We start from the raw sequence: 122,732 nt of genomic DNA, 5'->3' as shown, positions 1-122,732 counted from the left end.
CTAATTTACTGTGAATATCTACCATGAGAGTGGGAAATGCATGAGGGAGGCCAGACATTCCGTAATGAGCACGCTGCTCTGGGGGTTCAAGATGCCTGGTGATTCTCCTCGGCACCAAGTTGAAAGCCAACAGATTCTGGGTGAGACCAACACAAGTGAAGATCTGACTTCCTAGAAAGGTACGTATTCATGGGATGCTAATGGCAGTCCCTTATGAACTTCACTGTGACCACCCACTCGAGTACGAGCTGAGAAACAGGGAAAGGAAGAATGGGTGCCTAGAATGAATCGTGTCACCTCCTTTTGAATGGGGCCATGAGTCACAGGGCTTAGCAACAGTGAATGTCGGGCTTCAAGGCAGAAATGATGGTGACAATTGGTCAGAAAGAGGCTCCTCAGCCCAGAAAGAGTGAGATGCTCAGAACTAATCGAGGCAATAATATGAAATAATGTGCAGCGGGGCAGGAGTTCTGTATCGCATAGGAATGCTTGACTGTTAAGTATGGAAAACTCAACGAGAGATGCTCAAGCAAACCGGAGCTTATTTTTTCTCACTTAACAGTAAGTCCCAAAATAGATACTTTCTAGCAGTGGTTGAGCAGCTCCGAGGAAACCAGGTTCTTCCCAGGGTTTCTTCCCTGACACCTTTAATGTGGAGTTTGTCACCTTGCACGTGTTCTCTGATGGGCTTGAGATGGCTGCCCCTGGTCCAGGGCACACACTGTGTTCCGGCGAGAAGGAGTAGAGGCAGGCTGGGGCTGTGACGGTCTCTCTTCTTCTATCAGAAAGCAAAAGCTTTGGGACTCCTGGGTGGCTCAGTCGGCTAAGTGTCTGCCTTCGGCTCAGGTCATGATCTCAGGGTCCTGGAACTGAGTCCTGCATTGGGCTCCCTGCTCAGTGGAGAGCCTGCTTCTCCCTCTGCCTGCCCCTCCCCCCTGCTTGTGCTCTCTCTCTCTCTCGTGTTCTCTCTCACAAATAAATAAATATGATCTTCAAAGAAAGCAAAAGCTTTCCCAGACATATAGCTAGCAGACTTCTGCTGAGGTCTCTTTGTCAAGGACTGGGACACACAGCCAGCCCCCATTCCCTAACTCTAAGGAAAGGAAAGTAGGGAACAAGATTGTCCTGCTGGCTGCCTAAGCATAAGCCATTGTCTGGGGGTGGGGGGGGGCTGGTTAACACACCGTCACCTGGAACAAAATCAAGGTTTTATGAGCAAGGGAGAAGGGAGGATAGATATTCGATTAACAGCTAATGCTGTCTGCCACAGATCCCCAAAGGAAATTTGAGGCTTCTGGATATCCTGATTCGGCTATAGCAGTTTTCTCCACGGAGATTCTCTGAGGGCTTTCATGGGAGACATTACAAGGCAAAAATCTCAGATAGAACCTATCAAGCAGCTCCATCCCAATCTTAGACCCTCAGAGGTAAACAGCTGAAGGCTCCAGCTGAAATCTTGCTAGTAGTTGCTCTTCTTTCCTTCTATACGTGTCTTCCACTTTGCAACTGTGAACATCGAGGATGGAAAAGCAAACCGCATTGACAACAGCGCCATCTTCTATCCAGAGAAACATCAGCTTCTAACCAGATCTGCGCATCCGTTCCAGAGGGTGCGTGCATACAGGATGCAGGCATTTAATAAAAGACTTTTCCAGTGCATTTTGAGCCCTGTGTACCTATCTCTGAGTGGGTGTTCATCATTCACTATTTTCTGTGGCTCTCTATTATCCACAGGTTTGTGGTGTTCTTGCTCACTCATTCCCAGCAGCATCCGGAAAGATCCAGTTAAGTACCTGCAGGGAGCCTTAGCAACAGCAAACAGGGAGTCTATTTGTACAAACGCTCCTCTAAGTAAGAGACATTTCAGAAAACATTGACCTGTTTGACTTTCCCTAACTTACACTTCCTCTTCCCCATTCACCTCTCTTCTTTGCCCTTCCAAAGAGGAAGCAGTATTCATTGTAAATTGGAAATATGAGAAGAGTCAGGATTAAAATTCAGAGGCACTGCCAAACCATCGCATTTATAAGTGATTCAGCTTAGAAGGGAATCCAGGATATCCATCTTTAGAGATCTCACGGGAAGATTTAAAATATATGGCGTAGGCAACTAACGCCCATAAATTTGAATTATTTGTATGTTGCAAGCTGTGTCGTGAGAGCCTAAGCAAGGGGGTCGTTCAGCTGAGAGAGCCAGAGGTGGAACAGGGGGCGCATCCCAGGGGCCATTGCCAGACAAAGCACAGGCAGACAGACACGTTCCTGGCTAGAGGAAACAGCCTGTGACAGGCTTTGGGTGTAAAGGATGCAAGAGAGAATGCTGAATACATGAATCCTTGAGCCAAAGTAGCTAAGAAAGCAGGAGAGACTCTGACACTTGCCTGTACTGACACCTGCTTTTGCTGTTAAAATAACCGCTAGTTGGGCGCCTGGGTGGCTCAGTCGGTTAAGCGACTGCCTTCGGCTCAGGTCATGATCCTGGAGTCGCGGGATTGAGTACTGCATCGGGCTCCCTGCTCAGCGGGGAGTCTGCTTCTCCCTCTGACCCTCCCCCCTCTCATGTGCTCTCTCTCATTCTCTCTCTCTCGTATAAATAAATAAAATTAAAAAAAAAAAAATTCACTGATACAGGGCGCCTGGGTGGCTCAGTCAGTTAAGCGACTGCCTTCGGCTCAGGTCATGATCCTGGAGTCCCGGGATCGAGTCCCGCATCGGGCTCCCGGCTCGGCGGGGAGCCTGCTTCTTCCTCTGACCCTCCCCCCTCTCATGTACTCTGTCTCCCATTCTCTCTCTCAGATAAATAAATAAAAAATCTTAATAAAAATAATAATAATAAAAAAATAACCGCTAGTCATAAGCTCTATTCATTTATGGATGAAGCAGGGAAATTGCAAGGATTAGGGACAGCAAACGATTCTAAACCCCATTCTACCACTTGCAACGAACCATTCACCTTTGCAAGGATGAGGAGGGGAAGCCGGAGACTCTGGGTCTCCTCTATCAAAGCAGCGTATTATTACATGTTGATCCAGATGACAAGGATGTCAGCTTTCGAGTGTTCTTGTTTCAAGAGTAGTTGTGTCACTGCAAATTTTCTGACTAATGAATTTATCATACTGTCGCCACAAAATACTGGATTCTTATTTATCCAGGTTCAAGAACTTACTGCATGGCCACCATGTTTCTGGTACTTTGGTGTGTAGGATACAAAATGAATTAAAGCAAAATCCTAATTCTTAAGGGACTCATAAGCTGTGGCAGAAACATACACATTCGTCCATTCATACAACAATAATTTAGTGAGTAGTTACTCTGTGCTAGACACAGGAAGTGCAGAGATTATGAGGCCGTAAACCTGACATGTTAATTGTGTACCTTTCTCTCTTGATGTTTTAGAGGTAACACATAGCAGGGTTCATGGCTTTGAGTCAGGTCTGCTGCTTTTTTGTCGTGTGACTTTGGGGCAAGTTACTTAACCTCCCCCATTCTTGGTTTCCTCTTCCGTAAAACGAGAAAAATAATAGCACTTCCTTTATGAGTTGTTTTGAGGGTTAAACGTATTAATACATATAGCAACATATTACCTCGTCTTCTTTACAGCAAGTATGATGGGTAACTGTTAGCCACTCATTACTACAACTGAAGGTTTGGAGAATGCAGAAGTAGAAGCTACTATGATTCGGGGCATTGGGAGTGGCTTCCTGGAAATGCCTTGTAATTTGGGTCTTCATGGAGGAATTAGAGATGGTTAGTCTGTCAGTAAGCATTTCTCTCTTTTCTGAAAGATCTATTTATTTCAGAGAGAGAGAGAGAGAGCAAGAGCACGTGTGTGCGGGGTGGGGGAGGGTAGAGGGAGAGAGAATCTTAAGCAGACTCCCTGCTCAGCATGGAGCCCAACTCCGGGCTCGCTCTCACAACCCATGATATCATGACTTGAGCTGAAATCAAGAGTTGGACACTTAACTGACTGAGCCACCCAGGCGCCTCTCATATGCATTTCTTGAGCGTGCAAGTGCTGGGATCAGTGTGATTAAAGACAATAACTGCATACCTCCTCCCCACCACCCCCAGCCCTCAAATCGCTCATGGTGGGGAGGCAGGCAGAAAGGTGAACCTGCAATTACATCATAGGATGACAAATGCAGTGTTGGTGATATGCTAGGATGTTTTGGGAATTTGGAAGAGGGTCACCCGCCTTAGGTGGGGGTGGGTGTTGTTGGTGGGAGTGAGGTATTAAGAAATGACTTTCCAGAGAGGTGACATTTGAACTGCCTCAAAGGGAACTGTATCTAGTCAGGTGGAGTAGAGGTAAGGGCTTTCTGGATGATGGAAGGGCTTTTGATAGGCAAAGTGAGAACAGGTGGCATATCTTAGGGACTTCGAAATCCAGGTGTATATGGGGCAGGTGGGAGATGGGGCTGGAGAAGTCGGCAGGGGCCACCTCACAAGGTATTTGGATGTCACATTAAAAAATCAAAACATTATTCTGAGGGCTATGGGCGCCGGTGGTTTGATTTTAGGAAGATCATCCTGGTAGCAACATGGAGTGTGTCTTGGAGTGGAGAGTGATTCAGGCGGGAGGTTGTTCTGTTATCTTAGTAAGAAAAGAGAACAGTCGAAAACTAAGGTATTGGTTGGGAACAAAGGAGGGGGGGACACTAGAATTTTAGAAATACTTGGGAAGAAGTTAGGATGCTGGAGGAATGAGGACAATGGGCTTAAGTTTGTAAAAGTGTAAAGTGCGACTGAGGCCCTAAGTGGTATGCCAATGGAGACATCTGGTAGGCAGTTGGGTAGACATGTTGGGGGCTTGGGAGAGAGATCTGGGCGGGAGATACTGATTTTTTCCCCCATCTGCATGTAAATGGTAGCCCAATCTATAGTTCATTTTTTTTTTTAAGATTTTATTTATTTATTTGACAGAGAGACACAGCCAGAGAGGGAACACAAGCAGGGGGAGTGGGAGAGGGAGAAGCAGGCTTCCCACTGAGCAGGGAGCCCGAGGCGGGGCTCGATCCAGTGACCTGAGCCGAAGGCAGACGCTTAACAACTGAGCCACCCAGGCGCCCCTGCAATCTATAGTTTTAATGAAGTTACTCCGGTAAAATTTATACAGTGAGAAGAACAGGGGTCTGAAGATGTGACTCTGGAAACAGGTCAGGAAGAGGAAGAGGAGTCTTCCTCCAAAGAGGTGGAGAAGAAACAGCTGGAAAAAGAAAACAGGAAGAAGCTGCGTCATGAGAAAATGAGACCTGGAGGAAGACAGCGCTTCAGAAAAAGGAAATCCTCAACCATCAAGGACGGAAAAGGCAGCTTTGTGGTTAGGAGACCACGTGCCCACTTTGTTCCGTGTGGCTCGAACACAGGGTAGAGTAGGGGGAATTCGTTAGGAGGCTGGTTGGCTTTCACCAGATGCTGCGAAGCCTTCAGCACATGCTCCAGAGGTGGGCTTTATTCTGTAGGTAACGGGGAATGCAATGAGTATGTTTTTAATAAGTCATTTTTTAAAACTGAGGTAAAGCTTACATGCACTGAAATGCCTAGATTTCAAGGATTCATTTCAAGGACTTTTGACAAGTGTGAAACCTGTGTGACTAACTCCCTAATCAAGAAGGATATTTCCATTACCTCAGAAAGTTCCCTTGTGTCCTGTTCTGTTTTAATCTCCACTTCTATAGGCAAGTACCATTCTCATTTCTACCCAAAAGATTACTTGTGTCTATTCTTGAAATTCACATACATGGAATCATGCAGTATGTAAACTTTGTTCTCTGGCTTCTTTTGTTCAACATAATGTTTTTGAGATTTATTTATATTGTTGCACGGATTAGTAATTCACTATTGCTGAATAGCAAGCATTATTATATGACGAGATCACAATTTATCTATTCCTCCATTGATGGACATTTAGGTTGTAATAAACTTTTGGTTATAACGACTAATGTTGGCAAAAACATTCCTGTACAAGCATTTTTGTCGTAATATGTTTTCATTTGTTTTGGGCAAATATCTAGGAGTGGAACTGCCGAGTCATAAAGTAGGTGCACTTTAACTTCATTAGAAACAGCTTTCCAAAGTGAGTGTACCATTTACACACCCACCAGTAATGTATGAGAGTTCCAATGTTCCACATCCTTGGCTCTTTTCAATCCTTAAAATTTTAGCCTTTCTAACAAGTGTGAAGTGGTATCTCTTTGATGGTTAATTTGCATTTCTCTAACAACGAATATTGAACACCTTTTCAGAGGTCTGCTTTTGCGTGTCTTCATTTGATAAGTGTCTGCTCCGAGAGTTTTGTCCATTTTTGTTTGATAGGTACATGAAAATGTATGCTGAGGGAAACTGATATTTACTGGCATATTATATGTTGAAGGCAATTGATATTTATTCTGAGTGGGTTTACAACAGAACCATTTATGCATTCGTCAATGAAAAACTGAATGAAAGATGGGGAAAAAAATCTTGGCATCTGTGATGTCCGGTAACTTTAAATTTAAATACCTTTATATAAAATCCAAAATATAAAAATGACTTTAAATTATATAAAAGTAACCTTAACTAAAGTTAAACTTTAAATTATACCTTATCAAATATGTTTATTACATGTCAGACTCTTTGAAGGTAGGATAGTGTCTTCTCCATTGACTACGGGAGACATCTTTATGGTTAGAAGGCAAAGAAAACCCATGTCACAGATTCAGTTTGCCTGGGATTAAGCCAGGAACCAAACCATGCTAGCGTGAGGCTTCGATTTTGTATGTAGCAGTAGATGATGTCACAAACAGAAAATACAGGGATGGACAATTTTTGAGATTGCACAGGGGAACACAAGCACTGTGTAAAGAAACATCTGCATGTTACAGTCCGCTTTGGGCACTGACTGCAAAGGCTGAGGTGGGCCTCTTTTCAGCCCTGCCCCTAACACATAGCTAAAGTATTTTTCAGCGCCTCTGAACCATTCTCACGTTTTCGGTTTTGTTTTTTTTTTTTGCAAGTGTCCGGAATCCATTTCAGACCCACTGTGTCAAGCTCTTTGTTGGGGGTGCCGGCCTGTGCCTTTTTGAAAATAAGCCTCTAGGTGGCTGTGAAGTGCACCTAGGTGTACCTCGGCTCTCCCCCTCCCCCGCTCACAGGCTCCCCTATTTGATTTAGGGCCTTGGGGCAGGCCAATCTCCAATTAGGAATTGATGGAGTTGATGCACTTGCTACAGTAACGTTTAACAAGGGGCACCTTTCTTGTAAAAAATAGTAAGGGAGGGGCAAAGAGGGATCAGGTTGCAGGCCGTGAAATGGGCAGAAACCCAGGGCGCGCTGAGCCGTACCAGGGCCCGGCTGCAGGACCCCTCCCTGCAGGCGTGCGCCCCGGCCAGCCGCGCACGCGCACGCACTCGCGCACGCCGGCACCTCATTTGGGCGCCGGGTGTCGGCGGCGCGCGCACGGCAAATGGAGTGGGTCCTCGCGGAAACGCTGCTATCGCAGAGCCGGGACCCCCGGGTCCTGCTTGGGGCGTTGTGCCGCGGGGAGGCGTCCGCGGAGCGCGTGGAGACGCTGCGCTTTCTGCTGCAGCGACTTGAAGACGAGGAGGCGCGCGGTGGCGGCGGGGGCGCGGGCGCGCTCTCGGAGGCGGCGCGCGAGGTTGCAGTCGGGTACCTGGTGCCGCTGCTGCGGGGCCTGCGCGGGCGCCCGGCGGTCGGTTCGGACCCCGGCCCGCCGGCCCGCCACCACCCGCGCGTGCTGAGGGCGGCGAGCGCCGCTTTGCGCTCGTGCGCCCGCCTCGCCGGGGGCCCGCAGCTGGCGGCCGCCCTGGCGGAGGAGGCGCTGCGCGACCTGCTCGCCGGGGGGCCCGCGTCCGGAGCCGAGGCGGCCGTGGAGGTGCTGGCGGCCGTCGGGCCCTGCCTGCGGCCCCGCGAGGACGGGCCGCTGCTGGAGCGGGTGGCGAAGGCCGCCCTCGCCCTGGCGCTGGGCGCCGACAGGGACCGGGATGAGGCGGGGCCCGCGGAGGACGCGGCGGCGCTGGCGGCCGGGAGGCTGCTGCCGGCGCTGGGCCAGTGCGGTGGGGCGGTGCTGCGGGTCGTATGGAGCGGGCTGGTCGCGGCCGGGGCGCCCTCGGAACCGGACTGCGTCAGGCCGCAGCTGCTGGTGCTGAGCGCCCTGGCCGAGAGGCTGCTGCCCGAGCCCCGCGCCGACCGTGGTCCCGGAGCGGGCGAAGAGGACCCCGACGCGCGGCGCTGCTGGCGCTTCTGGAGGACGGTGCAGGCGGGGCTGGCGCAGGCCCAGGACGCCCTGACGCGCAAGCGAGCGCGCTACCTGCTGCAGAGGGCGGTGGAGGTGTCGGCGGAGCTGGGGGCCCACTGCACCTGCGGCCCCCAGGCAGGAAACGGTACTTGCGTCTTGGCTTCCGGCCCAGCCCCACTTGGCTTTGGGTGGTGGTGGTGGGGGTGGTGACGGGGGGCGGGGGCTCCTGCTTCCAAAAACCAGCTCTCCGCCATCCATATCTAGTGGGTATCCGTTAACCTTAAAGCCTGGAAACCCTGGGAACCTCGCCTCGAGGGTGTTCTCCAAGTGACCCAAATCACTGCAGCTGAGAACAGTCAGCGTTTCTTTCTGACCCAAAGCAGGGCGGAACCCTGCACCTGTGGAATAATTAGGAACGTGACTGAGCCCAAGCAGGATTTTACAGCCCAAATTTGAGCGATCTCGTGGTAGGTTCATCCTAATAGGAAGGAATGGTTAGCTTCCATCAAATTGCAAGAAAAATTATTTACTTGTATTGACCAGTGGATTGAGTTTTGAACGTTAGAATTCTGTCCTAGAAATCATCACATTCTTTGGAAATTTCCCTTGGCAATTCTCTCATTCGGGACTAAAATTTGTTAAATGTAGGGTCCTTAAGTCGACCTTTTGAGGGTATTTTTGCTATTGATTTAATAGGTTGAGTCCGATTTTTAGTAATTTTTTTTAAACCTTTTGAGACTATGCTTCCTCCTCCTCTATTAAAAACAAGAGTGGCCGAACTAGCAAGGACTCCCTTCAACTTGGTACTTACTGTTGATTGGTTTGTTCACTGCAATGTGTGAAAGGGCGCTTCAGTCATCTTTCTGAGCTGTCCAAGACCAAAATAGAATGATTCAAAATTGTCCCGATACAGAGAAAATTTCTACCTTTTCAACTGTAGCCGCCTCTTACTGGTAAGGGATTTTTGTTTGTTTGAAGTTGTGAGTAGATTTTCATGTTTGTCTAAAACGTTAGATAGTAAATATTTTGTCAGTCCTCAAATTGGTGATTATCCAGCGAGAGTTTTCACTGGACCCTGGGATCATGACTTGAGCTGAAGGCAGACGCTTAACGACTGAGCCACCCAGGCGCCCCTGGAGCACACATTTTAAATGACCGAAATTAAAGTCATTTATTTCAAAGAGTCGTTCTGCAGAGTTTTAAAGATGAACAATAGTCTTTGCTCCTTGCCCACCCCTGGTTTGCCCCCGCAGAGAGCGACCACTTGTACCTCTTTTAGCTGATTATTTTGGTACTTGTCTTCCAATAATCTGGGTAAATCAACATCATTTGCCATAGTTATACTTCGGTTAAATGTGAGTTCAGCCTTTACAAAGTTATGACTGAAGATGTTCTTCACAGGTGACCTGTGTAGTACATTATGGTGATTTTTTTTCTTCTTGCAGGTTTTTCCTGGAATTATGTCATTTGCAGATTTGTTTGGTTCTCTCTATCAGTAATTCAGCCTTAAAGTGTTAGCTAGTAGTCTAAATTTTTTTTTTTTTTAAAGATTTTATTTATTTATTCATGAGAGACAGAGAGAGAGAGAGAAGCAGAAGTAGAAGCAGGCTCCCAAGGAGCAGGGAGCCCGATGCGGGACTCGATCCCAGGACTCTGGGATCATGACCTGAGCCGAAGGCAGACGCTTAACCGTCTGAGCCACCCAGGCGCCCTAAATCTTTTTTTTTTAAGATTTTATTTATTTATTTGAGAGAGAAGGAGAGACAATGAGAGAGTACAAGTGGGGAGAAGGAGAAGTGGGCTCCCCACAGAGCAAGTAGCCCGATGTGCAGGACTCGATCCCAGGACCCTGGGATCATGACCTGAGCCGAAGGCAGATGCTTAACGACTGAGCCACCCAGGCGCCCCTGATATGTTTCTATTTCTTTTATTTCCATCTGACCCTTAATTTCCATTCCCTTCCATTCCCATCTGTTTATACAGGTTGTCTACCTTTTCCCGTAGATCCTTTAACATGTGAATCGTAGTCCTGTATTAGTCCTCTGCATGGGCCATCTTGGAGTTTGTTTTTTTTTATTTCTGGGCAAGGGGGTCACTCTTTAGTAGCATGAAGTAGATCTTTATGTCTAGAGATGAGCGCTCCTCTTCTGTGAGGCCGTTGGTATTGGGGCTTGGGTCACACTAGTTTATGGTGAAGCTGGATTTGGATCTTGTTGCTGCTGTGGTTGTGGGGTGTTGCTACCTCGTGTTCAGTGGGAACCCAGGAGTCCCTAAAGGTTTTTCCTCAGTGTTGTTGTTTTCTGAAGCCGTTGATGCTCACACCACAGAGTTCCCTCACCCTCTTCTGTGGTGGCTGCATTCTGCTCCTATCTGTGGTAGGTCTTGACTGCTGGTTTCCTGCCCTCCCCCCACTGCTTTGTATCAGTGCAGGACTCTGGGCATGAGGGGGTTTCCTCCTGTCGGTGCAGGGTTAGGCGAGCAGGTTTTCTCTCCATCCCCTCGGGTGGCCAACGTTTGCCTGGTGTCAGGGCCAGGACAGGTTTGGGGATGTGGCAGGGTTTTCTCCAGGGGCAGACAGCTTTTGTCTCCTGTTTGAGGAGGGTCCTGGGTGCAGACAGGCTTCAGCAGTTGACCACCACCTTGTACTCCTGTAGGGCTGGGCTGGGCTGCCCCAGTTAGTCCCGCTGTCCTCTCAGACCTATGTGGGCCCTGCGTGCATGTGCTCCAAAGTTTGCGTTTCCCACAGTCTTTCTCAGATCACCTGGGGGTGCCTAAGGAAACGAGCTGGTGAGTGGTTGCAGACTCCCTTGGGGTTCCCAGGGTTCTAGGCTGTCAAAACTAGCCCACAGCTCACCTTGAAAAACTCAACAAACGTTCATTGTTTTTTTCTTTTCTTTCCTTTTTTTTTAAAAAAAATTATATTTTAGAGTAAGAGAGAGAGAGTGAGCAGGGGGAGGGGGAGAGAATCAGACTCCGCACTGAGCACGGAGCCCAACATGGGGCTAGATCCCAGGACGCTGAGATCATGACCTGAGCTGAAACCAAGAGACGGACACTTAACCAACTGCTCCACCCAGGTGCCGCTCCTTGATTTTTTTAAACTACTTTTTGGTGCCCACGTCTTCTTCCTGCACTTGGCCAGAGGTAGATTCAGTTCGTGTGTCCTGTGTGTTCTCGGAGAGAGGCTTTCTGCCCTTTGGAGTTCCCATCCCCTGGAGGCATTGTAGTCTCAGCTGTCAGGGGGTTAGGACTGTGTGTATTGTCCAGGCTTTTCTCTTTGTCAGTTTGGCAGGAGTGTTCTTTTGTAGCTTTCTCTGTCCTAAGTGGAAACTGAGACCAAGCGTGTCTAAATGCCTTTGTTTTCCCATTCCATTTGATTTATGGTCTGGTGGGGGATAGAATTCTAGCGTGGAAAACGTTTCCGTTCAGAACTTTGAAGGCTCCGATCTATTGTCTTAGAAGCTCGAGCTTCCAGTCTTGCTGTTGAGCCGTGTGAGAAACCGTTGCGAATCGTGTTTGTTTATATGTGCTCTGTTTCTTCTGCATGGAAGTCAGTGGGGACTGTGCCCCATCATTCTCAAGTTTCACAGTTTTGGTACCGGTCAGTTTTCATCCTTGCGTTGGGCACTCGCTGGACCTGGTCCATCTGGAAATCATGTTCTTCGGTTCTGGGAACTTTTCCTGAGTTACTTTCTTTGCTCCCTTCCTCTCTGCTTTTCTGTTCTCTTGTTGGATAGCGAAGCTCCTGGACTGGTTTATCAAAGCGTCTTTTCTGTCCTGTTTCCTATGATTTTTGTCTCTTGGTTCTATTTCCTGGGTGACTCCCTCAACCTTATTTCCAGTCCTTTGAGTTTCTGGTTTTTGCTATCCAATTTTTATTCTCGTGAGATCTTTTTTGTTCTTGTAATGTCCCCTTATTAATCGTATCCTGTTGTTATGACAGCATGAGGTTTTCTACCTCTGGCTTAGTTTTGTTCTCCAAATTTCCTGTTTGTTTTGGTCTTGATCTTCAATGTGGATGTTTCCCCAGATGGCTGGTGATCCTTAGATAACTGTTTATATTTAAGAATAAGGAATCAATGGGGCACCTGGGTGGCTCAGTCGGTTGAGCTTTGACTCATTTTCTTCTCAGGTCATGATCTCAGGGTCGTGGGTTCGAGCCCTGCTTCAGGCTCTGCGCTTGGCAGGGAATTTGCTTGAGGATTTCTCTTCCTCTCCCTCTGCCCCTCCCCTTGCTCGCTCATGAGCTCTCTCTCTTTCTCTCAAATAAATAAATAAATCTTTAATTAAAAAAAAAATAATGAACCCCAAATCAAGTTTAAAGCTCTGAACACATAAGTGGTGCTTGCTGACTGAACTTTACTGCGAGGTGATCTGGCCAAGCCCCACAGTATTGGGTAATCTCTGATGGCAGTATTTTCTTGGGCTGGCCAGATTCCACGGAGACCTTCCAGTCTGCTGCCGCATAGTGAAGAACTGGCCAGCATTCTGGGACCTGAGGGGCTCCTGTGGTGGAAGGGGTTCACTTACTCCCGACCCTGGTAGGGTCCAGTGCATCTCAATCCAGAGACCCACAATTTTACCTTCTCCAGAGAATAAATTCCAGTATTTTTCCTGCTCAGAGCATAGGAAAGGGCACTGAAGATCTGTTTCTTAAACACACCAAACAAAATTCTTTTTAGTTTAGCCTTGCTGTTCACCTCCACTTACAGAGTAACTTTTGCTGCCAGTTCCTTAGGTCTGGTTCCAGTGTAAATCCGGTTTTTTCTTGGCTTTCCATGTGCCACTTTATATTCACTTTTCTTGAGTCTGCTTGGCTTTTCTCTGATTTTCAAACTAAGTTTCACTGCTGTTGTCAGCTCCCCTGTTTTTGCCATTCTTTTGGGTTTTTGCCTTTGAAACGTCCTCGACTGTTATAATGAGGTTCTTAGGGAGAGAAAGTGGGGTTTACGTGTTCAAATCCATGATTCTTACCAAGAACTCTAAAACAGTAATCTTAATTAAAAGGAAAAAAAAAAACCTTTTGAGATTCTTGTTAGCCCAAGCCTCCTATCTAGGCTTTGATACAGGGACACTCTCCATTATTAGAGAATACAGTATTTGGTAATACTGGCATTATTTTAAAAATGATTGTCATTAAGAAACTTATGAAATCTACAAAAGAGGAACTAATTTTCCTTTTTAAACCATATCAGGCCCAAGTCTGTTTTGGTGGTCTGAGAAGAAGAAAGATGAGCTTCTAAAGTTTTGGGAAAACTATATTTTAATTATGGAAACTCTAGAAGGAAATCAGGTAAGTGTTTTCATATTTTAACAAATCCTGTGTAGATGCAGTTTTAATTTTTTTTAATCAGTCTATAAAAGCAATGCAGAAAGACCAATTTGGATAAAGCATAATAGGATACAAATGTACTTTGTTTTCTGGCATAAATGCAATTTAAAACTGAATGTTAACTCAGGAAATTAAAGCATACTTCTAATTGACTTAAATTATCCCTCAAAAAGTTTTAGTCTTACTTGTTCTTCCCTTGACATTTACTTCTGAAGTGTTAGTTTTTAGTTTCTCAGCATTATGAATAATCTTCAAAGAAATACAGACTTAGGAAAATGTTACTTAAGGCAATTTGAGGTAAGTTGTTAAGTAAATAATTGCCCTGTCTGCCTCCCTCCCTTCCTATTTTCGTTCTTAGGGCTGTGTGTACTGGTCCTGCAAGTGGAAACGTGAAAAATCATTTTCATTTAACTTTGAATTTGTTTTTGTAGAATTTTTAAGTTGAGCGGAATCTCTTAAGATGACCTAATCTAGTACAGTGGTTCTCAAACTTTAACATTCCTTAGAATTACCTAGATGGCTTGTTAAAGTACAGATTGCTGGGTCTGGTCCCCAGAGTTCCTGATTCAGTAGGTCTGGGGGCGGGGCCTGAGAATTCGGGTGTTTCTCAAGTTCCCGGATGATGCCTCTGCTGCTCTGGGATCACTCGTGGAGAACCCGTGGTGGTGCAGGGCCTCCCAGTCTGTCTGCTGCAGACCTCTGAGGGGCTGGCTGTCTGGGTACTCATTGTTAGCTATCACCCCAAGTGTGCACCAGGCATTGTTGGACTGAAATAAAGAATTACGATGTGCTAAATGTGCATGAGGAACAAAGAAAGCATTTCCAAATTCAAATACGCTTTTATGGTTTTTCTTAATCAGATACCTAAGACCCCTATAATTTATTTAGAAACTCTAATTTACCTATTTTACCTACAGTAGTCTGGCCCTACTCTACACGTGTGGCCTTAAACATCACTTGAGTGCCTCAAGGGATTATTATTTTTTTTTTTTTGCCCTCTTTGTAATCTGTTGGTATTATCAGCCCTACCTATTTCCCAGGACAGTTGAGGATTACATGACATGATTTTTGATACTCACTGTACACATGTGACATTCTTGTCACTGTGTCCTAGGTCGTATTCATTAGCTTTGTCACACTCAGTCTCATAGACCGGAATTTGTAGGATATAAAAACTGGGAAAATTCAGGTACCTTCTGTGTAGTAGGGCTGCTATTGTACAATAGATGAAAATAAGTTTCATCTGAATTTTTAAAGTTTTAAAGTTCATCTTAATTTTTAAAGGTTTTTATTTCATGTGGTTTTCTGTTTTTGTTTTCAGATCCACGTTATAAAGCCAGTTTTACCAAAGCTAAACAGTCTATTTGAATATGCAGTGTCAGAAGAAAACGGTAATGGTTACTTGTATTTTGATTTTTATACATTTACAGCTTTTTTCCTCCCCCCTTGATTTTATAACTAACTTTTAGGCATTATAGAGAATTTGGAAAAACCATCAAAGTGTAACAGAAAATATGCATCTGCTGCCACCAAGAGAACAGCTGTTAACATTCCAGATACATGCCTTCTGGACTGATCGTTCGTAAGGTTCTGTCTTACTGAGCAGTGTGTCCAAATGCGCTTACCTGTATCCTTGATCTTTGAGAACATACCTTTAAATGGTTGCGGAGTGTTCTGTAATTTAGCGGTATGGTTAACGTTGTAAACTTCTGCTCACGGAACATTTCAAACATTTACAGAAGGAGAGGAATATGTAAAGTGAGCCTCACCACTCAGCGTCAGCAGTGACCGGCACGTGGCCAGTCTGTGCCCCTCAACCCTCTGTAGCTTCCCCCACTGCCTCCTCCCCGCCATTGACCGTGAAGCATTCCCCTCCCCCCCGCCGCCCCCACTGCCCACCACAGTAGATCCTGTTGTCTGAAATCATTTGAGTATATGAGTATACACTCTTTAAGAGATAAGGCCTCTTTAGGAATGTTTTAATGATGGTGTGCTCTACATTGTTAATAATGGCTCTTTGGTATTATATATTTTACTGCTTTCCATTCTTATTCTCTTTCTGTTTCATTGTTACTTTTTTGGGATTTCAGTTATTATTCTGTATCTTGGACTTTTTAGGAAGATTTCCAAGGTATAGTTTTAAGTATGGTTTTTAAGCCTTTAATCAGCACTGTGTTTTGAGAGTTTTTTAGGAGAGAGAGAAAGAAACTGGAGCTTCCTAAAATTATTTTGTGAGACTCTGTTTCTATCAACAAAACAGCCAAATGCAGGCTGACAGTGTTTTGTATGCATATGAATGATAAACTGCTGTATTATCGTGTTTATCCGTGAGAATTAACCTGGGTAAATGGGTTTTAGTGCCTACTCCAGATAATTACAACTTTAATAGTTAGACCCCTAGGAGTTGAGCTTTATCCAGTCGAGTGCTGTTGTTGTTTTCTGATACACTGGGATTTTTCACAGACTGTAAGAATCTATAGTTACCTGGGGCTAGAATTTAATTGAATCCTGTTGTGACTTCACTTATGCATTTACTATTAAGATGATTCTCTTATTACCACGTTTTGCCCACAGCTCTTGGCAAACCAAATCAAATAGCAGTGACAGGTTTGGAAAAATTACCATTGCCAAAGCATTGAACAAGCAAGCATCTTGGTGTAAATTACAAATAATGGACCAATTCATTTCTAGAATGCCATGAGTTAAAAATGCTGAATAATTTTTTTCTAGAAGAATTAAAAGATATTTCAAAAGAGTTAAAAAATATCTCTGAGGTACATATTTATTTTGTTTTGGGTTTTTTTTTCCCCACTCATTTATAAATTTAGTAGAAATTCATTTAGTGTCCAGTAGATGCTAAGTGCTAGGGATAAAGTGGGGAGACATGTGTACTACTTTTCACTTAATTTTTGTCTCTTCCATGAAAAAAAACCAACAAGGGACTGAACCAAACAAGGGACTGAAATAGAATATACTGTGAGTGAGGCCATCCCTTAGGGTGGTCAGGGAAGGCCCACCTCAGGAGTGACGTTGGAGCTCAGAGTTGAGACGGCAGCATGTAAGAAGCCTGAGGTGGGGCGGAGGACCCAAAGGACCAGCGTGGCACAGGGTGGTGGCTGTGGGAGGCTGGGGTGGCGTTGGCATTGTTCTCGGGGTCACTTCATGCCTTGTTCAGATTTTCTTCCGAGAGTATGAGGAGCCATTCAAGGGTTTTAAGCAGAGGAGTGACAGTCTCAGATTTCTGTGGGAAAAATGGATGGAAGTAGGGTGACAGAAGGGTTGTTTGAAATCACCCCAAATCTGAAGGTCCAACCCATGTGCATGGGGCAACAGTTAACTTGTGTGCGCTGTGGTAGTGGTAAAGTGGCTTGCTGTCTTTCTAAATGAGACTGCCTGAGTCTCCTTGAGCTGTAACCTCACTGTATGTTAGAACGAAGTCAGCGTGCTCTTGTGTGACTGAAGTTGATGTGGAGCAACAGAGCGTGAGAATCAGTGTCAGCGTCACGTGCTCTATCTCCACAGGGTGTTGGCTCTTTCACCCGTCCTGGCATATGTGTATTTATAAAAGAATGTTTGAAAGTGAAAATAAAATCCTGACCAAAGAAGGTGTCATCCATTTTTTGGAGCTGTATGAAACAAAGATTCTTCCATTTTCACCAGAATTTTCTGAGGTAATGAGGCCTTTTGCTTCCCCCTTACTCTCTTTGTCAAGAGATGAGAGGTAAAGACATTTGTTGCATCATAATGTGATCTTCAAAAAATACATACTAGGGCTCTCAGAGCAAGTGACATTTTATAGATTTGCATAATGATGCTATTTTCACAGGTCTGAATCTCTGAATTACTGCTGTTTGTTGAGTGATGCTCCTCCCCCAGTTCTGAGCCAATGAATTATTGTTAGCTACTGTATTAAGCAGAGATTGCCTTTTGAGCTACATTTATTAGCATCCATTTGTCAGAAATCACACAAAGCAGAGACTGAGAATTACAGCTGGGATTTTAAGTCTTGTAGTGCCAGTGAGTCACATGATCGCTTAGGGTAATTTACCCGCATTTACAGGGACCCTACGAAACCTTCCTAACTGATGACATGCTGTCGTGTTTTGATATGTATCATTTTCCACATTCTCCTGTCCTTCCTGCACTTCCTAGACACATGCTTTTTTGACCCAGTGTCTTGTAATATTTTTGAAGATACAATTTTTTCCCGTTTTATTTTCCAGGCACAGGGGCTCACATTTTCTCTTGCGTATCTATCTCTTTTGGTTTGTCCTTGTAACTACGCTTATTTTTCACCATGTATTTCTTCTTTGGGCTCCTTTCCTTCCTTGCTGGCCCTATATGATCTCTCTTCCTCAGTTTTTATCAGGTGGGAAGATTCTGTACACATTTTGTTGTAGCGGTGGAGTTAAGGTACCCTCCATTATTAGCCCTGAGTTAGCCCACAGTGGAAGAGGTCAGCTTTGCTCAGCACAGCTCTCCTGCAGCCCTGCTGGGATATGCAGCTAAGGCAAGCTGACTTTTCAAAGTTGCGACTGTAACTTAACATCAGTTACATTTTTGTTTTGTTTTGTTTTAGTTTATTATTGGACCATTAATGGACGCACTTTCAGAGAGCTCTCTGTACATCAGGTAAACAAACATTGTGTTATCTAACAGCCGTGTAGTAATATGTCCTCGATATAGAAATGTAATGTGTTTGTGAAATAGGACCAGGCTGTTTAATGCATTTCGTACATCACACGTGTTGCCGAATAAACATTCAACTTTTTCTTACTATGAAGTCCCTTTTGTGTGTTATTCTTCTTGCTCTTCTTCTATTGGTTCTATCAAGTGTTCCCTTTTTTTGTGTTCTTTCTTACCTTGAACCCTTCCACTCTTGGGGTTTATGGAAAGTAGATCTCGCCGAGCTTACTTGCTTCCCCTTGCTCTGACTTCAGCTCTCCTGGAAGTTGTAGTGCCGTTGGCTGACCGTAACCAACACTCTAAACTGGTTTCCTTTTTTTTTTTTTTTTTTAACTTTTTATTTTGACTTAAAAGTTGTGAGGATAATACAAAGAATTCCCCTGTACCTTTCATCCACATCCCCCCCGATGTCAGCGTGTCACCACGTTTGCTCAGTCGCCCTTTCTCTCCCTGTGGGTGCACGTCGGTTCCCCAGCTCTGTCTGCTGAGCAGACTTGCTGATCTGTGTCTGTTTCAGGGTCCGTCTGTCCATCCATGTGAAAAACCCCGAGGTCACAGCAGTACCTCCGATTCCAGCCCAGTGCCACAGGGCTCACTAACCGTGCCCTTATCTAGATCTGACAGAGGCTGCTGCTATCGCGAATAGGTCACTTCTTGCCCCTCCTCCTCTGCAGTCAGACAGCGAGGAGGGTGAGTCAGTGCTGTGCCGTAGCCTCGTGTTTTGAGCGTTCTCCGTACTCTTGAATTACACCTTCACAGTGGTCCCCTGCCTTTGAGCTTAGGTGGTCTTTTGAATACTGATGAGCTAAACGTATACTTGCAAGTCTTCTGTTCAGTATACCTCTAAAGAGACAACCCCCCCATTGCCAGTTTCTTTAAAACGTTTAAATTAGTTTGTGCTAAGTTATACTAATATTTAATCCTATTTAATAAATACTGAAAGAGCAGGGCAACACTTGATTTGCCAATTAGTTTTCAAATAACTCATTACTACTGAATAGTTCTGTGAAGCAGTTAGACGGCTGGAGAGCAGTAAAACCTACTTGGTGCCTCTAAAAGAGTCGACAGACACATTTGTTATGAAATGCCTTCAGTTTTCTCGCACTCTCATGTGTTCAATTAACAGATAATGTTCCTGGTGGAAGCGTATAGCAGGAAAAAAACATGACTTTAGTAGATGTTAACAATTAAGTGTTCTTGCAAAAGTCATTAATTACTCATATATGTTTTTCTATGAATGTTATTTCTTTTATTTATACTTAAAGATTTAAAATCATTAGATTATATGTTGGAAACAATAAAATATGATTGAAAATGATCACTTTTTTAGACTTTTTTAAGATGATGCCATTTTAGCAAGATTCATAGTGTGTGTCAAGGAAAGTATCATAAAAAGGAAATCCATGTCTACTTAGTATGTTACGATACTAACTCATGTCCATTTTCCTAGAAGATCCTGATGTTTTTGTATTCAGAAGGATTTTCAGAATTTCACTGAAGAATAAAATGCGGGTTCAGGAAAAGATGTTCTGATTGTTATTGAAAGACTTTTGAGCCATAGTTCATTTAGTTTCAGTATACTTATTTGTAAATTTTAAATATTTGTTTTTTTCCCCTCATTTGTCTATAGGTCCCCAGGCCAGCTGATAGGAAGTGGTTCTCCATTGGGATTGAAATTACAGAAGTTTTTAGTCACTTATGTTTCTCTTCTTCCAGAAGAAATGAAGAGTATGTGTCAGTAAAGAGTTTTTTAATTTATTAGCTTTAAAATTTTTAGTATATTGGTGATAAGCGCTATCCTATGACTATTATAATCAGTATTGTCAAAATAGTTTTCTTTTTCGGGAATATACGTATTTTGTCAGAATTATACAGGCGTTAGTTGTAATTGGGTACACACTTTTGCCTTTATACAGGAGACTTATTACCGGTATTGGCGTGAGGAGCATGGAAGTCATTTCAGGATGTGTGCTGCCGTTGGCCATCTTTTCTAGTTTTCTCTATTTGCTTTCCAAAAATTAGTGTAATTGGTTGAAGAAAGAGACACCTGGGTTTAGGAAAAAGTTGTAAACAGAATATCCATTGTGGCAAAACTGCCCCTCTGTAGATAGGAACTTGACAGGTAAACGAAAAATATACTTGCTTTATGTAGACCTTGTATCTTAGAAACACCTACTTCTTCAGATTGGGGATTTATTTTCCTTTCTGATGAGTTAAGTTGGTAATCAAAGAGCAACACCCAGTGTTACTTTGTTTGTTGAGCAGCAGAAGGACTTAACTCTACTTCCTGGGTCCTTTTTTCCCTCGTGGCTTTGTGGCTTATAAAGCGATCCTGGGTGTGAAACAGACACACATTTCCTTTTGTATTTCGTCTGCAAACAGGGTGAAACAATGACCAGTGGAACTATCTACTCAGAAGTCAGGGATGAAAAAGTATCTCAACTTCAGGTTTCTAGAAAATTGGCTCTTTTGATTACTTTTTTAAAAAGTTAGTTCATTGAGAAGGTCCACTCAGATGTTCTGTAGTTTGCCAGAAGTCAGAAGTGTAAGCCGTCTGGGGGTTGCTTTGCTGACCATGTTGGCACATCCCGGGTCAGCAGTGTGGAGAGCGAGAGGATGGTGGTAACACCCCGGGGTTTGAACGCCTGCTGTGCGTGGCCAGGGCCAGCACGCAGTGGACGCTCGTAAGTGTGTTGAATGAATGTGAAGTGGAAGCTCAGCCCCCGCCATCTTCCCGGTGCCATGAGTGAGACGTTAGGCAGAAGTGGGAACTTAATTAGTCCATCAGAAGAGAGGGCAAGTAAAATGTGTACTCAGTTTTTGCTAGTAGATTTTTCAGTCAGCAGTTTCCAGTGAGTATCTTAAATGTTTTGTGCTAGGTACTTAGAAGATATAAAATACGTGGTGTTTTATAAATAATATAAAATACTGTTTTATAAATAAAACACAAGCTCCTTTTAGGAGCTTCCAAGGATTTCTTAAGTCATTCTACGGTGATGATCTGAGGAAACCGACATCGTCACTAGTTTCATGACTTGAGGGTCTTTAAGAAATGACATATTAGCAGAGAAGGCAGAACGGAGCACCGGATGTTGGAATCTCAAGATAGAAAATTAGTGACTAGATCCATGGTAGGTAAGAAATAGCGTATGAGAAGGAGCTAATGTTATTGTACGCAGATACCAGAGGCCAGTTACCATCAGTAATTCTGACTGTTTTTCTTTAACCTCTTCAACAGAGGACTGGTTCTAACAGTAAAAAAAATTGATCTTACACCTTAAACTTCTTTTTTATTACAGCCGCATGGTTATCAGAATCTCTACAATATAGGGGTGCCTGGGTGGCTCAGTCGGTTTAGCGGCTCCCTTTGGCTCAGGTCATGATCCCAGGGTCCTGGGGTCGAGTCGCACATCGGGCTCCCTGCTCGGTGGGGAGCCTGCTTCTCCTTCTCCCTCTGCCTGCTTCTCTGCCTGCTTCTCTGCCTACTTGTGCTCTCTATCTCTCTATCAAATAAATAAATAAAATCTTTAAAAAAAAAAAAAAAGAATCTACAATATAGTAGAGTACTTATCTTACAGGAATGAGATTGAAATAGAATTGATTTTTTTTCTTTTTTTTCCCAACAGGTTTGTTGAGCTATAATTCACAGACCATAAAACTCATCCTTTTAAAGTGTTCGTTCCATTGGTTTTTAGTACATTCACAAAGTTCTACGACCATCACCACTAATTCCAGAATATTTTCATCACTCGCAGAAAGAATATTTTCATCACCCATCATCGATCCCTTTCCATTCTCCTTTCCCACCAGCTTCTGTCAGCCACTAAATCTCCTTTCTCTGCAGATTTGCCTATTTTAGACATTTCATGTAAATGGAATCCTATAATATGTGGCCTTTTAATTTATGTCTGGTTTCTTTCACTTAGCATGTTCTTAAGATTCATCATCCATGAATGAGTCATCCAGTAATGATCCATGTCAGTATTTCATTCTTTTTGTGGCTGAAAAATACTCTACTATTCAGATATCACACGTTTTATTTATCCATTTAGCAGTTGGTAGACATCTGGATTGTTTCCACTTTTGGTCATTATGAAAAATGCTACTGTGAATATTCACATACAGGTTTGTGTATGCACATATGCTTTCAGTTCTCTCGAGTGTATACCTAGGAGTGGAATTGTTGGCTCCAAGGGTAGTTCTTGGTGTAACTCAGTTTAACTCGTTAACTGTTTTCTACACTGGTGCGCCATCTTGCCGTCCCACCAGCAGTGTATGAGAGTTCCAATTTCTGTCTATCCGTGTCAGCACTTGTTAGTGTCTATCCTTTTGATGACAGCCATCCTTGTGGGTGTGAAGTTCTATCTCATTGTGGGTTTTTTTTTAATTTCAGTTAGCCAACATATAGTACATCATTAGTTTTTGGTGTGGTGTTCAGTGATTCATTAGTTGCGTGTAACACCCAGTGCTCATCACATCATGTGCCCTCCTTAATGCCCATCACCTGGCCACCCCATCCCCCTACCCCCCTCCCCTGCAGCCACCCTCAGTTTGTTTCCCCAGAGTTCAGTCTCTCTCATGGTTTGTCTCCCTCTCTGATCTCTGCCCATTCGGTTTTCCGTCCCTTCCCCTGTGGTCCTCTGCGCTTTTCTTATATTCCGCATATGGTTTTTGATTTGCATTTTCATACCTTTTAACGATGTTGGGCAGCTTTCTGTGTGATTCTTGGCAACAGTGATATTTTAAAACCTTTCTTTCAGGTAGTTTCCTATTAAAGTTTATTCAGAAGATGACAAGTAGACATTGGTGTGCCATTCCCATTTTGTTTCTGTCTAAGGCTTTGGCAAATGTCCCAAGATGTAAAGCCCTGGGTATAGAAGGGCTTCTTGCTCTCAGGTAATTTACTCTGTGTTCACATATGTTCATATGTTCACATAGGGTTATCTGCAGTAACTTTCCATCAGTAAATTTTGTTTCCCCCTCTGCTTTAATCTGTAGTGAGTGGTTTTAGTTAATATTGGCATTGGGATTTGAGCACTTACTTTTGAGCTCTTAGTTTTATATTAAGAAGTAAAACGTCTGTTTATATGGTTGGACTTATTTTGGTTTATGAATTACTAATTTATATATGTGCCATGATACATGCTATTGGATTTTGATCATTTTAAAACAAGGCCAATAAGGTTTTCTTAAATTACATTGATATGTAGAAAACTAGAGAGAAAATATCAAACAGTAATATTGATTGCAAAGTATTTCAAAAAATGTAAAATTCTTATTTTAATAGTGTCTTAATTACAATCTTTTGAAAGAGATATATTTCATATTAAAATTGAGCTCTACCAGAGACCTTAATGGGAAATAATAGCCTTGAAGGTGTACTAACAGTGACTTTCTACATTGGGAATTGTGGACACTGTAAATCAGCTTGTCAGTATTTACAAGTTATCGGGATTGTCTTTGGGAACATGGAAATGCATGTTTTTGTTTTTTGATGTCAGGGATGTTCTTCAGTGCACTATGATCACCCATCAGATTCTACTGAGAGGGGCAGCTCAGTGCTATCTTCTTCAAACAGCTATGAATTTGGTAGATGTGGTAAGTTTATCTTTTTTACTCAAGATACTTCAGTTTACAAGTCTTTCTCTGTGAATAAGTGTGCAAAAACGTGTCGACGTAGCAGGCCTGTGATGCTGTCATTATAAAGCCCTGTTCGTGAGGTCGGCTGGCCCTTGCTGGAGGGCAGGAACATGGATTCCGGGAGGGTTCGCCCTGTGGTAACTAGGAAGAGTGATGGACTATGCCCGGTGTTTACACAAAGAGTGTGGTTTTTACTAACACCTGCTTTCCTTCTCGGAGCCTGGAATCTTGGTAGGTGCTCAGCAGGGGTGCCTGTAGGACCAACTCCCAGTAAAAACCCTGAGCCGTGAGTCTATAACGAGCTTCTCTGGTAGACAACAGTTCACACACTATCACGGCTTGTTGCTGGGGGAATTAAACCCATCTTGGGTGACTCCACTGGGAGAGGACTCTTGGAAGCTTTTACCTGGTTTTCTCTATACTTTTTCTGCACATCTTCCTGTAAATTGATTTTCAAGGAGTCTGTAGTTTCTTTTTTACAGAGCCCCTTCACTACTATTGCTGAGAATAGGGGTCAGCAAACTTTTTCTGTGAAGGGCCAGAAAAAGTCCATTTTTTAAGGCTTTGCGCATCCCATGGTCTCTGTTACAACTACTTAAAAGCTGCCATAGGGGCGCCTGGGTGGCTCAGATGGTTAAGCGTCTGCCTTCGGCTCAGGTCGTGATCCCAGGGTCCTGGGATCGAGTCCCGCATCAGGCTCCCTGCTAGGCGGGAGCCTGCTTCTCCCTCTGCCTCTGCCTCTCTCTCTCTCTCTCTCTCTGACTCTCATGAATAAATAAATTAAAAAAAAAAAACTGCCATAGACAGTTTATAAATAAAGTGGCTATGTGCCACTAAAACTTTATTTACAAAAGAGCTGTGAGTGGTTTTGCCGACACCTGGCCTAGAACAAGGTACCTTAATTCAACATGTACAGGCTTAAGGGAATGAAAAGACTTCTGTGGTTTTCATAAGACGGGGTCATTTTCATGGCTTTGAAAGTAAGCTTCACTTTTCAACTTAAGTAATTTCTTATAGAATGTTTTTGTTTTTGCTTTTAGACTCTGACCATATTGTCTCTTGATCATAAGGAACATAGACTTAGAAAATAATCTTTCATTTTATATAATAACATATTGCTTGTAGTCAATATCTTTTCTAAAGTTGAATTTTTTTTTTAAAAAAAGCTTTCTTTTGATTTAACTAGTAATATTCTACTTTAAATGGTATGTTAGTTTGCTTTTACAGTGATTTCATTTTATTAAAAATTTTTAAGTAATTTTTTTAAACTGCCCTGACACCCTCCCCCTACTTACCCCCTTGTAGGAGAAGGTGTCACTTTCAGATGTTTCAACTTTTCTCATGTCTCTGAGACAAGAGGAGTCCTTAGGACGAGGAACCTCATTGTGGACAGAGGTGAGATGGAAAATAATTTAATGATAAATCTTTGAAAAGTTATAAAAAATTGTTTTCTAATTGAACTCACTAGTCACTTATGTAAAATATAGTGATGGCTTTGTTATCTACCAACAGAGGTTTTTAAATACTGTATATTTGCTTTGAGTGAACCTAAGTAATAATGCTACTAAGAATCTTATGGGGAGACTGGAGAATGTTTGGGATAGAGACAGACTTAGAAGAGAAGGTAGTGCTCGTGGGCAGATCTCGATTCTGGATGAGATGGATCAGGAGTAAGGATGACGTTAGACTCAAAAACAGTGACACAGACCTTCTCTTTCTGGTTTTTTCTGTTAATGGCACTTGCGTCTACCTAGTTGCCTGAGTCTGACATTTTGGTAATTCCTGATTCTTCCTGACTTTATGCATCAAACCCATCATGAAATCCTAAACGCCTTTCCCCCTCTGCAGCCGTTGCTCTCGTGGAGACCCTGCACTAGTGCTGTTCCCCCACGATGGTCCTGCAGGCCCACTGGCCTCACGGGGCTGCTCTTCTGCATGGGGTCATCGGGGGTCTGCTTCCTCCTCTCTGGAGCTCGGTTCCCGCTACTCCTGTTAGCTCTTACCCGTCGTATAGCTGGTTGAATTCTGATCTGTGTCCACTACAGCTTATGGTTTTTGAGGACGGGGCTTTTTTAAAAAAGAATTCTATTTCTCCAGTGCCTAAGAGATCACAAAGGGCAAGGATGTGAGTATTTCTTTTAGAAGGCAAGTCCATCTGTGTACGCACAGAGGGAAATGAGAAATCCGCTTGAACTGTGTTAAAGTAATTCAGGTGTGAAATCATAAGGGCATAGAGTAGGGTAATGGAGGGAATGAAGAAAAAGAAAATTGGGGTCTTTAAAAATTAGAATTTGATTTTATTTTCTTGATCATAATGCATCTAATTAGGTGGAATCTGAAAAATACAGAACCATATAAAGAAAATAAAAGTCACCTGTAATGTCTATGATCAAATTAAATCCAGATTTTTTTGGCTTAATTATTAATTTGTTCAGTACACATATTCTCTGTCTTGCTTTCTCACTATATAGGCTTATATTTAAAATGATATATTGACGTGTATGATTTTGTAAACAAAGTAACGAACAGTATACTGTTCCAAATTTTATTTTTCATCTTCACATACATTTGAGCATTTTAATATGTTGCTAAATCTCCACTATGTAATATTTAAAAATTCAGTCGATTAAATATTTTAGAATTTATTCAGTCAGTTCCTTTTGTTGGACTTTTGTCTCAGATCTTATCATTTCATTTGGAAATATGTGCTGCTAAAAGATAAAGACTTTCAAAGGGCCTAAATAGGCTCTTATCATACCTAAAAAATGTTAACGATCATTTCTTGATTTCAGATATTTGGTATTTAAATTGCTCCAGATGTCCAATAAATGTGTTTGTTCTTTGCATTTTGTTCATATATTCAGCTTTGTTCAAGTATTCAAATGAGGTCTATTCATTGCATTGATATGTCTAGTTTGTAAATTGTGGTTAATCATCTGGAATTTATTTCGGTATATGGTATGAGCTGTGAGGTTTCATTGAGAAAATGCATGTGAAGATGTTTCAGACTATGCTTGGTCCACACGGAGCCTAAGCACACTCTACCATTATGGTCTTTTCCCCTTTGACCAGCCAGATGTTGTTTTATTGTTTGTTAGCAAGCAGCCCCCCTAGATTTCCTAATTTGTTCTCCTGATTTTCTCCGTTCTCTAATTCAGTAACTTGTCTTGATAGTTTTCCTTCTTTTTAACTTTCTTTTGGTATGTTTGCTTATCTCTTTATGTCTTCATTCTTTGAAAACATTCTTTGGACACCTTGTACACAGCAGGCTCTGAGCTGAGTTTCGGGAATACGTGGTCAGCAAGGTAAACATGGCCGCTGTCTTCAGGAAGCTTACGTCTGGTGGTTCATAGCTGAACCCAAACTTTAATTCTTTTGGTTTAAAAATAGAAGCAGGCACACGCACACGCACGCACACACGCACACACACGCGCGTCCCTTAGTGTCTAACTTGCAGTGTAGTAGTGTTCTCATTATCGTGTAAATCTCTATTATGTTGAATCATATAAGATCATTGGTATTTAGTCACTTTTAACCTGAGGAAATGGCAATTTCATGTAGCTCAAGCTAAGTAAGTTTTTAAATTAATAGACTTTATTTTTCAGAGCAGTTTTAGGTTCACAGAAAAATTGAACAGAAAGTACAGAGAGTTCCCATACACCTCCTCATCCCCCCACCCCTCTATTATTAACATCTTGCACTAATGGGGCACACCAGTTAGCTTTCACTGCCCTAGAAATCCCCCCCTGCTCCACCGATTCATCCCTCTCTTCTCTCATGCCACCTCCCCCCACCCCCAAACCCTTGGCAACCACTGATGTTTTCTCTGTGTCCATGGTTTTGTGTTTTCCAGAATGTCATATAGTTGGAATCCTATACTATGAAGCATTTTTTGATTAACTTCTTTCACTAAGAAATAGGCATTTAGGGTTCTTCCAAGGCTTTTCATGGCTTGATAGCTCATGTCTTTTTATCCCTGAATAACATTCTGTTGTCGGATGTACCACTGTTTGTTCATTTACGTCCTGAAGGACATCTTCATTGTTTTTAAATTCTGGCAATTATGAATAAAGCTGCTATAAACATTCACATACGAGTTCTTGTACGGACATAACTTTTTAACTCATTTGAATAAATACCAAGGGGCACAGTTGCTGGATTATATGTTAAGAAAATGTTCAGTTTTTTAAGGAGCTACCAAATTGTCTTCCAAAGTGGTAGCACCATTTTGCATTCCCACCAGCAGTGAAGGAGAGTTCCTGTTGCCCCACGTCCTTGTCAGTATTTGGTGCTGTCAGTGGTTTGGCTTTTAGTCTCTGTGAGGTGTGTAGTGGTATCTTGTTTTAATTTGCAATTCTCTAGTGACATATGATATTGAGCATCTTTTCATATACTGTTTGCTCTTTGTATATCTTCTTTGGGAGGTGTTTGTTTAGATCTTTTGCCCATTTTTTAAAATCGGGTTGGTTGTTTTCTTAATGTTAAGTTTTAAGAGTTCTTTGTATGTTTTGAACCAATAATTTACCAGATATGTGTCTTTTGCAAATATTTTCTCCCACTCTGTGGCATCTTCTCCTTGTGTTGGCAGTATGCAAATAAACTTTTGAGATTTGTCTTTTAACGGGAAATCAAGGGAACCTGTCTCCCAGAGACTGCTAGGTAGATGCCATTTTAAGCCATAATTCTGACATGAAAACTCTTTGGAGAGAAAACGTTCAGAATCTTGTGACAGATTTGATAGAAGAAACAAATATGAATTTGAGTTTACTTGTCAGTTTTGTTATAATAGGATCGTGCTTGTGGAAATGCATGATTTGTAAAACCTCACACATCTTTTTTTTTTTTTTTTAAAGATTTTATTTATTTATTTGAGAGAGAGAATGAGAGACAGAGAGCACGAGAGGGAAGAGGGTCAGAGGGAGAAGCAGACCCCCGCTGAGCAGGGAGCCCGATGCGGGACTCGATCCCGGAACTCCGGGATCATGACCTGAGCCGAAGGCAGTCGCTTAACCAGCTGAGCCACCCAGGCACCCAAACCTCACACATCTTATAGCAATAGTTCAGAAACTTAGTCTGGCCAGTTTGAGAGAAATATAAAGAAAAAGTATATCCTGTCGAAAGATCAGTATCCTGGCTGACCTTACAGTTAGATTTTATGATGATCCAACTTGATAAAGACCTACACAGAGCAACTTCTTTAGTATTATTGAACTGCTCATTCATTGGCACTGATGGGATGTCAGTTAATCTTGACTGATTCATTTGTTCATCAAGTTTGTCTTTGGTCAAGTGATGTATTATTGTCTCCTTATATGTAATTTTGGTTAACCCTAATGCAAGGAATACTTTTTTAAAAATTCTTTTTAGAAAGACTTATTCATAATTATTTACTTCGTATTTAAATTCATATGTTGAATTTGTACAGTAAGAGATATGCTATGAAAAGAAAACTGAGAACGTAATTCAGTTTCAAAACAAAATTCACAATTACATGTGACCAAAGATGAATTTTGGAACTTTTAGTTTTGCAAATCTTCTAAAAGTTGCAACAGAGAATGACTAGTATTTCTCTTTTTAGTTAATATATTTTAAAATGCACATATGATAGAAAGTAGACTTGTGAGGAGGGTAGGAATTTTAATTATAATTAATACAAAAGCAGACATATCCTTGTTTTAGTATGGGAAGCAGAAATGAATTTTAATTTAATTTAGGGTTGTAATTTGGTTTACCTAATGTGTCAATTTTCACAGAGATGTTCTTTAGAAAACCTTATTAAAATGTGCACTATATATTAGGTACTTTAAAAATTCTTGCCTATAAATGAAGTTTATACATTCGTGTGTAGATACACACACACACGTATATATATGGATACACATTTTTTTCTATCTGCACTGTCTGTAGAACTCAGTCATGCCTAAATGTTCTATTACTTTGTTGTGTTCAGATTTTTTTTTAAAGATTTTATTTATTTGAGAAAGAGAGGACATGAGCGGGGGGGGCGGTGGGGGCGCAGAAGGACAAGCACACTCCATGCTGTGCTGGGAGCCCAACCCCAGGCTCGATTCCAGGACTCTGAGACCATGACCTGAGCCGAAATCAGACACTTAAGTGACTGAGCCACCCAGGCGCCCCTGTTGCGTTCAGATATTTAAATTCACTTTATCGTGGAAGAAAGAAAATTGACTTAGGGAAATTAGAAACCCTTTGCTCAGTTAGGTTTTTAAGATAAAGTAATAACTATTTTCTTTCCTAGCTCTGTGATTGGTTGCGTGTTAATGAAAGCTGTTTTAGGCGAGCCTCAGCTTCTATCTCCATTGGACTTCCTGAGACATCCTTTTTAAATGCTTACGTGAAGAACCTAGTTCAAGAGTATATTAAGTCACCTGCTTGGGAAAGTAAGTAAGTCTGAAATCATTTATATGGATTGATATCACCAAATTCTTTTCAAAGAACTTTTAAGTAGTTTCTCCAGTCCAGATATAAGCTTAACCAAACGTGTGCCAATTTACTGATATCAAACTCGTATTTTCAGCCAAATAATGTGAATAAAGGGAATGTAAAAATATGTTTCCTAACTTGTACTTTATCTGGTCTAGGACTTGAGATTTTAAACTATTTTTGTATGTTTTAAGAAACTAGTAAGTTGCCAGAGTAGGAATTGGACAGAAACAAATTTATTCTACAATCATTGAATCTTCGCAGGCTAGATACCGCAGATGTGTTTTTAAAGCCTCTGCAAGTGGAAATATTTGTAGATAAATCTGTGCATCTTTTGTGTGTTTGTTTTCAAAACATGTAGTATGAACTGATTGTGAAACATAGTTTTAGAGAAAAATTATGTTTGAAAGGATGGTTTTGTTAGTTTTTTCTTTTTACCAGATACTTAGTCAAGATCCATTTTCCAGCTTCTTTAGGGAAATGTGTAAGACTGCATTGAGGGAAGAACTATTAGCAGATTCATTAATTAGGATTCTTTTTACATTGCTAATGCTTCTTCTTCATTAAAGTCCTTAGTTGATAATTTGGGTAAATTGCATCTTTGAATTTAACGTGTCTGAAATTTCCTGGCTTTGTCTCAGACCAAGTCATTTTCATGTACTGATTAATCTGATCATGGAATAGGTTTTAATTGATCAGATAATTATCCTTCCGAAATACATGAGTTTATCTGTTTTTCCTTCTTAGAACATTTCTCTTTCGTGTTTCATTCTCCCTCTGTCTAGTAAATTCTCTGTGTTGTTACTTGGAGGATTCTTTTGTTAGGGCTATAAAAGTAAAAGTTTTGTCCCTACTAGAGTAAACATACATTAAAGTCCCTAAAATGTCTTCAGAACTTGTTTTATAATTCAGAGTAAAAAACAGCATCAGATCTGAGTAAATATTCAGAATCAGTTGAAACAATATTTTTAGCATCTTTCTTTAATATTTCTAGGACTTAAATATACCGTTTAATACAATAGGCTATTTTAAGTTTTTTAAAAACTTAAAACTTGATTTCAAGTGCAAAGGGGAGGCATTTGTGTGTATTTTAATATTTTTGTTTGACTTTTAATGCACTTGGCTGAGTGCCTTTATAAAGTTTAATTAGCAATTACTGGGGTAGTTTTCAGAGCAAGTTAAATTCCAAAGCAAACAAAATTTAGCTTGAGTTTCTGAGCATAAAATACATGTACTATTCAATTTTGTTTTTATATAAGAACTTATCGGCCAAAACACTATTTTCAATCAGGTTCTACATCTAAAGTAGCTTTTTCTTTGAGTTTTGGCATAGTTAGTACAGATAGATTTTGCACTGTTGATTCAGCAGGCATATATCGAGTGTTTTCTAAGAGCCGGGCATTGGAGTCACAGAGATAAAAGCTGTATCCCCTGCTCTCAGAGCATCATCTAGCAAGGAAGTTGATAGGTAAGCAGATAATCCCAGCACAGTGCCTTGAAAGACATAGTCAACACCAGGCTGGGGAACCTGTGAAAGCAGTACCTACTTGGAACGGGTAGACCAGTAGTGGGAGGTTACCAGATGGGTGACATCTGACCAGTGGGCAGAAATGAAGGTGAAAAGTAGAAAGGAATATCCCACAAGGCTTGGATGAACTTGCATCCAGGGAGCTGAAAGTAGGTAGGCGTCTGTCTGTGTATTTATGTATCTGTCTGTCTGTGGCATGGAGCCCAAGAAGGAATGGTAGGCGGTAAGGGTGGATATGGGGTAATACACATACACGTACGTATGCACACCGTGTTGGACACATGGTACACAAGACAACAAAACAAAGCAATAGCGGCAAAAGTCACTCAAAACCAGCATCACCTATAAACAAACAAATGCTGAAGAGCTTTCAGGGCAGGCGTTCTGAATCACAGAAAGTGAAACATAGTTTGGAAGTAGCACAGAAGGCTTGTCAGACCTTGGACGTGCTAAGATTAATCAGAGAGGAAGATATATTTGAAGAAATGTATACTTAAGCAGTCCCTCGGAAAGGATATTTGGTGTCAAGATTTTGTAGTTAAATGATGTACCTACTTAAAACGTAACCAAGAAATCTAGAGACATGGAATAGCCCCGAAGTAGTATATTGCAGTTGTACAACAAATTTTAAAAACAGCGTTGAGGTATGATTGACTTACATCACACTGTATATATTTAAGCTATATGTGTGGTGGGTTTGGACCTACGTCTATAGGAAACCCACCAGCATAGCAAGGTAACGCGTTTATCTGTCAGGCTCAAAAGTGTTTTCATACCTCTTTTTAATCCTTCCCCTCCACTTCACCTTTCTCTCTTCCGTGCCCTGGACAAGCCTAGTATGCTCTCCAACACTGCAGCCTAGCTTGCATTTTCTAGAATTACACTCACTGTTTAAAATTCATGGTAGCAAGATTTGACGCTAAAATGCATTAAGGTGATTAGTAATAGCCAATGATTCTTTTGTTTCTTTAAAACCATTGTTGCCTCCACTTTTCTGGCTTCAGTGAGTGAAAAGGGGAATTCTCCCTCAGTGGTTTGCAGAGTATGGTTTCCAGACCAGCAATACCAACATCACCTGGAAGCTCTAGAAAAACAAATTCTCCAGCTCTGTCCCAAGCCTATTGAATCAAACTCTGGGTGGGGGTTTACCCTCTGTATTGACAAAGCCTCCAGGTGATTCTACACCAGGCTGGAGTTTCAGAGCTGCCCCTCTGTAGCATGGATTTGCTTCGCTGGTGGCCAGGTACTTGGAGAGCACCCTGTAGTAGACAGACCTGCCAGTGGCTTGCACTGGAAGAGCAAGGCGCTCTGTCGTTACTGGTCTGGTACGGTGGCATTCCTCGACATCAGAAGTCATTAAAAACCCGCTACAGGGTGCCTGGGTGGCTCAGTCGTTGGGCGTCTGCCTTCCGCTCAGGTCATGATCCCAGGGTCCTGGGATCAAGCCCCACATCGGGCTCCCTCCTCGGCGGGAAGCCTGCTTCTCCCTCTCCCACTTCCCCTGCTTGTGTTCCCTCTCTCGCTGTGTCTGTCAGATAAATAAAATTTTCGAAAAAATAAAATCCACTACACTTCTGATTTATAACCTTCCCTTTTGGTATCCAAGGTGAACAGTTGCCTGGGATTTCAAGCAGGATCTGTGGTTCTAGAACCCTGCCGTATTTCGCCGAAGGAAGTGAGGAGCGCCGCGTGTGCTGGTCACTCCCCCACATGTCCTGTCGCAGGCCAGGGCTTTCCGCTCGCGCGCCTGAGCGCACAAGATGCGCAGGCGCCGCTGCTGCTGGAGTAGCGCCCCCACCCCAGTTCCCGTGAGGTCCGGGGGGTCTGCCTCCAGGACCGTCCTGAGTGACTTCATTTCAGTCTGTGCTTAGGAAGGACCTCAGTGTACGGGTGGGGTAGAAAGTAGTAATGTGAGGAAAATGTTTCCAAGAACAAGTTTCAGTAACTCGTCTTTACGACGTTTACAAATTTAGCCTACTCCATTTTCCGGGATAGCACCGACACTGGGATTTTAAAAAAAAAATAGCGGATTTTTTACTGATGGCAACTAAGTGGCCTCTATAGCATTTTTAAAAATAATATATAACAAAGTTTATCCTTTTATTGTATTTTTTAACTGAGTTGTCCTACATGCAAGTATGTTTTTACTGCTGTCTTCTGTTCTATTCCAGTAAATTTATGTTAAAATATATTAAATTACCCCCAAAATATATTAGAGCATTTAAGAAAATTGGTTTAAGTTAACTTAAACTACTGGGCTGGAAAACTAGATCTCTTACCTAAATTTTTCGTGGGAATTGAGATGAAAAGTGTGATCTTGCTATAATAATACACCATGAATGAAAAAGAAATCTGTTCATGGCTTATTTTTGTTGAATTGGCTTTTAGAGATGGGAAAATATTTTATCTGTTAACTATGTTCTGTCTTCCAAAACTAATTCTAGAAACTTTGAGTAAATTTAATTTTTATAAGAAACCCAAGGAGAGTCATAGGTTAGTTTGATTTCATAGATGACCTAAACTTTCTTTTTTTTTTTAGGTTTTTGTTCTGTTTTGTTTTATTTTTTTGAGTGTAGTTGACACGTACCGTTATGTTAGTTTCAGAGTAGACCTAATCTTTCTGCGAGGACAAGCAGTTGTCTCAGGGTCCCACAGCTAAGGCGCACAGGACTGGGGCTCAGACACGGGTCTGAGGCTCCAGAGCCTTTGGGTCCGTACCCATTCCATCCTCCTCCTGCTTATATTTTAGGCAATTTTCTCCTCTCAGCTGAAATAACTACAATTGCCTCTTAACCTGTCACCTTGAATCTCCTCTTGCTTCCCCTACAGTCTCCCTTCCACATTGTACCTGAAGAAGTCTTTTTAAACTACTAATTTGGATCTACAAATGTTTCCTCCCTTTCTTTCTACGCCTTCACTTTAACCTAAAGTGGCTTCCCCTAGGCTTTAGGGTCACGGAATTCTTTGCATGGCCCACTAAGTCCTCTGGTCTCTTCCCTGGCTGTCTGTGTCACCTCAGCTTTGGCACTCCCTCCCACTCACGTGCCCTGCTGCACGGGCATCCATCCATCCCCTGGAATGTGGCACGCTCTGTCCTCCAGAGGACCTTCGGCATGCTCTGCCTTCCTTGGGGAAGCCTTGCCTCCCTTCACCTACTGTACTCTTTCCCAGCCTTCATGCTCATTTCTCGGGGGATTTTCTCCTATTCCCCAGACAGATGAGGGCATGGTGCCATTTTATACCACTCACTACCGCAGTCATCGTAGCAGTGAGCTATGCCCAGGAGTGTTCTTCTGCATTTCATCTCCATTTCATCTCCGTGCTTATAATTTTATATTGATAAAGTGTAATCATTTGGCTGTTTTCTTCTTGAAACATCACCTTTGAAGGATTTTGTTAATGCTTTGCAAACCTCAACTCTTGTTATTTAAGCGGGAGAAGACTGCCTTATGCCTGACTGGTTTGAAGCCAAGCTTGTGGCAATGATGGTCTTGCTGGCCGTAGATGTGGAAGGAATGAAGACTCAGTACAGGTAAGTGTTTCCCAACTTGCAAAGAAATCTTAAAAAAAGGCTAATCAGATTTATGGTGCCTATTCACACTTTTCCGTGATTGAGTCAGGTGTAAAGGTATGGAATTGATCACAGTGTGTATGCTAGAGAAATGTTTAAAATTAACAATAAATTGATAGGAATAGGGGCTTGTTAGTCTTTTTAGGTAAGTTCAACTGTTAGAGAAGGTCGGAAAAACTATATATATTAATCACTGGTTTTATAAGAGAATAGGTTGTAAGATTCTAGCATAAGATTAGGTAAAGAAATTTACAGGGTTTGACCCCTTTGTAAAATGTGTAATTTTTTTTAAGTGTAATAAAGATAAAACTCATTTTTTTTGAGTATGTGCACAAATCGGTTCTCACCAGATTATAATTACTGCAAAAAGCAGTTCCGTTTGCTAGTGTATTTGCATGATACACAGTTAATTTAACATCGAATCTTTTTTGCAGACAAAGTTTTAGTATGAAAGTTGGTTATGATGGTTTTTTATAAACCCTTAATTCTTTGTATTTTTTGTTAATGTATTGTTTCTGTGACTAGTGTATGTTTTGTTTTGTTTTTTGAATTATTGTAGCAGGGTCTCAGCATTTTAATTTACAAATAAAGTGGGTATAGGATCTCCTTCCTACTTGTGCCTAGAGTCGAGTGCGGTATGTTTTTCCCTGTGCTTTTCTTTGCGAGCGCACGGAGAATTTACTGAGAAAGCATAGACTGAGAGATCAGCGAGGAGGCTGGAGGGGATCAGTCCCAGGAGGTGCATAGGTGTCCGGATCATCCATGAGACTAATTCTACCTCATCGAATCCAGTAGCTAACCAGTTCCACAAGTTATAGATGGAAAATAATTTCTTCATGCTTTTGAAATGCTTGATTTGGGCATGTCTTTTAATATCTAGTGAAAAGCGGAGAACACAGAATGTATTAAGGATATTCTTAGATCCTCTTCTGGAATCCCTTATGAAGTTTGGTACAAATGCCTACATGCCCTTGCTGGAAACTGACAGATGCCTCCAGGTCCTGTTGAAGTTATTGCACACTTGCATGTTGAAAGGTTCCAGTGCCCAAGATGGTGAGGATACATAGTTTCTGTTGGTGTCTTGCTTGGTATATGGTTGGTGGTTAGAATGAGAGGAAATTCCTGACCTTTTAAATAAAAGGATCACCTCATGCCTTCAGCAGATATGAACCGAGTATCCCCTGGTGGTGCTGGGGATGCCCTGGCGAAGGTGCAGACCCTCAGCCCTCATGGAGCTGACGTCATAGCATTTACATTTGCTGGTTACCGTTGTTTTGAAATGTGATTTTATTTGCTTTTATTTGTGTTTTTTTGCTCACTCATTAATTTCCAGACATGAAAATGATCCCTGTTTCATATATGTTTAAGCAAGATCCATTTCTAATGGCCACTCTGCTAGATGTTGCAGAGATTAAGCTAAAGCACAAGAATGGTAGTAATTTCATAATAACTTGTTTTCAGATACATTCGTCTCTGAGCACCTTTTAAGTAGAATATGCTTCATACAGAAAGTATAGTGGTAGTAGAAGCGTTGAGCTCTTTGTTGTCTCTTTAAACAAAGATGCATGCAAGACGGTAGCTGAAGACCACAGACACTAGAGACACTATTTATTGAAGAGCCTTGATTCCCAATCCTTTCCCACCAGTTTCACTTGGAATTTTAGAAATCTGCTACTTGAGAATCCTAGGGAATCATAGGATAACATTGATGGGATTAGATTTTAATATATGCTTATGAAATTTTAAAGCTAGTTTCTGGATTCTGATATTTTTAATAATGGTAGTGAAACCAAATGCTGTACACATTAACAGTAACTTTTTATAAGGTTTTTGTCTCCTTAAGGATATAAATTTGGGTTCATTTGACATGTTTTGACTTTTTAATAGGGTTAGTGGTTTCAAGAGCAGGACTGGGTCACTGGTGCCCTTCGGAAAATTGTGGTATCTGACACACACACAAACACACACACGAGTGTGTGATGGTTATATATGTTATGATGCCAAATAATCAAACACCCGTGAACTTACTACTCAACCTAAGAATGAATGTACCTGTTACTCCTCAAGCCCCCCTTTTGCTTCCTTATTTTGGCTTTTGTCTTTATCACTTCCATGCACTTTGAAAGTGGTTTTACGTCATCTGTAGATATCCCTCAACACCGTAGTGTCTTGATTTCCTGCTTCTGAGCTCTGTAGAAATGTTGCTTCACTGTGGGAAGTCTTCTGTAACTTTTTTCACGTCACGTGTTTGTAAGATTCATGCACGTCCTTTCTTAGACTTCATTATTTTCCCTGTTGTATAATCTTCCTTTGTATGAAGACAGCTCAGTTTATGCATTTTCCCAGTGCTAGACTTTGGATTGTGATTCATTACCGTGATGTAGCTGCCACGACCACTTGTCTTCATGTCTTCTGGGCCTGGGTGTGCGTCTCTCCAGTATGTGTATTGGTTCCCAGGGCCTGTGTGTATTCAGCTTTATAAGATAATGAAACTTGTTTTTCCAGTTTTCCATTCCAGAATGTGTACACATTTTATGTTCTTAGCAGCAGCAGAACTTAAGAGTTCCTATAGCACCTCATGCAGATCTTTTTTATGTCACCAAGTAAGAGCCAAGGAAATACCTGTTTAATTATATTAGCCATTGGCGTCCATATGACTGATAAACCATATCAAGCTTCATTACCTGTAAACAGATCTTAATCCTGAAAGATTTCTTTTATGAGAGAAGAGGAAAATAGAAAATACTTATTTCCATTTTATAAACGAGAAGGCCGTCTGGGAGTTAATTACCAGTACCAGGGGCAATGCAGAGGTAATGGTAAAGTCAGAAATACCCAGGAATGCTTCCTGTGAGCAGGTGGGATTGAGGTTTGGCAGTATCCTGCTGTTTGGAGCAACTTTGCCTTGTTGTGTTTAAAATTTTTTTATTTTAATTTTCAGTATTTTATTATGGAAATCCTTAAATATCTAGAAAAATGGAGATGTCATAAATCCCCGTGTACCCATAACAGCTTCAACATCTGTCATTCCTACGTCTGAGCGAGTACACCTGCTGTCGTTGCCATTTGTCCTCCTTTTTTCCCTTCCTGTTCTTTTTTTTTTTTTTAACCTGCTAGCGCTTGGAACGGCACGTGGGGAGAAAAGCTGGGGAGGAAGGGGCTCGGTGTGCAGTGTCTGGCGAGATGTCTTTTCCCCTTCTCTTCCCCTTAACCTGCAGTGGTTACTGTGCTGATCCTCAAGGTTTGAAGTTATTTAAATCTTAATGGGGGGCGACTGTGGAAAGCCTTTGAACTGGTGTTGGGGAACTCATTCAGCACATATGTATTGATGATCTGTATGCATTGTTGTGAGCGCTAGGGTGTCAGTGTGGAAAAAGAGCAAAAATCCCTGCCCTTGTCGAGATCGCTTGTATTGGGGGTCTGGTGTGTGGTGGGCAGAGGGGTAGCAAGCAGCGACCATATACAATATATGGTAGTTGGGTAGGTATTGGGGGAAAATAAGGTAGGGAATGGAGGACGGGGTGTGCTGGGGTAGAGGTGGAGGGTTACGGGTGTAGTTGATTGGTCGAGGAAGACCTAGCTGTGAGTGAAGGCAACAGTCGGTTAAGCAGAGACTTTAACTGTTGAGGGACGGAGCCCTGTGCACATGTAGGGGAGGCGAGTGAGGAGGGGCCCGTGGGAGAGCTCGCTGTTTGGGGAACAGTTAGGAAGCACCAAGGGAAGAATAATAGGACCCGAACTTTGAGAGGGAAAGAGGGAAGTGGGGACAGTTACATAGGACTCCCTCCCTGGGCTATTTTAAGGGTGTGGCTCTTATTAGAGGGTTTGAGCTGGGGAGTGCTCAGCTCTGGGTTGAGTTTTAGAAAGTTCACTGGGCCCTGGTGTTGAGAGAGCACGACGGGGGGCAAGGGCAGAGCCGCAGAGACCAGCTTCTAGGCTTGCACGGCGTACAGCCATGGATGCAGTGAGTTAGAACTTTGGATGTATTTTGATGGTGTGGCCAGCAGGATTTGCTGATGGGTCTGGATGTGGGCTGTGAGAACAAGAGAGAACTCAGAGGCCATTTAGCTTTTGGAGAAGGTGGACAGATGGGAGTTGCCTTTAACTGAGGTGAGAAAGACTGGAGTCGGAGAAGGTTTTGGAGTAAAGATGGGCAGTTCTGCTTCGGGTAGGTTAAGTGCGGGGCACCCGTTAGCTATCCTGGTGGAGTTGGTGAGCCAACATTTGCCTTTGAGTCTGGAGTTCAGGGAGAAGTGTGGGTTGGAAATACGAATATGGGGGTCATAGCATAGTGGTGGTATTTAAAGCCATGATGCTGGACGAGAACACCCAAGGAGCCAGTGTAGACAGAGAAGAGGTCCAGGTGCGTGGGGAGCACCAGTGCCTAGAGGTTGGGGAGGAACTGGCATAGGACATTCAGGAGGAATTCACTACAGCATGAGAAGAGAAACACCAGGAGAATGTGCTGTTCTGGGAGCCAGAAGGAAGGAGTGATAACTGCACCAGATGCTGGTGGTGAGCCGAAGGTGACCACTGGTTTTGGCAACATAGAAATCAGGGTCACCCTGACAGAACGTTTTGGGTGGCAGTGGGGGCAGCTCAGGGGGCGGCAAGGAGGTATGGAGTCTGGGCAGCTCTTTCAAGGGTTGTCGTGTGGGGGAACAGAGACATGGGACCGTTGCTCTGGGACAGAAGTTTTATTTCCTTCGGGGGAGAAAATAGCAGTGTTTTGTGCTGATAGAAACGATTCAGTAGAGGGGAGTTTTGAAGATTTGAGGAGGGGACGTTTGCTTCTTGGTGGCTGAGAGGAGGCGAAAGTGCTCGGGGTCCGGGGCACCAACAGAGGGGCCGGCCTTCGACGGGGTGCTGATGGGGGGCACGTGTGGATGGGTGGGCAGAGGCCGGAACGGCAGCGTCCCTTTCTAAGTTCGGTGTTATCTTAGTGAAAGAGGAAGCCGAGGGATGAGGGGAGCATATTCGCCTGGGAAGGACGATTAGTGGGTGGACTGGGGAAGTGGGGAAGCCCGGGGGTGGGGGGTGTGCGTGGAGCTAGCGCTCATGAATGCGAAGTGAGAGCAGTCGTGTGGCTGTTTGCCTCCAGTCTCATCTGTGAATCTAATCGGATTGGACTCGGGTTGTGATTCTCCTTTTGGTGCATCCATGGTACACATAAATGAGTTTTTTTTTTTTTTTAAAGATTTTATTTATTTATTCATGAGAGAGAGAGAGAGAGGCAGAGGGAGAAGCAGACTTCCCGCAGAGCAGGGAGCCCGATGCGGGACTCGATCCCAGGACTCCGGGATCATGACCTGAGCCGAAGGCAGACGCTTAACCATCTGAGCCACCCAGGCGCCCCACATAAATGAGTTTTTGTAAAATGATGTTCTAATCATTTTTTCAAAATTCAAAATAACCGTATCCCATTTATGTTTGTGGAAATGCACCTTTAGTTGCATTACAGCCCCCCTTTGGTTACATCGGATCATACGGGCCGGAGTACCTGGCCTTCAGCAGCGGATGCCTTCTGCCCTAAGTGCTTGCTGCACCTGCCACGGTGGGCCTGGGGTCCTCAGTGCGGGGTCTCACTTTTCTCCTGGGGGGCTTTTGTTTGCTGGCCTCGATTAATCTCTGTGTCTACTTGAACTTTTCTTCCCGAGGTAGCTTTTATTTTTTTAAATATACATAACATAAAATGTACACTTTAACCATTTTTAAGTGTACAGTTAGTGACATTCAGTACGTTCACGCCACCATCCATCCCCAGAACTTTTTTGCCATGCCAAACTGAACCTCTGTAGCTACTAGGCACTAATTCCTCATCTCCCCCACCCCCACCCCAGCCGCTGGCGACCACCTTCGTACTTTCTGTTGCTGTGAATTTGACTGTTCTAGGGACCTCAAATCAGTGTAATCATACAGTATTTGTCCTCTTATGTTGGGCTTATTTCACAAACTGTAATGTCTTCAAGGTTCATCCGTACTGTAGCATGTGTCAGAATTTCATTCCTCTTTAAGGCTAATACTCCATTGTACGTGTATGCCATAGTTTGTTTACCCATTTATCCGTTGATGGACATGGGTAATTTCCACTTTTTGGCCATGTGAATAATGCTGCTTGTTAACATCAAATGTACAAACATCTCTTCAAGTCCCTGCCTTCAGTTCTGTTTTTTTTGGTTGTATACCTAGAAGTGAAATTGCTGGATCACATGGTAATTCTGTTTAACGTTTTGAAAAACCGCCATACTGTCTTCCTTAGCGGCTGCACCGTTCCACAGTCCAGTCAGCAGTGCCCAGGGATCCAGGTTCTCCACATCCTCACCAGCACTCGTTTGTTCATTTGTTGATAATGCCATCCTAATGGGTGTGAGGTGGTATCTTGTGATTTTGACTGATGAGACAGCTTTTGACCAATTCTGGTACCACTTTTGGGATTCAGGTTACCACTGTTAATTATATGAGGCACAGAGTAGGAAACAAAACCGTATACCCCATTCTGGTTGAAGTTTTTTGCACAGTTTGTGTATTGTGATGAGCTGTTAAATTGGAGAGGTGGCGGTGACTGGGGGCCTGGGAGAGTCTTCTGTATTGGGTAACTAACAGGAAACACCATGAGAGTGAGGATGACGTTGGAAACACAGCCCCTACTTTCCTTCATGTCACTTTGTTCTCTGTCGTGCAAGCCCTCAGCTTTCCCTTGGAACCTCAGGTTAACTTTATTTTCATTTCTTTATACTATTATTGAGTACATATAGGAGAAAGAAAGGCAGACAATCTGGAAGGAGAGGAGTATTCTGTTCTTAGCATATTCGTTGGTTATAATGCTTACTTTTATAGTAAAAAACTTTACCTTTCGGGGCGCCTGGGTGGCTCAGTCGTTAAGCGTCTGCCTTCAGCTCAGGTCATGATCCCAGGGTCCTGGGATTGAGTCCCACATCAGGCTCCCTGCTTGGTGGGAAGCCTGCTTCTCCCTCTCCTGCTCCCCTTGCTTGTGCTCGCTCGCTCTCTCTGTCAAATAAATAAATCTTAAAAAAAAAAAAAGCTTCACCTTTCAACCATTTGCTCGTGGCTTCTTGACCTGACAAGTGATTTATGAGCTACTTCAGAGGCCAGATAGTATCGTCTCTCTAACAAGTAACATGAAAATTTTAAATTAATTCTGTAATTTTTAATGCTATGTGATCTTTAAAAAAAATGAACATTTCTAAGAGTGATATCACATTTTGCAAAGTGTTCAAATCTTTTATCTATTTTAAAATTGAGTTATTTGTTTTCATACACTTGTATGAAATGTATATAATGAGAATTCATGATATAGTCTGGATACAAGTCCTTTGTTGGATATGTGATTTACAAATACTTTCTTCCAATTTAGCTTGGCTTTTCAGTTTCTTAAGTGTCTCTCCCTTGTAGAGCAAAAGTTTTCATTTTGATGAAGTCCGGTTGGCTTTTTTCTTTTGTTTTATGGATTGTGCATTAGGTATCATGTTTAGGAAATTCTTCTAAATATTTTATTGTTTTTTATTTTTGGATTTATGATACATTTTGAGTCAATTTTTAAGGTGTAAGGTTTAGGTTGAGGTTTTGTTTTGCCTGTGGATATCCAGTTGCTCAGCATTATTTGTTGATAAGACTATCCTTTCTCTGTTGTTTTGTACTGTTGTTAAAAAAAAAAAAAAAAAAATTGGGCATGGCAGAAATAATCCAAAATAGATGGATTGATGAATGGATAAACGATGTGATATATCTATATTTGGCCGTGAAAAGGAATGAATTACTGATACACGCTACAACATGGATGGACTTTGAAAACATGTTAAGTGAAAGAAGCAGTCACAAAAGACCATATGTAATTCCACTTATATGACATGTCCAAAATAGGCAGATCTGAGACAGAAAGTAGGTTAGTGATTGTGTAGGGCGGGGTGGGGGGAGTGGATGGGCTTATGAAGGTGATGGTCAAGGGTATGGGGGTTCTCTTTGTGGTGATGAAAGTGTTCTAAAAAGTTGGCTGTGGTGGTGGTTGCACATATCTTGACTGTACTAGATACCATTGAATTATATGCTTTTAATGGGTGAATTATGTTACATGAATTATATCAGTAAAGTTGTTTAAAAATAATTAATTGGCCATATTTGTGTGGATCGACTTCTGGACTCTCTTCTCTTGATCTATATGTTTATCCCTTGGCCAATACCACACTGTTTTGGTTACTGTAGATTTACAATAACTCTTTAAATAGGTAGGATGCTTCTTTCAAATTCTTATTTCTAGCTATTCTAGTTCCTTTGCCTTTCCATATAAACTTTATAATCAGCTTGTATTTACAAAAAAAAATCCTGGAATTTTGACTGAATCGCATTAAATCTGTAGGTCAGTTTATGGAGAATTGCCTTTATTATTTTGAGACTTTTGGTCCATGAATATAGCGTCTCTCGGTTTACTTAGGCTGTCTTTGATTTTTTTCATCAGAGCTTTTTAGTTTTCAGCATATAGATCCTGTACAGGTTTTGTTAGATTTGTGCCCAAGTATGTCTTTTGGGGGAAGCTATTGTAAGTGATAAATTTTTTAAAATTTTGCTTTTCAGTTGTATATTGCTAGTTTACAGAAATGTGATTGATTTTTGTGTGTTGACCTTGTATCCCCTGAACTCACTGAAGCACTTATTAGTTATGAGGGGGGTTTTTGTTTTTTGGTTTTTTTTAAATAGATTCCTTGGGATTTTTCTTTATAGACAATCATGGCATTTGTGAGTGGGAACGTTTATATTTCTAGAATTGTCCACGGCCCATGGTAATCCCTTCTCCTTTTAATGTGTGCAGCATCTGGGGTCTGTGATAATTTGTATCCTCTCTCTCTGTCTCTGCCTCTCTTAAGACTGGCTAGTGGTTTATCAATTCCAGATAGTATCGTCTCTCTAACAAGTAACATGAAAATTTTAAATTAATTCTGTAATTTTTTTTGAAGATTTTTATTTATTTAACGGAGAGAGAGAGAGAGAGCACAAGCAGGCAGAGCGACAGACAGAGGGAGAGGGAGAAGCAGGCTCTCCGCCGAGCAGGGAGCCCGATGCGGGGCTCGATCCCAGACCTTGGGATCATGACCTGAGCCGAAGGCAGCCGCTTAACTGACTGAGCCACCCAGGCACCCCTAATTCTGTAATTTTTAATGCTATGTGATCTTTAAAAAAAAATGAACATTTCTAAGAGTGATAGCACATTTTGCAAAGTGTTCAAATCTTTTATCTATTTTAAAATTGAGTTATTTGGGGGGCCTGGGTGGCTCAGTTGGTTAAGTGACTGCCTTCGGCTCAGGTCATGATCCTGGAGTCCTGGGATCGAGTCCCACATCGGGCTCCCTGCTCAGCAGGGAGTCTGCTTCTCCCCCTGACCCTCCCCACTCTCATGCTCTCTCTATCTCATTCTCTCTCTCAAATAAATAAATAAAATCTTTAAAAAAAAATAAATAAAATAAAATTGAGTTATTTGTTTGGTTATTTGAAACCAAAATACCAGCTTTTGGTTTCATTGATTTTTTTTTTCTCTCGATTTTTTTTTTTTCAATTTCATTGATTTCTGTTTTTTTGTTTGCTTCTGTCTGCTTGCTTTTGGTTTATTTTGCCTTTTTAAAAAAGTTAAGGTGGAAGTTTAGGTTGTTGATTTTAGATCTTTTTGAAAATGACCTTTAGTGCTATAAATTTTTTAAGTTTTGCTTTAATTGCATCCCAAAACTTTTGATATGTTGTATTTCAGTTCAAAGTATTTTCTGACTTTTCTTGAGACACCCTCTTTTACTCATGAATTACTTAGAAGTGTGTTTGGGGATTTTCTTGTTATCTTTCTGTTATTTTTAATTCAACTCTATTCTAGTCAGAGAGCATACTTTATACAGTTTCAGTTTTTGAAACTTCATTAAGGTTTGTTTATGATCTAGGGTATGGTCTGTCTTGCATACTGTTCCATGTGCACTTGGAAAGAACGTGTATTCTGTTGTTGGGTGGAGTGTCCTATAAATATCAGATCCAAGATTTTCATGGTATTTTTCAGTTTTATGTCCTTGCTGTTTTTTGTTTACTCTGTTACTAAGAAGAGTGTTGAAGTTTCTAACTCTGAGTTTGGGTTTATCTCTTTCTCTTTCTAGTTCTATTATTTTGGCTTCATGTTTTGCAGTTCTGTTGTTAGGTGCCTATTTGTTTAGGATAGTGCATTTTCTTGTTGAGTTGACTCTTTCTTGTTAGGCAGTATCCCTTTTGATCCCTGGTTATTTCCTCTGCTCTGAAGTCTGGTTTGTCTAGTAGTAATATAACCACTCTTACTTTCTTTTGATTAGAATTTGCATAGTAGTATTTCCTGGCTTTTTACTTTTATTCTATTTAGATTGTTATATCTGAAGTAAATTTCTTATATACACTATATAATTGGGTCATGATTTTTTATCCATTCTGACACTGTCTTTTAATTGGTGTAGACTATTTGCATTTAATATAATTACATATGTATTTCAGTTCTTTATTTTTTGCATTCTGTTCCCTCTGTTTTTCATTTCTGTCTTTCCCTCTTTTGGCTTGTTTTGGGCAGTTTGAACATTATTTCGTATTCCATTTTAATTTACCTATTGTGTTTTTTACTAAATATTTAATATTCTCTGTGCACGCACGCGTGTGTGTCCGTCTGTGTGTGTGTTTGTGATTGCTTTAGGGACTACTGTATTCACACTTAACTTTTCAATCTATTTAGAGTTAATGTTTTACCATGTGAAATGAATGTAGAAACTTTACCACCCTATGGACTCCTTTGCCCTTTCCCCCCCTGTATTATAGTTGTCTTATATCTACATTTGTTGATAACTACCAGACAATGTTATCCTTTTTGCTTTCAACCATCAAAGAGATTTTAAAAATCACAAGAGAAGAACCTATTGTATTTACCTAGATGTTTGCAGTTTCTTTTGCTTTTCTTTCATCCCTGACGTCCCATGTTTTCCTGAGGCATCATATGCCTTGTGTTTGAAGAACAGCTTTTAGCATTTCTTTTGGAATAGGGTTGCTGGCAGTGAATTCTCTTAGTTTTCCTTCATCTGAGAATGTCTTTATTTCACCTTCTGAGGAATATTTTCACTGGATATAAAATTCTGGTTTGACGGGTCTTTTCTTTCAGCAATTTAAACGTATTCCATTTGCTTCTGGCTGCCATGGTTTCTCATTAGAGTTCTGTAGTAATTCAGTGTGTTCTTCACCTAGGTAATATGCTATTTTTCTCTGCTTTCAAGATTGTCTTTAGTTTTCAGAAGTTTGGTTATACTATGTCATACTGCATGTGATTTATTTTATTTTATTGATCTGTTTTCAAGTTCACTGACTCCTTTCTCATGCTTCTCCTTTCTGTTACTGTTCCCATCCAGTGAGTTCTTCAAATTTCAGTACGTATACTTTTCAATTATAAAATTCCTATTTGGTTTTTGTGTGTATCTTATATTTCTTTGCTGAGACTTTCTATTTTCCCATGTTTCAAGAGGGTGTGTTGATTAATTGTTGAAGCATTTTTATCATTAGCTGTTTGGAGTCCTTGTCGGGTTTTTCTGGAGTCAACATCATCTCATTGTTGGCATTGGCAGATTATCTTTTCCCTTGTGAGCTAGGAATTTTCTGATGCTTCACGTGCCCTGTTATTTTGGATTGAATCCTAGATATTATATTATGAGACTCTGGGTCTTGTTTAAATCCTATGGAGAATGTTGATAATCTTATGTAAGCAGACAGTCAGCTTAGGGTTAGCCCTTAATTCCTGACATTCCAGTTTCTGTGCCTGTTGGTTCCACTGTCGGCGTTGTGGTGCTGTCTTGACCTGCACCACATATGATCCACCCGGTGGCCAGTCTGGGACCTGGGTGGCTGTCTCTCTGTTAGTTCAGTTCAGAAAGTCTTTGGGATGCTGCTCACTCGCAGGTCCATGCATAGCCTCTCAGGGTGAGCCCAGCAGTTCACAAACCATGTTCTGGGGCCATTGTCCTAAGCATCCCCCCTCTGGAACCTCCTGAGGACTCATTGTCTGCTTTTCTGGGGTTCCCCTTTTCCACTCTCTGGTCAGAAGCCGGGGCCCATCATGCTGCCCACTTTCTTGACTGCTCCTGTGCATGGTTTCAGTCTGTTGGGTGTTACTGCTTTCTGAATCTGTCTGCTACTTTTTACCTTTTAGGGTCTCCACATAGATGCTCAGATATTCTGTCCACGTTTTATAGTGAGAGAGGCTGGTATGCCCCTGTTTCATCTTACCCAGAACTAAAACTCTTAAATGATCTTTAAGGTGAATTATAGATTGCCCCATGGTACTAATGACTGTTACATTATTGGAATTCGTTTTTGGTAAGTGATGCACCCATATGCTTAACATAGTTGCACTTTTACTAGAAAATCTGGCATATTTTGTACCAAGGAACTTATATTTCTGTCATTTCAGTTACACACTTTTTCCCCCCGTACAGATGAGGTGTTTACATTCCTTCAGAGCTTTGTCATGTCTGCCACCGAGAGCATTTCCGAATTTATCCTCCGACGGCTTACTATGAATGAACTAAGTAGTGTAAGTACTCACGGGAGCAACTTTCCATTCTTTTCATCAATATTTGAGTGATTACTTACTGGCAGGCACTGTATGAAATTGAGAAAATTAATGTGATACTTTCTGGAGAAGCCACTTAGGAAGCAGAAAAAACTCTAAGCTTCGGAGTCTCCTCGTTCCATTCCACCCGTGTCATAACCGAGGCCTTGGGAGAGTTATGTAGCTCTTCCGAGCCTCCGCTTTCTCATCCACAAAATGGAGATAATACATCCACTCCCCAGGGGCTGAGAGATCCGCGTGGTATGACCTCACTGGAGTGCTTCAAGTATTCAGGCGTATTTGGTCCTAGGGTCCAGAGAGTGGGATTTGGCAGGTTTGAGGTGGGACCAGGCATCAGTACGGGTCTGTTTCTAAAGCTCCATAAGCGATTCTGAAACACAGAATAGATAATAGTCGGTCTGAGGTGAGTGTCCTTTTCTGCTGTCTGCACTCTCCACATACTTTGTTCCCTCTAGGACAGATGAGAACACCTGAAACTAATATAACACTGCATGTTAACTGCACTGGAAGTTAAAAAAAAAAAAAAAAGAAAAATTTTTCCTTCCAGAGTATTTTGAAAATGCTGATTCTTATAGAAATGCTTATTATTCTTAATTTTTTTTTTTTAGTTGAAATCTCTAGGGACAAATGTTGAAGCTTTAGAATAAGTAGATTGTTAATAAAGTGAGAAAATATACTTATTTTAATTTTTATTAGAATACTCAATTAAGTACATTTGTTTGATAGGCTCGTGAGCAGGTGTGAAAATACAGAAAGGCAAGTTCTCTACTGAAGGACCTGAGCTGTTATGGTAGGAAGGCAAGGAAACTATGAAGAAAAAGCCCTCTGGAGTGGGGAGGGTTAACTGTCTTCTTACTAAGCAGTTGTTAATAGTGGCCTTGCTATACCTACATTTCCAAGAAGGCATTTAATAAAGAAATAACTCTTTTGGTTTGTTTTGCTTCAACATCACTTTATTATCATCAGTATTATCTTACCTTCTTTTTTAGGGAGATTTTCAGACACACACAGAAGTATGATGAACCTTCATGTATCCATTATAGAACATAACTGTTTTTGTTTGGAATTTGATGCTAAAAATAGCTTTTAAAAGAGGAAGGGTTCATGTGATTTTGTTTAATGACTGCTCTCGGGGAAGAAAGCCCTGGTTTGTAGTATTTATCTGTTTCCATGGCTGATTTCAAGCTACAAAGCATACATAGAATATAGGGAGCGAGGATGGGCCCTGGTACTTGCTACGGGCTGCTCCCGGGGGCGCCTGCCCTCGGGCCCCCAGGGAGTGCAGCCCCCAGACTCAACCTGTTTCCGGCCTCCCTGGGAATCTGGCCTGTGTCCTCTTCCATCTGCTCCAGGACCTGACTGTTGACGGTCCCCCACCCCTTCTTTCTCGTATTCTCAGCCTCTCCGTGTCTCCTGGATTCTTTCATGAGCCCCGAAACAGCTTTGGTAGTCCCTCATCTCAAGGAACCCTCTCTTTCTATTGCCTGGTCCCTCCAGCTCCAGATTTCCTTCTCTCCATAAGCTGAATCTATAAACACTCCACAGCTCCATTCTCACCTGGTTTCTGCCTCTGTTGAAGCCCTGAAGCGGCTCTCTCTGAAGCTGTCAGTGATTCCTTTGTCATAAATAAACCTGATGGATACTTTTCAAACATGATTTTCTTTTCTTTTTGTTTTTTTTTTTTTTTGAGAGAGAGAGAGAGTATGAGCAGGGGGAGTGTGAGAGGGAGAAGCGGGCTTCCCACTGAGCAGGGAACCCAAAGTGGGGCTCGATCCCAGGACCCTGGGATCATGACCTGAGCCGAAGGCAGACGCTTAACCGACTGAGCCACCCAGGCGCCCCTCAATCCATGGTTTTCGTGACTCCTCAGCCCCACTGGACATGTCAGCCACTTGGCCCTCAAAACACCAGCCGTCCCTGGGGTGGCCCCATCTCTCTGCCATCACCCCCACCTTCCCTTCAATTATGCGTTCTCCACTAGAGAGCCTCGAACATGGGAGCTTTAGAAAGCGTGGCCCGGGCCCTTCTTCTCTCCCATTCTTCCTGTGAGGCTGTCTGGGCTGCACCCCCAGCTTCAGCTGTGCCAGGGACCCTACGTCTCCGTCTCCACCGCCGGCGGCTCTCCCGAGCTCACCGCTCCGTCAGCCAGGTGCTCTTGGACAACTCGAGTTGCATTTCTCATACTTAAGCCGTTCAGAACTGCACCCCTCGCCATTCCCTTCTCAGGAATGTTCCACCATCCAGCCGGCTTCCTGAGCCCCACATTCAGGAATCCTCTCTGGCACTCGATCCCTCACTCGCACAGCTGGTGTTTGGTCTCCACCAGGCACTGTGATTGTTTCTCTCCGTCTGTGCCATGTCCTCGCACTTGGCTACGTGCCTGATACGTCGTGCTTGCTCCGTGAGCACCGATTAAATGCAGGAATCATGTGCTTCCTGGTGTCCCGAAAGTCTGCCAAGGATACAGTAATTGGTATACTGATGATAGGGCTAGTCCACTTACCATACTTTCTCAATTCTTTGAAAAGAATCCGCATCCATCCCCGTGGTGGGTAGATGTTACCCTCCCCATTTTGTGGATAAGGAATCTGAGGCCAACAGAGGTTGGGTCACAGAGCTGCCGGGTGGTAGTGCTGGACTGAACCCTGCAACTCAATGTCGCAAAGACCTGCGTTTAATTCCGTCTCTCCCACTTACCAGCTCTGAGATGCTGGCCGAACTGTTTGATCTCTCCAGAACTTAGTCATCATGTTAGCAAAATGGGACCGTAACCTTCCTAGTAAGAATGGAGGATCATAACCTGCCTAAAACAAAGGCAGTTGTCACCGCTCTAATTGTTATTTATGATCTGTTGGCCCTGGGATGCAAGAGTTGGTAGAACGTTCGTGAGCCAGATGAGTGAATCATGACGTGTGCTGCAGTTATACTGAATGCAGAGTTGCTGTGTAAGCTCAGAGAAGGGAGTCCTTAGCTCTGCATGGGGAGATCATGGAGGGCTTCTTGGAGGAAATGACTTTTTCTCTCAATTCTTGTCTTAGTACGTTTAAATAAGGTCATTTATTTCCTGTCTGAACTCTCATAGTTTGGTAAAAATCATGGACCCTGCATGTTAATTGTTACTGTTTGTCTTTAGGTTTCGGATCTGGATCGTTGCCATTTATACCTGATGGTATTAACTGAGCTTATAAATACCCATTTGAAGGTTGGGTGGAAAAGAGGCAACCCCATTTGGAGAGTTATTTCTCCTCTGAAAAATGCATCCATTCGGCATCTTCAAGAGATCGACAGTGGACAGGTAATCCTTCATTCAAGGTGTGTAGTTATGTTGAATAACCATATGTAGAATATAGATTTGATTATTAACATTCTGATATGAAAAGCATCTGCTGAAATTTAAAATAGTATCCTTTGTTCATAGTACTTGGTGAAGATTGGGACTCCTATAGGTATATAACAAAGGTGTGGTGACTTCAGTCTTAAAGCTGTTTAGATACAGAGAGTGGATTTGCACTGAACTGAGTGTTTGCCCAAGTACCAGTAAGAGACACTTCAACATGTCTAAGTATGTATATGGTGCGTGACATATATGTGATAGGTGACATATAACACATATGTGATACATAACACGTGGTGTGTATTAATACATCCAGCAGCCTGTATCCTTGGCCGTCTGCCTTGTTGTCTACCCTGGTCTTTTGCTGCCTCCTCTCTCCCCCCTCCCCTCGCCCCCCAGTGCCATTATGCTGCAGTCATGCATAGGGGCCTCCTCACTGAGCTTCATGGCTCACAAGCACATACCACCTTCTTCCTCATCTGGGCTTTCCTTCTGTCTGGTCCTTTCACCAACAACTCCCTCCCCTCCAGGATGCACTTGTCAAAAATCCGGTCCATCCTTTAGGGCCCAACTTGGATCAGTGTCTCATTGCTTCCTTCGTTTATCTTTTTTTCTTTATGCCTCCATTGTAGTGTTTACCTCTGTCTTGTTTTTGCAATAACTTATGTGTATGTGTCTTCTCCTCTGGATCCTTTTTAGTACCTGGAAGCTTTTCTTAAACATGGCATGAAAAGGTATAGTGGTTATGAGCACAGGCTTTGGAATTAGACTTCCTAGATGTGGATCCTGGCTTTAATCTTGCTAGCTTTGTGACCTTGAGGAAATTACTTAACATCCCTGTGCCTCATTTACCACACCTGCAAAATGAGGGGTATAGAGTTGACAATGGGAATTAAAGCAAGCTCATACATGTTAAAACTTTAGAACAGTGCCCATCACATAGAAAGTCCTCACTGAATGTTAGCTGTTTTCACTTAACACATTATAAGGGTTTAATAAAATTGAGCTAAATCATAGAGTAGTCCAGGCTGCTAATTAAAACAGAGAAGGTACTTGATTGCTTTAATAATCTAATTTTTTAGGAGGGGGGAGGGGCAGAGGGAGAAGGAGAGAGAATCTTAAGCAGGCTCCACGCTGAGCACGGAGCCCCATGTGGGGCTTGACCCCAAGACCCTGAGATCATGACCTGAGCCGAAACCAAGAGTCAGCTGCTCAACCGACTGAGCAACCCAGGCGCCCCAATAATCTGATTTTTAAAGTAGTTTTCAAGAACTGTTGACCAAAAAATGATAAGGAGGCCTACTTACTACTTCAGCATCCTGTCTAGTACGTATTAGTGTGTTAGTGCTGTAAAAGGACTTTGTGAGTTTTAAATGTAGACCAAAATCATGAAACATACCACAGTAATTCTTAAAGATGGCTTGCTTGTTTTAGTAATTCACTGAATTACGTTAAGCTTAACAGGGACCATATTGGCTAAAAGTAATAGTAAATTTTATTTCTTTTCTTTTTTTTAAAGATTTTTTAATTTATTTATTAGAGAGAGAGTCCAAGCAGGGGGAGCAGCAAAGGGAGAGGGAGAAGCAGGTTCCACGCTGAGCAGGGAGCCTGACGTGGGGCTCGGTCCCAGGACCCTGGGATCATGACCTGAGCTGAAGGCAGACGCTTAACGACTGAGCCACCCAGGCGCCCCTAAATCTTATTTCTTGTGTTGACAGTGTTACTATGTAAAATTTATAAATAGAGGTACTTGCTTTATTTTAGGGAGTTGGTGAGGAAAGGTGTGGAGTGAGGAGTAGGAAGTTCATTCCGGGCAGAGATGGGTCTGGCTGCTGTATGTGGCGGCACTGTCCGTGGTCCCTCCGTGCAGCTGTGTTCAAAGTGCGGGCTCCTGCCAGCTCTCCTGGCTTCTTGGCTCGACACAGTTGATTTTCTCTGCAAGTACGAAGCCAGGCTGTCTTGGTTTCCTTTCTTTTTGTTCCTGCGTGTAGAGTTTCAAGTGCTTTCCATGACATCACCCATTTGTGTGATTTTCACAGTAATCCTCTGAAGTAGATTCTCTTACTGTCCCCATTTCACGGGTGAGGAAACTAAGCTGCAGTGTGTCCACAGCCCAACTGTAGTAAGTGCAGAGCCGGGGTTCAGCCTTGTGCCTGAGGTTCGTGAGGAGCTCTGAGCTGCGGGCTGTGTCACCTCTCCAGAAACAGTGTACAGCTGGTGAAGGAGTTACTACATGGATGCCTGGAGCCTCGTTGTTTTGTTTTGTTTTGTTTTTAACATAATTCGGCCAAACAGGTGAAGTTAAGACTCATCCACAGAAGTGTATCCAAATGTGTACATGAGCAGGAAAAAGGCTGAGAAGTAGGACTTCACATACACTTGGAGGTTCAATATGTGGCTGCTCGGTCATGGGTCACGTCCGGGAATTCCCCTGCCAAACCGGAGAGATCAAATTGTTGTCTTAGTCGGAGCAGCTGAGTTTTTATTGCCACTTTAAATTTGGTCACCGCCAATCGCACAGAGGTTGGTGACACTGAAGGACTTGTAGTATTGGGTTTCCTTTTGTCACCTCTGATGTTCAGTAGCAGGCAGGGAGAGGGGAAGGCGGGCGGGAGGCATCCTTCGGCTGGGCCTCAGGTCCCGATGGTCAAGATTGGCTCTCATGAACTAAAAGATTGTTCCGTTTCCCCCTCAGGAGCCGACACTTGCCAGGCAGATTCAGAGGGTCATTAGTATGGCTGCCTTGGCCATGGTGTGTGAGGCTGTTGACCAGAAGCCGGAACTACAGCTCGACTCTCTGGATGCCGGACCCATGGAAAGGTTCCTCTCCTCTCTCCCGCTCAACCACACGCTGCAGAAGCCCCACACGGAGGAGCAGAGCAGGTGTGTCCACCCCGGAGGGCAGCACATGTGTGAAAGGCATCTGGTTGCTAATGTTTAAAATTTCATTTTTGTTTTCATTGTTGAGATGAGTGATTGCCCAGCTGTATTTATAGGGTATGGGAATTTGAAGCTATAGCATCTCTGTTACTGGAAGGCCACTGACTTTACTGCATGTAGTTCTCAGTGAATCCCTTACAGGGAAGGAAAGTACCTACATTCAGAGTAGTTAGAACTTTGAGGTCCGTGTGGTTTCCTTGCTTTTTGTGGGCCGGGGATTTCTTGTAAGGATCGTTACTCCATGCACAAGGAACTGAGCCAGACTTGAAGGAGCAAGGGATGGTGACTGTATGTTTTGTTTCAGTTTTTTTGAAGAATCATCAGCTTCCCAAGGATGGGGGAAAATAGTCGCACAATATATTCACGATCAGTGGGTCTGCCTCTCTTTCTTGTTGAGAAAATATCACACCCTTATCCCAGCGTCGGAGGGTGACGTTCTGGAGCCCATCCTGCCTGCTATTCAGATGCCCGTGAGGACTCTGCAGTCCGCGCTAGGAGCCCTCACAGTCCTGCCTTCGGACCAGGTTCAGCCTGTGTTCCACTGCATGAAAGTTCTGGTTCCCAAGGTAAGATACAGTGAGACGGGGATTGAAGAATAACTGTGGGACCAGAGATCAGTTTCTGAAATGGAGTCATTCTTAGGTATTTCTTTCTTTTTTCTCTCCTTCCAGCTTTTGACCTCCTCTGAATCACTCTGTGTAGAGTCTTTTGACATGGCTTGGAAAATTGTATCTGCGTTAAGCAATACTCAGCTGATATTCTGGTCTAATTTAAAAGCTTTTGTTCAGTTTGTTTTTGATACCAAAGTTCTTACCATTGCTGCGAAAATCAAGGGCCGGGCATATTTCAAAATAAAAGAGGTAACTTTTTTTTTTACAATGGGGTAAAATGTAAATTTGCCATCTTAATCATCTTTAAGTGTACAGTTCAGTAAAGTATGTTCACGTTGTTGTAACAGGTCTCCAAAACTTTCTTAACTTGAAATGAAACTCCGTACCCCTTAAACAGCTCTCTTCTCCTCCCTTCCCCAGCCCGTGGTAATCACTTTCTACTTTCTATTTCTATGAATTTGACTACTTTAGATTCAAAGGAGGTCACTTTTTGTTTTCTTTTTAATTTGTGTGACCTATAGCACACGAGGAAGAAGATAGTTGTATTTGTAATTACATACTAGATTTGTTGTTGTGTATTCACTCATTCAGTCCACAAATATTTTGAACCTTCTTCAGTGTGATGAGTAAGAACAAGCTCTGTGAGATGGAAGAGTAGCGTGTGAGCCACACGTGCCACACAGATTTACTTTATTTGATGCATATAATGCTTAAACATTTTTTTTTTTAAAGATTTTATTTATTTATTTCAGAGAGAGAGAATGAGAGAGAGCACATGAGAGGGGGGAGGGGCAGAGGGAGAAGCAGACTCCCTGCCAAGCAGAGAGCCCGATGCGGGACTCGATCCTGGGACTCCAGGATCATGACCTGAGCCGAAGGCAGTCGCTTAACCAACTGAGCCACCCAGGCGCCCTAATGCTTAAACATTTTTAAATGAGTTGCCAACCTTTAAGAATTGGGAAATTTGCAAGAAAATCTGTATTTCCCCTTCTCTTAGAATGTTGGAAAATGGGATGGCCTGGCTACACTGGCCGTTCCTAGGAGCTGCCCGTCCAGAGAGGGCATGCCCCTTCTACTTCTGCACTCCACAGCGAGCCCTTGACTCCTGGATACTGAAGGCAGACGGCAGGTGCCATTTGTCACCACATTTGTGCTGTTGCTTTTCTTGTACAGAGAAATATTTCTCTGAATATAACCTTAGCAAAAAGTCCTCCTGGTTCCTGGTGGCATTTGCATTTACAACCACTGATAGTAGGGAACATGACGTGGTGGATGCCATCATGCCTAGGAATTCATGTATACCTCGTTATCCAAAGGGGGAGTGGAAGATAAAGTCCTTTTATTACGCCGCTGTCCTGCACACAGAACACACTTGGAGACCAGGGTCTTTGCTGCCTTGGAGAACACGGGGGCAGAAGGGGGCACTGGCAAAGTGCAGAGAGGACGGAAAATGTCAAGGGGGGCATGTTTTTCCTTCCTTTCTTCTATTACTTTGGGCAGTCGTTTCTCTTGGAAAGTCCCGGGGCGATATCACTATCGGTAAAATTTTATTTAGTTTTATTATTGAGAAATGAAAAATTAGCATTCTGTGATTATTGATCATCTCACAAAATTTTAACAATAAAGAATTTTTAATTTTTTATACTCTGTGCTTATGTCGAAACTGTCATTTGAAGCCATTCAAGTAAGTTTTCAGCAACACTTTTTTTTTTTTTTCCCTTACCTGAACAGGCCAAAGAATAAAAAGACCATTGTGTTTCATTCCAGATTATGTACAAGATAATTGAAATGTCTGCTGTAAAAACTGGAGTCTTCAATATACTCATAAGTTATTGCTGCAAATCTTGGATAGTTTCTGCTTCAAATGTGTCCCAAGTATCTTTATCAAGTGCTAAAAATTATAGCGAACTTGTCCTTGAGGCTTGTATATTTGGAACTGTGTTTAGGCGTGATCAAAGGTAAAAGATGCCATTGTTTCAACCTGTCATGATTCATATTAAGTACCTAATTGTGTAGAATTAGGTCTTTATTTTAAGGCTTTCAATTAGAAGAATATAAAACATTAATTAACTTTAAATTTGGGGTTTTAATTTTTTCCCATCTAAAACCTGTTCTTTGCCAAATATTTTTTATGGGAAGACTTATTCAGGATGTGCAGACCTACATAGAAAATCTCGGACATGATTGTGCAGCAAACACAGTTATTGAAAAGTAAGTATGGTGGATTTTCCACACCTTGATATAAATGGAATATTCAAAATTTAACATCAGATGAGAGACATCCTGTATTTGTTAAATTTAATAAATGTTTACTAGTGATCTCTATAAGATATTGAAAGAGCCTTCAAGGCATGTTAGAAATCCTATTCCCTTGCTAATATTTCAGATCTAAAACTCTTTGCTAAAATTTGATAACCTTAAACAATTCTTTAAAGATGAAGAAAAAGAAGAAAGTCTAACATGACATCGGAAGATGTTTTTTTACAGTGTTACTACATTCTTGATGGGAATAAATGAAGATTTTCTGGGGGAAAAATTTTTGGTGTCAAGTCCAGTATAAATAAAAAAATGACAGGGGTGCCTGGGTGGCTCAGTCAGTTAAGCATCTGCCTTCTGCTCAGGTCATGATCCCGGGGTCTTGAGATCGAACCCCAGGTCGGGCTCCCTGCTCGGCTGAGAGCCTGCTTCTCCCTCTCCCTCTGCTGCCCCCTCTCATGCTTTCTCTCTCAAATAAATAAAATCTTTAAAAAAAAAAAGAAAATGACTATGGGGAACATAAAACCCCATTCCTCTCTTTCTTTTAGGTAGAGGCTGATCTTTAGCACACACATGTTATTCTTTTTTGGTGGGGGAGTCACAGTTCACCATTTAACAAGTCAATATACCACACACAAAAATAAAATTACTCCTAACATGCTTTTAAAGGCTCTTTCAATATCTTACGTTAAAGTTTTCATTTCTAGGATAACACTGTTCTTATCTAACCTCTAAATTTAATTTTTTTGGAGCTTGTCAGCTAGGTATTTTTCATTTTATTTTTCCACATAATTTAAAAAAATTTTTGTGTTTAGATGTTTATAAAAAAATATACAAATGATAATTGTGTATAGGTATCACAGAGTGTTAGTCTGAGAGTCATCGCTGTGTTTTAAATCATTTGGCACTCTTCATTAACTATATACATTTTTCATTAACTGCTTTAATTGATTTTTTGTTTTCTTGGCAGGTTTAGTTTAGCAATAAAAGTGAAATTTTTTAGTTGTTGGTTCCAAAATACTTTGATTTCTACTAGACGGATGTTTTGTTGTTAGACGTTTATTCACATCTTAGCAGCTATCGTGAACTTTGGAAATACGTGTTAACAAGTTGACTGAATTGATCTTCCCACATTTGGACACAGAACATACTGGGATACTCAGAGCCCATGGTGCTCCTGAGTTTGCCCTGCACCTGGAGAACATCTGTGTCCCGCGCACAGTAAAGACATCAGGTGTCAGGTGTCCATGGTCTTCTGTAAGGAATTGTTTCATGAGCTATGATCTGTTTCATCTACAGAGAAGAGCTTGTTGGCCACACACATGGGTAGTTTGTGCACTGTTCTGCCAGAAATCTGGAGGAATTTGCTCAGACTCTGTACAGGTTCTCCTTTTGAGATGCTCATTTGTTATCTTCTGTTATCCTGAATTGAAAAAGCATTGTCATTAAGTATGAAGCTGCTTAAGTTTAGAAATCCTTAGAAGGTTTTGATATTTTGAAACGAATGCTTGAAGTATTTTTCTGTTTTGAAAATGTATTAACATAGTTTGTCATTTTACATTTTTTTAGTACTAAAAGAGAAGACCACTATGTGAGAATTTGTGCTGTCAAATTCCTGTGTTTATTACATGGCTCAAATGTGTCTCATAAGTTGTTTATGGAAGATCTTGCAATCAAGCTATTAGATAAAGTAAATATGCCTTATTTTACTTTGTCTTTGTTTCTGTGCAACTAACAAGTCAAAATCCAACATTTGCTCTATATGTTGACACAGTATGTAGTCTAAACATATTTTCTTTTAAGATTTATTTATTTGTCAGAGAGAGAGCACAAGCAGGGGGAGAGGCAGAGACAGAGGGAGAAGCAGGCTCCCCACTGAGCAGGGAGCCTGATGAGGGACTCGATCCTGGGACCCTGGGATCATGACCTGAGCCGAAGGCAGACGTTTAACCGACTGAGCCGCCCAGGCACCCTAAACATTTTTTATCAGGAAGAAACGTGAGGTTTATGTTCCCTAGTTTTAGTTAACTTCTGGTTAGTGATTGTCCAACTTGTTTGGTTTTAGAGAAGAGTGTTTTGCCTGTACTGTCTAAACTTTGCTCGGTGTATTTCCTGGTGCCGGTCAAAAGCAGTTGTGTTTAGAGTGATATATCCATACGTTATTTTGTGTAAGAAATGGAATAGAAAGGTAAAAGATTTAGGAAGTGGCATAATGTAAAGAATTGATATTTTTTGATGCAAAATCATTTATAAATCTGGGGAGAAGATAGGAAGGGGTAAAGTCAAATACAGTGCTCTCTTCTGAATTTCAAGCTGGGCTAGATAGAGTCCTGGTCTGCTTTGTCACCTGTGGGCTGTGCCGGGATGTAATCGATGACCGAAGCCCCCACTTAAGCCACTCGTATTGAAATAACAGTGTTCATCATGCATTTATTTTCTGAAGGCAGCAGGTCAGCTTCAGTTATATACAATCTGGGAGGGTTTTTTTTTACGTAAAAATGCCCCCTTTGCACCATTGGAGTCAGGGAAGACATCTCAGAGGAAATAGTGTTTACTGATTCCCTAAAGGATGAGTGGAGTAGCAGGTGCTCCATCAGCTGGAACACAGAGATGTATTATAGTGAATATTGATGCATGATACAAAATGTAAGAGTGTGTGGAAGCAAAGTAAAGCAGGATGAGGAGGAATAGGGTCAGGGAGGGCCTCTCTGACCAGTGCCATTGGGTGGAACTCTGGGTGCACCATGAGTAAGGTTGGAGGATGCCCGGAAAGGCTGGTGTCCCCAGGTCATGAGGGAGGTGCTGACTGGAGGCGTGGAGGGACATGAGGCTGCCCACTGGCCATCAGATTTAGCAAGAAGGCTGTCGTTAGTCACCTCTACAAAGATCTTCTCCTGGGATGGTGAGAATGAGAACCTCAGTGGAATGGCTGAGAGACATATGGTGGGGGAGCCAGTAGAGACTGTGAATATAGGCCCTCTTGACTTTGCTCTGATGAGAAGGAGTGGCTGGGATGGGGTCTGGAGGGGGCTTGTTTGTATGTTGAAGGAAACGATCCGATAGAGGGGAGAAATGCTGGTTACGGAGAGCGTGGCAATGGTCAGACAGGCGAAATCCTCGAGGAGCCACTTCACATCCACTAGGATGGCTGTTAACAACAAACAGACTGAAAATAACCAGCGTTGGGGGACCTTGAAGTCATTATGCTAAGTGAGAAGAAGCCCTTCATAGAGGGCCACCTAGTGTGTGATTTACAGGAAGTGTCCAGGGTAGGCAGATCTATAGAGACAGAACAGATTAGTAGCTGCTGGGTCGGGGGGAGGAGAGATCAGGAAGCGATTGCACAGGATTTCTTCTCAGAGTGTGAGAATGTTCTGGAATAGAGTGGTGATGCTTGCACAGCTCTGTGAAAATACCCAAACCCACTGAATGGGACACTTTAAAATGGTGATTTTTATGGTACGTGAATTATATATTTTTTTAAAAATATTTGAGCAGTCTAGATTGGCTCTAATGTCCGATAGAAGGATCGGCTTTATTTAGGAAATGGAAAGACAGAAAAGTTATATATTAGACACTGGCTCAGGCCAAGCAGTTGTTTTTTGAAGATGAAGAAAATTGAGCAGAGCAACTAATAAAAGGGTAATTTGAAAATAAAGAAAAATGAAAGAATAATCCTAGAGAAAGTGGAAAAGGATCTCATCCAGAGCAGAGTGGGCCGGCTCACTGTAGTCAGGAGTGACCTCTTCCTCTGAGCTGGAGAGAAGAGCCGGGCAGGTGGCGGTGAGTCGGTGTGAGGGAGGGAACACCTGGGACACTTGTGTTATGAGCCAGGAAGCAGGGTCGTTTCTAGAGGGAAGAGACAGAAACATGGTTGGCCTTGAAAACCGAGGGGAAGGTTGAAGTTGTAGCAATGATCTCAGTTAGAATTAATATAAGGTAATACTTAAAGTCAGTCTTTCCCACCGGAGTGCAGAAGCCACAGGGTGTGGGGATTACACACGGCTGTGTCTGCTTCGACCCTGTGTGCCTGAGGTGTCACCTTCAAGGTTCAGTTTTGAGTCCATGGATGGAGAGCGTGAACCAGGAGGAGGTGGAGGTGGTGGCCGGCTGGGGCGATCTTCAAGGACCTCCAGGCACATGGCGGCCTGGCCACCCAGCGGGCGAGCAGTACTCAGCTCCTGGCCTTTGCAGTCTTCCCCACTCTCCTTTCTTTAGGTTTTACTGAGGCACGTGCGGGTAGTTTTTTGTTTGCTTTGTACTGGAAACTTGCAAATATTTTATAAAAGTAGCTTTAGAAGGGATCCATTCCTGGCCCGGCCTCAGCAGCAGCCAGTGATGGGCAGTCTTGAGGGGTGTACCTCTGACATTCACCCCAGCCCACATTATTTTGAAGCCAATCCCAACGTCAGTTTCTTCTATAAATGTTTCAGTATGTATCTCAAAAAGATAAGAATTATTTTTTTAACCATAACTACAATACTATTTTCATACCTGAATTCATAATTCCTTCATATTATCAAATATCCAGTCAGTGTTTAAATTTACCTGATTGTTTTACTTTTTTTTTTTTCTCAGTTTCTTTGTTTGAAATAATGACCCAGATAAGGTCCATACCCTGCCATTGGTTGGTTGAGGTGTCTCTTAATCTACAGACTCCCCTCATTTGTTTCAAACTTGAAATGTATTTTTTGGAGAAAGCAGATTGTTTTCATCTTAGGGACTTCCACGGTCTGGATTTTGCTGTTTGAGTTTCCGTGGTGCCTTTTAAGATGTTTCTCTGATCCCTGACTTTATACAAGACGGTGTTGAGATCTAGAACTGGATCAGATGTAGGCTTGATTGTCCTTTTTGGGGGTGGAGGTGGGGCAAGAGTGTCCATCTTTCAAGAAGTGTAGAATATTTGACTAGCTCTCCTTTTGGGGTGTTAGTCACTGATGAATTGCCTCATTCTGTTAATTCTTTTAAGAGCAGCAGAATGGTAATACTCTAATCCTTTTATTCCTTTTTCATTTATTAGCTGAAGTCCATCTGTATCCAAATACGAAGTATTTAGAGAACCCCGAGGTATGTTTCCTGTAGGAAAGGCAGGATCAGTGCTAGATTTTTTCCTGTTATTTATCAGTTTTCAAAATAATGAATTGGCTTCCTAGTGTCTTCTAGTTTCTTCTGAAGGTGATCAGTGAGTTTTTTTGCTTTTAGCTTAAACATATTGATGTGTTTCCGTCCATTGTAATAATTATTAGTGTTTGAATTACCCCAGTTTTGGTCAGGTGAAAGAGAAGATCTGAGAACATAACTTGGTGTTGGATGTACTACATTTGAGTTGCTGTTGGGCATCCATGTGAAATTGCCCAGTAACGGGCAATTAGGAATATGATATTTAGGAAAGAAATGGAAGCCACCGTGCCCAGTGATGAATGTGGACAAGACTCTAGAGGGAGGCCGGGAATGGGGATTTAGGAAACACCAACACTTGAAGTATATTGGTAGGAGAGGGAACCAGAGAAAGAGGTCTGAGAAGTGAGGATAGAACCAGAATTGGGTGGTGTTGGTCTGGTGTTGCTCATGACCTTAACTTAGCTCACTGAAGAATCTTGTCTGTACAGAATTTGGCAGAGGAACCGCTCTGAATTTGTCCATGATGATAAAGTCTGACCTCAGGGCCTGTTCTTTCCCACTGCAAGCGGTGTCTCGGTGGCCATTGGTGGTGTTGTGTGCTGTGGCCGAGAGCAGGTTGGGCACCGGGGGCAGAAGCTGGGGGCCATTTCTGAGTTTCCAGAAGCACACTGGGGTCCGGCCGGTGGGCAGTAGAGTGAAGGGGCAGCCAGAGAAAGAGACTGGACGGGGTTAAAGCCCGGAGGGGACTAGTGAAGATTTCAGATTCTCCTTGTGGAAATGGGAATGGGAGGAGACCCGAGAAGAGCAAATGACTGTCTGGCCCCGAGCTCGTTCGTTCCCAGTCTGAGTGTAGTTGACACACACACTCCGTCGGTCTGAGGTGTACAGCACAGTGATCGGACAGCTCTGCACGTGACGCTGTGCTCACCACAGCGCAGCTGCCGACCGCCCCCGTACCTCACTGTCCCAGCGTCACTGGCTGTGTTCCTTACGCTCTGCTTTTTATCCCTGTGACGCGCTCCTTCCCTAGCTGGCGGCCCGCACCTCCCTCCCCTTCACCTGTGTCACCCATCCTCCTGCCCCTCCCCTCTGTATTGATGGTTCTCATCCCACTTTGTTTGTCCGTTCATTTGTTTAGATTCCATTGATGAGTGGAATCTTACTCTTTTGTTCTCTGGACCTGAAGCTTCAACGTCACCAGGGAATGTGTTGGAAATGCAGATTCCTGGGTCCCCTCCCCATTCTCCGGAATCAGAAACTCGGGGTGGGGCCAGCAGTCTGTTTTAAGGAGCCCTCGGGGTGATTCTGAGCACTACAGAGTTGGAGACCCCTGGTGTAGCGGCGGGAGGGCCCAGCTGAAGCGAGAATACGTACTTTCAATGAAGTCAGTGGGGGGCAGGTGATTTTTCTTCAGCCGTCTTGACAACTTGAAAGGAGGATCAGAATCTTTAAGCCACTGGGTTGATTCCAAAGAAGGGAATTTGCAACTGGGTTTGAGGTTGTAGTGAAAAGAATGGAATGTGCTCTTGAAGATACCGTAGAGATTATTCTTGGGGCTCAGGTTGGGTCAGGAGGTGCATGGAACTAGAGAGGTTGATAGACTGGTAGAGAAAAGAAAGATCTTTCTGAATAAAAGAGTACATTGAGTAGAACAAGTAAAGGGACAGAGGATTTTGAGCTGAAGATGGGGTGAGGACAGTGACTCCAGTGAGGCCCCGAGAGCAGGGGTCCTGGGGTGCAGATGCTCCCCATGCTTGTGTGAGCTGCCCCAGTGAGGCTTCCATTCTTAGCTGCATTGAGGCTGAAAGACTTCTATCAAAAGAAAATGTCCCTAAACAAATAATAGAGAGCCTGGTTGTGAGACTTTAATCGTGAGGAGGAGTCATTAAAACCTACGTTAATTTAGCTATTGTTATAAAATCTTACACAGAGTGAAGTGCATAGAATGGGATCACAGAAGAACACAGAATTTACCAAGTAATGAGGACTGTCTACATTAGGGGCCATTAGGTGACAGTGGTTTTGGACGTGGCGGATGACCTACTTTTTCATCATTAGGACATTTGAATATGGTACACCCTTTAGTGCCGTCATAACTTCGCTAAGCACTAGTAGTTACAGAACACAAGTCAGCGTGGCAGGTGGCCGAGTTTAGACGGCACTGACCATCGCCGGCGAGAGAGCGAGCTCCGCTCTGGACAGGGCTCCATATTGCCATTGTCTGGTGTCTGGGGAAGGTGCTGGTCACACTGGTTCCCTAGTGGGCTTCACCTCCGACCGCAGACATCATCACCGCCAACGTGCACGGGACACGGGGGCAGCGAGTGAGGAGGGCCTATATTGGTTCATCGCAAACTGTGTCCTATTTCTCACCTCCTTGCACCCCGGTGACCCCATGTCTCCCACCTGAAGTGGCCACAAAGATAGAGACGGACATTTCTAAATCCTTTTTGTACCGAATACATTTTTATAGTTCATAGTCTAATTTTAAAAGCAGACAAAAGCAACTGAACTCATTGTTTTGAAAGGAAACTAAATGCTTTCAAGAACATGTCTTTCTTATCCTCCTTTCTGCCTTTGGGAGGGTAATAACCTCCTGGACTCTGCTTAAAGCTTTTGAATTTACAGTTGTCATTGGTTTTGTTTCCATGGATCACGGATTCGGTAGGTAATTCAGTGCCGCTTCTCTCCCTGCCCCAGGATGAGTTGATGTCCAGGTCCAGAACTCGGTACTATGTGAACTCCCAGCAGCACCGGCTGAAGAACCGGATATGGCAGACGCTGCTGGTGCTTTTCCCCAGCTTTGATCAGGTATGGTTCTGACTCTGCTGGTCCCTCGAAGCATCGTGTTTTCATACGGAAAAAACCAGTAGAAACTGGCATGTGCTGTCTTAAAATTGAGAAAGTAATCTGCTTAAAATTTATACCTTCACTCTTAAAATTGAAGTTATTCAGGAGTGTTTTTTTTTTTAGTCGAAAGAATCCTAAGGCAATTAGATGTTGTAGAAATAAATTGGAAACTGGTTTACACGGCACCACTTAATATTTTTTTCTTGTTAACGTAAGTAACGTTTTAACTGTTTAATGTCTGGTGTGCCATTCGAGTAGACAATACCCATATATGAGCTGCTAATTTTCCACAGCTGAGTTACTCTGGAGTGCTCTTGTTTTGGATGAGATTGTCATTTCCCATGGCTGATTCTGTCCCCTTAACTTCATGAATACTGTGGTCGTATAAACCAGCTAAGCCAAGACCGAGATCTCAATCTCTTACAACAGAGTCTTTGCCCCTAGTTCCCTTTTTTCTTCCCTGAGGAGTCAAGGAACAGGTGAATGGACTCTGTCTGATTTTACTGATCATGTTTGCTTAATATTCCTGGTAAGAAAATAGATTCATTATGTGAAAGTAGTGGTATATTTCACACAATTTTCAAAAGCATTTTTGAATACAAAAAGTTTCCCTCCGACTTCAGGTTCTTGTTGTCCTCCCTTCCTATTCTCCTTTAAATGTTTCAGAGAATTTTAAAAACATATCAAACTTTTTTAATACAATTTTATGAGGCCTCATATCTGTAAGAGAGAAACATTTCAGTAACTGGAAGTATAGAAGTATATCCACATCAGTTGTTTGGATAAAGGTAAGAAGAAATGGCTAAAAGCATTCTTTCTAGGGAGGAATATTAGTGGATGTGTGGGGGCTGCTGATTTTCATATAGACCTCTTCATGTTATTTGATTTTTAAAATACTGTACATATTACACTTAAACTCTAAAATGCATTTGGAAAGCAGTGCTTTAGAGATGTTTGGCTAGGTTACTGAGAGCACGTTTTGCCTTGGAATGGAGAGGCCCCCGGGGAGAGGGTCGTGTTGGAGGGTAGGGGGCCTGTCATAGTGGGCAGGCTTGTCGGGGAGCCGAGCACTAGCATGTCCGTGATGGAGCAGCCGCTGCTGAGAATTTTAGATCGTTGTATCTGGTGGATGCATTTCACCTTCATCGCCGTTTTTCAGGGCAGGCATGAGTATTCTCATCTAGTCCAGCGGGCACCACAGCTCAGGGAGGTGGGGGCCTGCCTGTAACATAACACAGCTGGTGGATAGTGGGGCTGGAATCGAAAACCAGGTCTCCCTGAGGCCGTGCTGCCCTTCACAGTGCTGTCTTGGGGCCTCCAAGTGAGCTGTTCTACTCCTCTCTGCCAGTTAGAAATTTCTTAAAGATAGATTGTTCTTTCAAATGAACGGTGTACATAGTACATATGTTTTTGTATCCTGTATAGGTAGATCTATGTGTGTATTTTTACCCACTACTTGGATATGTTCAGTTATCCAGATGGAAGTGCAGTTTTGACGAGAAGCCTGGGGTGAGGGGGGGATGACGTGGGACCTCCAAGGTCTCGGAGGCTGTATGGGTGGGCGATGAGCAGTCCACATAGAGAAGCAAGGGGCCCCCACCGCTTCCCCTGGGCCTCGTTTGCCTCCTGCGGACAGAGGCATCCGTTATTCTTGTTCCAAGTTTACTAAGCCCATGACATTTTGGCAGATGCTTATTTGAATCTGAATTCTGCCACCTGCTAGGTTTTGAGGAAAACACTTAACTTTTCTGAATCTTTTCCCTGTAAAAATACACAGTAATAACCTTCCTCATAGAATTGATGTGCAGGTAAAGTGTAAAGTACTTAGTACCTCATCATTATATTTCAGTGAACAGATTTTAGGGTTGTTGTTTGGAGAGTTGTAGATCCGATAATTACTTACAGTAAAACTTGAAGCTCTTTGGGGGCACCTGGCTGGCTCCGTCAGTAGAGCAGGCGACTTGATCTCAGGGCTGTGAGTTCAAGCCCCACGTTCGGCATAGAGATTACTTAAAAAAAAACAAAACAAAACAAAAGTTTCATTTGTTTCTTTTTCTTTTTTTTTAATTTTTTATTGTTAATCACCATACATTACATCATTAGTTTTAGATGTAGTGTTCCATGATTCATTGTTTGTGCATAACACCCAGTGCTCCATGCAGAATGTGCCCTTCATTTGTTTCTTTTTAATGGTGACTGTTTTTTAAGTTACAATGAACTATTTTCAGAGTTGCTACAAGACTAGATCTGCATTGTTCCCACCATAAAAAAGAAATCATTTTGTGATGTGCTAGAGGTGATGCTGTGGTGTGTGCATGTGAACATGTAAGATGGACAGATGGACACCTTAAACTTCCGCAGTGTTATATGTCGATTGTATCTCAATAAAATAAAACAATAACCCTAACCTAACAGTTTAATTTATGAACTTTATTTTTCTCAGAATTTCTTGAATAGAATTATTGACAAGATTTTCCAGGCTGGTTTCATCAATAATCAAGCATCCATAAAATATCTTATAGAATGGATTATTATATTGATTCTTCATAAATTTCCTCAATTTCTTCTGAAGTTCTGGGATTGTTTTTCTTATGTAAGTAAAAGAGATTTTTCATAATTTTTGGAATTAAAATTTTGGCTGTGCTGGGAGATTTGGTTCATTTTAATAGCTGCTTTTTTGACTGTCAGTTGTCCTCTTCCAATGTAATGACTTTCTAAGTTCTGTTTTGCAAGATCTGAGTTAATTTAAAAGACAGAAATCTCTGGCACTCCTCTTGCATTATCAATCTCTGTTCCAACAAAGTAAAGATGGATAGGCTTATGTTATTAAGAAGTAAGAGGAGTACCTGGGTGGCTGTCGGTTAAGTGTCCGACTCTTGATTTCAGCTCAGGTCATGATCGTGAGATCAAGCCCCACATCGGGCTCTGCACTCAGTGTGGAGTGTGCTTGGGATTCTCTCTCTCTCCCTCTGCCCCTCCCTGTGCGTGGGCACTCTCTCTCTCTCAAAAATAAAATAAGAAACGAGTGCCTTCTCTATCCTTATTTACCAAGCGGTGTCTTTGATTTTAGAAATAAGAACGATGATGAATTAAATGCAGTCTTTACATTTCAGAGAGGTTTTCAGTGGGGAAATTTCAAACAAGCACAGTAGAGAGACTCGAAGGAAGCCCCGATCACCAGCTAAGAACCATTCTTACTTTATTGTACCCTCATCCGCACCCCGAATTCCCCTGTCCCCGACGTGTCTTATATCTTGAAAATCATTTTTAAGGAACGGATAAGTGATAGGGTTTCAGTTGCAGCTTCCTGACAATGATGAACTGTTTCTAAACATGAGTTCTGCATACTTGTCTTGAATGTTTTCTGTTGGTTCCCAAATGCACCCTTCCCTTCCTTCACATAAATAACCTTGCCTTCTGCTCGATGTGAAAATGGAGATGCCTTCCTTCCTCAAAGTATCTTTTTCAATGTCTTCCTTCCTGTTTCAGGGGAAGAAATTGATGTCTTTGTCACATCTGTCCCTGTGTCCTTATTCGTATTTTCTTTTGGGGACTTTTACTCTCAATTCTTTACTCTTCTATTGACTTTTCCTCTGTCCAGCCATTGTCTTAGTGCCGTCTTTCCTTTACTACGGCCACAGCATTTGATGGTGGTTTGCTTACTGCATTCCGTAGACACTGCGTCCTTGACCAGTGGGAGGTTCGGGGCGGCCCTGCATCAGGCAAATCTGTTGGTGCCATTTTTCCAACAGCATTTGCTCAGTATGTGGCTCTGTGTCACATTTTGGTAGTTCTCACAATATTTCAAATGTTTTCATTATTATATTTGTTACGGTGATCTGTAATCAGTGATTACGATTTGTCGAAAGCTCAGATGATGGTTAGCATTTTTCAGCAATACGGTATTTTTTAATTACAGCAAGCACATTGCGTTTTTAGGCATAATGCTATTGCACACGTAATGGTCTCCTGTAGTCTAATAAACATCACTTTTACATGCATCAGAAAATCAAAAGAGTCGTTTGACTCACTCTGTGATACTTGCTGTTGGGATGGTCCAGAACCAAACCCACCGTATTTCTGAGGTGTGCCCGATTTAAACTTTGAGATGAATGATCTTCGCCTCCCTGTCTTGTTTTACTTAAACCACTGTGGTCAGCTACGGTGAGGGTTTCATCTCAGCTATGCACAGCCTTTTCCTTGGTGTTCCTCTTCCCAACGTTTTAGGCTGACAGCTGACGTGACGCACGCCGCGCTGCACTTCGTGGCCCCTCCCCATGCCTCTCACGTGCTCCCTCTTCTCCCAACCCTCACGCTGCCTGACATCCTAAGAATCATTCTACGCTTGTGGTGAGCAAAGCATAACGTATAAACTTGTTGCGGCAGCACAGACTATAATCCCTAAAACTGATGCAGCACTGTGCATCAGCTGTACTCGAGTAAGAAAAATTTTGATGGAAAAGAGAAGAGATATACGAGAATGCCTCTGTGTATGTTGTAATAGACTTAACATCTCTGTCAGTAGGAAAACAAGAAGCATCATCCGTTAGCCCCGGTGCTTCTCCTTCTGCACTCCCCTCTCTTCGGGGACCCCTGTCTGCGGCCGCCTGCGCCCCCGGCCACCCGCCAGGCTTGCTCACACGACTGCTTCCAGTCCCCGCGCAGCTGAACCGACGAGAGCATCTTTCCCTGACGCTGGTCTCCTTTCTATCCTTGCTCCCAGTCTCCTCGCTTGAAACCTGGCTGTCCTGTAAAGCAGTGGCCACCGGCAGCCTCCTAGGAATCCTGAACGCTAGGTCGGGCTGTTGTTTTTGTTTTTTTACAATTTACTTATGAAGACACTGAGGTTCAGAGAGAGGAAGTGATTCGTCACACCAGTAAGAAATGACACAGCTTTAATTCAGACGTGTGTCATTCCCAAAGCTGCATTCTTTTTTGCTATTCCAGGATTCCTCATCTGGCTCCCCCTTCCCCTCTTCATGTCCATGGAATTAAGAAAAATACTCCTGCCATTTTTCCTTGAATTGCTTCTCCTGTCTGTTGCTTCTTAACGTCATCTGCTTTGTCTGCTCTCCAGCGGGGGGGTACCACCTCAGAAGGTCTCAGGACAGCAGGTTGGCTCTGGTGTCCTTCTGAGACATCCTGACTCTCCCGTATCCCCAGTAATGCCACACTTCTCTGAAGCTTGTCTCCTTAGCTCAATCTCTCTCTCTTCCTAAAGAGCTTTCAGACCTTGTATGTTATCTGTGGACACCAGTCAGGGGTATTCCTTGTAAGCAAATAAAACAACTTTTGACTGAATCAGAAAGGGATTCTTAAAACAAGCAGTGCAGGAGCAGGCAATTAGGAGGTGTGCAGAATGCCCAGAATCAGGGCAGAATCAGGCTTGGAAAATAAGAATAAAGGAGGTTCAGCAGCTCCCTGCCGTGGAGCTGGTCCAGTTGAGATGCTGCTTTACCCCACTGGTGGGGGGGTGGAGCCGTCACCTTAGCTCGCGGTGCACCTGACACCTCTGGGGGCTTTGCCTCTCTGGGTTAAGAGTTTGCGATTCAGGGTAGATGCCTCTGGATCCAAGTGCCAGGTGCCTTCTCTTAGCTGCAAAGAGTCTGGGAAAAGGAATGTACCTGGCATCTTCAGCTTCCCACAGACCTAAGGTGGGAGAATTCCCTGAACTTGGAAGGGGGTTCAGGACAGATACCCCAAAAAACGGCAGACATTCACTACACCCTTTTCTTCCTTTATCGGAAGCAAATGACCTCAACTTTTATTTTTTAAAGGAAACGAAAGTTCTCACATAGGAACACCTTTACCTTCTCCATATCGGTCATACGCTTCTGCCTGTGTCCGTATCTGTCCGAGACTTCTTCCCTCCTTGTAGCATAAAGGACTTGGATCTTCTGTGGAAGAGCATTCTTCTGCCTGTTCCCTGGTTCCTCTTCCTCTGCCTTAGGAGCCTTGTGCTTTCAGTCTGTCTGTTGTACCCCGCCCATCTCCTTACCCTGTGTTCTTCCATTGTTTTCCACGTGCTCACATCTCTTCTGCTGTTGATGGATGTTTGCCCTGCACTTCCCACCCCTCCCCTGTGGTCACCCTATCTCACTCCCGTGTGGCAGTCAGGCCTCCTGCTGCAGGTTTCCCACGTCTTCCCACCCACCCTGCGGTCCAGTGCTGTCACTTTGCAGAAGACACGCTCTGGAGTTTGTTGTCAGCCTGCTCTCTCTTCTCTCGGCCCGGTCCACACTCTCGATGACCTTCTTGGTCTTGGTTCAGCGACACGCTCTCCGGGTTCCTCTTGTCTCTCTGTCCCCTCTTTTCTGTGTCCTTTCCAGCCTTTTCCTGCCCGAGCAGCTAGCAAATGTCAGTGCTGCTCAAGGCGAAGCCTCGTGCCCCCTTCATTTCTCCCTGTTGTATCAGCAGGATTCACTTCTCTGATGCAGTGGCTCACTGATCTCTCTGTTCCAGACCTCTTCCCCTACGTGCTAAATCAGGAGCTGGCCAACTACAGTGAAGTCGGGCCTCTGGTTTCGGTGCAGCAGAGCCTTGCCTGTTCGCTTACGTGTTGTCTGTGGCCCTGTTTGTGCCGAGTGACCGAGCTCGGTGGTGGCAACGGACCCTGTACAGCCTGCAGAGCGGCGCTTGTAGTTACTGTTTGGTCCTTGCCGGAAGAAGCTGGCTGAGCCTGCTCCAGACCTTCTCCTTGGATGTTTGTAGACCCTCCAGAACTTGGACGTCTAACACCAAGTGCTTCGTGTTGCCCCAGCCGTGGTCTTCTGCCCACGGTGAACAGCACCATCTTCCACACAGTCGCACCAACCAGACACCTTGATGCTTTTCGTGCCTCATGTGACGCGTGACCGGCCCCTGCGGACCCTTTCTCACTTCCTCACCTGCTGTCTCCTGCCTCTGCCATCTGTCTTGGTCTGAGCCTCTGCCTCACACTGCAGGGAGGGCTTCTCTCTCGGGCCACCTGCATCCACTCTTGCTTCCATCTCAGTCCATTCTCCACGCGGAAGCCAGAGCACGGTTTTCAAAATGAACATTTGGTCAGGTTGTCCACATGCTTCAAACATTGCTCTCAGAATAAAGACCAAGGCTCTTCAGAAAGGCCTGCAGGTCGTAGGTGATGGTATGCTGCCCTCCCCCTCCAGCCCCTCTGTGCGCCGCATTCCCCTTCTGCATGTTCGTCCTATGACGGGCTCCGCTTTCTGTTGCTAGAACACTCCAGAACCTGTGAGTGTAGAAAATGGTGTTGTAATGTTTTTCACCATTCTGGGTTGCGTGGGCCTGGCTGGGCGGTTCTGCTCCATGTGGTGCCTGCTGGGGCTACGGTTTCCATGTTGGTCACCTCAGTTGCAGTAGGGGGAGGAGCTGTGGTGGCCGGGCCTGGCTCTCTCTGCATGGGACTGGCAGGGTGGCGGGACCTCTCTCTGTGGTGGCTCAGGATCACCGGAATGAGCATCTCAGGACAACATGTCATGGTGTGCATGTGCTTCCCCAGCCTCTGGTTGCATCCTGCTTGTTCATGTCTCACGGGCCAAAGCAGATGGCAAGACCCAGCCTCACAAGGTGGGAGGGGCCTGCGTTAGGGCATTGGCACAGGGAGGCCGGGGTTCCTGGGGGTACTCTGACCTTTTCTGAGCCTTCACACTCCTCACATGTCCTCTGGCTCTCAGGCCATTTGCACATGCTGTGCCCTCTCCCTGCACTGGCCTTTTTCCTTTTCATCGACAGAACTGTCTCTCTTCCTTTAGATCTCAGTCCACACGTCCTTTGTGTCATTTCTTAAAGGAAGAATGGTTTGGATCCCCTTACTAGAGGTTGTTATAGCATGTAAATAGTGCTTGTTATAATTGGAATTTTAATTTATTCTGCGATTTTGTCCTTCCAACCCACTAGACTAAGCTCCTTGAAGGCAGGAACCTTATCTAATTTTGTTTTCCCTGACTTCTGGCACAGTACCCGGCATGTAGAAGACATTCAGTAGCTGAATAAATCATCTAATCTGCCTTTGGAGCAGTTTCTGGACGATAGTGTCTGTAGTCTCCTTCCTTTCCAGTCTATCCGGGGTCCATCAGTTTATTATCACTAGAATGATGTGTTCTTCCAAATCCCTATAATTGGGAAGGTTTCTGAATCCCAGTTGAACACTTACATAGCTTTTCATCCTTGGCTCTAAAGTCGTCTGCAAGTTCCCGTCTAACTTTGGAGCCTGTCTCTGCCGTCCCCCCCGCCCCCCAACTCCTGCCTCGCTGCCGCCGCCTTCTTGTCACCTCTGATTTTGTTCATCTTACTCACTTTTCGACTGTTCTCTTTCCTTCCTGCTCCCCTGGGCCGCCTGCACCTCTTCTGAGGTGAGCACACCCTTGGCTGTACCACTTACTCCACAGTTAAGTCAGTTCCTACCTTGTGGTGCCTGCTGAGTGTTGTGTTGGTGTTTGGCTACCGGAAGTTACTTCCCTCCTGTGTCTTCCATCCTGGATCCCCGTCCGGGCCTGGGCTGCGTCACATCCCGCCTCACATACGGTCGCCGTCCTGGGCCCCACGGCATCACATTAAGCCTTGAGTGACTGTTTGATTTATCTGATTTTTTTTCAGGGTGAAGAAAACTTTAAGACAAGCATTTGTACATTTTTATCCGTTTTGTCACATTTGGACATCATCACTCAAAATATTCCAGAAAAGGTGAGTTTAAATGGTAAGAAGAGTTTAAACCTACAAAATAGAATTGTATATATTTGTACTAATTTTTTTTAAATGTAGAATATTTCTTGTGGTTTTTGCCACTTCTCGTCTTCCCTCCCACTACTCACCTACTGTGCACACGTACTTAGCCACAAATCCACAGGCAGGTGTTAACGCACTTACACACATGCACACCGAGGCATGCATGCCTGAGCACATCCTAAATCTGTAGACAGACTGATGGGCAATTTCTAGCGATAGATTCTTAACTTTATACAGGTAATAAGATGATTTAAGTAAGACTTCCTTTATTGCATTTAACTGTTCATTGACTGACGTAGTTATTGAACAGGTGCTCATGCAAAGATGCTTACGGTCCAAGTATTAAAAGCTCTTGGGTAATTGAAGGTTGATGTGCTGTGGGTCACCGTTTGGAGTGTGAGTTCTTCTCTCTTTCTCAGGCTTCGAGCAGTCTCCCTAGTGGTTTACCCCACAGACAAGTAGAGATCGTAGCTAATTCTGGTTAATCACTTTGGCAAAGCGGTTAAGAATTCAGGCAGTCCTGCCAGTGAGATGTAGAGCAAGATTCTTCATTACTGAATCTACAGGGAAGAGTGCACTGAGCTGTGAACTCTGGGAGAGACCTGAATATATGGAATAAGAAGTGTTGTTTTGGTGTTGAAAGTAAAAGAAAAACACGGGAGAAGAGGTTTCCTAGAATTTCTCCAAGTGTTCTTGTCTTTAAACAGTGGTAAGAATCAAATTTAGTTGTTAACCCATTTCATGAATTCTAAGACCGAGATCTTTTTCCCCCCACCACAATTTCACTCCTACAATCCTGAGATCTTGAAATCACAGGTGTCTTACAGTGTCTGTCAGCCAGATGGCAGTGTGTGAGTTACGGTTCCCTTAAAACTTGGGTTCACAGCCTCTGCTGAAATCAGGCAAGCTGTATCATCAGGTAACATCACATGTTACCTTCCTATCTTAAATATGTTCAGGAAAGAGATTTGCTTGCCATCTACTGAGAGAGGCAAGGTAGGTAAGGAACTGTCTTCTGTCAGGGTGGCTGAAATAACGCGAGAACCGTCCAGACAAGTTCTGAAAATTAATTCATCTTAGAAGATGCTTCTACTAAATCTGGAATAAATAACGGGTTATAATTTATTTATTGATTGATTGATTGATTGATGGATTGATTGATTCATTCATTCATTCATGAGAGGGAGAGGGAGAGAAAGAATCCCAAGCAGGCTCCACACTCCGCACGGAGCCTGACGTGGGGCTAATCCCATGACCCTGAGATCATGACCTGAGCTGAAATCAAGAGTCGGACGCTTAAATGACTGAGCCACCCTGGCGCCCCAATAACAGGTTATTTTCCCATTCAGCCCTGTTTATACTCACTGTATATTACATATTTTAGATTTATTTATTTTCAAAGCATCCAGAGAAGGAATGCTGATTAGTGGAATAGAATAATCTCAATTTCAGTGTCTTCTGGAAAAATAAGAAATCTATATGGAGCTATCTAAGGAAAGACCAGACTAGTATGCTTTGTTAGTCTATGTCCACGTCCTTCACAGTGTCTGTGGCAAAGTCTGTTGTTACCTAACAAATATGTTTTTGTTTATAAAGACTTCTTGGAAACAGTCACTCAAGACTTTCCATTTTCCTCAAAGTATGGAAATATTTGCACTTGTACGGGTCTGTGCTAAGTAGTCAGAGAAGATTCAAAACTACCACCAAACAGGACAGAGGGCAGAATGCTAAATGTTCTATGGAGATCGAAAGCAGAGGGGAAAAACACCCCCTTAGTGTGCTCATGGTTGTGTATTGTCCTGTCAGCTTGTTCAGTGTGTCCAAACCTCATCAGCAAATACGAGATGGTATTACTGGTGTTCAGTCCCGAACGGTGTGTATCTCAGTCCTGGCCAAGGCAAATGATCACAGGCAGTACCAGCATATCTGAGTATAGGATTCATAAAAGGATTGTATCCCGTATCTTGGTTTCTAATACCATTCTCTCATAAAAGGAACCAAGGCTTCTTGGAGAAACAGCTGATTCTAGAACTGGGGCAGAAAATACACAAGGTAAATAGAAAAGAAGTGCCCCAGCGGGGGCACGGGGACGTGGGGCGGATCTGCAGAGAGGCACAGGGGCCGAGAGACCTCCTAGTGGCGAAAGCTGAAACAAGCAACACAATACAGTAACACTGGATTACAACCCAATAAAATAAATATTCGCAAGTTTCTACTGATAAAAGTGAATGATTGAATAAACAAATAGGAAAGACAACAAACCTGTGCAGAATTCCAAATAATTTATGTGGTCACTCTGGCCTCAAGGAGGGTGGGTGCATAACCACCCAGCCCAGTGTGGGCTGCCCTAGCGATGTCCTTCCACAGAGCAGAGTATGGAAGGGAACTCCCGTGACAGCGGTAATTTGTACCATAGTCCGTGCCCTTGGTAGGATATGACGCATATGGCCTCTGTGGTCTCCCTCCCCAACACCATAACCCCAGTCTAGGCATGAGAAGAACATCACCCGTATCCCAGCCAACCTGACCACTGCTCCTCAAAACTGACAAGGTCATCAAAAACAAGCAAATCCAAGAGGAGAGTAAGGGGACACGAGAACTAGAGGTCAGGTGTCCTGGATGGATTAGGAACAGGACAAGGACATTAGTAAAGACTAAGGAAGTCCAAGTAAAGCATGGAATGAGGATTAAGGTTATAGGAGAGCGGCGAGAAATTTGAAGGGGAAGCTAGGTGTTTGGACTTGATTCCTCTGGTTTTCCTTTGATGTAAACTGGACGTAGTACTACCTACCTCGCGGTATCTTTGTAAGGATTAAACAACACAGAAGTTATGTTCTCGCCTCTCAGAATTGTCCTTAGTCCGTCCTTGTGCCTGTCAGATTTGGGGATCAAGGCTTCTGTTTCATTCATTCAGGATCGGTCTTAGTGCTTCCTGTAACAGAGCACTGCCCTGGACCGTGGAGATAGGGAAGCAAGACACAGCTCTGGGAGCGCGTGGTGGGGGAAGTGCAGAAGGCTGTGGGGGCACCTGCGAGACCTCCGAATCTCGGCCCCCAGGGAGGACTTCAGGTTCAACACAGAGACCTGCGGGACAGGGCAGGGGAGTGGGCTAGTGCAAGGAAGCGGGGCATGGTCAAGGTCGGGAAGACGCTGGAGACTCTGGTGGGAGGCTGCAGAGCGGGCAGGGCCCAGCACAGAAAGGCCTTTGTAAAGCAGGTCAAGGAGGTTATTAGCACAGTATGTGAGTCAAGGAGACCTGGCATCACATCTTAGCACTACCTCCTCCTTGGTGTGTGAACTTGGACAAGTAGCTCCACCATGGTATGGACATACCATAAATGCTCTGTGTGTGAGGAGTTTAGACTTTATGCAGTGGGCATTGGGGAGATGCTGCTGAATTTTAAGCAGGAGGGTGACGTGATCAGACTTGCGTGTTTTGAGTGTGGTGTGTAGGATTGGTTTAGTCATGGGGACGAATCTGGAAACCGCTGGGAAGCAACTGTAGTGATCTTCATGCTGTCTCACGAGCTGTGCTGGGACATGGCGTGGAGGTGACGGATGGATGGATGAGACAGGTATGTGCTAGCAAGGAACGCCAGGGCTCGGTGGATGGCTTTGGTGGCGAGAAGGCGGGAAGCAGGGAAGTGACCTGGGCCGCCACGGTCGGTGGCGCCTTTCACCGGAGCGGGAAAGCAGCGCGAAGAACAGACCGAGGGGATGGTGATGAGTGGATGGAATTGTGGGTTTGTCACCCGTGGGGAGCCCCAGGGGCATGGGAGGCAGCCCGTGCATGTAGGGCTCTGGGGCTCAGGAAGAGGTCCAACTAGGAAATACGACTTGGACGTGGTCATCGGTTTAGGGACTACGACTCCCGATACCTCAAGGGGCAGGGGTGCAGGATCACCGTCAGTGTAGCTGGGGGGGCGTGGAGGGGCTGCAGATGAACCGGGGTGCTCTGGTGCCCCTGCTGAAGATTCAGGGTTCGGCACACCTTTCTGCTGAGCCCGGGACACAAAAACCTCTATTTTGAAAACATCGTGTAGCCAGGGGTTCAGGTCGTCCGCACTTGCACAGGATTTGGAAGCAGAAGTGGGCCTCTGCTGAGAAGCTGAGTCGTGGGGGCCTTCGTTTCCCCTGGGATGGTGTCAGCTGGGGGCTAGGGTCCTGGCTCGGTGAGCACAGCTTTTGTGGCTCTGCTTGTGCGAGTCACCGCGGCTTCCCGGTCGGGGAGGAGAGCGGTGGTCGCCTGGCTCCGCAGCGTAGCTCCTGGTTGCTCAGCTGCGAGCCGAGAGCCCATGTCTTCAGTGCTTCCAGTGATTCTGCGATAAAGATCCGTTTCTGTCGAGCTAGCCACCAGGTTCCGTGTCCGCAGCTAACCTCTAACAGGTTAAGGTTCACATACTTTTCACAACACTGCCAGTTGTATACAGAGCGGCTGTGGGGAGAGGAGTGTGAGAAGGAGGGGGGTGGTTATAAAAGGAGAGCAGGGGGCATCCTTGGGCGTTGGAACTGTTCAGTTTCCTGACAGTGATGCTGGCTCTGTGAACCCACACGTGTGACAGAATGGTCTCGACCTGCAAGCAAATGCACCCCATGCACAACTGAGAACAAGGAGCACTGGGGAAACCCAGATTGCATCAGTGGATTGTGTCAGTGACCGTGTCCCAGTTGAGATGCTGTGCCGTGATCTGCCGAACATTAGTAGGAGGGGACGCCGGACAAAGCACGCCGGGCACAGGGGACCTCTGTGTGATTTCCTGCAGCTGCGTGCGAGGAACATCTCAGTTGAGAGAAGCAACGTAGCTGTGCTGTGGCTCGCAAGCTTGGGAGCCCTGGCTGGACTGAAGCCGTGGGAGCAAGCGCAGGGGCCGTGTGCCGCCTGACAAAACAGGGAAGCCGGGGACAGAGCCCAGAGCAGCGCCGGCATTTAAGGGACAGGAGAGGAGACTGAGAAGGAATGTGGGAGAGCGAGGCGGGCAGCCTTAAGAATAGGGTGTCCTAAAGGTCATAGGAAGAACTGTTTTCAAGGAGAGAAAGACCAAGATGGCGCGGTGCCTGCAAAGGTCAGGAAAGGCAGGGGCTTTCTCCACAGTATCCAGCAGCAAGGAGCGTGTGACTGGGACGAGCTCCATGAGGAGGACAGGAGGGAAACGGGTGGGGTAGGAGATGGACTGAGGCTAGGGGCTTGGGGGTCAGAAGTTGGAATACCTGGGGGTGCCTGGGTGACTCAGTCGTTTGAGCGTCCGACTCTTGATTTTGGCTCAGGTCACAATCGCAGGGTTGTGAGATCAAGCCCTGTGTCAGGCTCCATGCCCAGCGGGGAGGCTGCTTGAGATTCTCTTTCTCTGCCTCCCCACTTCTCTTTAAAACAAATAAATAACTTAAAAAAAAAAAAAAGTTGGAATACCTGCTTTTAAGGTTTTAGAAAGAAGAATAGTTGTCTGTGACAAGGGGTGGACTCTGGCAAACCTGTTCCCCATGGCTGTGTCTCTGATGGCCGGGAAGCGATGACCCGGATGTCACGCTGAGGCTTGGCATGGGCGCAGACCCTCTTGTGACTTAGGAGGGGTGGGAGAGAAAGGTTAGTGAGGGGTTGGAGACCATCCTGGGAGGAGGGCTCCAAAGCCCCCGTGCAAAGGTTTAGAAGGGCGGAGAGAGCAGTGTGAGCCGCTCAGAGGAGAGGAAGCGCCTGTTCCTTGGGGAGAAGACTCTGACCTCGGGGATGGGGGTGTAGCGTAGGTAACTGGCCACAGGCCCCGTTGGAGGGGTGCTTTGAGCAGTCATCCCTCCTCCTCCCTGCAGTATTTGTCCTGTGCCTTTCATGTGTCCTGGTGGCTTGTTCCCAGTCCTAGGAATTCTGCAGTGAACAAAACTGTCTCCACTGTCATTCTGGTGCAGGGAGAGGTGATAAATAGACGTTATACTGTCAGGTGGTGGTACAGGTTTTTAAGACTTTATTTATTAGAGAGCACAAGCAGGGGGAGTGGCAGAGGGAGAAGCAGGCTTCCCGCTGAGCAGGGAGCCTGATGCAGGACTCGATCCCAGGACCCCGGGACCATGACCTGAGCCGAAGGCAGTCGCTTAACCAACTGAGCCACCCAGGCATCCCAGGTGGTGATACAGGGTTTGAAGAAAATTCAGAACAAGGGGTAGGGATGGGGTATCTGGGGCAGGACGGCTATTTCAGGAGGTGGGTTCAGAGGAAACCTTCCCAAGGAGGTGATCCTGAACACGTACCTGAAAGTAGTGAGTGAGCGAGCCACACGCGGGTCCAGGGGACTTTTGAGGCTAAGGGATAGCAGGTGAGTGGTCTCATCCTGCCTGGAAGTCGGTGACTGGCATGGAATAAGTGTAGGAGGAGGGTCGGGAATGGGACGACCCCCATCCCCACCCCACCGTGGGTTGTGGGAGAAATCAGTTCGGTTTTAGACATGTCATGTTTGGGACAGCCGTCCCTTTACTGACACTGTCTGGTTTGCCTCATTTTCACATCGGTCCTCTGACCCGTAGCTCGTGGACAGTAAAACCCACTTATGAAGCTGCGCGTATTATAAACAACATACACGGCACTTATGGTCCGTAACTAACCCTGTAGGTAGTGTTTATGTTTAGGTACTCTCACGTGTGTGCCTCTTAACATTGTAAAGGGCTATAAAATAGTAATTAATAATTAACATTCCCTTTACCCCCTGTTTTTTAATTTTTAAATTCTCTTCTCATGGTGTTTCAGATGTCCTGGATAACCTGTCTTGGTTTCAACTTTTTTTTTTTTTTTTTAAGATTTTTATTTATTTGAGAGAGAGAGAAAGAGAGCGAGAGAAACAGCATGAGAGGGGAGAGGGTCAGAGGGAGAAGCAGGCTCCCCGCTGAGCCGGGAGCCCGATGTGGGACTCGATCCCAGGACTCTGGGTTCATGACCCAAGCCGAAGGTGTTTGTTGAAGTTGCTCCTCATGCGGGGATGGTCAGATGTATATTACAGTTATGTGTGTATATATTCACGTATCCTCCCCCTGGTGTCCTTGTGATGCTGACAGTACAGCGACCTTTGATAAATGTTGACCGTATTTTGAACAAAGCACTGGAATAAAGAGGATCATATATATCTGTATTTTGTCCTTCTCAAAGAAGCTTTGGGAGATTGAAATGCGCTGTTAACCATGCAGTGAGTTGGTAAAGTCTTTCATGAGCATGGTTGTTCTTAGTAGAAACCATAGGACTCAGCTAGGTGCAGCCCCGCGAACATTTACAGATGAGCCATTTGGTACGAGCATCGAGGTAGCTCCTGATATTCTATTAAAAGTTTCTGTCCATCTAGTTTCCGCATTAATCTGGGTCACTTCCTTTGCCTTTTGTGGTCTGTGGAACTCCGTGGTTTGGGAAGTCAGGGACTGTCGCTGTCTGAAATCAGGCTGTGAAGATGGAACAGTCTGAATTCACAGGAAAAGACTTCAGGGAAGTTTAAACGTTTATTATTTTTCTCCCCACTTTTTAATTTTCCTGCCACCCCCTCAGCACTCTGCGGGTCCAAGAGCATCATGAGGGAAACTGTTGTTCACAAAGACAGGGAGGAAAACAGCACCATAGGAGGTCCCTGGCTTTAGAAGCACTTGGAAGTGCAGCAGAGGGGGGTTTAGAGAACCTTTCTGACGTTTCCAGCCCAGGGGGCTGCTGTTAGCACATTGTGGGTGCATGGCGGCTAGCGTGAAGGCGCTCCGTCCACGCTAGCCCGGGCGCTGCGGTGTGGGGGACATGGACTGCGGCCGCCTCGTAAATGGAAACAAAAGAGCTGGGAGCATCTTTCTTCCTTGAGAAAATTGCTAATGCCAGCGCAGCTAATGTGTCTGAGAAGGAAGGAGGAATCCTGCCCCCGCAGAACCAGTGAGAGCTGGACTGCGCAGCATTTTTACCTTCTGTCCACTTGGTGATCACACAACCAGGGGTGGAACGTTCCACGTGTACATGTGAAGAATTTTCCCCCTTTCTTTCCAGAAACCAATTCTGAAGCAAGCCCTTATTATCGTGCTGCAGTGGTGCTTCAGTCACAACTTCAGTATCCGACTGTATGCCTTAGTCGCTCTTAAGAAGATCTGGAGCATGTGTAAGACCCTGCACATTGAAGAATTTGATGCTTTGACTTCTGTTATTGAATCCAGTCTCAACCAGGTGGAAAAGATGCCTGGAACAGGGTAAGCAAAGCTCGTGCCCTTCACTTTCCTTCCAGCAGAGCACACAGAGGGGACGAAGAGGTCCCTCGGCTTTGTGAGCTTCTCATTATTCCATCGTGCTCGGAGAGCAGAGCTCGGATGAGGCGGAGCGTGATTTTGTTACGGTCCTAATTGTGGTCAGCTCTGTCTCAACCTTTCTTTGCTTTCTTATCCTTGGTCCTTTGTTTTATAAATAATCTTTTACACACCTTTAGATATCTGTCTTTAGTATTGCTGACTGTTACCGTGCTCTGTTGTCAAAGAAGTGCTGGGAAGCAGAATGATCTGGCTTTAGACATGCTCTCAACCCCTCAGTTGTACTAAGTAAAGATGGAAGCTTTTTTCTTTTCCTTTTCTTAGAGACTGCCTTTATTTCCTAGACAAAATCCTGCACAGATGCTCGATACCAAGCAGATACGATGCTGTGCTGTGGACGGAGCAGGGGAGGGCTGCACGGCTCCGCATTCTCTACAGGCCCTGCTCCCACCACACAAGGGCAGGCAGGGGTCTCCTAGTGTCTCCTGGTATCTGAACTGATTTCCCTGGCTCTCAGGGAGTGTTGTTGTTGTTGTTTTACTCTTCTATTATTATCATTGATGATCACTATCCTGGAATGCCCAGATTTTTATAATTTTCAGAGACCCAGGCACTATCAATCAGTATAAAAGGTTTCTTTCAGACGCTCAAAAGCACTCACAAATTTTTATAAACAGATAAAGTTGGAAGCAGCATGTTAAGAATTTGAAATAGTGTTTGGAAAACCAGTAACATACAGGGGGTCTTTGCTTGACCATCAAGGTAACAGGTGGTGTAACTGAGACTGTGAGTCATCGCAAAGCTCCCTGTGGGGCCAGGACAGAAGACTTCTGTGGCCATAAGCTGCCTTCTAGCTCTTCTGCGTGCTTTTACTCTCGACCCACTGGTTGAAAAGAGCATTTAGGTGATTGGGCAAAGGAGGTTTTGGCGGTTCAGGAGGAAGATCCTCAATTCAGCAAATGTAATATAAATACTAAAATATAATTACATGGGCTACCAGAGAAAACCGGAGAAGAGAGGTGGGGACATAGGACAGGTTACAGGTGAGGGACAAAGTGCAAAGGAAGGAGCTATACGCCTCTGATACGTTGTACACGGTTGGGTGTATAGACGGCCGCCTCAAGTTCTGGTCCCAACTAAGACTAGTCATTAAAATGAGTTGTTCACCTTAGCAGTGCCTACAACCCCCACCTTTCTGGGTATGTTCCAGCAGCTAGAATTCCTGATCTTTTCAGGCAATCCTGAATGTCCCGTTTCTGCTTGGTGGGTGGGTGTGTACACACTGCAGTCCCTCAGTGGAAGGAAGTGTGAGGGAACTAAATAAATTTTACATACGAATAGGCATTTGTCAGTTAATAGTTTGCTCTGTGAAGAAATCATGATTTATTGTTTGGTGTTGCAGTGTTTTGGTTGGTGGTTGATCCTATTCAAAGTTCCTGGGTAGCTGTGTTTTGATTTCTAAAAACAGTTGGTTCAGCTCCTTTTTTATTAAGCAGTAAAACACCCTTTTACAAAATACCTTACTCCTTTTAAAATCCTGGTACCGGGTAGGAGACATAACCAGTAAAAATAAAGGACCGTGGGTATTAGACCATCCCTGCTTTTCAAATACACAGCAGACTCGTTTTGTGCAGGCTGAGTTCTAGGGCATCGGCAGCAGGCCAGGTAGATGCCCCAGCCTCGTGTGGCTCCCAGCCAGGTGGATGGGACAGCAAGTGAACAGTCACACAAAGAAAATAACTTAAATCGTGATAGGTCCTCCAGTGGAAAAGTAAAGATTGTGATGAGAAAGTGCACACTCTTTTCTAAGTAACATAACAGGTGAGTTGCCCTGTAAAGGATGGGTAGGAAGTAGGCAGACGAGGAGTGGGGGACGGTGATTTCTGGGCAGCACCGAGGCGGGCTGTGCGGCTGAACGGTGCTGGTCCGGCTCGAGAGCGGTGAGTGCGGGCAGGACAGGGCGGAGGCCAGGCCGGTCGGGTTCCTGGTGAGCGGATTGGTTAAACTTGAGCATGACCTCTACTGGTTTGCTTTTGCCATTTTTCAAAGTAGGAAGAGCAGATCAGAGGCAGGCCATAGAAAATGGGAGGAAATGGTGTGTTAAATGAATGGGGTGCGGAGAAACAGACGGGTTTGAAGTAAGTGAAACGAGAGCCTAAAAGCGCGCCCACTGGATTTAAGCGAGAGCTGTGTCAGCAGCTTCATTGGTGGGGCGGACACCAAATTAACGTGGGTTAGGAGTGGTTGGGACAATATGTTACCTATTCAGTCCGGGCATAGGCTCATTGCTGTCCATTTGTTTCTTTACTTGAATATTTGAAATACTTCCTATCTTAAATTAAAAAAGGACGAGGAAGAAGGTAAAACACAGCCCAGTTAATTCCCTCCAAAACCTCCTCTGTGAAATGTAGTAGCAATGTGCATTGAGGAGGGCTTTTCTTTTCTTTTCGGTCACATTAGTTGTTTTAAATAAGGGTTCACGGTTAGGAAATTGAACAGTGCGGAAAGGTGTCAGGTCAAGGCCAGACCATCTCCCTCCCCCGTCCCTGCCCTTCCTCCCCCACAGGGGTTTCTCTCATGAGTGGCTTTTCTTCCCATGCCGCCCATTGCCCCCAGCTCTCTCTCCCACGCCGACCGAAGGCTCTGTGGTATGCTGCTTCCTTTGTCCGATCAGACAGACAGCCCTTTGAACAGGCTTAGTAGCAACGAGGGGACAGTTGAGCGAGTGGGATCTGGAGCCCTGCGGGAAGGGACGAGATGGCAGGTGGTAGGAGGCACAGGAGGTGAACGCTCTCTTCTCTCCCCCCAGTGCTGTGGAGGCTCGGCCGTCAGGCACGCAGAGGGGCTGGGGGCGCTGGGGGGTCGGGGAGCCATCACACGAGAACCTTCTTGCAGGAAAATGCCTCAAAATTGCTACTTTGCTTTTGGGCTGTTGATCATGAGTTTAAACTGAAACCTGCCTGTCGTGTTCTGTAATTTTTATCCCTACCCCCTTGGCCTTTTACAACTTGGCAGATGTGTTAAGACTTTACAGCCTGCTCGTATTACATTTGTTTGGTTCAGGAATGCTGGTCCAGTTGGGCGGTGTGTTATGGATCTTCAGAGTAGAAAAGGTGTTTACTGCAGGACGGAGACTTGAAGACTCCAATCCAAATTTCTTATGTAGTTCCCTTTTGTTGTTTTTTTTTTTTTCATAGTTCCCTTTTAGAATTCTTTTTCCCCAAGCACGTAAGCTGTTCGTCTGGCAGGCTGTGTCGGTACCTGTCGGTACCAGTGGACGGCCACGTCCGCTCCCCATCACCTCTGACGGAGCGCGGGCCTCTGCACCATCTGCCGGAGGGTTCGCTTCTTGTTGAGTCGCTGTTTGTTGTAAGGCTCTGAAACAGTTATTTCTTTGTCTTTGACTTTCATTTCAAAATGTCAAACTTGGTGTTTTTAAAGCATGTTGATGTAGGAGGGAGGGGTGTATAAATCTTCAGATAAAATTCACAAAATTTCCCTTTCATTCTAAACTCTGCGAGACCTCTTTCTGATTATCCAGTTGATTCTCCCTCCTCCCCCCCCCCCCCACTAGAGTTGTCTCACTTGTCTGTACCTCATACCGTATTTTTCACCCTTAGGAACGCCAAGAAGAATTGGCAACGCATCCAGGAGCATTTCTTTTTTGCAGCATTTCACCCAGTGCAGGATTATTGTCTGGAGGTGAGCAGAGAGTGTCATTCGTAAATTCTTTACTGTGTTTTTAATCCCTGCACCTCCTTTCTGCCACAGTTCCTGGAGGGTTATAATTAGGTGAACTTTTTACCCCTTACAACATCACCTTCACGTTGTAAAGTTCTAAGTTTAATTTTGTTACTTCATGCAGATGACTTGCATTTCACTCGTAAGCGGTGAAAATTGGCTAGTCATTGTCACTTTCTGTTCCTCAGGCAGTGTCTGGCTTGTAAACTCTGGAAGGGGGAATATTTAACTCTAAACAGAAATCTGTTCAGACATTAAAAGGAAATGAGTGAGAACATTTGTGCAGGTGAGATTTTGTTGTAATGAAGCCCACTGTTAATGAAAGAGCAAAAAGATCTGTTCTTTTGTTAAACTTGCAGTGTTTCGATTCTGGGTGACGAGAATTGTGTAGTGTGTGATATACCACCTCCTCCTAGCCGAGTGTGTTCGTGTAATTTTAAGAACCATAAACATGTTTATTACAGTTAGCATGTGAATTAATATACAAATTATTAAGATTTGTATGAATTGTATCACTTTCAACTATAAATAGAATGTTCTACATTTGAATTTAAAACATGTGACCTAGGACTTTTCCACAGGAACTGTAGCTGCTGTGCATATGCGATAAAAAAATCTGTATATCGTGAGATATTCACTACAGAATATTATGCCCTTTGTTGGGCAGCTGTGGACTTCATTGCAAAATGCAGGATTTTTCGGTTATTTTAACATGCTCTGTTCTGTGTTCTTCAGCGCCCAGAATGCTTTGTTTGGCGCCTTTCTGAAGGACTCGTAGTAGGGCCTCTAGTGCTAAGTCAGCCCTTTCTGTTATGTTCTCCAGCAGGAGTAAGTCCCTCCTTCCCTCTTCATCTCGGTCCCCGACGCCTCACTGTCCCCCCTTCTGTGTATTTTCTCCTCTGTTAACGATCCAAGCCGTTGCTGCCCGTGGAAGTAACATGATGGCTCGCAGGAACTCTGCCTCGTCCTACACTCGGACTGAGCTCGGTTCCTACTCAGTCAGCATTGCGTGGCAGTCATCATGTGGGCCAGCGTGCAGAAAGCCATTCGTCATTCCAGAAACCATTGTGAAGACGTGTGCATCGTCACACGTTTACGGTTTCATTTTTAGATTGCCTGTTACTTGTGCTTCTGTTTTGTATGCACCTTTTCACCTTTGATGACTTACTTTCTGGTTCTGTTCCGTTTAGTAGGTAAGAAAAGGCCAGGAGGATTGCTTACGTGATGACTGAGCAATTACCGTGCCCAGGGCTGTAATACTCTGTTTACTCAACCTCGATGGGCTATTTTAACCTGATTTTATCCTCGTTTTACAAATGGGGAGGTTGAGGCCAAGAGAGGCTAAGTGGTCTGTCTGACATCACAGCTAATATACAGTCAAGACAAAGTTCAGATTCCAAATTTGTCTAATGGTAGCAAGAGGAAAGGTTTGGCATCAAAAGAGCTTGAACTCGATCGCTTCTGGAGGTGTTCGGTTATCAACAAATAGCCCTGAGCTAAATGTTGCCCAACATTGATATTGATTAATCCTAAAACACTTTTTGCTTTTATCGAGAGCACAGTGGTTTATTACATACGGTGAGAAAAACCCAAGTGGAAGGTCTGCCTGCCCTCAAGCATTTCCTAAGTTAATCCCCTGATGGCTTAGAGAAGATGAGAAATACATATAGACAGTTGCTACCAGATATAAATGAACATATATAATACGGTCATTGTGATAGTTTGGGAGAATACATCAATAATAGTAAATAAGTTGTATTTTAAACATGTTTCCATGTATTTCTTTGTTCTTTTCAAGGGGAAAAAATTTAGATTTTACCATTCTCTTTTCAGACCATATTTTACATCCTTCCACGCCTTTCAGGCCTGGTTGAAGACGAATGGATTGCCATTGGTAAATTTACCAGATTCACTGACATTCCTTTAGATGCAGGATTTCAGTGGTACCTTTCGCCAGCTCACCTCTGTGAACTAAAACCGGGTGACTGGGCTCAGCAGGACGCAGGTAAAGAAGTGTTTTCTTTTTCTCCCACTTGTTGACTTGGTTAGCCTTACTCGCTTCAGTTACTGAGAACAGAGAGTTGATCACACCACTTTTCACTGATGTGGTGAAGTCCTCTCCTCCTCCACTTAAAGACCGTGAAAAGTGCTGTAACTTTGGTATTTTTAATTGCTTGGCTTTGCTATACAAAGCCAAGGAGAGCCTGATCTGTTTTATTATATAAAGCTAGTAACTTCCCTTTTCTTTGAAATATTATTGTTAATATTTACTGCTCTTCCATTATGTATTTCTGTAAAAGTACAGATTTTAAAAAGGGTCAGATTATGAAATCTCATTTCTTGGCCCATTTAGGAATAAAGCAGAGCTCCTGATTCTCGTCCTTTGTGGGTCTGGCTGGACCTCACTCATCTGTCCAGCCTTCTTTCTCCTGTTTCTCCACCTTCTGTGACACTGCTTCCCTTCAGCTTTCTGAAGGACCCACAGTTCCTTCGATTGCTCACCTCCTCCCTGTTCTCCTGCACAGTCCAGTGACCCCTGGAAAAACCAAGGACCAAGTCTCCCACCCATCCTCGAAACCACAGCTAGTGTTAATGTTGTGTAGCAGTGGTCTCCCAGTTCTCCTCACTGCTGCCGCTCCTTTGGTCCTCGTTCACGCTCTCCCTGTTCCAGAACCAGTGAAGATTCCTTCAGAAAATCATAAATGGTCTTTGTCTCCTTCATAAAGCCTAAGTGGGCGCTCTTCTCTTATACCTACTCTTTATGGGGCATTCATTTGCTAGCTTCTTGCTATCCTCATTTTCCTCTTCCACCTGACTCTTCTCACTCCTCTTTAGGAGTTCCCCTCTTTGTCCTGTATATTTGTAGTTCTCTACAATTTTAATGTTTTCAAGAATCCCTTGGGCAACTTGTGTAAAGTACAAATACTTGGGTCCCCCCCTTTGATTTTAATTCAGTGTGACTGGAGGAGAGTTCTGGGAAAGTGCATTTTTTATCAAACATCTAGATGGTTCACTAATACATTTTAAGACATAATCACCTTAAATTTATTTATTCCTTCAACCAAGATTTATCGATTGCCTCCTGTGTCTAGATATAAGGCCAAGTCCCTGCCCTCAGGCAGCTTGCATTCATTCCTACATAAAAGGCACCACGAAAACAAAGCAGGGTAGAGATAGTGACAGAGGATCAAAGAAACCTTTCTCGGGAGCTGACATTGAGTAGAGACCCACGTGAAGTGCGAGCAGTCGAGCAAAGATCCTGAGGAAGAGCTTTCCCAAAACAGAGGAAAACAGAGGACCTCAAACAGGGAGATCTGAGGGCAGAAGATGGTGACAAAAGCTACTTCATCAGTGTGGTGGGGACAGCTCTGCTGGGGCGGGCTGAGCAGAGATGGGAGGAGAGAGGAGGAGAGCATACGTGGGTCCTCCCCATGTATTGTGTTGGGGGCCACAGGGCGGAGCAGAGAAACCAGGCGTCACTTGGGTGGGCAAAAGGCTAAGGAGGTCTCTGTTTTGTCTGGTGTGTGGAAATGAGAGGGGTACTGCAATGCAGTCTTTATGCCAAGACTTCACTGGTAGTATCCCCGGAATGTTTTCATTGGCCTGGTTTCCTCATTCTCCATGCTGTCCCTGAACACTTTTAATTTCCCCAACTTGAGACCACCACTCGTGTAACGTAACTTCTCCTCTTTGTTTCTGCCTGGCCTCTTTCCTGAGCCTGCTGGACATTTGCACCTAGATACACCATAAACTCTTTAAACTCAACATATTCAGATTGCATTTCCCTTGCTGCCCTCACTTGGCCTCCTCTATAAGCCCCTTCTGTCAGTGGTGCCCCTCGGTCATTCTTTTCTCTTGTGCCGCATTCATATGTTACCAAATTGGCGTGATTCTGCCTCCAGATCTGGCTGCTTCTGCTCTTGTCTTAATTTAGACTGTACTTGTCTTTGCCGGGACTGGTGCAGAGGCCCCAACTTATCCTTACCTCACTTTTAAGAGGGATTTTTCCTAAAACACAAAACCAGTACTCTTATCCCCCTTCTTAAAACCCTTTAATGGCTCCTATCTGTAGAGTAAGTTCTTTATCATTCTATACAAGTCTTTCATGATCTTTTTATGGGCTGAGCCATCATGTTCCATCCATGGCACACGGTGTAGTAAGCTACAACGGAGTTCTGCCGCTGCCCGGGCCACTGTCCTCCCACACCCTGTGCACATGCACACCTGGTCTGCGGTCTGCACTGCCCTTCCCCACTCGGTTTGCAGACTCCTCCCTGAGCCCTCCTGGGTCTTTGTCTCTGCCCGTCCGTCCCTCCCCGAGACATTACACACACTCACTGTAGTACCGTGTTCTGGTATCTGCATCTCTCTTCCGTCCTGATAAGCTAAGTGCTCCTTGGTGGCTCGGTCAGCAGTTTGGAGTAGAGCAGTTGAGGAAGAGCCTGGAAGGACAGTCTCAGTCCTGTGCTACAGCTCAGAACACTGCATTAGACAGGTTACTAACGTTCATTAAGAGATAATTGGTTCAGATAATATCCTTCATTTTAGGAAAGTTTCCCCAAGTACTTGTAAAATAATTTAGGATAAAGACTGTGTATATTTGTTTTCAGGAATACCCTCTTGTTTGTCAGATACACCATTATTTTATGGACCTCTAAGAAAAAATGCTAAAATCATACCAAACTAGGATACCCTGTGGAATTCTAAGATGCTTCCCAGTTTGGGATATGCTAAAACGTAGACAACAAGTGCATCTTCTATTTCTTTTTTTATTATTATTAGAGAGAGAGAGCACAAGTAGGCAGAGCGGCAGGCAGAGGGAGAGGGAGAAGCAGGCTCCCTGCTGAGCAGGGAGCCCGATGCGGGGCTCGATCCCAGGACCCTGGGATCATGACCTGAGCCGAAGGCAGATGCTTAACCGACTGAGCCACCCAGGCACCCCTATCTTCTATTTCACGAAATGTTGCAGTATATTGGTTGTTAGAGTTCAATTTGAAAATTTAAAATGACTGTTGAAAATGGCAGTTGTGTCTGAATCCAAGTAAAGTTCTTTAGTTAATGAATCTCATTCTAAACTATCATTTAAAACGTGTGTGTGTGTGTGTGTGTGTGTAAATAAATAGATTTTTATGTATGGGATTATTTCCTTTTCCTTCCCAGGTTCTCACTCGGGCGAAGCAGCTAGCCAGTCAGAGTGGATGGATGTTCAGAAGAAGATTATCCCCTGGAAAAATAACACTCCAGATTTAGATCTGGAGCTAGTATTTCAGGATCGTGTCGCCAAACTTGGAAAGTCCATTAGCAGACTGATTGTAGTGGCCTCGCTCATTGATAAACCAACTAACTTAGGAGGTAAAATTACAGTTTTCCAGGGGGCTTGCTTAAAATCTTTTGATCCTGAAAATTTGTCATCGGTCCAGTGCCATTGTGCCCATTTTCCTCACTTAACCCTCCTGGGGAGCTGCGGGGGGCTGTGTGGCCATAGCGAGCTGGGCGGAGGACTGCCAGTGGTAACGCGGCCCGTCATGTACAGGGCTGTGCCGGACCTGCGAGGCGTTCGGGGCCTCGGCGCTCGTGGTGGGCAGCCTGCAGTGCGTCAGAGACAAGCAGTTCCAGGGCCTCAGCGTCTCAGCAGAGCAGTGGTTGCCGTTATTGGAGGTGGGTGGAAAGTAATATTAGTAAAACGCTGGTTTGCCAAAATCTTCTGCAGTCCTCTGTCGTCTATCAGTCCTCTTGCAGTACTTCATAGTTGTCCAGCCTTTAATAGCTTAAAATAATACTCAAAGGAAAAAACACCCCCCTCTGTTCCCCCGTTGCTTTTATGATCTCTCACATTATTGTATTTTTAGAATTCTATTCTGTAAAATACGTCCTGTTGCAACTCACGAATACTTTTTTTTTTTTTTAAAGATTTTATTTATTTATTTGAGAGAGAATGAGAGCATATGAGAGGGGTTAGGGTCAGAGGGAGAAGCAGACTCCCCGCCGAGCAGGGAGCCCGATGCGGGACTCGATCCCGGGACTCCAGGATCATGACCTGAGCTGAAGGCAGTCGCTTAACCAACTGAGCCACCCAGGCGCCCTCAGGAATACTTGTTATAAATATATTTGATGTTGGGGGAGTTTTTTTGTTTTTTGTTTTTTTAATAGAGTATATTTCCTTTTCCTTATAAAAAGACAGTCTCACGAAAGTTTTTTTGAAACTCTGATTTTACTCCAAGGCTGTAAATGAATAATTTATTATTCTGCTCTTTTTAAACTCACTTTAAGGTAAAACCACCTCAGCTCATCGATTTTCTGCAACAGAAAAAAGCAGAAGGTTACACCGTCATTGGTGTGGAACAGACTGCCAAGAGTATAGACCTGACCCAGTATAGCTTTCCGGAGAGATCTCTGCTCTTGTTGGGGTAAGAAGATCCCTTTGAGTCTCAGTCTAGAAAATGCTTTTGGAAATTTTACAGTTCACCAAGACTCCTGATGTTATACCCACATCAGGAGTTTTGACTTGTAACGTTTATGGAAAGACCCCTAGTTTTTGTTTTATTTCACCTGTTTGGATGATCAGGTGAACCTGTGTTATTTGTTTATTTCCCTGGTGCCACAGACTTCACTTTATTTTGTTAATCTGACTCTTCAGTGACATTCAGGATTTCTGAGGAAAAAAAGTGTGCTTATTACAAGAAAACTAACCTTTCTTCTTCCATTTTTCTTCATCAGAAATGAACGTGAGGGAATTCCAGCAAATCTGATCCAACAATTGGATGTTTGTGTGGAAATTCCTCAGCAGGGCATTATCCGCTCGCTTAACGTCCACGTGAGTGGGGCTCTGCTCATTTGGGAATATATGCGACAGCAGCCGCTCAGGCATGGGGACACCGAGTCATGAACTTTGTGCCTTATCTGAGATCAATTATCGGTGCTCTTGAAACCTTGTTTAAAACGATGTGTACTAATGAAATCGATTCTGAAATTTACCGGGATAATTTGTATTTCTTTTTCTTGCCAACTTAATGCCAAAACTTTTTCACGTGCCTTAAATATATTACTATATGTTGTCCCCTTGAATAAATATTTTTAGCTAAATTGCATTGTTTCTTGAATATTTTAAGCAACTGTGGAAATAAAACAAGGTATTTTAAGAAGAGAATTTCTTTCCTGGAAACCAGTATTGTCAGAAATGTGGACTTCGATGGGAGTAAGGCAGAATTACAGCAGTTGTCACCTGTGAACACCACACCCTTACGTCTCCAGGAGGCACAGTGGGGTGGAAGCAAAGGTCCTGCATGGAGAGGAGTCATTAGCCTCTGTTTGCTGCTTTATATCTACTTATTCCCAGGGAGGAAACCTGCTTGACAGGCTGTTGAGCTAGCTTCTCTGTAGAATTCAGGATGCTCGGATAATAGGTTTTAATTTCCTTTTAAAGCCATGGAATAGGCCATTATCATTCATATGAAGTTTTTGGAAAATTTTCATACACTACCTTTGCTCGGAGAGTTCAGATAATGGTTAGAGATAGTCTATATTCTGACAAATGTCAGTATCAACCCAAAGACGGTGAATTATTCTTGCACATCATCACCAAGGGTGAGAATGGAGCCCAGGAAGTCTGATTTACTATTTCTGTTCTTTTGAGGGTGTTTTTGTTTGATATTGAGATTACTTCAGTATTTAATGGTGACCATTTATCCCCATCCAGCAGTAAACTTCAGTCATGTCTGGGTCCCTTTTAATAATATTTAAATTCCAGAATCTGTTACCAGTATGTATTTTTTTCTTCTTTGGCTTTATTAAAATAGTTTTTGTTTTGCAGAAGAGTTGCAAAGATAGCGCAGTTGGCCTATGTCCTTCACCCAGATCCCTGTAGTAGGATCTTACAGAACCGTGGACACTTAGCAAAACTAGGAAATTAACATTGGTAACGGTGCCATTCACTAAACTGCGACTACCAAGCTGACCTATACTGAGATTTCTTGTTCTCTTCCAGGATGCTGCATTGCATTAGGTGGTCAGGTCTCCTCAGTCTCTTGCGATCTCTGACAGAGTCTCCATCTTTCCTTGTCTTTGCTGACTTTTGACACTTTCGAGGAATACTGGGTAGGTATTGTGTAAACATCTCATGATTTGGGTTTGTCTGGTGTTTTCTCGTGGTCAGACTAAGGTCTCGGGTTTTCGGAACGACCCCTCAGTGCTGATGTGCCCTTGTCATCACATTTCAGTGTGACCTACTCCCCTGGTTGTCTGTCGAAGGCAGCGTTCGCCAGTTGCTATTTCTCACTTTCTGTGCTCTGTTAGAAGCCGGATCACTAAGCCTAGCTTATAATAAGCTTCACCTCTTGGAGGGAGAAGGACCAGAGACTGGGAGCAGCTGTGAAAACTATGACGGTGATTAATAAGTATCGTGGGAGAGATACTTGGAGGCTCTGCTGATAAACTTTCTGTTGAGCATGGTGCCCACTCAGTCTCGTACTCGTCAGTCAGTGGGTGTTGGCTGCGGTGTTCTCACGATGATAGTCTGTGTTTCCCTCATTTCTTGTCCATCTGTGACTTGGGATTCTTCTGTAAGGAACACCAGTCCCTGATTCACTCATTTGTTCAGATCAGTGTGGATGGTTGGCTCGTGTCCTTTTGACCTGCTCCCATTCTTCCATTTTTTTTTTTTCCCATTTCTTTTTTCTTTAGAACTTCCTTACTCTCTGGCAGTACACAATTCTCCAGGTGCTTTCATATTCCCCCACCCCAGTTCTAGCATCGGACAGTTATGCAAGGAGCATGGGTGGCCCTCTCGGTGGCCGGAGCTAGGGGATCTAGTGTCTACACCCTGTGTGTGCACAAATACAGTGTCTAGATGTGAAGGTGACCTCGGGCACCAGTCAGCTCCACAAGGTTAATTCTGACACTCATTTTTAACTGCTTTTTCTGACTTAAACATGCTTCTCATTAGTGTACTTTGAGAGCTGCTAAACCGTGAAATTTAGCAATTTTTGTAAGTTCTTTTTGTCTTTAGCCTGACAGGATCCTGTCAGAAACCATTTTTTGAAGTTACAAGGTCAGCTCCTTTCTTATCCACCCCTTCCAGTGAGTTCATTTATCACAGCCTACATTCTAAACAGGAATCCCTCCAAAATCCTGGTTGACCTTATTTTAATGTGCATACAATCAGAGTCACTCTTGAGTGTACAGTTCTTTGGGTTTTGATGAGTGCATACTCACGAATACACCACCACAGTGCCATAGAAGACCATCTCAACACCTAAAAATTCCTTGGCATGACCCCTTCATAGTTGACCCCTTTCCCCATTCCCAACCACTGATCTGTTTTCTGTACTAGTTTTGCCTTTTTCAGAATCCTGTAAATGGAAGCATATAATACATCGCCTTTTGGGTCTGGCTTCTTAACACATAGAAAAATGCACAGAAGGTTCATCCATGTTGCTGCATGACTCAAGTTCATTCCCTTCTTATTGCTGAGTAGTACTCCATTGTATAGTTGGGTCTGTTTTTTCCTCCTCTGTTGTAGGAATCTGGGTTGTTTCCAGTCTTTGGCAATTATAAGTGAAGCTGCTATAAACATAGGTTTTGTTTTCAGTTCATTTGGTGGAATACCTCGGAGTGCAATTGCTGGGTCATAAGGTAAGCATCAGTTTAACTTTGTAAGAAATTCCAAACTGTTTTCCAAAGGGGTTTTATTGTTCTTGCACTCTCACCAGCAGTAAATATGAGTTTCTGTTGCTCTGCAGCCCCATCAGTACTTGGTACTGTCAGCTTTTTAAATTAGGCTATTCTATTTTTTGTAAAAGATTTTATTTATTTGAGAGACAAAGGGGGAGCAAGCGAGCACAAGCAGGCAGGGAAGAAGAGGGAGAAACAGACTCGCTGAGCAGGGATCCCGATGTGGGGCTTGATCCCAGGGCCCTGGGATCATGACCTGAGCTGAAAGCAGATGCTAAACTGACTGAGCCATCCAGGCACCCCGAATTAAGCTATTCTAATAGGTGGAGAGTGATAGATCATCCTGGTTTTAATTTACATTACTAATGTGGAGCATCTTTTCCTAATGTATTAGTTACTATTCAACACTATGAATAGATATGTGACAAGCCCGGTGATGGGTATTAAGGAGGGCATGTATTGCGTGGAGCACTGGGTGTTATACACAAACAATGAATCATAGAACACTACGTCAAAAACTAGTGATGTACTGTATGGTCACTAACATAATAAAAAATGTGACAATACCTATTCATATAATTTGTCCTTTTTTTTTTTTTTTTTTTTTAAAGATTTTGAGAGACAGTGAGCGAGCATGAGAGGGGGCAGGGAGGAGGGAGAAGCAGACTCCCCACTGAGCAGGGATCCCGACGTGAAGCTCAATCCCAGGACCCCAACGTGATCTGAGCCGAAGGCAGATGCTTAACTGACTGAGCCACCCAGGTGCCCCAATTTGTCCAATTTTTTTAAAGCTTGGGTGATTTATTTTTTTTAGAGATTTTAGAATTCTTTATTCTGGATACAAATTCTTTATGATACATGATTTGTAAATATTTTCTCCCAGTCTATAATTATCTTTTCATTTTCTTACTTTCACAGAGAAAACATTTTCAGTTTTTATAAAGTTCAGCTTTTATAAAACCTTTTTCCTTTGATGGATTGCACTTTTGATGCCATGATCTAAAAATTAATATTTTCAAACCTAAAATGCAGAACTCCTCTGTATTTTCTTCCAGAATTGTTACAGTTTTATATTTTACATTTAGTTCTATGATCCATTTTGAGTTTTTTAATAAGGTGTCAGGTGTGTCAAGGTTCATTTTGTTGCGTATGGATGTGCACTTCCCAGCACCATTTGTTGAAAAGATGATTCTCTCTCCACTAAGTTGCCTTTGCACCTTTGTTCAAACTCAGCTGACTCTATTCATGTGGGTATATTTCTGGACTCTTTCTGTTCCACTGACCTAGGTATCAGTCCTTTTACTAATACCCATAGTTCTGATTACTGTTCCTTTAGACTAAGCCTTGAAATCACATAATATGAATCATCTAAGGCTGTTCTTTTCAAAAAAAATTGTTTTGGCTATTTTAGGTCCTTTGCCTTTCCATGCAAATTTTAGAATCAGCTTGTCAATAGCGTCTACACACAGAAGCTTGTTAGGACTTTGATTTGGGTTGTGTTGAACAAAATGGGAGAATTTAACAGTATATTAAGAATACTGAGGGGTATCTGGGTGGCTCAGTTGGTTAAGTGTCTTACTTTTGCTCAGGTCCTGATCTTGGGGTCCAGGGATTGAGCCCTGCGTCAGGCTTCCCATTCAGCGAGGAGTCTGCTTGTCCCTCTCCCTCTCCCCTCTGCTTGTGCTCTCTCCATCTCTCTCATATAAAAAAATCTTTAAAAAAAAAATTCCCTAATCCTTGACTACAGTATATCTCATTAGATCTTCTCTAAGTATTTTATGCTTTAGTTCTCAGATATAGGTCCTATACATAGATTTATACCAAGTATTCCTTTTATTTTTTTTAGTGCTACTATAAATTTAGTACATTTTTTTAAAGTTCCAGTTAGTCCTTGCTGATATACAAGAGTAGAATTTTCTTTTGTATACTGACCTTGCTTCTTGCCACCGAAGATTCAGTTGGTTCTAGGAGCTTGTCAGTTCTTTGGGATTTTCTACAGAGAGATCATCTTTGCCACAAGTGTGTGGCGACTCTGTGCTGAGCAAGTCTTTGGGCACAGTATTTTCCACAGCACTGTTCCACTCTGTGTCTCGGTCAGTATTACAGTTGTGGTGGTCTGGGACACTACTGCTGTCACGGTCTTGGGGCACCATGGCCCATGCCCTCATCGGACGGGGAACTTGATAAATGTTGTACTCTGTTTATACAGTCAGTTTTGCTTCTTCCTTCCCAATGCATATGCTTGTTCTTTTTTCAGTGAAGTAGCCAGGAATCCAGCACAGTGTTGAACAGAAGTGAGTAAGGACATCCTTACCCTATTACTGATTTTAGGAAAAAAGCATTTATTGTCATACCATTAAGCGTGATATTAGTTGTAGGTTTTTTTATACATGGTCTCTGTTTTACCTGTATATTTTAAGTTCAACCTTTTTCTTCCATTCCTTATTTTTTTGTGCCTATATTAAAATGCCGACTCCCAGGACAGACAATGGCAACCTGCTTTCTTCATTATCTAACGATAGAGGCATACTTTGTTTTACTGCACTTTGCAGGGACTGCATTTTTTACAAATTGAAGGTTTGTGGCAGCTTGAGCAAGTCTACTGGCACCATTATTTCCAACACCATTGGCTCACCTTGTGTCTGTGTCACAGTTTAGTTCTCAACAGTATTTTAAACTTCTGCATTATGTTACGGTGCTCTGTGATGTTACTACCGTTAATTGTTTTGAGGCACCATGAACTGTGCCCGTATAAGATGGCACATGTAAATGCTGTGTGTCTTCCGACTGCACCACTAACCAGTGCCGTTCCCGACCTCCCTGTTCCCTGAGACAAAACAATGCTGAAATTAGGCCAACTAATAACCCTACAATGGCCTCCAAGTGAAAGGAAGATTCCTGTGTCTCACTTTAAATCAGAAATGATTGGGTTTAGTGAAGCAGGGATGTCAAAAGCCAAGACAGGCCAAAAGCTAGGTCTCTTTTGCCACCCAGCCAAATTGTGAATGCAAAGAAAAATTCTCGAAGGAAATTAAAAATGCTACTCCCCTGGGGCGCCTGGGTGGCTCAGTCAGTTAAGCATCTGCCTCCGGCTCAGGTCATGTCCCAGAGTCCTGCAATCAAGCCCTGTGTCGGGCTCCCTGCTCAGCAGGAAGCCTGCTTCTCCCTCTCCCTCCCCCAACTCGTGTGTTTGCTCTCTCTCTAATAAATAAAACTTTTCTTAAAAACTGCTGCTCCACTGAACACATGAAGAACGTGAAATAGCCTTATCACTGACAACGGAGAAAATTTCAGTGGGCTGGACAGAAGATCAAACCAGCTACAACAGTTGAAGCCAAAGCCTAATCCAGAGCAAGGCCCTACTTCTTCAATTTTATGAAGGCTGAGAGAGGTAAGGAAGCTACCAAGGAAAAGTCTGAAGCTAACAGAGGTTAGTTCATGAGGCTTAAGGAAAGAAGCCATGTCCTTACCATTAAAGTGGCAGGTAAAGCAGCACGTTATCCAGGTCTACTAAGCTAATCAGTGGTGGCCACACTAAACAACAGATTCTCAATGCGGCGCAAACAGCCTTGTTTGGAACAAAATGCCATCTAAGACTTTTACAGCTAGAGAGCAGAAGTCAGTGTCTGGCTCCAAAGGACAGGCTGCCTGTCCTGTGAGGGGCTAATGCAGCTGGTGACTTTAAATAAAAGTTTGTGCTGTAGAAATGGAACAACAAAGCCTGGAGGACAGCACATCTGCTTACAACATGGTTTACTGAATATTTTAAACCCACTACTGAGACCTACTGCTTAAAAAAAAAAGATTCCTTTCAAAATAGTCCTGCTTGTGGGCGATGGACCTCCAGATTGTGGTTTTCATTCCTGCCAACACAACATCCATTCTGCAGCCCATGGATCAAGGAGTCATTTCGACTTTCAAGCCTTAAGAAAAACATTTTGTAAAACCAGAGTTGTCAGAGATGGTGCCGCCTCCGATGTGTCCAGGCAAAGTAAGCCTGGAAAGCATTCTGCATTCTAGATGCTATGAAGAACATGCAGGAGTCATGGGAAGAGGTGAAAATAATCACCATTAACAGGAGTTTGGAAGAAGTGGATTCCAGACCCCATGGATGAGTCTGAGGAGTTGCAGACCTCAGCGGAGGAACTCACTGCAGCGGAAACAGCAAGAGAACTGGAATTAGAAGTGGAGCCTGAAGACGGGGTTGAGTTGCTACCATCTTGTGATCAAACTTGAAGGGATGAGAAGTTGTTCCTTACGGATGAGCAAAGAAAGTGGTTTCTTGAGATGGAATCTACTCCTGGTGAGGATGCTGTGAAGACTGTCAAAATGGCAGCAAAGGATTTAGAATATGACATGAGCTTACTTGATAAAGCAGCAGCAGGGTTTGAGAAGACTGACTCCAATTCTGGAACAATTTCTGTGGATAAAATGCTGTCAAAGAGCATAGGTGGTAGGAGAAAGGAAGAGTCAATCTGTGGCAAACTTCATTACTTTTAAGAAAAGGCCACAGCCATCCACATCAAGACAGGATCCTCCACCAGCAAAAGTCCAGCTTGCTGAAGGCTCAGATGATAGTTAGCATTTTTTTAAGGTATGTACATTGTTTTTTTAGACCTGATGCTACTGCACACTTAAGACTTCAGTATAGTACCCATAACTCATATATACACGGAGAAATAAACTCATCTGACTCGCTTAACTGTGGTATTTGCTTTAGTGCAGTGATCTGGAACTGAACCTGCAAATCTCCAAGGTACGCCTGTATTTGCATCTGTAAGATTCACCTACTACTCCAATCAAAACAACAAAACATGGGTTTTTATAATAGGTTTTAATTTTCCTTAAAATATAGCTTCCTTACTAAATTAAAACTAAGCATCTTTCATACCATTTTGATTCTTCATAGTTTGAATGATGGAATCTCTGTTACTTGATCATTTTAAAGAATTGTTTATGTGGACTGAGTCACGCTATTTACCATGATTCAAACCTTCTGAGAAGTTCAGGAGCAGCCTAGGACTTTGCAGTTGTTTTTGAAGGCTGGAATTGTCCTGCTTCAAATTTTTCTTTGAACTTTAAGTAGTCTCTTCTTTTATCAAAATATTTTATCTGTTGAGAAAAAAGTGTTTGAAATAAGGGCAAGTTTTACAGCTTAAACAAAAGCACAGATTTAAATGTAACAAATTATTCAACATAAGTTGAGTAAGTCACCTAAGTGATTTGTATTCTAGAATCATTCTGAATCAAGTCATACGATGTATAAGAGTCTCCAAAGATGGTGTAGACCAGTGAGCCCTAACCCCTTCTGGGTTCAAGAGCCTATGGAGAATTCAAGTAACCCACAAACCTTCTCCTCGAGAAATGTCCCTGTGCTTGGACATGTGAACATTGCCGTGTGGGCTCAGAGTTTGTAGGCCATAAAACTTCATAATTTAAAGACACTGTACAAGTTTTTCTTATTGAACTTACAGTTGCTAAGTTTTGTAGTTCATCATCTATGATCAAGTTTATCTCATCCAGAAACACACATTTGTGACAGATGGTTAAAAATTATATTTATAAACTATGAATGACTGGCTAAAACTTTAGTAAATTAAAGACTTCATCTTATTTATATCCTTCTCTTGCCATAGGGAATTTGAAGTATCTTAAAGCCCCATATTCTGAAACCATAAAATCACAGTAGAAAATCAAGGTCACAAACCTGTCAAGTGTCTAGATAGGTGCTGCTTTGCAGACAAGGCAAAGGCAGAACACCACACATTTTCACTGTCAGGAGAAAAAAACACTAGGTGTTTTGTTAAAAGCTTTTCTTAGGATTTAATTCTTACTCAGTGGAGCCTAAGTGAAAATTAGACTGAGCACATACACTTCTGTCTCATGCTGGCATGAGAGAGACAGATAAGCCGCTGCAGAGTTAACATTTCTCCCGGGGACACGACAGCCATGGAATGTCCTAACAGTCCCCTCTGAGTATGGCTTTCATACTGACCAAGAACCCTTGTCCTCTAAAACCACAGACTATCAGAAATTTGCTCTTTGAGGTTATAGCAATAAAAATGCAACTTCCTACCTTTGCCTGGAGGATCCCAGGCAACCTAACACAAAGCAGCAGCCTTGATTTCCAGCCCAGGAGGAGGATCTCAAATATCTCTAAGAAAATAGGACCCTGGGTCCCTTCTCAGTCCAGAGCTGACAATGACCTGTTTATCGCAGCCCTGCTTTGAGCTTACCAAAGCACGGCTTCATTTCACTTTTACCTACTTCCACCCCGCCCCTAAATCCTTGGAGGACTCCTTTCCTGTGCCCGGTGAGATGCCCACAGCTCCTCTGGTGTGTGGTCTCCATGGTTACCAGACTACAGATTTACCCCGGTGGCTGGGATGGGTGTTCTGCATACAAGGTGCCACAGGAAGAAGTGGACGGTGTCCGGATCTTTGTGACAGATCCTGTCACATCTCCCAACTGTCTGACCGACAATTCCATGTAGATGTCCTACCAGCACATTGGTCCCAGCTCGGCCTGAACCAAGCTCCTCTTAAAACGCGTTTCTCTTCTAATACTTCTTTCAGTGAACGCACCACTGTCCACCTAAACCCTTCGATCCCACTCCTCTTCATCACTACACTACAGGCCCTCATTTCTCTCCCCTCCTTAATCCATCGGTCACGCCGCTGCCAAGTGTGATCTTTTCAAAACCCAAATCTGATCGTGTCCCTTGCTGGAAGGTCTTTCTGGGCATCCCTACAGACTTAAGGTCAACATCCAAACTCCTCAGCAAGACAAACAAGGCCATTCATGGCTTAATTTCTGCCCACCTGTCCGTCCATTCTGAATCTGCCACCGGCCCGGAAATGCTGGCCATCCAGAGCTGCTCTGGGTCCCGGATGGGCTTCCCTGAGTCTGCGGGGACCACACTCCACCTTACCGCTCTCCACCCCAGCCTTCTCTCCTCAGTTAGCAGGTGGGGATCCTCAGCACGGGGCCCGCACTCTCCCTCTCCGGGCTCACGAGCCAACAAGCACGTACAGAAGAGGACCGTGTCCGTGGGATGCTAGCATGCTCCACGCCCTTACAGGAGATGCAAGTCAGTACTGCGAACGCCGAAACGCTGGGGTTTCTGAAATTGATACTGGGATCAAGTCTCTTGGATGATGCTGGAATGATTGATGGATCTCAACCCTGCTCCCTCCTCAGCAATGAACCAACAGGAGACTTTCAGTCGGCCTGTCACACAGGTCAGGCTGATGAGCGCCATAAAAGCAGCAAAGCGTCAGAGAAGAGTAATTCGTTCTGGTGACACCCAGCATTTTAGTTTGTATGTAACAAAGCTGTACTTACTGCTTAGCTGACATTGAACAAGTCACTTCACCTGAGCCTTAGTTCCTACTGTGTAAAACAGACACAAAAGTACTCAGAAGACAGAATGAAAATTAAAGCTAATAATAAATGCCTCACACAGAACAGACCCAAGTGATACTTCCTTTTCTGACCCCCTTCCCCCATGGGCCTCCCCCCCACCTCCTCACACAGCTCTGGAAAAATCTTTCCGTTTCTAGTCTCTGGCTACAGGGTTAAGATGTCAGCAGGCAATCCCCGAGCATAGCACCCAGGTGGGGAGGGAGCAGGCTGAGCGCGAACAGCACTGCCGTGGAACACTGTCAGATGCTGAAGTCACTTGGAAGAGTCTGCTACGCCACCCCCCTCCCTCCTTCGGTGGGGTCGGCTAGCGCTTTGCAGCCTGTGCCTCCTTCTCCACCAGTATTCCTGTCCTAAAGCTCGGGTGGCTGTCCACGTGGTCAGGCCTTCCACGGCCCTGGCCTCTTCAGCGATCTCGTCCTCCAACCTGTCTTGCTCCCAGGATCAAAGCGTAGGCCTTGGCCTTACCAATAAATATGGCTTTTCCATAATCCCAATTCTGAGCGGCCACCTCTTCCCTTGCCCTGTAGGACCCTGAGCCCACCATGTATTCACAGACTCCCTCTCGTATCCTCGCAGCTCTCCTTCCTGCGGAACTCTGAACTCTCCAGCAGCCGCCCGTAGCACTCAAGAAACGCCACCGCGCCTGGCCTCCCATCCCTCTCTGACCCGAACGTCCGCCCCTCTCTCCTTGCTGTTCCTGAAACACACTGGGCCTGCCCCCACTGCAGGGCTGTTGTGTTGTCCCACTTCCCTCCTGCGGATGCTCATCAAGTAAGCCCCACAAGGAAGGCTGAGGCCCTGGGCTCTGGGGCTGTGTTCGTGCTGGTGTCTTTCACTGAGTAATGGGAGGAGAGGCCTGCTGGGTATGGGATGGGGAAGAGTTCAGACTTGGATATGCAGAGGTCAGCGTTGGTCCTGTGAACATCTAAACCTGTTGAGACAGCTCAACAGGTGCCTCCGGAGTTGGAGAAAGGGCCAGGCTGGAGCTGCGGACGAGGCATCAACACCTGAGAGCAGAATGCCTTGGGAGCGCGAAGAGCACAGAAGACCACTGGCATGAACAGCCTCACAGCAAAGCTCTCTAACAGGCGTGGCTGCTAGCCGAGCAGGAGGAAAGCTAGGGCAAGGACTCAGAGGCACCCAAGGAGATCGGGCTTTCGTATTTAAACAGACTACAGCTATGACTAAGTTTCTAGGACACCATGAGGCTTGTGCAGGCTATTTTCATGGATCCTGTTCTTGCATGACAGGCACAGGAAGGAGGATGTGGAGAAGGGAAAAGCATGGGGTCCAGACTCACACTCCTGAGCTCAAATCCAGGTTCTGCACTTACAGGTGACTTCGTTTCAATGCGCCCATGTCCTTGTCTGCAAAACTAGGTGACCGAGAAAAGCGGAGGTGGAGAGCACATCTGAAGTGCTCGGAGCACATACTCAAGTAAATGAGCTGCGAGCAGGACACAGTAACCTAGAGAGCAGGCTGGCCCTCAGCCAGGGTCCCAGTGGGAGGGACAGAGAATAAAGAAGCAGCCCCTTATGACACAGAGAACAAAAGCTGCCCCGAAAGAAGGGGAGTGGGAGGGTCTGCTAATCACCAGGCTGGAGAGAAAGCAGTGGGTTTCCGAGGAGAGGGGTGGGGGGGGATAAAAACAGGACGGAAGCGTGACTTTGCAAAGGGGCTAAGACAGGCACTCCTAACCACGGTTATCGGGATCACTTGTAGAGCCAAGCTTGGGTTCTATTTCCAGACATTCAGTAAATCTGAGGTGAGGTCTGGGACACAGCTCTTTAAAAAATCTCCACATGATTATGACATGTCACCTGAGTGGAAAATCATGGCAAGGCTGTCAAAAGGTCTCCCAGGGACAAAATTCTCCTGAGAAAATGCGGGGGCCAGGGTGAGAACAGAACCCACCAACACCCTGGCCCCCAGAGTTCCTGCCCGGTTCTCAGCTCCACCCTGCTCTCGGTGACCACAGGGCCAGAGAGCCCAGTGAGAAGGGGACAGCACAGGCAGGGAAGGTATCAGGACCCTAAAGGACTCAGGTCTGAGTTAGCCCAAGCTCCCACATTCTCCACCTACTTCTTAAACCAAGAGTTATTCTTGGTGCATCAATCCTAATGGGAAAACCAGGGATGTATAGTATTTTTTGCCTAAATCATTACACAATCCAATCACAAAACCCCACATTGATCATGTTTCTATTTATATGTCAAGTTAGACACTGAGTCTTCACAGGAATCCCATGAGATAGGTTGCATTATGCTGGTTTTACAGATGAAGAGTTCATCTAAAGCACGTTCTCCTGACTGCATTCACTCCCAGCCCAGCCCTGCTCCTATGACCCCACCCTTCTAGTGGTCTCCTGCACCCCTCCGGTTCCTCATCTAAAAATGTGAGGTGTGACAGGGAAGACCCTAAACCACGCCCTAAGATGAGCTGTTCTCCCAGCTGTCTGGTATACCTGCAGCAGCATGATGGAGTGGGAAAGCACAAATTCAGGTTCAAAGCTTCCATTAGCCAGCTGGGCCTGACTTAGAATTACAGTTCTGCCACTCACTGACCAATACTGAGCCAAGTTATTTCAATGCCCTGACCTTCAGATGCCTCCTCCAGAAACCGCGAGCAAACCACCCACCTGAAAGGATACTGATATAGGAGGGTCAAGCACTTAAGACAGGACAATTTACTGAGCTCAATGTTCCTTCCCTTTTCCAGCCCACTCCCAGACTAGGGCCAGGCGGCACACAGCAGGAAAACTGTCAGGGAGGCATTTGGGGCAGCTGGTGACAGAACCCATCACCCGAACATCCTCCTACTTCCTAAACTGTTCTCATATTTTGGGTAAATGACCATATGATTTTGGGTGGGCAACAGGGAATGCTTTAATTCTGATAGTAGCTCTAAGCCAGTGAATTTGCCAACTCTTGCCCAAGATTAAATATTGTTCTTAAGATCCTGGAGAAATCTACCAATTTGGCGGGTTGGAATTGTTGGTTATTATTTACAGGTTTATTTCCAGTGATCTTTAAAGTGTCAGGTGACATTTCCCAAATGTCTGCCTGATAGAAGAACATAAAACAAAGTCCAGATTTCCAGGCAGGGGTTTCTCTGCTGCTCACACAAACTAGATCTGAGGTGCCTCCCACGACGGTGCTTCATCTCCCAGCCTACCATGCACACTGTAAGCTCTCTGCATTTTAACAGCGAACAGAAACCCATCCGAGTGTGCCTTACCCACTGCTGGGGACAACTGGATTCAAATGAGCTTCTTAACTTCTTGCACTGAGAAGCGTCCTCTGTGTTCTCATCTAAACACTTCCAGTATTCATCCCGGGCTCCCCAGCAAGCCTGTCTTTCTTTCATAGACGGGGCTGCCATTCCTAGTGGGCTCAAGCTGTCGGCCAAAATAACTTGATGTTAACGAGGGAACTTGTTTCAGAGAAGGCAAGGCACTAACTGTCGTTCCTTCCCACCCCCTCTTTCTGAAGTTCTACCTCGGGATTTTAACGACGCAGCTGAAATCCATCAGTTCTAAGTTGATACCTTAAGACCACTCGCTTTTGAAGCTTATCTCCCACACTGTGAAACTGGGCCCCAAGCCGGGCGGCGGCTTGGTCTCACGAAGCCGAGTTAGAACTATGGTTCCCTCACAGTCCTGTCACTCGGAGTAGCTCATTTAGCCTCTCGAGCTTGTCTCCCCATCTGTAAAACGGGGGTAGCAGGGCCCATTTTACAAGGTTGCCGTTCGAACCAAACTGCTGTACAAATAAATGCACGGGGTCAAAGTGACCCAGCAGGGCCAGGAGTGCTACCCAGTTGTGCAGAAGAGGAACGCGAGGCGCGCAGAGTCGGCGACCGCCCGGGGCCCCATTCCACCACGCACGCCCGCCGGGCCCCAGCGGCAAGATGACCTCTCGCCCGCCCGGCACCAGGTTCCCTTCGGCGCCCACGGGAGGAAAGGGCCATGAAACCCAACAAACTGGGGGCGGGGGGGGGCAGGGCGGAGGGCCCGGTGCCGAGTCCTGGCGCCCGGAGGCTCGCCTCGCCCGCGGGGGCTCAAGCAGCGTAGAACTCACCACCCCAAGGAAGCACTTCACGCAGCGAATCAGCACGCCTGCTTGGAGTGACCCTTACGGGATCCCGTACACCGTTCAAGGGGGGCGGGACTTCCGGTTCCGCTCTCTCTCCTATTGCAGTGACTTCCTGCTGGGCGGGCACGGGAGGTGGTGCCTGGGGGCGTGGAGGTGGAGAGTGGGTGGGGCTCTGTCGCTGCTCTGAGCAGCCTCAACCCTACCGGTGGGTGCGTGCCTCGGGGATCCGAGGCGTTTAACAACTGTGAGGGTCTGTGCTCCTTTCGTGAATCTAAATTTCTATGTATATCTCACCCCGCGCCGCCTGGAAGGCTTGACTTTCGAGTCCTGCCGGACAAGGCGGTTTGGGTAGAAATTTGCACCCGAGGGATGAGGGCGAGACGAAGTGGTTAAAGGTGACAGCTTAATTGCAAGCTTCCTAGATAGAGATATGTAGAGAGGGTGAGGGAGAGGAAGAAAGATGGGGAGAGGGAGAGAGAGGGGGAGGAGGGAGGGGGAAATGGGGGGTAGAGGGAGGAGTGAGGGAGAGGCACACGACCCAGGAGATTTGGCAAATAAGTGAACCAAGCTGCGAACCCGAGGCCTTCGAGCTCCTAGTCCCCTGGTTGAGATTTCATCCTGGTACATTTCTCAACATCATCACCTTGCCTTGAACCCTTGCTGCTTGCTTCTGTGGATGGAAAATGTCCTTTTAGTTGGTATTTGGAGACATCTAGTGAAAGAGAATGTGAAAGAAAAGTTCCATTCTGCTGAGATGTGATAGTTAAAATGATTAGAGTTTGCAGATAGGATCTGTGGACTTGGATCTGAAATTGTGGAAGGTAATTCAAATTAGGAGAATGGAGAAAATAAATATTTGCATTTTTGTTTTAATCTTACTCGTGGGTTTTTTTACTCCCCAAACACCAAGGTATTTTTAAAAAGGAATGAAAAGAGCTGCTCCAGGTATTTTGAAAGGATGCTATTTCTAATACATAAACAAGTTAATATGTCTGAGTAGAATCTTTAAAAGCACGTTTATGGATAAAGATCAGTCGGTCATTTGGTGTCTGGTTCTCTTAACAGATTCCATGTGCATCATCTAGTCCAGTTGAAGTTCTAAAGTGCTTATAAACCTGAGAGCACCCTACAGCTCTGCAGTTAGTGCTGGTGTTTGATCCTTTCCAAATTAAATACATTTTGTGGCTATGTGAAGCTAAGTATCACCAAACATATGTTCTACAATATGAAAAGTATTTCTATAAGTTAGTGGACTCTATAAGATAGTAGAATGCTTTATCTTTACCAGAGCTGCTCATTTCTTTTACACTATGTCTACCAAGGGCAGTTTATATAAAGATATATCTTCTAAGTATGACCAATGAGATATAAAAAGGATGAAAAGAAAGAGTCTTGGATGACTTCAGAGTTGAAAAAAGAAAAACATTTAAAATTTTAAGTTTATATGTACTTAACGATAAATATATAAAATAAAGTGAAACTGGACTGAATTACAAAGCAAAAAGTATAGTCAGGTTACTTTAATAAGCCTTTCTCAGTGATTTTTAAGACAAAAGAAAAATCAATAAGGATATAGAAAATGTGACTAACATGATTAATAAACTTGACCTAATGAATATACACAGAACATAAAATTAGAATGTACATTTTTTTGAAAGCAAACATGGCACCGTCCCCAAATCAACTGCATACTTTCCTGTAAAGCAACTCTCAACAAATTTTAAAGATTGAAATCATTCAGCACATGTTTTTTGACCATTATGCAATTAAGCTAGAAATTAATAAAGAATTATAACAAATCCATATAAACCCTAGTCAGAGAAGGAGTCATAATGATAATGAGAATATATTTTGAGCTGGACAATAAAATACAATAGCAATGACTGTGGGATGCAGCTAAAACAGGACTTAGAGGAAGATTTATAGCCCAAAGTATATTAGAAAAGAGGCTAAAAAGTCTTTAGCTAAAGATCCCTTTTCAAGAAGTCAGAAAAAGAGAACAAAATTAAAGAAAGTAAAATGACAGAAATAATATTAAGAGCAGGAATGAATGAAATGGGAAACAAAAGTAATGTGCCAGAGACCGTCTGTACTGGTACAGGAGAGAAAATTATGCATACCTCTCCCCTACTCCATGGCCACTAACATCAAATTAGTGGCTTGAAATTGTCCATGATGATAGTATTCACTCCAAGGAAATCAACAAACAGGCTGGTGTTTTGTTTTGTTATGTTCGGAGCCAATCTACTAGCAGACCACTGCATACAATGGATTAAAAAAATCCAAAAGTTGATTCTTTTTTTAGAAAACACTAATAAAATTGACAAATATCTGTTAGTATTGAACAATACAAGGAGAGATGTTAACCTATATCAGTAATGAAAACTATAGACATCAAAAAAGTTAGGACATCTTATGAACAATTTAATGCAAATAAAATTTAGGTAAATGCACAGATTTCCAGAAAAACACAACTGGCTGACTCAAGAGTAGAAAATAGGAGTCTTCCTAAGCCATAATTTAAATCAGTAGTAAAGAATCTTCACACGCAAATTCCAGGTCCACGGCTCCACCACTAAGTTCCTTTAAACTTTGAAATAATTCCATCCTTATGTATGAGGCTGCCATAACTTCTGTACTAATTACAAAATCCCCATACTTCTGAAACACCAAACTCTTTGGAACTCATTAGGTGAAAAATGTGATTTAGTGACATGAAGCTCTTTCTAGTCATTATTTATATATTACTTAGGTGACTACATGTGTTTTGCTGCAGAAATAGTAATGTTTGAATATTGCTTTTTGAGTAGAGGTGCTCTTCCAGTTCTTGTTGAAAGTGTTACATAAATATGCTGTATGTGTTCCCTAGTACTTTTCCAACGTCCAAAAAAGTCTGTATTCCAAAACATATCTGGCTCCAAGAATTTCAGATAAAATGCGTGGACCTACAGAAGAATGTTTCATGACTTTGGGGTCAAGAATAATTTTTTTTTTTAGCCATAAAGAAAAAGATCAATGAATTCAACTACGTTAAAATTAAGGACAAACAATACCATAAAGTGAGTGGAAAAGACAAAACCACAATGTGGGAGAAGTTTGTAAAACAAAGAATTGGTACCCAGGATATATAAAGAACACTTAACGAATCAATAAGAAAGAGAAAATGTAGTTTTTAAAATAGGCAAAAGGCTTAAATAGGCACAGCACCGAAGAGGAAATACAAATGAGCAACGTAAGAAAATACCTACATCCACGTTAGTAACCACAGACATGAACATTCAGATCGCAGTGCACACTGTTAGACACCAACCAGACCCAAGAATAATTAAAAAGTCCGACAGTAATGAAAAGATACAGAAGGACAGAGAGAATTCAAGCAGACTCCCTGCTGAACATGGAGCCTGACATGGGGTGGATCCCATGACCCTAAGATCATGACCTAAGTGGAAACCAAGAGTCTGATGCTCAACCATCTGAGCCACCCAGGCGCCTCTATTTGTCACAATTGTTAAACAAATAGAGTAGTTGTTTAGTCTGGAAAAGGTCATCTTTAGTACACAGAAAGGTAAAAATGATCATACAGACCATTTATAAGGCGATTACTAAATTTTTAACAGATTTAACATTTTATGTACTCTTCTAAGTCAAAACTCAATAGTTGTCCATGCGGTCACCCATACAATTAAGCACTTCCTAGTGGTCAGCGGTACACCTAAGGCGCAGACAGTGAAGAATTACTGAAGAGGTTTGAAACAGAGCCATAATGGTCCCCACCCTTACCTCCAGGGAGGTCCGGGGTGCACCAACTGAGAAACACGGATGTATCCAACAGCACAAAAACAACCAAGGAAAGGGAAATTTTGAGATGTCGATAAGGCAAACAAACCCAAAATAATGCAGGATAAGAACCGCAAAGGCCAGATTCCCCCTCTAAAATCTGGAAGGCTGTGGACAAGTAAAAGAAAGTGGTGCCGCAAAAGGATTTCAAATGCGTCGTCTTGACACAAAGGGAGTGTAGTCTCCCAGCCTGTCTGGAGGAGAGGGGAGGCGGGGAGAAGTCAGTGTGAACAGGTGGGAAGAGTGCTGTGCTGGCCCCGCCGCCCAGAGGAAACTTCCTGTGGGTGGATCTCTAGTCTGAACAGAGCAGATCCCCAAACCACTGCGGGGCAGGCTGGACAGACCCAGGAGCACCGCACGTAGGTGTTTTTCTGTTGCTGCCCACAGACTTTTATTTATAATCTGTACTGTTTTACAAAACAGTGTCACTGATGCCTACGCGGGGACCAAAACAGGAGAACGATCCCCTGGCTTCAGAGTTGGCTGTAGGGATCCTTCCGAATTTCCTTTAGAGCTCGGTGGGAGCTCCTGGTCTTTTTCCTCCCGTGAACTGTAGTTATGCTCCAAGGGGCTGTCTTTCTGCCTTCTTTCTTTTTTTCTTCTCTTGCATTTTATAATTATGATCTCATTTCATCTTAATAACAACCCACTGAAGCAGGCACTCTATTCTCCCCATTTTATAGAGCTGCATTATCCAACAGAAGCATAAGGCAAGCTACACATGTAATTTTACAGTTTCTGGTAGCTACATTAACAAAGTACAGCTTGGGTGAAACTAACTGTACTAATATATTTCCTTTAACCCAATATATTTAAAATATTATCATTGGGGCGCCTGGGTGGCTCAGTGGGTTGGGCGTCTGCCTTCGGCTCGGGTCATGATCCCGGGGTCCTGGGATGGAGCCCCACATCGGGCTCGCTGCTCCACTGGAAGCCTGCTTCTCCCTCTGCCTGCCACTCCCCCTACTTGTGCTCTCTTTCTCTGACAAATAAATAAAATCTTTAAAATAAAAAAACCCCACATCTTAACTTGGACTAGTCACATTTCACGTGCTAAATAGCCACACACGGCTAGCAGCTCCCCTACTGGACAGCACAGGGACAGGCGACAGACATAAACTGTACGACGCACATTAAGGATATGGCAGAGTGGAGACTCCGGCTCAGACCTCGTCAGAAGGTTGTGCTCCTAACCTGTACCCTAAATGAGGGAAGAACCTTCCAGGCAGAGCAGGAGGTGATAGAAATGTCCAGAGTTAGGGCGCAGCAGGTCTCTTAAAACCATAAATGGCTGACTTTGGTTGAGACCTAGGATGTGGGCGTCCCCTCTATCACTGCAGCCTACTGTTCTGTGGTTGGAAACAATCTCAACTCTTTTTTTTCCCCCTCTAAATTCTGACTCTTGTTCACCTCACTCACATAGGGGCAGACATCTGTTTGGCCCCTGCCACCAGGTTGCTGCCAAGCCCCGCGGGACCCCAGGTCTTGGGTAATGGATCCTGTGCGGTTTGAGCTCCATGTTTTCTCTCCCACCTACCCCACCCTGCAGCCTGCATCGTGTGGCTCCATTCCCTGAGAACAAACAACAAACAGCTACGTGGTCTCTGGGCCTCCCTTTCGGGAGGTTGGGGGAGGTCTTTGTGATCCGACCCCCAGCCTCCCTGGCCAGGCTGACTCCTCTCTGCTCTTTCAGTCAGGCCCTCATGGCCCTGGCTATACTATTTCTTACCTCTGCCTCACCCTGATGCCCTCTCCTCCCTGCTCAGCAGCCAATCCCATACCCTCTGCCAGACTTAGCTGACCGAGATCCTTCCAGAAGCCTCAGGGATTGGAGGCCACAACCATTTTGTGCTTTCCTCTCAGAGCTGTTAATTAACCCTCTCCACTCATTTCACATCCGTATTGATCCTCTCAGATCTACCAAGAGCTGGGGTTGATAATTTCCCAATTATTCCCCATAGTACAGGACATGGAAGACGCCTAGGAACCCACCTGACATTTGCATGAAAGACAGGAAACAAGTAGTGAAAAGAGGAATTGCATTGTTTAATACAGAACATCTTTCATTTGACCCACAAATGCTTACTGAGTGTCTTTGGTACCGAGCCTGACCTACTGGGAAGCAGAGCTAAGTCCTTGCTTTCCATTTGTTCATAGTTGGGTGGCAGGAGTCAGGCATGAAAACCCAAAGCCACAATGTGATAAATACGAATACTGAGCTATGGGCCAAGTGCTCTGAGCATGAAGGACAGAGTAACACCTTCTTCCTGGGAGAACCAGGGACCTTCACTGAGGATGAACTCTGAGCTCACCTTAAAGGGTAAGTGGACATTTTCCAACTATGAAGGGGGATGGGGGTGTTTCAAGCGGAGGGATGCACACGTGAAGGGCCTGGCACTGCCAAAGGGACTTAGGGGTTGCCTCACTGTTCTTCAAACTCATTAAGTCCTTCCCTACTTTAGAGCCTTGTGCTGGCTGGTCCCTCGGGTCCTTCGGCCTGGAACATTTCCTCTCAACCACCTGTTCCCTTCCAAGTCACTGCTCATCAAATCCTACTCAGATCTCCCTATTTAAGTGGAAATCTGCCCTCACCTCCTTCATTCCATTATCCCAAGACCAGTTCGAACATTCCATTCTTGCTGCATTGATTTAAGATCTCAAATTAATCCATAGGTGTTTATAATATTTATAGCCTCCCCTGGGTAAATCAGTCAGTATGCATAAAATGTACCTATTTGTGTTTCTATGAATCTATCACCCATCTAGACACCTAAGCTTATACTGGGTTATTCGCTCAAACCCTATACATTTCTGTTGTTATTGAATTAGTTGTTGATTCCTCAGAGAGGCATATTAAAATACTCTAATTACGTATTTGCCTATTTCTCTTTTATATTTCTAAATCATTATAATAGCTTACAGCTGTCTTGTTAGGTGTAGAAAATTATATTTTCTACCAATATAAGGTCCCTATCTACTCATTTAATATTTCTGGCCTTGAATTATATTACGTTATCTGATATTATTTCATCTACTTTCTTTTTTGTGGCATTTCCTCAGTACATATATTTTTCAATCCTTTACTTTTAACCTTTTTTTCCCTGTCGTTTGTTTTCATTTTACCTACTATACCCAGCATACAGTGACATTTTAACATCTCCCCTGAGAATCTGTTTTTAAATGGGTGACTGTAATATATTTTCATTCACAAAGATTATGAAGATGTTTCAAATTATTCCAGCCTATCCTGGCCTGTTTCTAGTAATTCGGGACAAATGGGAGCCCATGTTCCATATGGCTCGTAAAAGTTATGAATTAAGCTAAAAACGAAATATGTTCTATCCTAATGTAGCTTTGTAGTGGCAACATTATGAAATATGTTTAAAGGTATAATTTTTATATAATTAAAGGTGCAAAAATGTCAAAGAAGGCTGAATTAAATTATTATGTATCTGGAGGTCCTGTGGATGGGGGTCTCTTTGGGCTGCTATAACAAAATACCACAGGCCGGGTGGCTGATAAACTACAGAAATTTTTTCTCACAGTTGTGGAGCCTGGAAGTCTGAGATCAGGGTGCCAGCAAGGGCAGATAAGGGTCCTCTTCTGGGTCACAGACTTCTTCTATATCCACACTTGGTGGAAGGGGTGGGAACTCTGTGTGATCTCTTTGATAAGGGCACTAATTATATTCATGAGGGCTCCACCCTTGTGACCTACTCACCTCCCAAAGGCCTCAACTTCTGAGGGGTTAGGATTTCAACATACGAGTTTGCCGGGGGGTGGAGGGGGGGACACAAACATTTCAGTGATATTTAACTAATTTATACAGAAGTATATATTGATTTTACAAAAGGCATTTTCCTTGCCATCATTTCAGCAAAATTACGTTTCTAAATAAGTATTTTCCCAAGAGATGGAGGAGGACAGCAGAGGAGGAGAATCCTGAGCTCATCTCATCCCAGACACACTGAGTGAACAGCCACATTTGTGTGACAAACTGAAAAATGACCCAAGGGCTCCAGCAAAACAGATCTTCCACGGTTAATCATCGAGATAAGGCCACATTGAAAAGGGTAGCAGGGGCGAAGATGCAGCTGGGAACCAACCCCCAGGTGACACACGACAGGCACAGAGAAGCCGAGAAGCAAGAGGATCAGATACCACCCTGGGGACCCCAGGCACCGGAGATCCGCAGTGGGAAGATGAGTCCCCATAACTCTGGCTTTGGAAACCAGGGGGGCTTAACTTCATGAGCTTTTAAAATCAGCGGGGCTTACCTCTGGGTATTTTAAAAATCAGCAGCCTTAACTCCAAGGGAGCCAGAGTGAGATAGGAAATGGAGTCCATGCTCTTAAGAGCCAACATAATAAATAACCTGGCCTGAGACACGGAACAGAAGCAGCAGTTTGAGAAGCTCCTGGGGTATGCCTAAAGGAGCCTTATTTACTCATCTCAGAACATGTGCTGGAGGGACAGGGATCTTCAGGAGACTTCTCCAAGAACAAAAATGCTGGTAGGTGCATTTTCTCTTCCCCTCTCCGAGCCTAGGTACCAAGACACTTGCGGACACCAGCCCTAATGCTCCCCACCTAGCTTGCTAACACCACATGACCTGCCCCTGGATTCCTCCTGTGGACCCACCCCATCCAACCCACCTAGGCCGGCATCCATCCAAAGCAGCTCCCGCCCTGCTACAGCCTGCAGGCAGCCCCGGGACTAGTGCTACTCCAAAGCCAGAGGGAGAGGCAGAGATAACCAGACACACCAGGGGATCTGCAGTTCCAGCAGCTGAGCCTTTGAGTGGGCCGTGCAGGAGAGAGCCTGGCTGTGGGGTGCACCTACAGTTGCAGCAGAAAGGCTAACTGCAGACCCTTAGCACAACTGCTGACCCTACCCACGGAGGAGCTCACAGTGGCCTCAGACAGACCTCTCAACACTGCAAGGACCAGCCCCTGCCCAGTGGGCCCCAAACAGTCAAAGCAAGTCATTCCAGCAGACTGGGCTGAATGCAAATGTGGCTCAGCCACAATAGTAGAATGCACGCAGCCCAGATAGGAGACCTCCCTGAGCATTTAGTTCTGGGGACCAGGAGGCATTGCGCTACAGGAGCTCTCCTACACAAGGCCACTACTTTCAAGACCAGGAGGCAAGGCTGACCTCCTGAATACATAGAAACAAACACAGAGAGTTAGACAAAATGAGCAGATAGAGAAATATGTCCCAAATGAAAGAACAGGACGATATCACAGCAAATAGCTAAGTGAAAGAAAGGTAAGTGAGAGGCGCCTGAGTGGCTCAGATGTTAAACGTCTGCCTTCAGCTCAGGTCATGATCCCAGGGTCCTGGGATGGAGCCCCGCATCAGGCTCCCTGCTCGGCGGGAGGCCTGCTTCTCCCTCTCCCACTCTCCCTGCTTGTGTTCCCTCTCTCACTGTGTCTCTCTCTGTCAAATAAAAATCTTTAAAAAAAAAAAAGAAAGAAAGAAAGGTAAGTGATATGTTTGATAGAGAATTCAAAGTAACAGTCATAAAGATATTTACTGGACTTGAGAAAAGAGTGCAAGATCTCAGCAAGACTTCAACAAAAAGACAGAAAATATAAAACAGAACCAGCCAGACATGAAGAGTTCAATAACTAGGCAGGCACCCATCTCCTCTTTCAACATGACAGATACCGCTGTGTCTTTTGTCAAGGACCTCCTGGTAGGTGGAGTAGCCATGGCCATCTCCAAGGCCACATTAGCACCCATCGAGTGGGACAAGCTGCTGCTGCAGGTGCAGCACGCCAGCAAGCACATCACCGCAGATAAGCAATACAGGGTCATTAGAGACTGTGTGGCTCATATCCCCAGGGAGCAGGAAATCCTCTCCTTCTCATATGGTAACCTGGCCAGTGTCATCAGATACTTCCCCACTCAGGCTCTCAACTTTGCCTTTAAAGACGAACACAAGCAGGGCACCTGGGTGACTCAGTTGGTTAGGCAACTGCTTTTGGCTTAGGTCATGATCCTGGAGTCCCAGGATCGAGTCCCGCATCGGGCTCCCTGCTTGGCGGGGAGTCTGCTTCTCCCTCTGACACTCCCCCCTCTCATGCTCTATCTCATTCTCTCTCTCAAATAAATAAATAAAATCTTAAAAAAAAAAAAGATGAACACAAGCAGATCTTTCTGGGTGGTGTGGACAAGGGAACCCAGTATTGGTGCTACTTTGCAGGGAATCTGGCATCAGGTGGTGCCACTGGTCACATCCTTGTGTTTTGTGTATTCTCTTAATTTTGCCTGAACCCGTCTAGCCGCAGATGTGGGCAAAACTGGAGCTGAAAGGGAATTCCGAGGCCTCAGTAACCGCCTGGTTAAGATCTACAAATCTGATGGGATGAAGGGCCTGTGCCAAGGCTTTAATGTGTCTCTGCAGAGTATTATCATCTACCGAGCTATAGTTTGGTATGCATGACACTACAAAGGAATGCTTCCAAGAGCCCAAGAATACTCACATCTTCATCAGCTGGATGATATCACAGCGGTTGCTGGGTCGAGTTGCTATGCATTTGACACTGTTCGTCACCATATGGTGATGCAGTCAGGGTGCAAAGGAACTGACATCATGTACATAGGCATGCTTGACTGCTGAAGGAAGATTGCTTGTGATGAGAGAGCCAAAGCTTTTTTCAAGGGTTCATGGTCCAGTGTTCTCAGAGGCATGGTGGTGCTTTTGTGCTTGTCTTGTATGATGAAATCAAGAAGTTCACATAAGTTATTTCCTAGTCCCCCCTCCCCCTGTGAACAGGCATGTTGTATTTTTTTTTTTAAAGATTTTTTATTTTTATTTATTTGAGACAGAGAGAATGAGATACAGAGAGCATGAGAGGGAGGAGGGTCAGAGGGAGAAGCAGACTCCCTGCCGAGCAGGGAGCCCGATGCGGGACTCGATCCCGGGACTCCAGGATCATGACCTGAGCTGAAGGCAGTCGCTTAACCAACTGAGCCACCCAGGTGCCCGGCATGTTGTATTATATAACATATCTTGAGCATTCTTGACAGACTGTTGATTATTTATCAACAGCAACTATTTACTGGTTGAAAATGGGAAGCAATAATATTCATCTGACCAGTTTTCTCATAAAGCCATTTCCAAGATGATGGGACTCAATTATATTTTTTTATTTGTCACCCTGATAGATAAATTTGAAGAAATAAAAAATATCTGAAAAAAAAAAACAAAACTAAAACTAAAAAAACAAAAACAAACAAAAAACACTGGAGGGAATCCATAGCAGTTCAGGGGAGGCAGAAGAACAGTCAGTGATCTGGAAGACAGGGTAATGGGCAGCAACCAAGCTGAACAGCAAAAAGAAAAAAGAATAAAAAATGGAATAGGTTAAGGGAACTCAATGACATCATCAAGCACAATAACATTCACATCAAAAGGATCCTAGAAGGAGAAGGGAAAGAGAAGGGGGGCAGAAAGCTTATCTGAAGAAATAGTAGCAGAAAACTTCTCTAAACTAGGGAGGGAAACAGACATCCCATCCAGGAATTACAGAGAGCCTCTACCAAGATTAATTCAAGGAGCTCCACACTAGGACACATGATAACTAAAATGGCAAAAAGTAATGATAAAGAGAGAATTTTGAAAGCAGCAAGAGAAAAGAAAACCATTACACGCAAAGGAAACCCCATAAGGATTTTTCAGCTGATTTTTTTAGCAGATTTTTCAGCAGAAACTTTGCAGGCCAGGAGAGAGTGGCATAATATATTCAAAGGGCTAAAAGGATTTGCAAGCAAGAATACTCTACCCAGGAAGATAACCATTCAGAATAGAAGGAGAGATAAAGAGTTTCCCAGGGGTGCCTGACTGGTTCAGTCAGAAGAGCATGTGACTCTTGATCACAGGGTCATGAGTTAGAGACCCATGTTGGGCATAGAGATTACTAAAAGCATAAAAAAAAAAAAACAAAAAAACCCAACTTAAAAAAAAAGAATTTCACAGACAAAGTTAAGGGAATTCATGACCACTAAACCAACCAGAGGAAATGTTAAAGAGAACTGATTTGAAATTAATGAAAGTAAAAAAATTCACAAGTAAAAGCAAATATAAAGGTAGTAGATTAATCACTTATAAAGCCAGTATGGAGGTCAAAACACAAACTAGTAAAATCAATTACATCTACAAAAATTAATCAAGGGATACACAAAATAAAAAGATGTAAAACATGACATAATATACATAAATGTGGAGGGGGTGTAAAAATGTAGCACTTTTAGAATGTCTTGAAAATTAAGTGACCATCAACTTAATATGTCCTGCTATACACATAAGATTTTATATATAAACCTAATGGTAACCACAAATTTAAAAATCTATAGTGGATACACAAAAAAATAAAAATAAAACGAAATGTATCCAAACATAACACTAAAGAAAGCCAACAAACAAGGGAAGAAAGCAAGAGAAAAGAAAGGAACAGAGAACTACAAAAACAACTGGAAAACAATAAAATAGCAATAAATATATACTTATCAACAATTACTTTAAATGTAAATGAACTAAATGTTCCAAAACCAAAAAACAAAAACACAGGATGACTCATCTATGTGCTGCTTAGAAGATACTCAGTTTAGACCTAAAGACATGTACACGCTGAAAATGAGGGGCTGGAAAAAACATGTATCATGCAAATGGAAGCAAAAAAGAAGCTGGGGTGGCAATACCTATATCAGACAAAACCGACTTTAAAACAAAGACTGTAGTAAGAGACAAAGAAGAGTACTACATAATGATAAAAGGAACAATTCAACAAGAGGATATAACAATTGTAAATATCTATGCACCCAACATAGGAACACTGAAACACATAAAGCAGTTATTAACAGACATAAAGGGAGAAACTGAGAGTAATACAATAATAGTAGAGAAGTTAACACCTCCCTTACATCAATGGATAGATTATCCAGATATAAAATCAAGAAGGAAACAGTGGCTTTGAATGACACATTTTAGATATTTATAGAACACTTTATCCAAAAGAGAACACACATTCTTTATTTGTGTATGTGAAACATTCTCCAAGATAGATCACATGTTAGGCCACAAAAAAGTCTCAATAAATTTATGAAAATTGAAATCATATCAAATTTCTTTTCTAACCACAACAGTATGAAACTAGGAAGCAACTACAAGAAAAAAATCTGGAAAGAACACAAATACATGGAGGCTAAAAATATGCTAATAAACAATGAATGGGTCAACCAAGAAATCAAAGAGGAAATTTAAAAATAAATGGAGACAAATAAAAATGAAAACACAATGATCCAAAATCTTTTGGATGCAGCAAAAGCAGTTCTTTTATTTTTTTTAAAAGATTTTATTTATTTATTTGATAGAGATAGCAAGAGAGGGTACACAAGCAGGGGTGAGCTGGGGAGGGAGAAGCAAGCTTCCCACTGAGCAGGGAGCCCAACATGGGGCTCAATCCCAGGACCCTGAGATCATCACCTGAGCCAAAGGCAGACACTTAACAACTGAGCCACCCAGGTGCCCCTAGCAAAAGTGGTTCTAAGAGGGAGGTTTACACCAATACAGGCCTACCTCAAGAAACAAGAAAAATCTCAAATAAACAACCTAATATTACAACTAAAAGAACTAGAAAATGAACAAAGCCCAAAGCTAACAAAAGGAAGGAGATAATAAAGATTAAAGCAGAAATAAATGAAATAGAGGTTAAAAAATAATAGAAAGGATCTATGAAGCCATGATTTGGTTTTTTGAAGAGTAACAAAATTGATAAATTTTTAGCCAGACTCTAGAGAGAGGACTCAAATAAATAAATGAAAAAGGTGAAGTAGCAACCAGTATCACAAAAATAAAGGGGATTATAAGACACTATTACAAAAAAAAATATATGCCAACAAATTGGACAATTAGAAGGAATGGATAAATTCCTAGAAACACAATCTCCCAAGACTGAATAAAAAAGAAACAGCAAATCCAAACAGACTTACTACTAGTAATGAAATGAATTGGTAATAAAAGAACTCCTAACAAACAAAAGTCCAAGACTAGATGACTTCACAGGTGAATTCTACCAAACACTTAAAGAAGAGTTAATGCCTGTCCTTCTCAAATTATTCCAAAAACAGGAGAGGAAGGAAAACTTCCAAATCCATTCTGTGAGGTCATCATTACCCTGATACCAAAACCATAAAGACACTACAAAAAAACAAAAACAAAAGCAATTATAGGTCAATATCCCTGATGAACATAGATGCAAAAATCCCCAACAAAATATTAGCAAGCCGAATTCAACAATACATTAAAAAGATCACTCACCATGATCAAGTGGGATTTATTCCAGGGATGCAAGAACAGTTCAATATCATCAATCAACATGATACACCACATTAACAAAATGAAAGATAAAAACTATATGATCATCTCAATAGATGCAGAAAAGGCATTTGACAAATTCAACATCTGTTCATGACAAAAACTCTCAGTAAAGTGGATTTAGAGATAACACACCTCAACATAATATATAACAAATCGACAGCTGACATCATACTCAACTGCGAAAAGCTGAAAGTTTTTCCTCTAAGATCTGGACCAAGACAAGGATGTCCACTCTCGTCACTTTTATTCAGCATAGTACTGAAGGCCTAGCCTTAGCAGACAAGAAAATAATAATAGACATCCACACTGGTAAGGAAGAAGGAAAACGGTCACTATTTGCAGATGACATGATACTATATATAGAAAATCCTCAAGACTCCACTAAAAACTATTAGAACGGATACATGAATTCCATAAAGTTGCAGGATACAAAATAAAATATGAAAATCTGTTGTGTTTCTATACACTAATGATAAAGTAGCGGAGACGAGAAATTAAGAAAATAATCCCATTTACAGTGCCATCAAGGAGAATAAAATACCTAGGAATAAATTTAACCAAGGAAGTGAAAGACCTATACTCTGAAAACTCTAAGACATTGATTAAAGAAATTTAAGACAACACAAACAAATGAAAAGATAGTCCATGTTCATGGATTATAATAATTCATATTTTTGAAATGTCCAGACCATCGGGAGGAAGGGAAAAGATGGCTGAGGAGTAGGGGACCCTATTTCAACTGGTCCCCGGAATTGAGCTGGATATCTACCAGACCACTCTGAGCACCCACGAAACCAGCCTGAGATGTAAGAAGATCTGGATCTCTACAAACAGAATATCACAGCCGGTTGGTTTTGAGGTACGAAGCGGGGAGCCGTGATTCCACGGGCAGATATTGGAGGATAAACGGTAGCGGGAGGGTGCCTGGACGTGGGGATCCTACACCGCCAGTGAGCAACAGCCTCGTGCGCTGCGGATGGGCACAGACTCGCAGACCGGTAGCATCGGGAAAGGACTTTAGGGCAGCCCCCGGGGCGGAAACCCGGAGCGGTGGGGTTGTGCACTTGAACTGGGAGCGGCTGGCAGTTTTAGAAGCACTAAGGGCAGAGACGTGCCCCGACCTGGAGGCAGGACTGGGAGCGCTGCAGAGGGGCGCACAACCCAGGACGCTGCAGTTTATAGCAGCATGGACAGAAACAGAGACAGTGTGGCCTGGAGAGCTTACTGAAGAACAGACTGTGGTCTCTCTGCTCTGAGGCAGAGAGTTGGAAACGGTCTCTTCTACTCTGACTCGCGGAAGAGATGTGGAAAGCCGCCAGGGAAAGCCGCCAGGGAAAGCTGCCAGGGAACAAAAGCCCCAAAGACTGATTCCCGCTGAGCCCATCCCCCGCCACAGGGGCGCAGGGCAACTCCGCCCAAACAGGGTTGCCTGAGTAACAGCGCGGCA

The 122,732-nt window shown here is 43.7% G+C and overlaps 2 protein-coding genes, 1 long non-coding RNA gene and 1 pseudogene across 11 annotated transcripts; 3 read left to right on the top strand and 1 right to left on the bottom strand.

Annotated features, from left to right (window-relative positions):
- The first annotated feature begins 7,406 nt into the window (after positions 1-7,406).
- On the top strand, positions 7,407-92,956 carry TARBP1 (tRNA guanosine 2 -O-methyltransferase TARBP1). Of its 6 annotated transcripts, none has more exons than XM_081824298.1 (30): positions 7,410-8,380; positions 13,431-13,528; positions 14,889-14,958; positions 17,090-17,238; positions 18,147-18,199; positions 19,884-19,981; positions 23,014-23,149; positions 23,755-23,851; positions 25,199-25,288; positions 30,153-30,294; positions 35,298-35,397; positions 36,317-36,489; positions 47,919-48,016; positions 51,189-51,350; positions 54,085-54,272; positions 54,634-54,895; positions 55,001-55,189; positions 56,708-56,898; positions 57,080-57,151; positions 58,766-58,886; positions 65,018-65,128; positions 67,611-67,760; positions 73,763-73,849; positions 81,882-82,078; positions 85,753-85,834; positions 87,707-87,878; positions 91,034-91,225; positions 91,407-91,531; positions 92,144-92,280; positions 92,591-92,956. In XM_081824298.1, exons 1-30 carry the CDS (start codon positions 7,444-7,446, stop codon positions 92,757-92,759), a joined length of 4,848 nt encoding a protein of 1,615 aa, XP_081680424.1. In that variant the 5' UTR covers positions 7,410-7,443; the 3' UTR covers positions 92,760-92,956. The 6 variants fall into 6 exon arrangements, 4 of the variants coding, with proteins under 4 accessions (XP_081680424.1, XP_081680422.1, XP_081680425.1 ...); XM_081824296.1 differs by having other exon boundaries at positions 19,884-19,987; XM_081824299.1 differs by lacking the exons at positions 17,090-17,238; positions 23,014-23,149.
- On the top strand, positions 8,399-11,084 carry LOC145722231 (uncharacterized). The gene is made up of 2 exons (XR_014146347.1): positions 8,399-9,756; positions 9,942-11,084. It is a non-coding gene; the product is annotated as an uncharacterized LOC145722231 (long non-coding RNA).
- A 4,400-nt stretch (positions 92,957-97,356) lies between the features above and the next one.
- Positions 97,357-107,177, bottom strand: COA6 (cytochrome c oxidase assembly factor 6). Of its 4 annotated transcripts, XM_081824311.1 has the most exons (4): positions 107,047-107,107; positions 106,514-106,672; positions 106,205-106,364; positions 97,357-100,654 (listed from the first exon to the last, which is right to left on the bottom strand). In XM_081824311.1, the coding sequence occupies exons 3-4, from the start codon at positions 106,346-106,348 to the stop codon at positions 100,559-100,561; spliced, it is 240 nt and encodes a 79-aa protein (XP_081680437.1). In that variant the 5' UTR covers positions 106,349-106,364; positions 106,514-106,672; positions 107,047-107,107; the 3' UTR covers positions 97,357-100,558. The 4 variants fall into 4 exon arrangements, with proteins under 4 accessions (XP_081680437.1, XP_081680436.1, XP_081680438.1 ...); XM_081824310.1 differs by lacking the exon at positions 106,514-106,672 and having other exon boundaries at positions 107,047-107,177; XM_081824312.1 differs by lacking the exons at positions 106,514-106,672; positions 107,047-107,107 and adding an exon at positions 106,882-107,014.
- A 9,383-nt stretch (positions 107,178-116,560) lies between these two features.
- Positions 116,561-117,648, top strand: LOC102735056 (ADP/ATP translocase 2-like; annotated as a pseudogene).
- Positions 117,649-122,732: the final 5,084 nt, after the last annotated feature.

The sequence above is a fragment of the Leptonychotes weddellii genome, chromosome 6 (genome assembly GCF_054177405.1).
Source record: "Leptonychotes weddellii isolate Sample4059 chromosome 6, ASM5417740v2, whole genome shotgun sequence".
Taxonomy (NCBI): domain Eukaryota; kingdom Metazoa; phylum Chordata; class Mammalia; order Carnivora; family Phocidae; genus Leptonychotes; species Leptonychotes weddellii.
Note: the sequence above shows the minus strand (reverse complement) of the source record. Positions and strands in the feature narration are given on the sequence as shown.

What these genes read in the sequence shown, in the direction of transcription:
- TARBP1 (XM_081824296.1), top strand. Translation starts at nt 7,444, where the DNA reads ATGGAGTGGGTCCTCGCGGAAACGCTGCTATCGCAGAGCCGGGACCCC. An exon ending in TCTGGGATTGTTTTTCTTAT is followed by an intron (nt 67,761 to 73,762) that starts GTAAGTAAAAGA and finishes ATTTTTTTTCAG; the next exon opens with GGTGAAGAAAACTTTAAGAC. An exon ending in AGTGGTTGCCGTTATTGGAG is followed by an intron (nt 91,532 to 92,143) that starts GTGGGTGGAAAG and finishes ACTCACTTTAAG; the next exon opens with GTAAAACCACCTCAGCTCAT.
- COA6 (XM_081824309.1), bottom strand. Translation starts at nt 106,841, where the DNA reads ATGGGGCCCCGGGCGGTCGCCGACTCTGCGCGCCTCGCGTTCCTCTTC. An exon ending in TTCCTCTTCTGCACAACTGG is followed by an intron (nt 106,365 to 106,782) that starts GTAGCACTCCTG and finishes TTTGGCCGACAG; the next exon opens with CTTGAGCCCACTAGGAATGG. An exon ending in CCAGTTGTCCCCAGCAGTGG is followed by an intron (nt 100,655 to 106,204) that starts GTAAGGCACACT and finishes TTTTCTCAACAG; the next exon opens with ATAAAATATTTTGATAAAAG.